The 130,706-nt window shown below is 39.0% G+C and overlaps 9 protein-coding genes and 2 long non-coding RNA genes across 18 annotated transcripts; 6 read left to right on the top strand and 5 right to left on the bottom strand.

Annotated features, from left to right (window-relative positions):
• Positions 1 to 371: 371 nt before the first annotated feature.
• On the bottom strand, positions 372 to 14,247 carry LOC146458218 (Golgi to ER traffic protein 4 homolog). The gene is made up of 9 exons (XM_085090993.1): positions 14,094 to 14,247; positions 11,966 to 12,044; positions 11,423 to 11,580; positions 9,349 to 9,428; positions 8,063 to 8,201; positions 7,452 to 7,595; positions 5,740 to 5,818; positions 4,131 to 4,209; positions 372 to 2,930 (listed from the first exon to the last, which is right to left on the bottom strand). The coding sequence occupies exons 1-9, from the start codon at positions 14,213 to 14,215 to the stop codon at positions 2,842 to 2,844; spliced, it is 969 nt and encodes a 322-aa protein (XP_084947119.1). The 5' UTR covers positions 14,216 to 14,247; the 3' UTR covers positions 372 to 2,841.
• Positions 14,248 to 14,299: 52 nt separating this feature from the next.
• LOC146458216 (diphthine methyltransferase-like) lies at positions 14,300 to 26,491 on the top strand. Its single transcript, XM_085090992.1, has 9 exons — positions 14,300 to 14,567; positions 16,086 to 16,136; positions 16,609 to 16,693; positions 17,228 to 17,310; positions 17,640 to 17,794; positions 18,325 to 18,397; positions 18,831 to 18,896; positions 19,591 to 19,763; positions 25,840 to 26,491. Exons 1-9 carry the CDS (start codon positions 14,368 to 14,370, stop codon positions 26,073 to 26,075), a joined length of 1,122 nt encoding a protein of 373 aa, XP_084947118.1. The 5' UTR covers positions 14,300 to 14,367; the 3' UTR covers positions 26,076 to 26,491.
• LOC146458217 (uncharacterized) lies at positions 19,903 to 24,381 on the bottom strand. Its single transcript, XM_085090618.1, has 2 exons — positions 23,022 to 24,381; positions 19,903 to 22,024 (listed from the first exon to the last, which is right to left on the bottom strand). Exons 1-2 carry the CDS (start codon positions 24,379 to 24,381, stop codon positions 20,964 to 20,966), a joined length of 2,421 nt encoding a protein of 806 aa, XP_084946744.1. The 3' UTR covers positions 19,903 to 20,963.
• Positions 26,492 to 27,568: 1,077 nt separating the features above from the next.
• LOC146458215 (uncharacterized) lies at positions 27,569 to 32,565 on the top strand. Its single transcript, XR_014858280.1, has 2 exons — positions 27,569 to 30,289; positions 30,331 to 32,565. It is a non-coding gene; the product is annotated as an uncharacterized LOC146458215 (long non-coding RNA).
• LOC146458214 (SEC14-like protein 1) lies at positions 28,597 to 51,203 on the bottom strand. Of its 2 annotated transcripts, XR_014858279.1 has the most exons (19): positions 50,999 to 51,203; positions 50,518 to 50,667; positions 50,117 to 50,248; positions 46,123 to 46,251; positions 43,833 to 44,049; positions 43,632 to 43,708; positions 42,623 to 42,658; positions 42,443 to 42,502; positions 41,745 to 41,874; positions 40,936 to 41,024; positions 40,421 to 40,491; positions 40,092 to 40,150; positions 38,717 to 38,895; positions 37,996 to 38,064; positions 36,417 to 36,545; positions 35,827 to 36,060; positions 35,094 to 35,236; positions 32,790 to 33,349; positions 28,597 to 32,692 (listed from the first exon to the last, which is right to left on the bottom strand). XR_014858279.1 is itself a non-coding variant. In XM_085090948.1 (18 exons), exons 1-18 carry the CDS (start codon positions 51,059 to 51,061, stop codon positions 33,238 to 33,240), a joined length of 2,079 nt encoding a protein of 692 aa, XP_084947074.1. In that variant the 5' UTR covers positions 51,062 to 51,203; the 3' UTR covers positions 28,597 to 33,237. The 2 variants fall into 2 exon arrangements, 1 of the variants encoding a protein (XP_084947074.1); XM_085090948.1 differs by having other exon boundaries at positions 28,597 to 33,349.
• Positions 51,204 to 56,955: 5,752 nt separating this feature from the next.
• On the top strand, positions 56,956 to 76,270 carry LOC146458213 (sodium-independent sulfate anion transporter-like). Of its 4 annotated transcripts, none has more exons than XM_085090950.1 (4): positions 56,956 to 57,002; positions 59,442 to 60,715; positions 70,574 to 70,862; positions 72,258 to 76,270. In XM_085090950.1, exons 2-4 carry the CDS (start codon positions 59,804 to 59,806, stop codon positions 72,887 to 72,889), a joined length of 1,833 nt encoding a protein of 610 aa, XP_084947076.1. In that variant the 5' UTR covers positions 56,956 to 57,002; positions 59,442 to 59,803; the 3' UTR covers positions 72,890 to 76,270. The 4 variants fall into 4 exon arrangements, with proteins under 4 accessions (XP_084947076.1, XP_084947075.1, XP_084947077.1 ...); XM_085090949.1 differs by lacking the exon at positions 56,956 to 57,002 and adding an exon at positions 58,258 to 58,399; XM_085090951.1 differs by lacking the exons at positions 56,956 to 57,002; positions 59,442 to 60,715 and adding exons at positions 68,086 to 68,274; positions 68,373 to 69,194.
• Positions 76,271 to 78,932: 2,662 nt separating this feature from the next.
• LOC146458212 (ER lumen protein-retaining receptor 2-like) lies at positions 78,933 to 87,831 on the top strand. Of its 2 annotated transcripts, XM_085090953.1 has the most exons (5): positions 78,933 to 79,158; positions 81,466 to 81,725; positions 82,567 to 82,620; positions 83,574 to 83,826; positions 86,486 to 87,831. In XM_085090953.1, exons 1-5 carry the CDS (start codon positions 79,068 to 79,070, stop codon positions 86,518 to 86,520), a joined length of 693 nt encoding a protein of 230 aa, XP_084947079.1. In that variant the 5' UTR covers positions 78,933 to 79,067; the 3' UTR covers positions 86,521 to 87,831. The 2 variants fall into 2 exon arrangements, with proteins under 2 accessions (XP_084947079.1, XP_084947080.1); XM_085090954.1 differs by lacking the exon at positions 82,567 to 82,620 and having other exon boundaries at positions 78,937 to 79,158.
• A 2,485-nt stretch (positions 87,832 to 90,316) lies between these two features.
• LOC146458211 (uncharacterized) lies at positions 90,317 to 98,525 on the top strand. Its single transcript, XM_085090632.1, has 5 exons — positions 90,317 to 90,669; positions 91,301 to 91,755; positions 92,065 to 93,422; positions 94,240 to 94,417; positions 95,983 to 98,525. The coding sequence occupies exons 1-5, from the start codon at positions 90,432 to 90,434 to the stop codon at positions 96,418 to 96,420; spliced, it is 2,667 nt and encodes an 888-aa protein (XP_084946758.1). The 5' UTR covers positions 90,317 to 90,431; the 3' UTR covers positions 96,421 to 98,525.
• On the bottom strand, positions 97,739 to 106,676 carry LOC146458210 (uncharacterized). Of its 2 annotated transcripts, none has more exons than XM_085090634.1 (4): positions 106,123 to 106,676; positions 105,560 to 105,604; positions 102,310 to 103,415; positions 97,739 to 100,873 (listed from the first exon to the last, which is right to left on the bottom strand). In XM_085090634.1, exons 1-4 carry the CDS (start codon positions 106,412 to 106,414, stop codon positions 100,145 to 100,147), a joined length of 2,172 nt encoding a protein of 723 aa, XP_084946760.1. In that variant the 5' UTR covers positions 106,415 to 106,676; the 3' UTR covers positions 97,739 to 100,144. The 2 variants fall into 2 exon arrangements, with proteins under 2 accessions (XP_084946760.1, XP_084946759.1); XM_085090633.1 differs by having other exon boundaries at positions 97,739 to 100,888; positions 106,123 to 106,675.
• Positions 106,677 to 107,991: 1,315 nt separating this feature from the next.
• On the bottom strand, positions 107,992 to 124,371 carry LOC146458208 (uncharacterized). Of its 2 annotated transcripts, XM_085090603.1 has the most exons (4): positions 123,904 to 124,367; positions 120,306 to 120,347; positions 112,558 to 113,675; positions 107,992 to 110,346 (listed from the first exon to the last, which is right to left on the bottom strand). In XM_085090603.1, exons 1-4 carry the CDS (start codon positions 124,196 to 124,198, stop codon positions 109,249 to 109,251), a joined length of 2,553 nt encoding a protein of 850 aa, XP_084946729.1. In that variant the 5' UTR covers positions 124,199 to 124,367; the 3' UTR covers positions 107,992 to 109,248. The 2 variants fall into 2 exon arrangements, with proteins under 2 accessions (XP_084946729.1, XP_084946731.1); XM_085090605.1 differs by lacking the exon at positions 120,306 to 120,347 and having other exon boundaries at positions 123,904 to 124,371.
• LOC146458209 (uncharacterized) lies at positions 117,941 to 123,882 on the top strand. Its single transcript, XR_014858188.1, has 5 exons — positions 117,941 to 118,091; positions 119,261 to 119,320; positions 120,171 to 120,226; positions 120,470 to 120,534; positions 123,096 to 123,882. It is a non-coding gene; the product is annotated as an uncharacterized LOC146458209 (long non-coding RNA).
• Positions 124,372 to 130,706: the final 6,335 nt, after the last annotated feature.

Here is a 130,706-nt window from a genome sequence, read left to right as displayed (position 1 = left end):
TAAATTTTGGTTAATCTCAGCCTCAATGTTCTTATACAGCTGTTTCGACAAAGGTTGTTCAAAAAAAGCGCAAAAGCGTACGCGACAATGCCGAAAAGTACAGTCTGGGAAATACCAAATAAATTTCAATAAAAGCTCAGAATCCATATTGGCCACCATCTCAAGTCTTCGCTGTACGGTCGACGCATTATGGATTCTGAGCTTTTATTGAAATGTATTGGGTATTTCGCAGACTACCTTTCGGCATTGTCGAAACAGCTGTATACAAAAAAAGAGTTATCAGGAAACGTGGTGTTCGTAAACTAAAAGTGAAAACACTGCAAAAGCATCCGCTTCTAAGTGCCATCAGATCAACGATTTACAAAGCATCATTTGTTGACATTTCTTTTTATTTTCAAAATATGACTCAAGTTTAGTTTATTATAGTATTGAATTCTTTCGTTTAGTTCAATTGGCAGATCTATGGCAAGGGCCCACAGGGGTCTGGCTTGCCCCCTCTTGTTGTATTACTATTTTAAGCACAGATTGCCACTGACTGGCTGGCTGGAGGTCTGGCCAGTCATACATTAATAATTGGAGGGAAGAAAATAAAACAGAGAATTGCATTGCTCTCTCTTCTTCATAGCCCCATGAGCGACAAGAAGGGAGACCTAGGGAGCAAGGTTGCCATTAAAATTTTCCAGACACTACTGATTATAGCAACAGTTTATCTCCCCTTGCCACAAATATTTTTTAAAGTTACTTTTTTCAGGCAAAATAGCATCTTAACTAAACGCCCAGCTAGCCAGGAGGCATTGTACAGAATGCAGTTAAGGTACGCGAACACTCTTGAAATTTGTGAGAAATACCACAAAAGCAATCAGAAGTTATACTTCAAAATCATTGTACAAAACGTTGTACTGCGTATCTGGATGACTGAACAAGACAGGCAGTTAAAGATAGTGCCTTCTGATGATACAGAGGTATTTTTGCATAGTGCAGCAAAAGCAGATCTTAGCATGCTCAAGGGCTTAATTGGAATCTAAAACGAAAATTGGGGATAACCATGCTTTTTTCAGAGATAAGCAACATAATTCTAAAAAGCTTTAAAATACCGGACAATCAATCAATCAATCAATCAATCAATCAATCAATCAATCAATCAATCAATCAATCAATCAATCAATCAATCAATCAATCAATCAATCATCCTTTATTTATACACATATTATTAGACATGGAAGGAAAAAGTTATGCTTGTGGGGTCGTGTAAAGCTTTGAAGCCTAATTATCTGTGAAAAATGCATGGTTACCCCAGTTTTCTTTTTGGATTCCAAGAATCCTTGCTAAGATCTGCCTTTCTCACGTAGTCTTACACCGCACAGAAATCCGAGTTTCTACAACCAGCCCAAGATGCGCAGAACGCATGCGCAGTAACAAAGGAGGCACCATCTTTAACAGGGTTAACAGTCAGCAAGTGAGAAGACAGAGGCACAAGCAACATGACAGCAATTCTTTGTCACATTGGCAAAAGCAAGTTATTAAAATTTCTTGTCCAAGAATTATATTAGAAACATGGCCGTGACAATTTGCTAATTCACCGATGGCAGGAGTCAGCGGGCCATACAAAAAATAATGTGACCAGGGCTAGGTTGTTCGAAAGCCGATTAATGCTAATCTGCGATTAAAAGTTAATTGAGGTTTTCATCTCGCTCTTTAAGAGTGGTGTTAAATCCTAATTTCAAGCTAAAGGTGAAGAAAAGTCAACACTGAGGGCCAAAAATCTTTTGGAAGAATCTTCACCGATAAGTAATTAAACTTGAATCAAAGTTAGCTTAATCGGGTTTTGAACAACTGGGCCCACGTGTATTAACCTTTCAACCCCAGCAGTGACCAATCTCTATTTTCTCATTACAGTGTCACCAATTAATCAAACATGCAGTTCATGAGAATATAGGAAATGATCAACAAAAATGTCTGATCTAAACAAAATCTCCCAAGTAGCATCATAAGAAATACTTGAGAAGAATCAGGAGAATAAGCATTTTGATATATATTAGGGATTGAAGGGTTAAAAGTTGTTGGACTTAAAGGCTGAGAGTTTCCAAACAAAAATGACTGCATGAATTCATTAGTGGCTATAGCAACAAGAATGCATGAAAAGAGTGGTCATAAGACAGGTGTTTCAATATAATTAAAAGTCACATTTTTTATGTACTGTTACAAAGGTAAGCTAGGAATGAGACTGTTTCACAGCAAGCTTACTGTATATTATACACAAAGAATACTACATTCCCACAAATAATACTGTAGAAGGCATTACAGCAACTACAAAAGTGTGAAATCATTTTACAGTCAAATAAATGTTCCTAGAGTTTGAAAGTTCCTCTTAACTATATGTATAATCCAATGAAGACTACAAAAGGACAAGCTACTGTGCATGCTTTCATAGTCTTACAAAGGACATCAAAGCAACAGGCCAGTAAAATCCTCCCTTGTATTTTACCTAGACTGAGACGGCGCCATGGATCACAAAGATGGAATTTTGAAGTCTCTGCTCTGATGCCTTTTGTGGAGAACACAATTTTAAGGCCAATAGTGGGGCCAACCACAAAAAGCTGCATGTTCTATTAGCTATGGCTGGATGTGGAGTTCTCATTGGACTCTTCAGTGAGAAACCCAAGCCCAAATATTTATTGTCAAGAGACTTGCATTTGCACCACCCAGTAACTTGGCTTGACAAATCATGCCATCAGATCTTGAGATCACTTACTCCTCTGTCTATGTTTTGAGACCAGAGGGCTGCAGTATGGGCTTTGCCGTGTCAACTATCCATGATATATAAAAGTGTGATTCTAACTGTTAGTCCACTTCTTCTGACTCTATAAATGTTGAGTTTGAAGCTGACGTACTGCTGCTGTCACCACCCATTAAACTTTGCATCAAGTCGCCTGAAGAAAAAAGGACATTGTTTAGATAAATTCACAAAATGGGATTACTGCAGGGACACACGGACTCTTAGGCTTTTAAATTTCTGTTTACCTTTATCAGTTGCATTGTTTCGTGTAATCTGAGTTCCAAGAAAGAAGAAACCAACACTTTGCCTGGGTGCATAAACAGCTATGATGAATTTTAGTTTTTACCCTGTTTTCTTTGAATTTCCCTTAATTCTGGTATATGGCCAAGCTACAACATTTTTTTCTCCTGAGTTTGGCTGTAGTTTTGACAAAAACAAAAAATCAACCTAAAATTGAACATGGGCCCTTTATGCACCTAGCGTTTCAACTAAAGAGTGTTTTGTTTTCAGTTGTAACTATCACAGGATCACTATGTTCAGATAACAGTATTACAAAATCTGCTTTTACTCCCAGCACAGGTCATAGTTACTCATGCCTTGAGAACTCATCACAATAACTATAAGCACACCTTGGTATTACAGACAGGAAATTAACTGAAGTCCCAGTGAAGAAGAAGAATTTTTTAGTATATGTAATCAAATGGTGACGAGTGAAATAAGGAAATAATTTCATGCGCGTTTTGTTATTTCCCGAGCCTTTAGGTGAGGGAAATTATTAGAATTTTGACAAAACGCAAGTGAAATTATTTCCTAATTTCACGAGTACAGCATTTGATTACCTTTTAATATCATGGGTGACAAATTACGCTCACAATCGTGGTCAGTTCCATCTTGTTTACACACGCAGCCAAAAAAGTGCTTGATTACATGTACTTTATCCAACTGCTCAGGACAAACCGTCTCAGGGTTTTTCTCAAGGCCATTTTTATCACACTAGTTCTCAAAAACCCTCACCCACTTAATTGCGCCCTTTCGTGTATTTAGGTTTTCTGCAGGGTCTTTTAATGCCGTAACTTCTTTCATCCGTAACATCTTTAAGCCTGGATGCCATCTTGGCACTGAGATATAGGAAACGTAGCCATGGCAATTTTGTGATTTCACATGTAAAATTATAAAATTATTAAATTTCATGCCAGAATTAAGGAATAGTTTGTCACCCATGATACTATTAAAAAAAAAAAACTCCCTACACTGTAGACTCTCTCTCCGTTATGTATATACCAAACTGTGGCTATAGGGGCGCTGTATCTGTAAAAGCATTAGTTTCAGAACAGAAAACACTTCAAGTGCTCACCTATGATACCACCCATCATCCCTCTGTTTGATGGCTTTGGAGGAAGACCAAAGAAGAGCTGACCAATCTTATCCAAATACTGCAACACAGAGTGATTAATCACAGGGTAAGACCAAGAATTATGTTTCTTTCTCGCTCCAGTCACAAAAAAGCAAAATGTGTTGTTTGTTTTGGACATGCCCTAAGCTACCCAAGCTAGTTTACAGACATAGATGTTTGGTTCTATCAACAAAGTTGACAAGGTAATAGACCCTCCTGTAAAATGGCGGCCGGAAATTCAAATAAGTTAAAATTAAAAACGTATACCAGCACTAGAAAGAGCACTTTTACTTTAGCAACCCTGCAAAGTTTCAGCATATCAGGTGTAATATCAGCTGAGAAAATTTTAGTTGAAAAACTGAAAAATTTACAGACGATTGTATGACTGGGGGTATGACGTATACCCCCAGACATACAAACGTCTGTAAATTTGTCAAATTTCATCTTACATTTCCTAAGCTGATATAACACCTAATATGCCCAAACTCTGCAAGTAAAGGCGCTCTTTCCAGTGCTGGTATCAGTTTTTCATTCAGTTCAATTTTAACTCATTCAAATCTGTGGCCGCCATTTTGGAGAAGGGTCTATTTGGCTACTGTAAAGAGATTCAAGAGCTAACGTTTCGAGCATAAGCCCTTAGTCATTTCCTCTGATGTCAGTTCTTTGATATCTTTATGGTGGCTAAATTACCTATATCAACTCTGTTGATTAACCCAAACATTCACTTCCACTCCCCACCGATACATCACCACATTTTCTTTCAAAACTAATCCTCTTATTAAAACCAAATCATCCAAATTATACAACATAACAAGTCAAAAATTCCAATTGGCAGGGATAAGAACAACTTGCCTTTTATCAGGGATGGCTGAAAAGTTGAACTTGGTTCTACCATGGAACAACTCAAGATAAGGTCAGCGTAGAACTTCAACCTAGGGCCTCTGGCTGGATGCCTCGAGTCCAGTGCCCTAACATCCCTAACTGCTCAGCCACAATAGGCCATTTTACAGTTGTGTGCTTAGTGACCTGGACTGGGATGTTCGAAAGCAGATTAATGCTAATCTACGATTAAAAGTTAATTGAGGCTTTTATCTCGCTCTTGAAAAGTGGTTTTAATTTAAAGCCTAATTTCAAGCTAAAGGTAAAGAAAAGGCTAGGTCAAAACTGAGAGCAAAAAATCTTTTGGAAGAATTTTTACCGATTAAAGTTCATGTTAATCCTGGATTAGCTTAATCGGGCTTTGAACAACTGGTCCCTGGTCTTGGATTGGAAGTGAGGCTGGGGGTGACCTTGTTTTGATACAAACCTCAGTGCTTTTCATGTGTAAATGCAAACTAGTCAGCATAAGAACAGCATGATCTACATATGAAAAGCAGTGAGGTTTGTATCAAAACAAGGTCACCCCAGCCTTGCTTAGAATCCAAGACATGGTCACTAAACACACAACTGTAAAATAGGCTACCGGTATTCAATGTAAATTTCTAAAATTAGTTTAGTAGAGGTACACATTTCTAGAGATGACTGAACATTAATTTTTTTTATAGGATTAGAAATTCTCATCACACCTTACCTCTTTATATATTGGGTCTCTTTCAATGGATGGTTGATATTTTTCACACAACACTGTAAACTGACTTAGACTGCCTTTCCTGTGAACAACATGGAACCATTTCAAACTTCACAGAGTCTGGCTTAAAAATTAAGAATTACGTGGTTTTCACAGCTGAGATGACGCAAAACTTGACATAATCAGATAAATGCATAATATTTCACCAATGGAACAGCCAACTAAAATTATGGCAACACGATGTTCTTGCTGTGAAATTACCTGCAAGAACTTAAATAACACCACCACAGGAAAGTAATGTTCTATTCTGGAAAATATACAGAACCTTTTGAATGCACTTTTTAAAAATGGTTTCATCCACAGACTGAAATGTAATAGCCACCTTGTACAGCATATTGTTAAAATAAACAGCATCACAGGAAAGTACTGTTCAGTAACTTTCATATTATTAATTTATTTTTTTGTGTGTGTTTGTAGCGGTAATTAATGTATTGTAAAAGATTATGTAATGTTGTACGGTTTGTTGATTTGTCAAATAAAGTTTATTAAAAAAAAAAACTTTCATTTGAATGGTCACACTTCAGGATTTTATCCACAGACTCAAAAGTTAGCACCACTTTGTACAACAGACTAAAAGATACCTCATATAGAACAATTAACCCTACTTCAAGAAATTACTGGCACACTTGAGGATACATAATAATTGATAATTTATTATTTATATAGCACGCGAATCATAAACAGATGCTCTCGCGTGCTTTACAATAAAGATATCCTAAATAAATATAATTTAAAATTACAATGGCAAGGTCAATGGCTAAAATACAATTCTCAATAAAGGCCAAAGGCTTGTCGAAACAAATGAGTTTTCAACCTGTCCTTAAAAGATTGAACACTTTGTGCGCAGCGAACTGCGTTCGGTAAATTGTTCCAGAGCGCTGGTGCGGCTGCGGTAAAGCTACGATTGCCCAGCGTACGCAGAGTCTTGATTCTGGGCGGTTGAAGGAGGACTTCGCCGGATGACCTAAGACTATATCTAGATACTGTCTTTAGGGTGATAAGTTCGCTAAGATACGTTGGAGCGAGTCCATGGATAGCCTTATACGTAATTAACAATATCTTGAAGTCAATACGATACTTCACTGGCAACCAGTGCAACATTTTCAGTGTTGGAGAAATGTGATCGAAACGACTTACGTTACAGATAAGCCTGGCAGCAGTGTTTTGGACGCGTTGGAGTTTTTGCAGTTCAGTAGTAGTTAGGCCATATAAAACGCTATTACAGTAGTCGAGGCGGCTAGTAACAAATGCATTAACTAAAACACGTAAGTTTCATCCACAGACTCAAGGATTTGTGATGATATTCAGGACACTGACTATAAAAATAAGCGAAAAAATGGAACAACATTTCAGTGTCATCTTGGCACCATTATCAACTAAAGAATGTAACAGGAAAGATTATTTACACAGAAAATAAAGGTGTGACATAGAATACACCAAAACGTCATTCCATTTTTTCGCTTATTTTTATAGTCAACTGTATTTTCAAATAATTTTAATCTTATTAGAATTTAGGACACTGCCACATTAAAGGAACATTTAATTTAGTGTTTTTCTGTCTCAAACTTTGAAACTAATCAATGGGAGTTGATTTCCAATATTGTTTTTACACTAATGGTTAATATTTATTTTAGTTTATTAACAAAGGTACAAACCTCTCTATAACTAGTAGCAGGAACCACACAAAATTAAGAAGAGGCTTTTGGTATGGAGGTCCCAAACCAGAGAAATCTGGATGTTGGGCTGTATACTTGAAGAACACTACATTGGCTGTCATAATGTTCTGTAAACAAAGGAACCTACAAAGAAAATAATGGAATGTCAAAGAGAAAATTTTATACATTGGAGACAATGTTCAAAGCAAGGGTATCAATATTATTCAGTATAAAAGATGTACATTATAAAATTGGATAATGAAATTGAATACAACATTTCAAAAACTCATTCATAATTCACAACCCCATTGACCTATCAAATGGTCGATAAAACATCATGTGCAGTGGTTTTAAAACCCAATAAAACCTCCTCTTTATTAGTATGCGGTGTTTGATGTTTTTCTCGTATGCTAATTTCCAAGGTTCACAAAAGCATCATTGTTATGAACTCTCTTGACACACACTTTTCCAGGAATGTTTTTGAAGCAGTTCAAAAAAACTTGCAGCACGTGTTTTATCAGGTCTAAACCCACCCAGCTGCACGTCATGGTTTCAAATCCCGATAAAACACTGCTGCTTGTGTTTTAAACGTGACGTAAAATAGCACATACTGTAAGACTGCTTGCGCAACAAATAAATCTGCTTCTGCAGGAAATCCCCGGGTCGTAGCACTTTCTACCAGCATTGCAGCACATTGCTGTCCATCAGACGTAAACAAAAAGTGATACTGTGAATCACTGAAGTTTTTTTCTGTGACAAAATAAGAAACAGTAACTCATGGTTAATGGTTGGGTGTTTCTGAGGAACAATGTACATGACCAGTAAAACTGTGAATGGTAAAACAATGTTGATAATACTTTTGGAAAGTTTCTAAAACTTCTTTCCTGAAGAGAAAAATTGGGATTGAATTAGTTAGCGTGGGTGGAGACCCTCGCGTGTAGGAGAGAAAAGTTATGTATGGAGTATATGCGCAAAATGAAGGACTTAAGGACAGTGCCTACTATTGTTACTGCATATACGTTCTGCGCATCTTGAGATACTCAGGTTTCCTATGGGTGGCGCCTTCTAATACAGGGATACTTTTGCGCGGTTTAAAATTAAGCAGAGAAAGCAGAACTTAGTAAGTGCCCTTGGTATCCAAAAAGAAAATTAGGGGTAACTATACTTTTTTCAGAGATAATTAAGCTCCAATTTAGGAAAAACTACCATACATTGCTTTCTATTTTGACACTTTTTAGAAATATTGTTGCTTAAATCCGTAGTTACTCCCAATTTTCTTTGTGGATTCCAACAGCCCTTGCTAAGATCTGCTTTTCCCGCATAGTCATAGACCTCTTCATCCTCTTTTACCGACACGCACAGACAATAGCTGTCCCTATACCTTGAGGTACAAATCAGACCAACTATACTTTTATAAGAGCATTACTACCTGGAGAACTAAGCGCACTGGAGACTTTTTCACTTTTAAGCATTTGTAACAATGTGATGAATATTCCGATGCAGTGTATACAGATTTCATTTAATGTATACAGAATATATATATAGTTGACTTTATTTAGTTTTCATTGTGATATACATGTAACTCGTTAATTCAGTAAGTTACTGCAAGAGAGTTCAATAACCAGTCTATCATTACTATTATTATTATTATTATTATTATTATTAGTATTATTAGTATTATTATTATTATTATTATTATTATTATTATTATTATTATTATTAATGAGGCTCAGTTGTTATGTGACTCACTCAGCATTTTGAATTGTCAAAGCATTTCAATGGCAGGAACTTGGAAATTTGATTGGTTTTAATATCACCACCCTCCAAGAAATTAATATTATCACAATACAAGATCAACCATTCTGTCAACTTCAATAAAACAAAAGATCTTGTGTACCTTTCCAAAATCTATGAGCACATATAAGATGGAGATCAGGGTGTCCATATTTAAGCGATGGGTCTGTCTCCGTTGTCCACCTGAAAAAAAGAGGGAATTAACAACAAGATTTTTATCTTCATGTAACTATTCTCTGTGTACATTTGAATTCCTTATGGTTAACATACTAGTTTTTTCCAAAATTTGTTTAAGTGTAACCTCACTGTATTTTTGTATTGTTTCTATGTTTGAGCAAGTAAAATTGAAGAACAGCCCCCCTGCATATATGTCAGGTTACTGTCGGGGAAAGCAACAACAGGCAACTGGCAAAGTAAAATGAAGAAACAAAATAAGATCTCCTAGAGTGATTCAGAAGGAATGTCTTTCAAGTTAACCAATGTTGTACATTCATTTATTCATTATACCAACCTGTATGCTACAAGGTTGTGATAATAGACAATAGTTTTAAGGAAGTATAATGAAAGTCCACCAACAACTTCCTGACAAGTCACTTACAGTTTGCTGGCTGTTGGCCAGCTGTCAGCCAACGCTTAGAATAAGGTTTCAACTGTTAGCCTACATGTATCTGTCCGGCATCTAATGGCAATGACCGACAGTTTGCCGACAGGATTATGGGGGAGTTGTTCTTCAATTGTTCTTTGAGGAAGCAGTGATATTGCAAGGAGAAATATTATGGTGGTCACTGTTATGGCGAAAGAATTAAACAAATACTACTCCTACAACACAATCAAATCCCATTGTGTGAATCACTTCAAGAATATAGACTTAGTTGAACTTTACTGAGTCATAAAGTCAATAAATATTAAATACTCTACATCTAAATCAGGAAACATTCACTTGTTCCCAAAGAGGATAAGTAAATAATAAATATTCATATTTTTCCTTGGCAGCAGTCACTAAGAACTCTAATCAATTATTGATGATAATCAAAGGATTTATTTGAAAACTATGCTAAGTAAAAATTTGTCTGTAAATTTAAAACTGCTCAAAATAAGTTCTAGTTTGGCATTCAGATTGGTTACCATTGTTTCATATTTTTTAATTTCAAGGCTGACATTTTTCAAGAATTGCATGTACGGTAGCTTTTGACTTTTTTGCTACTTCTACTAATTTAATAAGCTATAATTTGGAAGTTACATGCTAATTCCTTGAATTAAACCTCAAGATCATAAAATGGGCATGTAGGACTATGTTTCACATATGATAATAAGTCTGTTTGCCAAATTAGAGCTAATTTAGAGCATTTTTGGACTTCACCGCCAAATTTCCACTTAGTATACATGTAGTTTTCAACCATGCACCCTTCAACTGATGATAATAATGGATACCACCACATTATGGAAAATTTAATATTTGATTTCAAGACCCTAAGATATGGAATGATATTGACTATGACATAAAGAACTTGTCTATTTCATTATTCAAAGATAGACAATTATTGAAACAGAACTTTCTCCAGAGCTACTAGTCTGCTCTCCCATTAAGATAATTCCACTGTTTATTTGCAATGTCCTTCCATCTGGTGTATATTTTAGTTTGATATTTTCTCATATTTATAAACTTTTACTTACTATTATAACATACTAAATGCTGACTCAAACAACACAAGAAATTTATGACTTTAATAATAATAATCATCATCATCATCATTATCATCATCAGGGGTTCAAATGGAGACTGGGCAAGAGGTTTTAAATTTTCATTTAATCAGAAATTGGAGTCCATCACAAGAAAGATCACAATAACATTAGTCAGTTGACCAAGTTTGTGGTTCTGTTTTTAGATTAAACCATGTAGAAGGCTTTCAAAAATCGGAAAAATTAGAGACTTTGTATGGATTTGGGGGACGCCATCTGAGAATTATTATTAGAGACATATGGAAATTGGGCAACCTTTGGCAGGTCACAGCCTGGTTACTACGCAATGAAACATAACCAAACTTGGTAAACTTTCAAATTCTAATGCGATCTTTCTGGCGATGGGGTTCATTTCTTCATATGACCAATTTGAACAAAGAGTAAACTAGGGCCCAGTCAACTTCAGAATGTACATAAATGAAAATGCTTTCACTTACTTTATTGCCCCTCTCATGAATTCATATCTGTCTAATGAGCCAGGTTCATAGAGTTCAAATACACTTCTAATTTTATCAAGGGCATCATCTCCAACAGGGATCTTTGCTGCCTGGAAACACTCTAACATCAACATTGCCAGATCATTACCACTGCCCTCCTACAGAACAGGAAAATGACAATAAAATAAAGTAATCAGATAAATGGAGACAATCGCTATTAAGTCTCAAATCACCAAAAGACGCAGTTTTCCAGCAAGACATACATTACAATTAATAAGTAATCCTTCAGTAATTCAGCAATTCTCTCCTTAAGACATTCCATAATTTTCAACTAATGGTGAAAAAATTCACTTCATAAATATTTAAACACCAAGCCCTAAATAAACACTGGGTTGGATTAAATGCCAGCTCTAAAAGGCCGGGTTTGAAATAATCACCCCTGGCATTTAATAGAGAAAATACAGCATGTATCTAACTAGCCAGTAACCTGACCATTGCTGGATTAGTTCTACTAGAAGCAGTTCTCATGATTAAATATGTTACCTGTTTGTGTTTAAGGAATAAACAAGCTCCATTGTGCACCATCTCTATAGCATCTTCATAGAGTTTCTGAGACATATACCTAGAAATAAAAAATAGCTACATGTATAGTTTGTAAACAAATACAAAATAAATCAATTTGAAATAAGTTATTGACATTAATTAAATAGTTAAATTAATATCAAATTACTGCCTACTGAATCTTTGTTAATATTTATCATAAATGCATTCAACTGAACTCAAGCCTCCTTTAATTTGAATTTCAAACAGCCATTTCACTACCCTGATGTTTTCCACAATAATATTGCATTTACTGTATCCTGTCAATTTTCTTTCATTTTCCATACTTATGATTATGCAGACTATTTTTGTGACCCTAGATAATTAACAATTATTCTACGAGCGCGCGTTGGATATGAGATGATAGATAGCCAACGAGGCGCCGAGTTGGCTATAATCATCTCATATCCAACAAGCGTGAGAGGAATAATTGTATTAAAAACAATCAGGAAATATTGCTAGATCTTCTTGATTTCGCCGTTTTGCAAGATAAACCGGAAGACCCTACTTCTCTGGCATGGTATAGTGGCCCATATACCATGGCCGCTAAACCAATCAAATCCCTGGAATTACATTATACAATGATTCAGTTTTTAATAATCATGGTTAGACCGAATCATAAGTCATGTAAAAAGCAAACAAAGTAATAAAGAGAGATATCTGGCCATGGAGGGGTTATGGTATTGACTATCCCTTCACGTGAGAAGCCATTGTGGCAAATGCCCTATTTTTAGGCCTGGGATAAATGTCAAAATTCACAAGACAAACTCAGCAAAGGTTTGTAACTGCCAGAAAACGAATTGTCATTGTTTTAAGTTTGCCTGTTTCATGTCATGGGTTTTGTACTCTGATCATTTTGTACAGTAAAACCTTATAATACAGTGGAACCCTGTTAATACGACCACCTTCAGGCTGTCAAAATGTGGTCTTAATAACAGCGTGGTCGGATTAACAAGGTTGTAAAACTAAGGAAATGACTGGAATTTCAATTCGTTCGGGGCACAAAAAAGTGGTTGTAATAACGTGGTCGTATTAACGAGGTGGTCGTAAGGCAGGGATCTACTGTACCCAAGGAGCAATATAATGTTTCCTGAAGACTAAAGTTTCCTTCAGTCATGGCTACTGTTTTCATTGGCGATTTGCTCTTCTTCACATTTAATTGCAAAGACATTTTGTTTGGCATAAGTTTTCCTTTGTGTAACTGGATGCCAAAATTATCACCAATCACGCATTTGCATGTGTACTCAATCATCCCATTCTATAAGTAACTTTAAACTATCAAAAACAAAACAAAAGGTTTGATGTCAAAGAAATCATATGTCACCTCTGATTCACAGACAGTTTTTCCCCAGCAGGTGAAAGACCCAAAAAAGTTATGTTCTCACAGGCTACCCCATTTTATTTATTCACAAGCTATCTCATTTTATCTATGTGGCCCCAGCTGTTCAAAGGGCAGATAACATAAACTTTATCCAGTGGATAAATCATTATCCAGAAGATAAAATGTACTCCAACTAATACATTTTATCAGCTGGATAGTGACTTATCCACTGGATTAAGTTATCTGCTCTTTGAAAGCCTAAGGCCTGTTTCAGTCAATCCCAATACAGTCTGATGAATTTGGTTGTATCAAATGTCGAATTTATCATGAATTTAATTCACTCGGTTCAGTTTGTCTTATGTTAAGTTAGACTTTTGACTCAGGCCTTAGTTACATCTTACACACATTTACAGATTTCTTCATTTGAATCTAATTATGAAAGTGGAATGTTGCAAACGTAAGCATCTATTTTATGACCTTCATTTGTTCGCAAGATATTAAATTTTGATGTGAATGGTGTGTCTGTTAGGAATAACTCTATGTCCAGAAAAAAGGAAGAAACAGCAGCTCCTTTAAAGAACACACAAGCAGCTAAAAAAAATAAAAACTATAAAGGAATTTACCTTTAGAAAGCGAAAAACTTTTACACACGATATAAAAATATTCGCGACACAGACCAAGTCTTACGTACACTTTTTGGCTCGATTTGTCTTCTAGCAATAAGATATGACATCACAAAATGAAACAAACCTAAAGTACAGCGTCTTAATAAGCTGATGAGCCTCGTAGTATTCTCCGTCTTCTATTGACTTGTTTAATTTCTGAAGCAAACGTTGTGTTCCGGCTCCACTCTTGACTTTGAAGGTAGCCATCTTTAATTTTTTGGAGTGCCCATAATGCGTAGCAGGCATATAGTGGATGCATATATGCCATTCTCACATGAAGTATCTTCCGCGTTGCAAGCTCTATAAGTAAGGAACGCCTGGTAGAAAATTGCTTTCCTCGACTGTTTTGGTGAGTTGAAATGTGTACAAAGACTTTATGTTCTTTAGACACAGGTTATTACGCGGATACTGTCGAATGGTGCCCTGTGGAAGGCTTTGAAAGCTATCTTGTCTGTGGAACGTATCAGTTACTCGAGAAAAAGGGCCGAGATGACGAATGTGCGCCTGACGTGCGAGTTGGCAATGTGCAGTTGTATTATCTCGATGAAATGCTTGGAAGGTTTGAAAACAATGCATTCTGATTTTGTCGCTTTCAATTCATTGCGTTCTTCGCAATACTCCAGTCAGCCCTAAATAACTCTAAAGATAGCCCCACTAGGCCACTACCTCCCATTCTTCATGTCTCTTGGGAAAAAAAACCCGGATTCTGGCCTGGAAAGAATACTCGTTGTTATTGAAAACTGGATCATTGTATAATGCAATTCCATGGATTTGATTGGCTAAGTGGCCATGGTATTTGAGCCATTTAATAGGCCACTTTACAGTTGTTTGCTTAGTGACCTGGCCTTGATTGGAAACGAGGCTGGGGGTGACCTTGTCTTGATATAAACCTCACTACTTTTCATGTGTAAATGCAAACTAGTTTGCATAAGAACAGCATGATCTACATATGAAAAGCGGTGAGGTTTGTATCAAAACAAGGTCACCCCCAGCCTCGCTTCCAATCCAAGGCCAGGTCACTTAACACACAACTGTAAAATGGCCTATTATACCATGCCCGAGAAATAGATCATCAAATTGTCTTCTGACTGATCTGGCAAAGGGAAATCAGGAAGACCTAGCAATATTTCTTGACTGTTTTAATAAAACAATTATTCCACTCGCGCTTGTTGGATATGAGATGATAGTAGCCAACTCAGTACTACACAACTCGTTGGCTATCTATCATCTCATATTCAATGCGCACTCGTGTCAATTAGTCTGTGAGCAGTCATTTTTTTCCCTTCCAATCACAAGTGCAAAGTGACGGTAAAAGTTATAATGTGTCTCTGCCGGGTTCTGACATTTAACATTCCAGGGACTAACGACCAAGGCTAGCAACCTCTATTAATATTTTATTTTGCATATCCTCAGGAAATCTGAGCCTCTAGAAAACAAACCCGTGCCCCATTCATGGGTCTAACATTAAATTCACATTGTTCAAATACCTGAGGGTATCCTTATTTTTTCAGGTTTTTCACAAACAGTCTGCTTGTGTAGATAAGTGCGAGAATCTTTTCTTCTATTAATCTTTCATCCGCAGTGCATATACATGTGGATGTTACACATGTTACACATATATTCATATTCATTCATCCTTCACGGGTATATTGTGAACTCAGAACATGACCAGCTCCCAGTTGGCAGCCGAGTTTAATCTACGCAAGCAGACTGTTTGCATAAAAACCTGAAAAAGTTCAGGCTTGAACAGAATTTCAACCCATGACCTCTGCGATGCCGATGCAGTGCTCTACCAACTGAGCAATCAACTGAGTTGATTGCTCAGTTGGTAGAGCACTGCATCGGCATCGCAGAGGTCATGGGTTGAAATTCTGTTCAAGCCTGAACTTTTTCAGGTTTTTATGCAAACAGTCTGCTTGCGTAGATTAAACTCGGAGAATCTTTCCTTCTAGTTAATGCTTATTATCCTTACTTTGAATTCTTGACGAAATAAAATTTGGAGAAAATCTAACAAATCCTCTGAGAAAGCACAAGTACTAATGATTCATTACCTGATGTTTCAATTTGCCATCTTCAGGTTGGAGAAACTACAGAGTTTTGAGACAGGAGGAGTTTTAGATACCAAATGGTAAGTTATTCTGCTCAGCTGAGATGTCTTTTGCGTCAAAATCATTGCAGTTTGCAGCTTTTAGTTAATTGCTACTCAAGCAGCTGAGCTAACAAATTAGCAGCTCATCATGGTTAATTAGTAAGGCTACCGTACAAGATTCATCACACAAGAAAAGTATAAGCTATATAAACATGGTCAGTCATTTATGGTCAGTACTGATAAGTTTGGGCCCTGGTCTCCTACTTTTGGAATTAGTGCTATTGTTGTGTTTGACGTTAGGAGAACGCATACTATTCATGTTGCTTCTTTCTGGATGCTGTGTGATTTCAGGGTTTGGGTGCCATCTTGGACTGGCTGACCACTCGCCTCGATTTCATGCAAGAGCTAAGTGAAGTCCCGCAGGTTGACTCGCTTTGGTCTGGATGCCATGAGATCGAATGCACTTTACTAATCCATGATTATTACTAGTATATTTGTTGGTTTGTCCCAGGTCATCAACTTCGTTAAATGGTTGCCCTGTTCTTGGTGGTGTTACTTCAGATGGAGAATTGAAGATTTTTGTCCTTAAAGAAAAGGTATGTTATCTTAAAGTAACCTTTACCAAAATACATAACAAGTGGTCCCCCATCACTTTTAGAGGAAGAATTAACCCTTGAGGCCCGATCATATAATACAGGCCCCCAGTTGCTTATCCACTAGATAAGTCGCTATCCAGCGGAGCACATACATGTACTCCAACCAGTGCTTTTGGCAAGTTTTCCACACAATCCCATTCTTAAATTGATATATCCTTCTACTCTATTCACAAACTATAGGAGTTCGTGAAAATCTTGCACACATTTTATCTGCCAGATAGCGAACTATCCAGTGGATAAAATTATCCGCCCTTTGCCAGGTCATGAGAGTTACCGGTAAACAAAAATCATCACCAAAACTAGAATGCCTCAACATTTCAACACATTCTCCCAACTAATACTATAACAAGTTTATGCAGACCAATGACTATGAGAAGAATGTGCATATAAACATCGGGGGGAGGGGGGTAAAGATTAAAGGAGATTTCTGTTTGTGAGACTGACTTGATACATATTTTGTCATTAATGTTGTAGAAATTAGTTGAAAGTACAAGTTACATTACCAGTCCTGAAAAGCTATGTTTATCAATGGATTGGTCATCAAAAGATGGAAACAGGTGTGGCTGTCATGTGTACATTGTTCATAACAATTATTGTTTCTGTTTAACTATTTATTTTTTTTATTAAAATGTTTTATGTAGTGCCAAAATCCAAAAGTTCTACTAAGGTGCTTTTATTAGTGAATGCGTATATTTTGACTGATTATCATTCCCCACTAAGGCGTTCATCAAAATCTTCCATCTTCATGTGATACCATAAATATTTCAAACAGACAGGTTGCAACAGGTTTCATCATGGCTGCTGTTATTAGGCAGCATTATTTTATCTCATTTCTTGCTGTACAGCTTTACACTAAGAGAAATGTTTGTTTGTTTCTCTCTTTTAGTCTAGTCGCAGTCAGCGACTCAGCAGGCCAAATCAGTTTATGTCAATTTCATGAAGGTACCTGTAATCTTTGCCAAATTTTGCAATGGACAGGACACAAGTATGAGGCTTGGATCACAGCATTCAATGCTTGGAATTCTGCCATTGTATATTCAGGTTATCAGCCTAATTACAAAAGAATAAAATGCCTGGCACATTCTGTGATTTTTCTGTACATCAAGTGGGGTTTAAATTTGTTTTGGCTTTCAAAATTTTCAAACCAGTTAAATTTTTCTATACTGTCCCTTGTCTCAGATCCTTTACAATAACCTGGAACAAAGAAAAAAATAAAAATTAAACTAGTTTGTACAAGTTTATGAATATGCAGACTGAAGTTGCAATTAGGTCTTTACCTTGAGGTCATCATTGCGGCTGAATGTCCAAATCAAAGGGAAATTTATTCATTATCAACTGATGTTCTAAAACTAAGCATAAAATTATACCTCTTACTAACCGAGCTCGAGGTCTGTACTGTAAGTTATGGACCAAGTGTTTTTTTCATTGTTTTATGGCCCAAGCGCGAAGCTTGACATGCATGCTCACCAATAGACAGCTGTACCTCTGTATTATTTGTTATCAGAAAGTCATCATATTCTGATGTTTTAATATTATTTAATTAAAATGTAAAAATGTTCATATTATATCAGGAGGAGATGATTGCCTTCTGCGAGGATGGGATACAAGAACAGACTGCCAGAAGCCCACATTCACAAGTAAAAGGTATGTGATGTAAAGAAATGAAACAATGAGGATCAATGCATGTGAAGAAATTTCTTGATGATGACAATATTTTTGTTTTACTACAGTAATCTTACATGTGTTGTGGTTAGTCTAGTGGTTTACTAATTACTGGCACTTTATATTTTTCTGTTTGATGTAATAGCAGTTCATATTATTTTGGTTATGCGAATGCTAACCAAATGAACTAAATCATATAGTGTTTTACGTTTTTTTTTAATGGATAATTTGTGTAATATCAAGATTCAGATATCAAAAAAATTATCTTTTTATCTTTTTGTAAGTAATACATTGTGATACATTAGTTTTATCAGTAACCTGTGACCATTTCTGTTTGAATTAGACCTGTTTATACCCACTGTTTGTTGAAAGACTCTTAATTTCATGTTTATTATGTATATTTTTTATGTTGCAGACATGACATGGGTGTTAGCAGTGTTCAGTGTAATCTTTGTCATGAGCACATCATGGCCACTGGCAGGTGAGAAAGCTGGTCCTGTGTATGTGTGTTGGCATCCTACAGAATAGCCTGATTACATATGGCTGGAGGAATTGTTTGTTAAAATGAATCCCAGGTTAAAATGATTTCAACCTAGCTTGATTTGTATTTTCCTTTGTTTCAGATGTAAATTACCCAAACTTAACAAAGGAAAATACAGATCAACCTAGGTTGAAATCATTTTAACCTGGATTCATTTTAACCTACAACATTAACACCAAGGCATCAAACCACAAAATGAGTCATGAGGAAAATGGAGAGAGACGCTCCTGTTTTTGTGGCTCTGCTGCTGAAACTTTGCATTTACGATATAAATAAAATACATAATAAAATAATAAATGTGAATGTCAGTGGCTTCCACAGAGTGGCTCTTTCATCCACTGTCTCCAGGTCAAATTGGAATTTGGAAATGTTGGTTTTTGTGGAAGGAGGAAAACCAGAGTACCCGGAGAAAAACCCTCGGAGCAGGGACGAGAACCAACAACAAACTCAACCCACATATGACATGAACACTGGGAATCAAACTTGGGCCACACTGGTGGAGGGTGAGTGCTCACACCACTGTGCCATCCCTGCTCCTTTTTTCATAGTTATGATTAAACTAGATAGTTTACTATATTATATATGCTTTGTTGTGGTGATAGATTTCAATTCCTGTTTGTTATCCACTGGACAGCTATGACGAGAACATTCTCATCTGGGACACCAGAACCATGAAGCAACCATTGTGTACATCACACCCTGGGGGAGGGGTGTGGCGCATCAAATGGCACCCACTTCATGGCAACACAATGTTGACAGCCTGCATGTATGAGGGCTTCCACATCCTCAATTTCACTAATACCAATGGTAAAAATATGATCATAGTATTTTAAAATGTTTGCTTAAAAATGTAGTTAATGTCACTGTTCCCGAGGAACGTAGCGCAACAGTGATATGCACTAAGGTATACGCGAAATACTTAACAAACAAAGATAACGACTCAAGATGGCGTTATTGAGGGGAACACTGCCTTGCGGTAGGTTAGTCAATGCGACTTCCGGTTTGCGTGACAAAAATAACCTCACTTATCTCCCCAGCACTACGAGCTGAATGGTAGACAGCACGTGCTGGATCGGACAAGAGTATTGGTTAGCAGGCGATAAACAAAAGCAAAGACGCGAACAAGCTTGGGGAAAGTCGCTGCGCAGACTTAACCGCACCACGCGGGAGTGACCCTAGTTTATTAAAGCAAGGAACGCAAACAACCCATCCGCAAATGGGAGGGTGGGAGGGAAAAAACGTTTGACAAATTGAGAGCAAATACTGAGTACACTGCACAACAGAACTGCAAATTGAACCTTGAACAGTTTGCTTGGGCTTTTATAGCTAGACAGTGTCTGCTTACTTAGCCAGTAGTTTAAGCTGTACTATACAGCAGCTTGGCTTTACACGTGTACTTAACAAGTTATGAATGAGGCCTTAATACTTTCGGCCAATGCAAGTAAATGTTACAATAAGCTAAGGACAACAAAGCCATAATGTTGTGAGCTGAGCTACAACGAAACTATTGATTTTGCTGACCTTGGAAGCATGACTACACAGTAGCTCTATTGAAAACCACGCGCCATCAATGGCTTACTGAGAACGAGTAACGCACGCGAGTCACGTTCCATTAACAATATTTTACTGATCTGTCCGTAAAATCTAATTTAATGTCACTGTTCCCGAGGAACGTAGCGCAACAGTGATATGCACTAAGGTATACGCGAAATACTTAACAAACAAAGATAACGACTCAAGATGGCGTTATTGAGGGGAACACTGCCTTGCGGTAGGTTAGTCAATGCGACTTCCGGTTTGCGTGACAAAAATAACCTCACTTATCTCCCCAGCACTACGAGCTGAATGGTAGACAGCACGTGCTGGATCGGACAAGAGTATTGGTTAGCAGGCGATAAACAAAAGCAAAGACGCGAACAAGCTTGGGGAAAGTCGCTGCGCAGACTTAACCGCCACAGATGCATGCAAGGCAATGCATCCCCCCAAGCAAAGGAAAAAGAAATAAGTTCAATTAGGAGCAAAACAACCCGAAACGGTCGCCATCTTGGGAGCAACTGAGTGCAAGACGGACTGCGGAGTTCTGATGTAAAGCTGGTAACAGTCGGAAGACCAGCGTCCAAGCACTTTTATAAGCCAGTCTGGCAAGCCAGCAGCGGCGGCAACCGATGCCGCCCCGATACGAAAGCTATGACCCTTAAGGCATTGGTAGGGAAGACCCGCAAACCTTGCGCTGTCTTGCAGCAGGTGGGAAACAACGCCCCGGGTAAGATAGCGTCCCGATTGGAAGTAGAAAAGTGGTCCTGTTTGTGGCCTTGCTAAGAGAAAATAATCCCGCATAGCCATGACTGCACAGATTGTAGAAGAGCTGCGAGCTACAGTGAGGGACTGCCCGTGCCTAAAGACGTCGGTTTTGGACGATTTTAGTTGAACTGTCATATACTGCGGACATGCCAGATTGGGCTGAAAGGTTACACAATCCGTTGAAAGGTCAAAATGAGGCCTAAACTTACGTACACCTAAGTAGGTAAACTCGCTACAGCGAAGAAAGGCAAAAAACGCTAAAGTAAAAGCTGCCCAAACCATAGAAAAATCCCGGGGACTTAACCACGCCTGCAAGACGGGGCGAATTGATGAAAGCATGCGGGGGGTCACCGGCTGGCGACGGATTTTCTTCTCACCCTGAAAACGGAGAATACCCCTTAAAACCTTACGCAAAAGAAGCTTACCCTTAAGAGGGTCATTATACCCGGCGGTAATGTGGAGATTGCGAACCGCAGCTAAGTAAAGTTTTATGGTGCTATGGCGGACTGACCTAGCGAGATAGGATGCGAAATAAACAAGTGTCCCTTCAGAGGCGGGAAGCACGTGCCCGGTTGGACTTATAAGACGGTTCATTAGACAAAAATTTAAGAAACGCTTTTCCCCGCAGCTGTAGGTTCTGTTTGTGCTCTTGGCAAGGCCCCAGCTGGCGTAGGTCAGGACCTCGTCCCTCAAAGGGTCATTAATGAAGGCGGGATGGTACAAGGACTCCTGTCGGCGGTGGGGGCGAGGGCCTTGAAACGCTGCATCTGAAAGCGGGAGAGCGCGTCAGCAATCTCATTTGAGACCCCTGGGACATGGCGAGCACGCACCAAAAAATTGTGTTTCATGGAAATGAGAACTAAGAACCTGACCAAATCCATGATACGGGGTGCCTTGGAATGCCCAGAATTGATAATAGATACCACCGATTCATTGTCGCACCAAAACTGAAGGCGTTTGCCCACGAAAAAGGGGTGCCATATAGCACAGGCGACGACAATAGGGAACAACTCTTGCCACTCGATACTTATGCCCTGCCCCTTGTTTAAACGCAGGTGGGGTGGCCAGCGGCCCTGAAACCACTTTCCCTGGAAAAAACCGCCAAAACCTATTGTGCTGGCTGCGTCGGTGTAGAGCTCCAGGGCCGGGGATGGGGTAGTGGAAGACTCCAGAAAAAAGGAACGTCCGTTCCATTTCGTTAGGAAAACCTTCCACATATCGAGGTCCTTGAAAAACTCCCTATTAAGCCTGATGTGATGGAAACGACTAGGGACCCCCCTAGTCAGATTGATCGCGCGCTGAAGGAAAGTCCTGCCCGGGACCACCACCTTACACGCAAACTGGAGGGTACCAATGAGTGATTGAAGCTCCACTAGGCGCACGGAACGGCGTTTTTGGAAGGAGGATAGGAGCTCGTTTATCCGGGTGAGTTTGTCCTGGGGCAGGCGGGCCTCCATGCGTACGCTGTCTAAGACAATTCCCATGAATTCAATTACCTGGGAGGGTCCTATGGTTTTAGACGCCACCACAGGGGCCTTAAGTGACATGAAAACCCGTAGTAGGGTACTAAAGCTAGAAAGGCAGGACAGTTGTGACTGTTCCGCAATAAAGAAGTCATCTAGGATATGAATAACATGCTGGAGACCGTAGTTGTTCTTAAGTATCCATTCAAGCCCGTCGGAAAGTTGATTAAAGAGGAATGGCGCACTGCGGAGACCAAAGGGAAGGAACATGTCGACGTAGTACTGGGATTGCAGAAGATACCCAGCAAGCTCCAGTCGTGGGGGTGAATTGGTATCAAGCGAAAAGCCGATTTGAGGTCGGTCTTGGCCATGAAGGCACCCCTCCCCAGGGACTGAAGGATACTGATGGCGTCGTCGACCCGAACATAGCTCAGGGAAAAGGGGTCCTTCGGGATATAGTCATTGATGCTAGTCCCTTGGGGATAGGAGAGGTGGTAGATTGTGCGCCATTCATTTGAGTGCTTTTTGGGGACTACACCCACAGGGTGGCATTGAAAGTTAGGCAGGGGCGGTGAGGGGTAGGGGCCCGCAACCCTGCCAAGGGTAACCTCTTTACGCAAATTCGAGGTAACTACGTCAGGGTGCTGGGCAGCAGAGATTAGATTAGGGGAAACCCGGTGTGCGCGAGGGCCAGAATAACCAATGTGTGCGCCCTCCCTAAGCATGCGAAGCAGATTAGAAACAAAAGTTTTATCAGGGTGATTAGCTAATTCTAACTCTAAGCGGTAAATGTCAATGGGTGAGGATACTTGTGGCGTCACATGGCGTCGTAGCTGCTCCACTTTACTTTTTGCCGCGCTCACTGGATGAAGAGGATTTGGAGGCACCGGGGCTGGTGGACGACGGCTGTTGACAGGCTGGGGCAGCGTGGCTACTGGAATAGCAGCGGCGGCACACGTGCGGGTAGTTGCAGTTGCGGCGGCGACAGCCGGAGGACTTGTTAAAGTCAAAGCAGACAGTCTGGGCTCGGCGAGGTTTTCGCGGAGTATTTTGTCCTCCAAATGGCGGTCCACTGGCCTTGTCAGACCCAAAGGCGAGGCCATGCCAGGAGCACGGGAACGTTGGTCGAGTGGAGGCGAAACGTGGCCATTTTCGGGCGCGCGGAAGGCCACCAAAGCGTTGCTCACGGACTCAGTGACGATCGCTTCGATGGCGGTTCGCTGGGCCGGACTGAAGGACTGTTGTGCAGGAGTAACAGGTTCTGGGTCGTCCTGCCCGAACATATCTTCAATCGAACAGGATGAGGCGTTGTCCGATAGGGCGCTGTCCCCTTGTTCTGGGACGTGTTCAGGAGTCTCTACGCTTCGTTCTGGACGGTCGGGAATTTGCCCGGCGCTCCGGCGACTTGCAGCAATGCGAGGCGCTCTTCGCTGGCGAGATTTGCCTGTCTTTCCCCGCGCTGTTAGATTCCGAGTACGGACAGAACCGGTGGTCCCTGACAAGGCTGTCTTGAGACGGGCGAGGAGCTGTCCTTTAGAGCCAGTTATTGGGAGGTTCAGGGCTTGAAGGCGAAGCTGCAGGACCTCGCTTGAAAGGACTGAAAGATCTTCGCGTTGGGCAGATGAGCGATTGGTGGTCGAAGCAACGCGAGGACGAACCATGGTAAAAAACGTTTGACAAATTGAGAGCAAATACTGAGTACACTGCACAACAGAACTGCAAATTGAACCTTGAACAGTTTGCTTGGGCTTTTATAGCTAGACAGTGTCTGCTTACTTAGCCAGTAGTTTAAGCTGTACTATACAGCAGCTTGGCTTTACACGTGTACTTAACAAGTTATGAATGAGGCCTTAATACTTTCGGCCAATGCAAGTAAATGTTACAATAAGCTAAGGACAACAAAGCCATAATGTTGTGAGCTGAGCTACAACGAAACTATTGATTTTGCTGACCTTGGAAGCATGACTACACAGTAGCTCTATTGAAAACCACGCGCCATCAATGGCTTACTGAGAACGAGTAACGCACGCGAGTCACGTTCCATTAACAATATTTTACTGATCTGTCCGTAAAATCTAATTATTACTCATTTTCGGGCAGACTCACTTCTACACAAAGAAAACAGATTCTCTGGGTAACTAGCTGGGTAATTAACTGAGTAATAAGCTCACCTTTTTGGCATTTTTTATGACATAGTTGCCCCTTCCAAAATGAAAGAAGTTAGTTTGTCAGTGTTAAGTTTTAAGTGGACATTTTGCCAAAGAGATTTTCTTTCTAGCTAAATGCGAATTTCTGAGGTGATTAGGGTCATTCAACACCACTTGAAGCCCCTATTTAATTTTTAACTTTTGTCCAGAATTAGTTGATTTAAAGCAGGATTGATTCTAAAGTAACAACAAGTAATGCCTTTTCAAGAACAATGTACTAGGTTCCTGTAAATTCCATTATTCCGTAAATACTTTGACTGCATCAGTTCAAGCTCTACCTCATGCAGCACTAGAGTCACTTTAAAAAAAACACACACAAACACTTTAACTAGCTTTTGAGTCAAGAACAGCATTGATTGATAATGTATTTAAGTCGGTTGTGCTCTCAGCCATTCAATTATCCAATGACAATCATCCAATGACAATGATAAACGGATAAATAGGTATATTGATTGCCTTAAACCATGGCCTAATAAGCGGCCCTTAATTTCCATTATTAGAAATGATCTTTGTTCAATTTTTAATTCTGGATCAACAGAAGTTCAATCCTTTGGAACAATGTGATAAACAAACATAATGGCTTGGCAAACAGGACTAGATACAGCGACCTTAGGTGGAAGCTTAAATCTTAAGCCATTTACAATGATTTTAACTTCAAGGTGACTGATCTCCATCCACTTGTAGTATTAGATTTGAAGAATTCGTTTACATTTGATTTTATTGACATAGTAGATTTCCTATTTTTTTAGTTTTGTAGACGTTTAGTTTTTAGCACAAATAACCAACGAGCTTTTTTAGCTTTAATATTCATCGTTTTATAATAAAGGTTATCTATCTAGGTTATCTATCAATTGGCCTCGGAATAATAACATTCCGTACCATAAATTATGGTTTATTTCTGTTTGACCTTAGGAGACCGATGCTTAAAGAAATCAGTGTCGTATAACGAGCAAGCGTCTTTAGCTTACGGTGCAGATTGGTGCAGGAAGAAAAGTCTGGCATCTGCAGAATTACGTGAACAACCAACTCAACAATCGGAAGAAAATGATGAATTGGAAGATTCTCAAGCTTATGACTTCAATACAGATCTTGTTGCAACATGTTCATTCTATGATCATGCCTTAAATTTATGGCAAGTTAAATTATAGCAATATTTTTTTATTTATTTAATGTAAAAAAAAATGTAAATTTAATTTGTTTACCAACAGAGCACCAAAGAACTCTCTAGGAACTCGTTCAAAGATGTCCCTGCTTTCCAGGTCGAATTGGAATAAAAATTTGTAAATGTTCCTTCGTGGCTACGACAGACTTCGACAAAATGAAAAGCTCCGAAACCTGTCAAGATACCTTGAAATGGAATCCCGAGAAATCTTAAAAAGTCATTCAGTGAAACTTCGCCGCTTATGTGCCGTATTTCATTGGACAAACGTTGTTTTTTTTTTACTTTTCACTTAAATTTAATCGCTCGCATTCTGCGTGAATGTTCTCTCTAAAATATACCTTTTATGTCTTAAAATTTTATTTCCTAGTTCTCATTACCAACAAATAAAAACGTAATTTACTGTTAAGTGTGTTTTGTGATTTTATTTCTTAAAATCCATTATTCGAAAAATTATACACATTAATCTCTGATCTTCCATTTCGCTTTCCCGAAGCGAAACGCATAGCACCCATATACACTTATAGCGTGAAGTTAGGAAAGTGGCCATTTTTTCCTTTTTCTATCGTTTTATCGTTTTAAATCTATTACGTGTCTGTCGACTTCGGGGATGGTGTTGTTGGCTGGGCGGAAGGGGTTGTTACTTGGGTCTCTTTACGGTAATTGGTTCACTGTTGGAAGATCTCACAATTCTAGAGTTGCTTGCTTTTGAGTTGGCTTACGTGAAACTTAGTTGGGAACGCAATTGAACAACAGTCAGGGCCCAGTAGTTCAAAGCCCGATTAAGCTAATCCTGGGTTTACGTGATCTTTGATTTGAGTATATTTGCTAATCCGTAAGGATTCGTCCAAAAGATTTGTGTCCATTAGCTTTGCCTTAGACTTTTCTTTACCATCAGCTAAAAATGAGCCTTTAAAATCATTTTAAATGAGCGAGATGAAAACCTCGGTTAACTTTTAATCGTGGATTAGCGTTAATCGGCTTTCGAACAACCCGGCCCAGATTTTTTTATTTTATTTTACTTATTTTTTACAAAAGAACATAGTAACTGAAGGAGATGGTACTTCCCATTTACAATATCACGTATGCGTGACTTTTTTTTGTTTTTTGTTAGGAGGCTGGAAACGGAATTTTTTGACCTTCCGTTCGAACGAGCAAACGTGGGTAGTTCAGAGGTACCCCAAAAATTCCGGATGGAATTCGCGGAAATTTTGAGTGCTTATCATTTGCAAGAAAACCCAATTGGAAGCACACATTGAATAATGGTAACGTTTTTCTCAAAACAGCACACCAACCGAAAGACATGGTGCTTTCATACTGGAAACAAGAAATGTGAAATAATGTTATGGAATTTTCCGACCTTAAAAGAGTAATTCTGCCTAGGTACGGAGGCACAACTTACTGGTCTTATTATTGATTTCCGAGAGTTCCTTTTCACCCGAACCCAGCCTCTTTTTTATTACAAGGAAATCCTGTATCAAAAGAGATGGTGACATTTACCTATAATTCCTAGCATACAAAATCTCTAAAAAACTCTCATAAAAACATTAAGTTCTAAAACCTTTAAACTCAGCATATGCAATGCTCAATGTTATTAGTACACGGACGAATGTTGCAAAAATAAAAATGTACAGTCGCCACTCTTTCCGTACGACCGATTCTCCCTGCAACTTGCAACGCAACGCCGTTTCCTAACAATTTGCGGAAGAAACCTCTCCTTCGCGACTCGTCTCGCGACAAAAAAGTGCATCGTGCTCGAATTAATTACACAGAAAGGTAAACTAGCTAGTTAGTTTCTACTTCTCGAAACATTGCGAGGTCTATATTGCAGCATGCTACATGTTTTCTGCAACTTACAACGCAAAGCTCTCGTTAGTACTGTCTTGCAAGTTGTAGGGAAAGCCGAGACAAAGTTGCCTTTTGTAGTACCATCTTATACAACATCAAGGGGACTTCTGATCTGTGTAGAGGATTCTTACTGATAGGTTGTAGTAAAGGGTGGAGAAAATAGTACGTACTCTTGTGGAGTTTGTGGAAGATTTTCCTGTGCTTTTAAGGGGCAGTCTTGGTAAAATTTTTAGCAAATGGGTGTTATTTAGGAAAAAAATGACAGAGGGATTAAAAACATTGTACACATCACCAGACAGTCGGCCACGACGCGAGAGCACTTCGGGTGTCAATTGTTAACCTCAAATTTTAATTTGTAATCATCCTTAAAAGGTGATTACAAATTAAAGTAAAAAAAATACATTTTAATAAATGTAAACATTTCAATTTTTGTAAAACTTTATACTAATACTAAAACTTTGTACTAATCCTCCCTTTCTGTCTCCTTTTAGACAACCTAATAATTATTAAAATAAACCTTTGAAAGATTACCGTGGCTTTGCACTACAAACCTTTTGACGTATTTTCGGATTGTTTCAAGCATCGAAGAGAAAATTTTACCCAGACTGCCCCTTAATAATTTAGTACCACAGCGCGTCAACGCAAAGAACACTGAACTAAAATTTAAAAGAAAACGGCATTACTTTTATTTGAATTGACTAAGTAAATTTATTCACTTCTAACAATGTAACTGACCAGCATGCATTTGAAAGTCTAGCCATGTTTATTAAAACATTTTATAATTAGGCTATCAACTCAAGGTTTCTATTGGATTCCAATATGAATAATATTTATAACCTGCGTAGCTGGCGGTATAAGAGAGATTCAGAACTATGAATTCAGCAAACGACAGAAATGACCACGTGACCATGTTAACCCTATATTTGTCTCTCGCTCTTTTCAGTTTCTCAGCAAAATTGAGTAGTTTAAGGTTAGCATCAAGGGTCAGAATTATTTTTCACTAATCTCATCTGTTATTACTTTTGTTTTTTCAAGAAAACATAAATGCGAATCTCACGTTTGCCGTAAACGCGATTGTAAATAGAGAGGTCAAGAAAGACGTTTACGGCAAACGTGATATGACCACGTGACCATGTTTATCCTATATTTGCCGCTCGCTGTTTTCAGTTTCTCTGTCAAATCGAGTAGTTTTACGTTAGCATCAAAGGCCAGAATTAGTTTGCACTATTCTCATCTTTGTACTCTTTATTTCAAGAAAAAAACAAAAACGCGAATCTCACGTTTGCCGTTTGCCGTAAACGCGATTTTTTTCTCTAATCTCTGTTGTCCACGCGAATAAAAGTTTTGGCGACGGAGCCGTCACGAGAAGCGAGAAAATTTCAAATCGCCTTTTCCCCATTACCCTCAAGGCTTCGCTACACGTTTGTCCAACATCCCGCGCAGGCTATAATACTGGAGGAGTACAGCCCACATACAGCTATCGAAATCAATAGAAACCATTTGCCAGAATTCCTTCATTACTAATGTAAACTATTTAGTGATTAATGCTGTGCTGCATAAATGTAACATTTGCCACGGGCATGACTATAACAAACACAGCAAAGACCCGTGGATTATTTAGGTAGAATTTCCCCTTAAAACAATTATTTCTAATCCACTATTGCTATTTTTCATTTAGAGAAATATTTAATTGACTGCCCATAGCCCCAATTTTGCATTATTGAGAATAATTCAGAAAAAAAGCTAAATAAATAAAAAAAATTGTTGTACAATGGTACAACATTTCCAGACAGAACCCCAATCCATAATATTACTTGTATATAAACATACAAACCCTTGTAAATAGTTCATACACCGTGGTTCAATGGAATAATTCAACGTACAAATTCAGATTCGGAAATTTACAAATACCACTGTCCCAATAACAGGTACAGAGAATGTCTCAATTTTTTGTACACTGCTGAAAATTTGGTACACATTTTTTGCAATTATCATAACTTGTAAATAAAGTCATCTCCATTAGGACCAACAGCTCCTGACTGCTTAAGAGGTGGCCGTATTTGCAGGTCATATTTAACGGTCTAGCAAATCTGTTTTACAGATTAGATCATTGGTCGGGTGAAACCAGCCAATTCATAAAATTAAATGATATATGCCAGGGGAGGTTCTTAAAGGCGCCACCACACGAAAAAGTTAAGTTGGCAAACTTCAAAGCCTTGGCAAACTGTACTCTCGCAAGACAAACCTACGGAATATTAACGTTATTGCTTAAACCCGTGTTTGACAGCACTTCTTTCGATATACCTCTCTATGACGTTTTGAAGTCAATAGCGCATGGTTAACAAACGTTCACACGTTAGGTGCGAGGTTTTGTGAATTTTCACATCGCACAAAAGAAAAAAAAAGGCGTTTAAAAAGTCTGCAGGATTAGAGACTGGTTCTTTTTGTCACTAACAGCTTGCCAACACGTTTGTTGACTGTTGTTCCCACATTCACACCAGCCAACTTGTAGACTTCAGTTTACGAACTTACGTTTCTAGTGTGAACGCGCCTTTAGAGACCTGACCCTGTTCTTGGAGTAGAAAAGTCAGTAGATACTACCAACTGTTATTGAAGTCTCTTGAATCAAGAGACCAGCGCAATTATGTTTGCAGGTACACTGGAACCCCTCCTTCAATGCACCCTGTAACTCTTAAAACCCCAATGTCAACATACACATTCTCCTATCTATTCATGATATTTCTTATACTACTAGTTAGGAGAATTTGTTGTGCACATCAGGACATTTTATCTTTGGTGATCATTTTCTTAATTCTCATAAACTGTGTGTTTGATCAAGTAGTGAGATTGTAAGGAGAATTTGGACACTGACCACTATTGGGGCTTCAAGGTTAAGAAGACACCTCATTATTACGGACATTTTCTGTCAACCCCCAAACGATTTTCTTGTCTTTCTCTCAGCAAAAACCTTATTTATCCAAACATCCCGTTCATACAAAATATTTTCAGTTTACGGCGCGACGGTGGTTGTGTTAATGGCGTTCCACTGGATAATTAATTAACTACCATAATTAAACAATAGATTGAAACAAACTTACTTTACACCATTAAAAATACAAAAAAAAAAACTTTCTTTATACAGATCCATCTTTAAAGGTACGAACTTGTAAGCATGTGTACTTACAACTGATTGTAAATGCACATTTAAAAAACATTATCAATTGGAGAATGCTGAATTGACTTTTTACATAATTAGCATGTGTAACGTTGAAATAAAATCAGAGACTTCTAGGTCTCAATTAGACGATGAAAAGTGTAGTAGATTTGAATACTCACCTAATCAATCACACTGTCTCCAGTGTAAGAAAAATTCTCATTAATATTAAATTTAACTACCGTATCTTGGAAATTATAAAATCTTTATTTACATTAACCGAGTGGAACTTTCATTGAGTTCTACTTGATAATTGTTACTGGTTCATGTTTTGTGTAAAGGCCCCTTTTAACGATTTAAACATTTTCCCAACATTCGTTCGACAAAAGTTGAACCGATGTTGGGCAAATGTTGGATGAACGGAGTGTTCAAACAGTTTCAACGCCATTCAACATTTTCAAAAACAAAAAAAATGTTGAAGCCATGTTGAATGAAAGTTGAATGAAATTTGATTCAACTCACTTTCAACAAGCTTTCAACATTTTTTTGCACTTTCAACGATGTTGAACGACCTGTTCAAACCGACATTTGGTTCAACAAAGTGTTGAACGCATGCTGAAGCAAACGTTGAAACCGTTTAAACGGGCCTTTAGATGCAGAAATGATGACAAAGAATGCGGAATAAACTGAAATTTCAGGCTATCCAGCCAATGCCCTCCTGCACAACATTAAACTAATTTCTTGAGGGGCTCACCTCTTGAGTGCATTGAAATATCTGTTAACTATATATCTGCAAAATTAGACTATTAATGATACAAGAGATCGGGAATCCCAAAGTTGGATCATCAGCCGCAAAACACACCAAGAGGATAATTTGAATAGTTTGGTGAATCACCTGTCGATACATTATAAGCATGCAAATTAAAGCTTGTACGTGTTGAGGTCAATTCTGTTGACATATCAAAGGTTCACCCAACATGTCAAAACAATTTTTAGCAGGTGAATATCGATCCACCCTTATTTGTCCGCCAGCAGACAAAATCAAACAACCTTTTAGAACGAAGAAGCCTATCGAAAGTAGGTCCCTCTATCTTAAATCGTCCCTACTGTTTTTGTGACTTTTCAGCACGACAAACATCTCTCCCCTTCTGAACATCAAGCTTTCGGTGGCTATGATGCGGATACAGAGCACCCAGAGAAAGGAGAGGAATTCCTAACAGCCATCACTTTGTTCCAGTAAGCGACAAAAGTATTATGCCATATTTGCAATAATATTACATAAACTGTTTTCATAGCAGCATGCAAGTTTCATCCCGGGGAAGGGTGAAAAACTTTTAAAAAGTGTGAAAATAAAATTTACATGATTCTAGAGCAAATTTTCTCATCAGAAGCAAAATAATGATCCAACCACAAATACTGGGATAAACCCATTCATTTACGGCTAATACTGCTGGAAAAAATGTAAAAAAAAAAATAATAATAATAAAGCCACAAGAGGGAACTGTGATGATGTTGCATCAGAATTTCTCAAACTCATTAATAATTCAAAAGCCAAAGACAAAGGAAATCATGCATCGTGACGTGTTTGGATATCTGATGAAAAACTCCCTGTTTTTGTATCCTTAATTTCCCCTTCAAAATCATTTTGTTTGAGAAGTTATATCAAACACTTGTCACAGTGTTTCATGTAATATATCAAACACCTCGAAGTTCGTCAAAAATACTCCGCTACGCGTCGTATTTTCAACTCTCTTCTCGGTGTTTGATATGTGATGAAACACTGTCTCGTGTTTGATATATTACATGAAAATCATACTGTTATAATGTAAACACCCCTACATTGCACTGACAAAGATGGTCCTGTTACCGCTTAAGGATTATTATTTTAGCCTTAGAAGGCCTTATGGATGGATAATTCATAGTGATTCCCATTTCCCATATCAATTTTGCTGCAGTGCTGATAATTATAACAGAAGGCAGTGACATTATATTTTTAGCTTCTGCGACTAATGGCATGGTTGACCGAGTGTCTTAACTATACCATCAGAAGTGGTGCAAGTTATATCTGTTTACTGTGACTACTTGGTGCTGCTTGTGTGTGGTGAACGTGCAAACTTGCTGTTGCTTGAGCCCCTCTGAACTGTCGTTGCTATCTTGACGGATGAGAAGCACTGCTTGCACCAGACGAGTGGCTTGCTGAAGTTGAACCACTCAATTGTGAGAAACCACTGTGGCAGGACTCCAGGCTTGATAAAGATCCCCTGGAAGAAGAATGAAAAAGACACAAATGCATGAGAAACATTAACAACAACAACAACAACAATTTATTTGAAAAAACAAAAGAATGAATGGTTTTGTCCCGCAAATAGTTACAAAACTAATCGAAGCGGGACAAGACGAATCACAGGAACACTTTAGAAAACTAACAAGAACTTGCAAATACAGACATGCAAAAACTTGACTTAGTAACAGATTTAAAGCATTTTACACTAGTTTACAAAATAAAAGTAATAATAGTTAATGGCACAATTATTTAGTTAGTCCTACATTTTTAATTATCATAGAGATTTCAATATAGTCATCTTCTTTTACCACGACATCAAAAAGCAATTGGCACAGTACCATGTTTTCTTCGGCAGGTCTATTATATATGAGATGGTATCTCATTCCACAGCAGCAGTCAGACAGATAACCAGTACTTGTCTAAATGATGCATTGCACAGTTCCAGAAAAAAATCCATACCCACCCCATGGAAGGTCATTGGAAATTCCTCAGGGGAGGGGGACATAAAAGCCTAAATTCTAGAAGCAAAGTACAGTAAAACCTCAATTAAGCGGACCCCCAATTAAGCGCACACCCTCTATTAAGCGGACACTAAGCCGGGTCCCGAAATTAACGTCTTATATTTCCCTTTATAACGAACCCCTATTCAGCGGACAACTCTATTAAGCGGACGCGGACACTAAAATTAATTGTATTTGGCTAATTTCTATTGTTAGAAACCTCTGCTAAGCGGATGCCGGACTGAATTGACAATAGTATAGTATTGGATTACGTCCTTGAAAGTACAGTAGTCGGTTAATAAAGACAAATCAATTGGTGGTTTTCACCTCGCACATCGTCACGCCAGTAAAAAAATGAAATCCTCAACCATTCAATAGATAAAGTCAAGAAATTTATATGTTGTAGAAGAGTGATACATAAACAACGTGTGAAAGCCACGGGGCTGTGCGATATCTCATAACCGAGTTATTCGAGAAAATGTACCACGGAAAATTACAGAGTTTGGTATGGGACGCCATGTTGGTGGACACCAACATAGCCACCAACATTACTTTAAGAAATAACTAATTTCTACAAACACTGAAAGAGCCCATGTACCGCGCGTATTATCGTTACTGTTTTGCTGTTATGTTCTTGGATTTAAAACACTAATTAAAATTGGTAATGAAAGATATTGAACTTGAACTCTGGATAGCTTCCATAACGAAATGGAACTTTATCACAGTACAGAGTAGTCGTTGAATGTTACTCGTTAACAAACATTGCGCAATTTTTTACAAACCTCTATTAAGCGGACACCCTCTATTAAGCAGACTCTTGGGAAGGTCCCGAAGGTGTCCGCTTAATAGAGGTTTTACTGTATGAAGCTAAACTGGAATTTCCTGGGGAGAGGGGGTGCAAAACAAAAAACCTTCCGTGGGGGAAGTATGAATATTTTCTGGAACTGCACATTCAATAAAATAAACAAATTACTGCTAAGGTACAATAAGAATTACCAACTGTCTCAAAAATAAACAACATGCCAAATTATCACCATGTGCCTGCACAGCTTTGATGCAAACGTTCAAAGTAGTTTGACAGAATCCAAAAGTACTCAATGTTAACTTTCCTTTCCCTTACAGATCTATGTATCCTGTGCAAGTACATGCACTTTTTCCTACTTCTTGTAAAATTTTATTTAGAAAGCAATGAACGAAACTCAAAGCATATCAACACATTACTTGAAGTCTCCAGAAGGAAGTACTTCATGGTAGTACATGACTTTGGCTCTGGTGTGACGACTGTGAGCTTGACCAGTGGGCGCTCCTGACTTGTACTTCCACTGTAGTACGTATACTCCAGGAATAGAACAAACATGGGTGCCCTGCCAAGAAAACAGATCAAGTTCAGCCTGACACGTGTCTAGTAAACATATCGCTCGCTCGCTTTCAAATGTATTAATAATTAAAGGAGAAGTATCACGGGAATTTGGAGTCATATCAAAAATTCCAAAACGTTTTTTTTTTTGTTTTTTTGTTTTGTTTTGTTTTTTATCAACAGAAGTTACCTAAAAGTATATTGCTCAAATTTGCTGTAGATTGTCATCCCAGTTTACTTATACTATCGATGAGTGTCTGGCCACAGATGGACTGGGTTAAAATGGGCTGCAACTTGAAAAAAGTTAGGTTAACTGTTTTCAAGTTCTTAAGTTTTCGTTTCCAAATGCACTAGAGCAGGTCATGAGTTGTTTCTTTCAAGAATTCAGTTGATTTCTTTTTCTTGATGGTCTCAAATTATTTTGTAACTAAGTGAAGGTGTTGTCGCAGCGTTTTCACTACAAAAGGTCTGTGATTCTTCCCCTTTCAACAGATTATCTTAATTTAAGAAGATGGACAGTTAGAACGACTCATGTTCATCTAACTAGATTTGTAGCATAAACAAAGCATTATATTACAGCTTCTCCTTCACACGCACCTGTATAGATTCACCATCAAAACAATGTCTTGGTTTTTCAACTACCACAGCATCCACCCCTGCAATGACTCCAGACTGGTTGATGGCTGCGTCACTTCCAAAACTTGACAAGCTACTGCTGCTGACAGCCTCACGGGGTCGCTTATGACGGAACACAGTAAACTGAACATCACCTTTCATGACGTCGAAATCCCAAGTAATCACTGACTGAGATTCCTTTATTGTGACCAAGACCTACAAGACAGTGTTGGAGTCAAGAATATTCATGGTAAACAATGTACTATTGTACATTCAAATGGTCAATTCAACAATGCAATTTGAAAGAAAATTGAAACCAATTTCACCAAGCTTTCAATATTTATCCAGTACTTTTAGCAATGATGGAAGACAAGAAGTGTTTAATTGGTCTCAACATTTGGGTGCAATTGAAGCAACGTTGAAGAAATGTTAAGTCAACTTTGAACTTCATTTCCTAAGAAACTTTATTTACAACACAGTACGTGAATTAGGTAACTTGAAACAATATATTATTTCCCTTTAACTTATAGACAGGATTGAACCCATAAGTTTCTAACATCTACATTTTCTACCTCATGTGGTGAGCCTTTGCTAACATGAGTTGTCTGGTAGATTTCACTACTCCATGATTCTTCTCCTTCACTGAACTCCAGTGATCGGTAAAGAGATTTAGGGACAAGTCCACCTTCCTTGATGTTACACTATACAAAAAAGCAAGATATAAGGAAACATCAAATATTCATTTGATTAGTACAGTCACAAAGTTAGTTTTTCTTTTCAAGTAAGGGGTACTTTTATTTAAAAAAAGTTCATCAAAATGTTCCGACTTTTTTGGTAATTAAATATATCATGAACATTGATAACAAGCATGTAATAAGATTACAAAGTTTACATGTTTGCAAACTATTTACAGTAATTCTCATCTACTATCCACTTTTTCAGCAAGACATTTGTCATGAGTGATTTACAGTCCATAAGGCAATACATAAATAAGTAGTTTTAAGGACGGTACCTACTTTTGCTACTGCGCATACGGTCTGCGCATCTCAAGATACTCTGGTTTCCTATGGGTGGTGCCTAATATTATACAGGGATATTTTTGCACAGTCTAAAAGTAAGCGGAGAAAGTAGTACTCAACAAGTGTTCTCCATGTCCAAAATGAAAATTGGGGGTAACCATGCATTTTTCAGAGATAATAAAGCTTCAATTTGGAAAAAAACAACATACATTGCTTTGTATTTTACAGCTTTTTAGAATAATTGTTGCTTAATTATCTCTTAAAAAAAGCCTGGTTATCCCTAATTTTCTCTTTGGATTCTATTAGCCCTTACTAAGATCTGCTTTTCCCGCATAGTCATAAACCGCGCAAAAATACTTTGGTATTAGTATGCACCGTTCCCAATAAAGATGTTTTTTTTAAATTTGTAGCACCATTAATGAAAAAATTTGAAAACTTTTTCCACCTGTGAAAAAGGAAACTCTCTTTACTGCATGTTGCAACCAGCATTATTTTGTGCCTGGAACCTTAAATGAGGGTGTTTTGCAAACTCTGAGTACGAGGAATCATTTCTTCAAAATGCTCCAAACATGTTTGGAAGTAAACTTCAGTTCATTATGTCATTTATATGGAGGTAAACACGACTGGCTGACCAAGATGGCCGGCAGAGCATGAATTTTGTCTGGTCCAGTCTTTATTCTGACAAGGGCCGGGTTGTTCAAAAGCTGATTAATGCTAATCCATGATTAAAAGTAAACCAAGGTTTTCATCTCGCTCATAAAAGATGATTTCAAACGCTCATTTTAAGCTAATAATTTTTGTAAAGAAAAGTCTAGGGCAAAACTAAGGGACAAAAATATTTTTGAAGAATCTTTACGGATTAGTAAATATACTTGAATTAAAGCTCACGTTAACCCAGGATTATCTTAATCAGGCTTTGAACAACTGGACCCAGATATTGTCAGTTGATGAGCCATGATTTCAAGCCTTGTAGTTATCACAACACAAAACATTTTTTTCACATCTGGCTCCTTGCCACAAAACAAACAAAAACAACATAAAAATGTTTAGTAAACCTTCAAATACAGATCTATGTGTATAAAGGATCATCAAACACTTTGATTCAGACGGACTTCTTTTGACTAATTCCTACCTCGTATGGTCCACCCAAGAAATCTGGAATGTATTCTGCTGCAATGTAATCTGTCAAACCTCCAGGATCCTTTGAGATCAAAGCAAAAAGCAAAAACAAATAAACAACTTTTGCCATATAAGCCAATTATCACAACGTTACCTTAAATTATAACCTCAATATCTAGCAGGATCAAATCAACAGTATTTCATTTATTATTGAAACTTGTCCAAATTTGACAAGGCTCTCATTGAGCTCTTATTAGAAGCTTGCTCCAAAAATGAAAAGCAAGTGGTCACACAATGAAGAAAGCCCACCATGGCTATAATTATGGTTATCTAAAATGTTGTTCTCAGACTCAACAATAATAATTATTGATGAGTCTGAATTATTCATGAAGAGAAAATAATGAAAGGAAATCACCAATGCAAAGAAGGTTTGGAAATGTGACCATAATAATTATCATAAAATTTGGTGAATGTTTGCTTTGAATTTCTCCAAGAAATATTAAATCAATGGTTTGAGAAGCAGTTAGTATCAAATGCTTGAAAGACTGTTCATAAGATTCCCAAACATCAAAAAAAAACTTAGTTGTGTCTTATTTTTATTTAACCGACTTCTCGGTATTTGGAAATCAGATTAAACACTTTCCCTCTGTTTGATATATTATGTCATGAGCTTTACCAGATTTGTACAGTCTTGCAACAACAAGGTCACAGTTGTAAGAAGAAATTCAACATACCTGGTAATCATTTCCTCCATATATGAGAAACTTGTTCCTTGTGTTTTCATCAATGAAAGGGCTGACTAGTGTCCAGAGAACACCAAATATTCTGGGTGCACGAACAATCAACAGCCTGCCCATTGTCTCAGGGTAGTTACACTCAACAACCTCAATCACTTTCAACAAGGCTTTGATTCCTGGACAAAAAGGTTTAAAAGTTATGAGTACAGTATGTATGTATACTTCACAATAACATTACGAGTGGACTTAAGGACGGTGCCTACTAATACCGAAGTATTTTTGTGCGGCTTATGACTATGCGGGAAAAACAGATCTTAGCAAGGCCTCCTGGAATCCAAAAAGAAAACTGGGGGTAACCACGCATTTTTCAGAGATGATTAAGCAATAATATCTCTAAAAAGCACCAAAATATAAAGCAATGTATGGGATTTTTTCCCTAAATTGAAGCTTAATTATCCCTGAAAAATGCGTGGTTACCCCTTGTTTTCTTTTAAGATAGCAATAGCACATGCTAAGTTCTGCTTTCTCCCTATAGTTTTAAACCGCGCAAAATTATCCCTGTATAAGTAGGCACCACCCATAGGAAACCCGAGTATCTCGAGATGCGCAGAACGTATGCGCAGTAGCAATAGTAGGCACCGTCCTTAAGTACTCCTGGGTAGTTAGACACTGACTGTAAAGAAATCTTGTTGTAGACATTGTTTAGATTCAGGGCCAGTGTATCATTAAGCTTTGAAGTAACCTCTCTCTCTACTCTTATCCTCTCCACACAAGAAAAGGCACACTTGAGATGATCACCCTTTCTGCCCAACCCTCCCTGTCCTGTACTGCTGCTAATGCCACATTTGAGTTCTTCCTCCCTGCCTTGTAACATTCGAACATCCAATGTTAACCTTGGCAAACATTGTAATTGGTTTTTCTTGCACTTCTGCTTGTGACAATCTAGTTTTCACTAGATCGTAAGCAATGGAGTCGTAAGTGCAATCATAAGAAAATGGAAACCTTCTGATTCTTGCAACTCCGATTTGGTTGAACTCATTACTCCAATTACCACTCTGTTGTTTGGTTTTCACAAGATCAATAGCACTCTTACAACTCCACTTATGACTATGACTTCACCGCTAGTGAAAACCAGCGTTAAAATAACCTAAAGGAAGTCTCACATGGCTGTTGTCTTTGGTGTGCTATCATTGATTACACGAGTTAACAAGTACTGTCAATCAAAATTCTGGAATGGGGTAGCTTTGTAATGGGCTGGACTCTCATGCATTGTGGAGTAGCCACCTCAGAAGTTGGCCAAATTATGGAGCATTCAGAGCTCAATATGTGAGCTCTAAATACAGTAATGCATTATTGTGGAGGGTGTACTCACCAGGTCTCCAAAGATGTCTCATGCTCAAGCCCTCAAGATCACAAAGACAAGTCCATGAGCTGTAATCAAAACAGTTTATCGATCAGAACGCAAGCAGAATTAAGGGGATATACCATCTGCTACTGGTGGAAGAATTAGTGTGGAAAGATAATATATTATTTAAATATATACAATGTTATTTATAAAATGATATTATTACAAAAAAATGCATATAACAGCTGTGCTGGTCACATGTAAATGCAAGGGCCTAACTTGTTGATTTTCAAGTGTAAAAACTAACGTAATACATTATTATTATTTAATTGATCTGAAAAGGAGTCTGCTATTACCTGATTGGATGCCCCGTCTTTTTGGTTAGTTCTTCTGTCATTTTAAGACCCTCTTCATTTATTGAAACAACCTTGAAAAGATGTCAAAATTTAATACCATGTACATTGATTAACATTTGAAAAACCTTACAATCAATGATATTGACTATAAGGGTTAACAAATACCAACCTTAGCCCCAAAGTCCCCCGTCCCAGCCCATCCTATACCTAGTTCCTGAATATTTCTAAATATTTTCATGGACTGTATACTTGTCTTTGTGTGCATTCAAGCATTGGACGAAGAAATCAGATGCTGCTCGCTGAATGCATGTAGCAGTTAAACTAATGTTCTCTTTTAGACCCTTGCTTGGGAAAGAGCAAAATAAGGAATTAAAATGCTAGGTTAATCTATTCCAAAAATTCTTCTTATTAAATTTAATCTTGTAGGCTGCACTTTAATATGCTTGTTTTTTCTCTGATCATAGAATAACCAGGTCAGTGAATGGTCATTCTGTAGTGTTGAGCATACCACTTACATGCTTAAGGAAGCCATCTTCACCAACAGCCTTCAAAAGTCCTTTGACATCCATTGAACCCAACCGGAGAATATACAATGGTCGTCCCTCTGCAAAAAACAAAAATAGAAAGGGCATAGGAGATGATTAGAGCCAATTGGTAACTGGTTAAAGCTAAGACTATGGCAAACCACCCAAATATTTGGTGGGATACAAAATTACCTAGTACATATTAAAGGGCAGTGTCACCTAATTTTATCATCATTATGAATGGATATATTATTTTGTATCAATAGAAATGTTAAAATAATAGTTCAGTTTTGTTAACATTAACGTCACTTGTGCACAGAAACAAGTATTTTAATTACAATTATCTTTGGCTGTGGACAGCTAGGATGGAAATGGATTACAACTTGAAAAAGTGTGGTTTTCCGCTGGCTGAGGAACAATCATTCTCACACACGGCTGGGAGTATGGGTTCCAGTGTGTGGGGGGTCTTCAGGTCACATGGCGTTTCAGGGTTCAGTTGTTTTTGTTGCCTTCGCCATTGCCTGACCTGACCTGCCCTGCCCACCCGCCCTGCATGGTTTTTGAGTTTTTGTAGGTTTCGAGTTGTGCCCTAGTTATGTTGTTCTTGTATCTAGGCTTAATTTCATATCAGCCGTTGCTGCTCTCTTTTTTGTGCTGTAATGCTATTGATTTGTGCTGGTGATGTAATAAAGGTCAGGTTGCTGAATAGGCGGCTTGACATGGCTCCCAGTTGTGTGTGAGAATTAAAGTTTTTTTATCGATAACAGTCAAAGTAATTTAACTGCACATTATTTTGATACCTTTGTCTGTGTTGTGCCAACCTCCACAATAGTAGTTCAGGAGTGGTTCAGGAGGCTGCCAGATTTCTTGTATATTATCTATGTTGTGGTGCCGTCTCCATGCCAGGGACTCACAAAGCATTTCGTAAACCTGAAACACATAACACCAAAATTTTGAAAACATTTCCACCATCATTTTACCGATCTCAGGCCCCATTTCATACTTTGACAACTTGGTTAGTCAACTTTAGACATTCATAATTACATTAAGGATAGCGCCTACTTTTGCTACTGCGCATACGTTCTGCGCATCTCGAGATACTCGGGTTTCCTATGGGTGATGCCTACTAATACAGCCCTGGATATTTTTGTGCGGTTTAAACTATGTGGAGAAAGAAGAACTCAGCAAGTGCTCTTGGTATCCAAAAAGAAAATTGGAGGTAACGATGCATTTTTCAGAGATAATAAAGCTTCAATTTGGAAAAAAACGCCATGCATTGCTTTGTATTTTACGGCTTTTTAGAATAATTGTTGCTTAATTATCTACGAAAATGCATGGCTACCCCCAATTTTCTTTTTGGATTCCAATAGCCCTTGCCAAGATCTGATTTTTCCACATAGTCTTAAACCACTCAAAAATACTTTGGTATTAGTTGGCACTCTCCTTAATAATTTATTACATGGACATGCTAAGTTCTATTACACAAATATGACAATACCTTGTCTAAGTTAAAGTCACGTGCCCGCAGAAATCTTAAAAGATGAGCATCATTTGGCATCTAGAAAATGAAAGCAAACAATTTTTTTCATATTGAGAGACAGTTGCTGCTTTCTAGTTGTTAGAAATGTTATTTTTCATTTAATTTTGATCAATGTTAAGAAATTGAATTAAAAAATACCTTTCCCTGATGTGTAACACTAACTTTCTTGCGCAGCTGTAAAATAAAAACAAACAGAACACATTCTTTTCAAAAGCTGAATTACACCGTCTTTTTACTGAGCAAAACTGGTAGGTATTTTGTTTGGCATGTGAAATAAACAGGGAAATAGTATAGACTAAAAATTGCTATTTTAAAATAAATCTAAGTTGTAGTTTAAATTTTTGTTGTTGTTTAAAATTTTTCAAACCAGTTTAATTTTTATTTTCCTTTCTGCAGTATTCATTACCATAATCCGAGACAAAAGGAAAAAAAATCAAACTGGTTTGAACATTTTTTACCAAAAATAAATAAATAAATAAATAAATAACCACGACATAAATCGTGGTGTGGTTTTATGGGTTGAAATCAATACGGTCAAATTTATAAATTCTCTTCCCAAATGCAGTGTCTCTGGTCACCACGGGTCGCTGTGGGCTCGTTAAAATAAGTTTGAAATACATTTAAAAAATGCATGCATTTCATTCGATGCAACGCTAGTGCGACGTTTAAACTGAAGACGCATTATCGATATTTTATCCGTCTTGCCAAGACAGATAAAACGTCCAGGACAAATTTAATCTATCAGACGAATTTAATTCGTTTTAGACGTCATGCTATCATCAAATTTAATTGCTTGTGGGATCTTGAATTAAATTCGTCTGAATTAAATTTGACTGTAGCGCAATGTATAAACTAGGCCTAAGCTGAACTGTTACACTCAGTACAAAATAGGGAGTTTAAGCAACAGGACGGCTGATGTGGTGGGACAGCAAATTGTCCTTATGTGACCAATCTAGATTGTAACATTCCTACTGCTCGTGGTCTTTACGTTGTAACACATTAGAGAACACCAGTTTTAGCGCAAATCGCCTAAAAATGCGAAGGTACTAAGATGTCATGTTGGTCACACAATGATAATTCACCGTCCCCTTCTGTCAGCCGTCCTGTTGTGTAAGCTCACTATTGAAAATGTTTTACAATAACTGACCTGGATAAGTTGGTTTTCTTCTTTGGGGCTCAATTTGCCAAGAAATTTATGGATGTATTCATCATCGAGTTTGTAATCTGAAATGGTAAGTAATACTGACATCAACTTTAAAACTGCAGCCATTACATTCATTTGATAATTAATACAAAAGATTGCATACAATTAAGTGCAAAAAATGCATATAATGAAGTGTAAACTCACCAGATCTGGATGCCAGTGGGACTACATTAGCCGCTTCTACTGCAGAACTAGCAATTGTAGGAGCATCGCCATCTTCTTCAGTTTGATCAGCACTGCTAACTAAAGCCTCAGATGCACTCTTTGTTCTCGGTCGACCTTGTGCATTCTCAAATCGAGCGATGTATGTTACCCCTTCGCTGATAAGCTCATCGATGTAGTACTGAATCACTTCCTTACCCTAAAAAAGCAATACAACAGTGGACAGATGATAAGCCATGATTTCCAATTCACAGCTCAACACACAAACTGAAATAAAACAACAAAATATATGATAAAAATAAATCACTTTTATTATTACATCTCTCAGTTAGTACGCATGGTGTAATTGGTCAATTTTGCAGACTGTACTTCACGGTATGGCCCACTAAATTTCCCTTGACTTCAACTAGTTTCCTTTCCCATGCGCCCGATTAACCTCAGAGGTATAATAAATACCTTACTAACCTCATTTTCTTGGTCTGGCCCCAGTTTTTCAAAGAGTGGATAACTTTATCCACTGGATAAGTCACTATCCAGTGGAGCAGATGTACTCCAACTAATGCCTTTGGCTAGTTTTCCACACAATCCCATACTTAAATTTCACATATGCTTCTACTCTATCCACAAATTTTAGGGCTATTGGGAAAATCTTGCTCACATTTCATCTGCTGGATAGCGACCTATCCAGTGGATAAAATTATCCGCTCTTTGAATAACTGGGGCCTGTACTGTAAGTTATGGGAGTGTGGACAATATGCCAGCCAGCGAGGCATGCGAGGCAGACGTGCAAGGCATGAACAAAACATGCGAGGCATGCGAGGCATGAACAACCCCCAACATAAATGCTAACCGTTAAGCTAACCAAGGAGCTATTTAAGGTGGCCGAACAGAGTTTTCCAGTATACTGGTGTAAGTAGACATTATTTGAAAACTACGTATTTCTGAGTACCCGAAATTAGCATGGTGCAAGATTAACTAAGAAAGAATAAATTTTGATACTTCTCGTTGAGCAAGGTGCCATTGCCATGGCAACACAGCAAGCTATTAACCGTCCACAAATAATGGTTTTCCTTAATTTTTAGAGAATACACTCATTAGATTTTTTCCATTTTTTGTATCCAGAAAAACTCACAAAATACTGACATAGTGACGCTGCTTTCATGTAATTTTTAACAGAGAGATCTTCTGTAAATGTTGGTTTTGCACTTTAATGTTTTTTGAAGATACCCTCTGTTAGATTTTGTTTTTGGTTTGTCAGCGAGTTACGCTTTTAGAAAACTACTGTTTTGTCAAATTTCACGAAATTCTAACGAGCGGTTTCTTAGAAAACAGTTCATTTCCATTAAAACAACCAGTCACAATTTTTTGGTCAAATACGCATGCGTGGCTTTCAATTAGGTTTTCCCAGCAAAGATGAAAAGCGTACGAAAAGGCTTAGCTCATTGTGAACTCACTTTCTTTGTTTGCGATAAATGAAGAAGGATTTACCAACAAGAAACTGTGTTATTTTAAGAGCAAAACTTACCTTTGTGATCCATTTGGTATAAAAGCGAGGGATCGATAGTATTTGCTTACCACAACCCTAGCGCACGCTTAATAGCTTCATAACAGAATCTGTAAAGCGTGCGCAAACTGTGTTCGGCCACCTTAAGCTAACCTGAGTGCTATTTAGGCTAACCGGAGTGCTTTTTAGGTTAACCGGAGTGTTTTTCAGGCTAACCTGAGTGCCTCGCACGTCTGCCACGCATGGCTCGCTGGCTTGCTGATTGTCAAGACCCAGTCATGGATCCTCATTTTTTCCCGTTGACTTATGGCCCAAGCGCACACAAATCAATGGGAAAAAACTCGGTCCATAACTTACAGTACGGACCTTGAACTTGGTTAGAAAAAGGCATTCATTTTGTTATGTGATGTGGCCTAGGAGTTGAAAACATGATCACTGTAAAGCAAATCCAAGTGGTCGGAGACTGGAAGTACTTAAACCTGGCAGGACATCCGGCGGACAGGACATTCCAGCGGTGAGAACAAAATAATGTTTTAAACAGTGTAACAGACATGTTTTAGTTATTTTGTCTCTGTCTTGAAATAAAATCACTGCAGCTTTGATCACCAGACATTTTATTTCAATAATTATTTCTTGCCAGCTAGTGCATGATGTAGCTAGTTTGTGTATTTGCAATCATTTGTATTTTTCAAATCTTATACTATTTTTATAGTGAGGATGCAAGGGAAATAAAATTAAGTTATTTGATTTCACGTTATTTTTGATCACCTTCTTAATGTTCTGAAGATACAGTTTAATAGCCAACTTCTCCACAGCTGCCTCAAAACCAAAGAAAGACTTGATGTCCAAACTTGCATCCTGTTCGAAACATGTCCAGTCTGGGTTATCAGGGTGAACCTAAAAAAGACAAATGAATATTTTGGAAATTAAAATTAACTTTATTATATGTATTTTATCATAGGAACATCAAACGTGACCATTGAAGTTCATTGTTTTACTTAAGTAGGATGGTGGGAATTGCAAAAAACACAAAAGAAGTGTTTGACATTTATTTCCTATTTAACCAGGACTCTGTTTAAACTAGCTATGCTAAACCAGATTTCCTGTATAAATAAAAAATTAAAAAAATAAATAAATAAATAAATAAAAAGAAGTATATGCGGCGACCAAATTTGTGCTTTTGCACATTTAAAGTACTTCTTATAATTAAAAGCACTAATTAAAAATGCTTAAATAAGGTTCAATTTCAAACCACAAAACTGACAGAGAGGATCCAAGCCTGGAACAAGGAAGACAGATTAACAAGATTTAAAAAAAATAAGCCGCTTAATGCTGTAGTTTAGCCTGGGGCTGTGTGGGCCACTTAGGTAAACATTAGGCTCAAACTGCAACTTTACCTTACTCTAGGGTAAAACCCTGATCGTTAAAAACTGCCAAGAATAAAGTAACAAGACATCAAAATTTAATGTTGGAACTCCTTTTGTTCAAGTCTTGTGATATGATTGTGTAATAGTAAGTTATGGCTCATATTATGACTTAGACTCAGTTTTTAATATGAAGCTTTAATTTCTATCCAGGTTGGCTAATCTGAAAATTAACATAAGCTGTCTCCTTCCCTTAATTAACCCACAGGGGCGCAAAGGAGAGAGATTAGCTCAAGTCTCTCTCCTCAACATCCCCTGTGGGTTAGGGAGAGGAGACGGCTGACATTTCAGACTACAAGTTGATGCAACATTTTGACATGACTGTACTAAAATGATAGGTCCTACCATTACGGAACAAAATTTCCAGAAAAGTGTTGACAAAAACAAAATTCTGTGTTTAATCTGATGTTTGTCAAAGAAACAAAATTTCAAAATTTTGAGTTGGTTGTATTTTTTTAGGAAAATGGATTTTAAAATAAATATGTAATTCACAAAAGTGCCATAAACTCCTAAGTGAGTGCAGATCACCAGGGACAATTTTCACAGCAATCTAGCTTAATTGACTCAAACCTTGTACACTCAGATAGAAGTCATCATAAAACCTAAATTTGTTAGAAATTGGGTTTGGAAATTAACCTGCATTAAACTTGCATTTGCCTGTCCATGTGCACTTAAGCAATTTTGATGTCTCTGAATTTTACTGCAACTTCTATTCTAGATATTGTTACTAGTTGATGCCAAGAGGTGCTGCTGATTCATTGGTTCACGATGTTATGAACTGATATAATCCCTTGTAGAGGTGCAGAGGCGCACGCTGTTTCCAAACCTTTGCGAGTTGATATTGAACAGAATATATTGGTTCAGCTGTTAAATTGTATATAGACTCAAGGAATTTTCATGAAAATATTTGGCCAAAACATTCCAGGGGTAATGACAAACAAAACAATGTAAAGAAATTTTGATTTGAAGGTGAACATTTATGCAACATGTCTCACACATTTAGGTATTGAAACTTAAAGCTCGGATATCAAGATAACCAATGAAATATCGAATAAGCCTGAGATTGATTTGTTGATTGATGTCTTGTGAATATACAGTGTACACTTTGCAGCTATTACAAACTTGGCACAGCATTTGATACCTAATAAATTCAATCCAGAAGCACTTTTTGGGAGTTTACAGGTCCCTGGTACTTGATTAAATATGTTAGTAACAAAAACTACATTTCTTGAACTTTCTATTAGTATGTAGTCTGTCACAGTTTTCTTGAAACCGACATACATACAAATTTTTCCTGAAGGATACCTGCAAAGGCAGGAAGGAATTATTAATTAATTAGGCAGGAATTATTAATTTAATCTGTCTTACATTGATCACAACATTGTTTTCCTTGAGAATGATGTATTATTCAGCAATGGCACAGGCAAACTCGGAAAAAGAAATTCTGAGTGCTCCTATCAGGAGTCGAACCTAAGACCTTCCGATTACTAGTTCGGATGCTCTACCACTGAGCTACAGGAGACTCGTGGGAGCTAAGGCCATTAAACTAGGTTCATGGGACAAACATCCTGTATGCTGCTAGGATTGGAATGTCAATGAGTGGCATGTGCACAATAAAAGGAAATGTGATGTAATATTTTAAGCCTGGTGAACAAATGAAAATTATGTATTATTCAGTAATGACACAGGCGAACTCAGAAAAAGAAATTGCGAGTGCTCCTATCAGAAGTCGAACCTAAGACCTTCCGATTACTAGTTCGGATGCTCTATCACCGAGCTACAGGAGACTCGTGGGAGCTAAGGCCATTAAGCTAGGTTCATGTGACAAACATCCTACATACTGCTAGGATTGGAATGTCAATGAGTGGCATATGCGCAATAAAAGGAAATGTGATGTAATATTGTTTTCCTTGTTACAAGAACAGACGTACTATAAGGCTGAATAGAAATGTTTTTCTCTTGCTTCACACTTGTCTTGTATCTGTCTGTTCAGCCAACAAATGCAAGCTTATGCATGTAGATTAATATTTCACAAAAAAACTTATTATTATATCTCTCAGTTAGTACACGCGGTGTGATTGGTCAACTTTGCAGGCCGAATTTCACTGTACAGCCCACTAAACTTCAACTAGTTTCCTTTCCCGTTAGCCCAATTAACCTCAGAGATATAATAAATATCTTACTAGCCTCATTTTCTCGGTCTGTACTGTAAGTTACCGATCCTTGTTTTTTCCTGTTGATTTATAGCCTGCATGATTCGTGCTCGGGCCATAAATCAACAGGGGAAAAACTCAGTCCGTAACTTACAGTACAGACCTCAAACTAGGTTAGTAAGAGGTATCGACATCAATAAAATGAACAGGGCCTTTACCCATAGAAAGACTGACAGCATCCTAACAAATTGTGAGGCCACTGAAACTGGATCTTCTATATTTTGACCTCTTTCCTATTGTGCAACTGGTTTGTTTTTCTGCATAATTTTTCCAGTTTTCAAATGGGGTACCCTCAACAAACACACCAGTTGGCATCCATTGGAAAGGCATTCATTTAAACAGTACATCCATCATTATTAATACAAAAATTTTATTTTTTCCAGAAACCCTGCTGATCAGTTTGTTCCCATTTGCGAATATTATGTCTATGTCACCTTCAAAGGAAACGATACAAATTACATTAGTTTTGAAAATTGTAAAATTTCTCGGCATAAATTGCATGTGGATCTGTACATGTTTTGCTTGTATAAGCTTCATTACGCAATAAAAATATTGGACTTTGCGGAAATCACGTCACACCACTTGAGAGACAAGCAATAATAAAAAATCATTGCCTTTCCTCCAAGACTAGCCAGATCTTATCTGTAAGCACTCAAATTAGGCAGAAGATATAATAATCCGAACTCAGTAAATAATTTATTGCCGTCATTTCAAAATAAACAGGTACAGTGGAAGTAAACATCCACGAAACCTTTCCGAAATGAAACGTATGCTTACATTTCCATGCATGGTTAATCAGGGCGGCATTTTCATGTAAATTTCCACTGAGTGAAAACAACAAGTGTCATTGTAAGCACTAATCTATCGCTAACTTGAAACAGCAGTGGCTGCTTTTGTTTATTTGGAGCCTTTCTCACAGCCATGTTTACATCTTCAGTCATTAGCTAGACCTCAAAATACATCACTACTGACGCAAATGCGGCGAAAACGAAATAAACATGAGCGTGTAGCTAGTCCCCCGGGATCAGGGCTTGAATTTTTGAGCATTCGCTTGGATTTTATTTTCAATGCACGGGGAAAACAAATTTCTCGAAACTTCGGCATATGTTATAAGATGCTACTTACGGAATAATAGCAGTGTTCCGTGACTCCAACTCGAGATGAGAAGCTCTCGTTGTAAGCCGTGATCGTCAAAGTTCTATCTCGTCGATTCAGACAGTTTGTTTGGTTGAAATACACGTATTCAACACCAATAATCTACGGGAAACAAAGTTTGAGAAATCGACGTTTTAACATGATGCATATGTTGGAGAACCAAGGAATAATCCTAAGCACCCTTAAGCGTTTTCTAGAAATAGCCCACAAGCACATACTTGATAACAACCTCACATAGCTAATAAAATTTCATCACTATCATCAGCTTATTAAACCGTCAACTTATTTATGCAATTCAGTGAATCCACCAACATTTAATTACAAGAATGTCTTCCAAGGATTTTTTTAACGCTTTTTTTTAGCCGGTATACCTTTTTCAATAAATACGGAGCATCTACGTCGAGTTTGCATCTTCTCTCGATGTTGTGAACTGCTCCATCTTCACTCTTGTATTCAGACAGAATTTCACTTCCGAGGAAGACGGGAATCATATGACAGGTCGGGAAACGTTTCTCGTAAGCCTGCGAAAAAACGACGATAACTGGAATGAGTACACCCACAAAATAATTTCTTGAGGCTAAAAGTTTATCAGTTAGGCAATTAAAAAAGTTATAAATTGCATGTCTAAATTGTCGAAGCCGCCACATCAATCCCGGATTACACAATTTCGATCGTTGAAGATACTCGACACCTTTCGCAAAATTCAACGTCTATGTCAAACTTCTCACATTTTATCTTCTCAATAGACAGGTATCTCATCAATTCCTATCCAACTTGGACTTCTACGTCTCTAGACAAGAGATTGCTGACCGAAACGCAAAGGAACAAAACTCAACTACAAAGTTCACCTACCGCCATGACAATTTCAAAAGGATACTTGTAAACCCTCACGGGTGACTGGTATTCTTGAACCATTGTGATTTCAAATAAAGGTGTTAAACAAAAAATCTAGCTAAAAAGAAAACAACAATTCACAGTTCCTTCAACGCAAAGCCGATTTTACATGGTAAAACCGGCGTTTTCACAACACCGACGTGCGCTTGCGAGGTTGAAAACAATCAAATTACTCTGTCGGGGTGGGGGTGGGACATGACGTCATGCACGAGATTGGTACCCAGACTGTTCCGCCCACTCAAAAATAAAATCCCGGTTGATATCAAAGTATTTTTGTGTTTCAAAAGGATTTCGCCCCTATAATCTTGGTTTAGTTGGGCAAATTACTTAAAAGCGAACACACACAAAAAGGACACGTACGTTTTCCCAGCGTTTTTATTATCATTATTATCATACACATCGAATTTAGAAGAACATCATCTTTCATAATCGTTTTCTTTACAATAAGTAACATGTTAGTCAAGAAATAACTTTTTCCCATTAGTAATGTAAAACAAGAAGTCCGCCTTCTGTTATTAACTGATTTACATATCCATTTAAATAAACTCAAGCGGGGATCTTTTTAAAAGCTCAGCAGAGCTTGCTGGATCACCTGCCTTTTGATGTAACAGATTATTTTAAAAAAATGATAAATAAAGGCACTTCTTCTAAAATATATTATTTTTAGTTATTTATTCATTTACTTTTTCGTTGGCATGGGCACATTCATGTTTTGCCCTTCCGGCTCACCGTCTTATCTCGGAGCGTGCAACAAGCTTCAATGCGGGGCCGAGTTTTGGGACACTTACCACTTTGCTAGTTGAAAAAAAAAAAACAAGAACTTATCAGAGACGTGCCAAATAGTTATTTGTACAGTTTTTTCGACAGTTTTGACAAGTTTGTCAAACACTAATGACCTTTTTTTTTTGTTGTTATTGCTGACAACTTCAGTAAAATGGATCTCCATCTAAAACCATCATCGTCGTTCGACTCTTGAGGTCGGGACGTAACAAGTGTCCTCCAAACTTCATGGTCCGGTATAGCCTTCCCAAGATCTGACCCATCAAAAATACCCGACACATGGACCGCAGTTGGGACGATGGGAAGGGGCTGGGGGGGGGGGCTTTAGCAACCCCCCCCCCACCCCCACCACCACCAATTTTTGGATGGCTAAAAAGATATTTCATTTTATTTTACTTAACCACTGATCCATCACTTACAGAAGAAACGTACCTAACATATTATTAAGTATAGGGTTATCTCCGACAAACCCGACAATTTCAGACAGTCTGTTCTTAGTTTTGCTGCTGAACGGACGACTAGATTTCAACCGTGAAATCATGGAATTTCAGCCGGTTGTTTATATTTTCATTCGTTTTTGGATCAGTGTTTCACGAAGATAAATTTTCACACTGAATAAGTTAAAGGGATTTTTTTTGCACAAAGGCATTCCAGTTTATGAAAGCTACTTAATGTACTTATCGTCGTTACGCGTAAATATTTGAAACGGAGAATTATGTACATGCAGCTACGGTCATCCTGGATCATTCAATCCCGCTGTCATAACGAACAAAGAAGCACTTATGATTTACGGAAGCATGAACAACGAAACTGGGTCTTCGCAAGCTGCTGGCTTTCACAAGAAAACAAGCTGAAAATTGATTTTTGCTTCACCAGTCAACCTGTTGTTTTGGTCAAATGTAAGGGCCAGACTTCCTTACTTCAAAAGAACAACTCCAAAACCCGCTCCGCGAGCCCTGCGACACAGAGCAAGTACAAGACAATGTAATCCAATTAAAACTGTTTCACGAAGTTTTTGTTTTCAGTTATCTTGCTATTATTGACCATTTTACAATCTTCAAAGAGCTTGCAATCATCGCGCGGAAAAAGATGGCGAGCACTTAGAAAGTCATTAGCGAAATTCGTCCCTGTACTAACAACATAGTGTGTGCCAGTTTTGAAGCTTTTAGAACTTTTCTTTGTTTTTATGAGCGTTTTTAGGGTTTTCGTACGCTAAGAACGTTGTGCGTTGTGCGAGCTATTGTCAATTCAGATTATCGATTCAGATTATAGAGCACACTCTGCTCCCCTATTTGATAAATTGGGTAGCTTAGACATTTTCCAAGTTAATTCATTTCAAATAGCCAAATTTATATTTTATTATCAAAATCAATTATTACCTCCAATGTTTCTGAAAATGTTTCTAACAAGTATCCAAGTGATAATTATGGTACCAGAACAGCCAACCACTATAGATCGCATTTTTGTCGCACAAATCTTAAGCAATTTACAGTCCAAAGTCTGGAACTCTCTCCCAATATCAATTACTTCTTCATCTAGTTTTTTCACCTTTAAGGAAAAATGTTGCAGTTTTTATCTATAAAATCATGAATTGATCAAGCTGCACTTGCGCAGCACCATATTTTCTACTTATTAATGACAGCTGAGGTGGCCTCTCTTATAAGCCTGGTGGTTTCTTAAGGTCTCCTCGCCATTATTGTAAACTAAATGATTTCTTTTTATTCAATAAAGCAAATAAATGATGATGATGATGATGATGATGATGATGATGATGATGATGATGATGATGATGATGAATTATGGGTAAATATACCAGTCACCATCTTTTTTGGTACGATGGATTGGAAGTGCATGATTCGATAAAAATTTAAGACATTCAGATATTCTGCTAAAAAAAAAACGAAAAAGAAAAGAAAAGGTATCGATATATGTTGTTCCAAAAGTTGACACAAGAAAATAGAATGGAGTAGTCCTTTTTTTTCTAAGGGATAGTAAACCAAGCGTACCATATCAGACGAGTGCGCGCGAAAATTGTCCTCCGCGCGTGATCGCGAGGAAACACGACGGGACACGCGAGGAATGAACAAATAAGGGACAGAGCGTTTAAATCTTGATGGGTTGCTATCACAATGTAAAATTCTGATTGGCTCTTTCTTAGAAAGATTAGATTTACTGGTCATTTGCATCCGGTTCCACAGTCACACCAACACTTGCAATTGAGGACAGTGCCTCCTACCTAATGCAGAAGTATTTTTGTGCAGTTTATAAATATGACTATGCGGGAAAAGCAGATTTTAGCAAGGGCTATTGGAATCCATGGAATCCAAAAAGAAAATTGGTGGTAGCCACGAATTTTTCAGAGATAATTAAGCAACAGTAATTCAAAAAAACCAGTAAAATACGAAGCAATGTATTGTGTTTTTTTCCCATATTGAAGCTTTTTTATCTCTGAAAAATGCATGGTTTCCCCGCAAAAATATCCCTGTATTAGTAGGCACCACCCATAGGAAACCCGAGTATCTCGAGATGCGCAAAACGTCTGCGCAGCAACAACAGTAGGCACCTTTTCAGTCTATCGTTCTTTTTCGTTTACCTAGTAGCTCCCACGGTGTTTCGACCTCTGCGGCTCTTCCTTGACCAATTAATTATTAAATTCCGAGTCTGTTTACTGACCTCCTGCAGACATATTGTCATGATGATGTGTCTTGCAGTATCTCCGTTTGCAGTTTGCAGTCCTGACACGATGATTAAATGAGAGTAGTATAAGAGGGGCGGTTCAGCCCCTAACCCACAGATTGCAGGATTTATACCACATGATCGAAATGGACCAGTCAGGAGCCAGTGTTTTGTGGTCCATCACGGCTCTCCAAGCACTCACACAGGAGTTCTTACGGTCATCAGGAACGCGATACCACTTTGACATGGATGCACGCCATCTTTAAGAACATAGGAATAGCGATATACCTGATATGCCAGGCGTTATGATAAAAACGTCTTGAGAAAACAAACCCAACTAAAGCGAGTTAGCGACAGGCCCTGCCCTCAGCTATTGCATAGTTTCTGATCGGCAGGCACCGTCCCCAGGGACTGGACCCTCGCAATCTGACAAGAGGGTATCAAGGCTAGATACAGCAAACGTCATTTACAACAATTCCTTGCAAAATACTGGAATACATACTGATAATATTCCACCCGCACATTATGGCTTTTTTGGACGAGCACATCCTAGGCTGTGCACCAACGCGGGTTTAGGCGGAATCGTTCATGCGAAAGTTCTTTTCGGTTCTTTTATACTCTCGAGCACCTAGCCCGATCAATAACTACAATCATCAAACAGACATGTTGATATTAGACTTTTCCAAGGCCTACGACATGGTTGCACATGGCGATTGTTTGTTGTGATGTTGTTGTTGTATCCGCGGACAGACGCTGGGTTAGTTTCAGGCGTGGTTGGCACTGGACTTACTCCTTTCCCTTGACTAAGCAAGCAAGATTAGACCTTCCAGGGACCACAGTTCCCAATATGATAAAATCTACAATTCCACAGTGACAAACCGATGAGTGGTGCCGGATCACTTGTTGACCTGGATCAGCAAATTACTTCAAATACAAAATACTGACGGCAGACTGATCCCAAAGGCAGAGTTCCACCCGGCGTAGCTCTAAGCCTGCCGGTCATTAAGCAAACGCAAGCTAGTCTCACCAATGAAAAGGCGATGATCCAGTAGGCAGTCAGTCAAACAATGGTCACCGGGCCCTACTTAGTTACCCTCGGATCCCTACCAAAGGAAAGTAGAAAGTTGGGGAGACCGGCCATGGACGGAGAGTTCAATCGGGACAGGAAGGTTAAAACATGATTCACATGCATACGTATGGACAGATGTTATGGATCATGAGCGTTTGTGTACAAGCTTATTGGGGATTTTTTTTTTTTTTTTTGCCATTTCAAAAAACCCCAACACATTTTTGTATTAACAGAAACCTATAAATTATCCGTCAGTTTTGTTACAAAAATTAATAACAATAATAAGTGGAAAAAATATTACCGGCTAACCCAGTGTACTAAAATTGTCGATGAGTGTCTCCAGCCATAGATGGATTGGTTCGGAATGGATTGCAATTTTAAAAAATTAAGGCTAAACTTTGGAAGTTTTTCATTTTCGTTTCAAACATGTGCTAGAATAGGCCATTTCTGAGTTGCTGTGAACCTCATTATGAAAGCGAGGCTACGTGTGGTGTTTTGTTTGCATATGACTGAATGAAAACTAATTTTTCCACTTCAGTAGCCTAGCTTGCACTCCCGTGAGGTTAAAGTAACTCAGAAAAGGCTATCGATCATGAGTTGTTCCTTTCAAGAATTTAGTTAATATCTTTCCCAGTGTCCTAGAATAATTTTGTAACTAAGTGAAAGTATTGTTGCACCATTTTGACCAAAAAAGGTCACAATCAGGATACTTCGTTGCTGCGTTACATAATAGTTTCATATTCCATATGTAGTTACATAACATATTCCATCACATTATTTCCATTATAGTTACAGTGAGCAGACCCGCACAGGCGTATACGACTGCATGGGCATAGAAAAATAGTTGGCTTAACTGGTATCAGTATTGCATGTATTTATTTCACCTCATTACTTAATTACCTAACACTCGTGGGGGCTTAGTCTGCTAGACCTTTAAACCTTTTCAGTTTTTTTTAATCTTATGCGTTTCTTTGTCGTGGACTGTTTTGGTCTTTCACAATCTCTTGATCTGCCAACCTTACCTTGTGGCGATTCCAGATTTGCACACACCTCTCTGTATAATTCGCCCCTATGCTAATTAGCACCTTCTCCTACTTGAAATATTACATTTGATTATTTACCGCTGTCAAAAAGTAAAAGCCGAGTCGAGTCTATCTTTAGAAAACTTCGCAAAAGCCTGTTCTTTCTTGAACTGACAAATGGACTTGACAGGGTCGTAACGAGGTATATTTTTTCATAACTGACCACATTTGTTTACCCAAAATTTTGATCCCTGATCCCAAAAGCGATGGGACGTTTGATCTCTGATCCCGCAATTGAAGAGACGGAAGGATGTGTGCTAGCGTAAACGGCTCGATGCCGCTCACAAGTTTGCTGGGTGACTAGTTCATAGAAGATTCCCTTGATCCGGCTCTGCATGGAATCGAACGAAAATAGGTACTCTTACATTCCTTAACGGCTGCTTGTTCTGTCATGTCCCGGGGGGGGGGGGTACTCCCCGGAATTCTTGGTGGGGGTGTGCCGCCCGGGTCTTCAAATCCCGACCCTATTTCAGACCTAAACATGCCATTTTCCACACCCGTTTTCAGACCTGACCTCTAAAATTCATACCCGTTTTCAGACCTGATAATTATGCATCAGTGCCGAACAGAAGTTGACGCAAGGAGTAAAAGTAAGCTGGAATGACATAGTTTATCTATTTCTTTTTCTCGCTATCAGTTAGTCGTTCCAGTTACGTACTGAGAAGAAAAATATGTTGGTAAGCTTTCGTAAATGTTCCCCGCCCCAAAAACCCGACCCGATTTCAGACCGTAATTGTCAAAATCTATACCCTATTTCAGACCAAAACGGCTCAAAAACCATACCCTTTGGGGCGGCACATACCTATATACCTTATATAGGGGAGTACCCCCCCCCCCCCGTGTCATGTTTATCCGAATAAAAAGTAGGATCTACTTATTGCCTGATTACATAACAAGAACATTAAAAAAAATACTGTAGTTAAAGGCGAAGTATCATGGGACTCTGGTATCGTTTGTTAAAAATGATAAAATAAGTCTTTCAATCAGCTGCCAAATACTTTTAGAATGACGAGAGGAAAGAAATCAATTCAATTCTTGAAAGGAACAACTCGTGATCTGTTCTAGCGCATTTTGGAAACAAAAATGCGAGAATTCCTATCAGGCATGATAATGTTATCGAATTGATGATGAAAATTACGGGTAGAATCATATGCGAGAACTTGAAAAACATTAGCCTAACATTTTTCAAGTTTCAATCCATACCGGCCTACTCTGTCTCTGACCAGAGGCACTAATCGACAGCTTTATTACATTGGAATGATAATTTATACCAAGTTTACTTGACAATTATTTCTTTCTTTCTGCTGAAAGACAAACTGGTTTTGGGGTTTTGAATTGACAGCAAATTTGCGTGATACTTCCCCTTTAGAATGTTATTTCCTGCTTTTCACATCATTTTATTGACTTTTAGAAAGAAAAATTTGTGTAAGCTTATTCAGTTTGATCTATTTGGATTCTTCAGCTGAAAACTCAAAATTGTCGAAAATTGTAGGGAACAAAAATTTACTCCCTGTGCTGTTGGCGTTCCGAAAATCTTTGCTGACTATTTTTGGCACAGTTAATGACGTATTTGCCACTCCGAAAACGAAACGAGTTAGTTTCGGTCAGCGTTCCGGAAGTTTAGTTTGAGGTGACTTTTACTAAAGAAAAACAATAGTTTCTCTTCGACTAAATTCGAATTTCTGAGCAGCCGGGCAGGTTTTGTCTTTCTAAACAGATTTTACACCGAAACGGACAGTTGGGTGCCTTTAGGTGAGTACTGTTGCTTGAATGACTGATTGAAAACAGTGCAGTCGTCTTCCCGTATACCTCGGAGTTTAGACAACGGCGAATTTTGCAACAAATGCATTCTACAAATGTGCGTCCGGTTCAAACTGTAGACACCTAAAGCCCTATATCAAATTAAAGCTTATAGAGCTGGCTATCAAACTATACCAAGAATTTTGAAATAAAATGAATTGTCGAATTTTTCACGACCTCTAAAGGCGCGCGTCTGAATCACCTGAAAGCTACAAGTCAAAACGAACTTTGTTTTTTGCTTATTTGATATTCTCCGGACCGTCCAAAGCGCTAAAAAAACCTGTCTGCGTTTTGCCATCGCAGTGAAAAGGTACAGAACATTTTCGAAATAGGATTTAAAAAATGTGGAGTGATCGAACACCACACACATTTTATAATCTGTACTGTAATTATTTTATCTTGTAATCATCTGTTGTAACTATACTTTTCTTTCTATGTTAATTTTATGCAAATAGTGTGAAATAAATGAACCATGAACCACGAACAAAAATCGCTCTCGGAGAAAAAATATTTCGAAATAAAAAATTGGCAGACACTCTTTTGTTGTTTATATGTTAAACTAGCTAGTGTCCAAAATTGAAGGCAAACGAACAAATTCATTTTGAGTTCTAGCTCTTTAAAGTGTCCCCTTCAAGTGAAAAAATTGACTCGAGAAAAAAAAAACGCCAAAAATTCAACTGTTCGTTCTATTTCAAAATTCTTGGTGTAGTTTGATAGCCAGCTCAATAAGCTTTAATTTGATATAGGGGTTTAGGTATCTATAGTTTAAACCGGACGTTCTACATCGCTTGGACGCGGGCCACCTCTAAAGGTATACGGTACGTAACCTTCACCGATGTGAAACACTTTCGTGGAAGAAGTGAATACTCGAATCCTGAACTATCAGCAACATTGCTTTAGTCTTCCAAAAGTTAGACACTTTTATTTTAAGAAACGAGTTGACCAGTGGATCAAGGAGATAGTGCTTTATCTACTACATGTTCTTCCCTTTCAGCTTTTTGAGCAAAACTGAAAGGTGTTGTTCACTGGACATCCTCTGAAGAGGACTGGGCGCGAAATGTGTGTCAGCGCGATTTCCGGCCGGCGACCCGTGAGATGCGAATGACTTGAATGAGTTTTCGGGAACCAAGCAACGTGTGCAAGGATTTGGCAACATTTACTGTACCTGCATTTGCCTAATCTTGTTTGATTGCATAAAGATCTGTTCATGAAACCGTCGGCCCGGAAGCAACAGGCTTCGGAGGCTGGCTTGACCTGGTCGACACGTGCATGAATCGCGTTCAAAGATCGTTGTTTGTAAAATGGTTTGCCTAGTTGTGTAATTCCGTAACGGAGGATTAACCCAAACCAACATCCATGGAAGCTATTTCATCTGATGGGATCAGTAAGCTTCTAAGTGTTACGGGCGAGCATTCAGAAAACTCTCCTTTACTTAGCTATAACAAAGCAGTTGGCGTTGAAAAATACTCAAAAGCTAGAGAAGCGGCTGGAAAATGTATACACAAGTACGTTCCTATAACTCGTTGGCTCCCAAACTACAGCTGTGGCAGTCTATTGCGGGACATCATCGCCGGTTTGACTGTTGGTTTGATGGTCGTTCCACAAGGACTTGCTTATGCCACAATAGCGGATCTCCCACCTCAATATGGGCTGTACTCAGCATTTGTCGGCTGTTTTGTGTACTGTGTATTCGGGGGAAGTAAAGATGTCACTCTTGGTCCTACGGCCATTATGTCACTGATGGTCGATCGCTTTGCCAAGGGAGAACCATTACATGCCATAGCACTGACTTTGTATTGCGGTATTGCACAGGTCTTGTTGGGTGCTTTGCGTCTGGGTTTTGTGGTCCGATTTATCTCCCTGCCAGTTATCAGTGGATTTGTGTCAGCTGCAGCCATCACCATTGGCTTTGGCCAAGTAAAGAGTCTGTTAGGATTGAAACATATACCAAGAGAATTCATCCCAAATGTTATCGGGACTTTTAAACACATCGAAGAAACAAATCCATGGGATTTATTACTTGGATCTTGTTGTATTGTGGTGTTACTGTTCTTGAAGAGGCTGAACCGTATTAAATGGCACGAAGACGAGCATGTCTCTACCCTGCAGCGAGTCTGCAGAAAGTTCTTGTGGCTTCTCTCCACAGCACGGAATGCTTTGGTAGTCCTTTTAGCAGTAGCTGTTGTGAAAGCAGTGCAATCTGCTTTTGGTACGCTTGACACATTCACCTTGACAGATGAAGTTAAACCAGGAATTCCTGAATTTAAGGTATTTTTTTTAACTATTTCATTTTAAAATTAAGACTAGGGGTGCCTTCGATTGGGAAATCCGGATTTAGATTTTGAGAATCTAAATCCAGATTTCCCAATCAAACGCGAAATCCGAAAACGGATTTCACCTCCGCGAAATCCGTTCTCAGGGTGGATTTCAATTAAGAAATCCAAATCCGGATTTTTTGGATTTCCTCTTTTGTCGTTCGATTGGGAAATCCGAAAAAGGATTTGCTAAACTATTCTCGTGAACAGCGGACTGTCTCGTGCTAATTATGCGTACGCATTGGCGCGGAACGGGAACGCTGTTCACATGAACAGTTTAGCAAATCCTTTTTTGGATTTCCCAATCGAACGACAAAAAGGGAAATCCAAAAAATCCGGATTTGGATTTCTTAATTGAAATTCACCCTGAGAACGGATTTCTCGGAGGTGAAATCCGTTTTCAGATTTCACGCTCGATTGGGAAATCCGGATTTCCCAATCGAACGCACCCTAGGTTAGTTTTTCTGAAGAGAGTTCAATTAAGGTGGCTCACTACAGTTATTGTACTATGCGAGCTTTGATATGCGCGCGCGCTACCCAAGGCATGGGAAAGCATCATGCAAGTGCAAAATCACGTGAGCCAGCTGAGGAAATCCCGCGAGCACAAAAACAAAATGGTGGCTCTCGGAAAAAATTTCTTGGTGTTCCAGGTAGGTTCCAGAGGTGTGCTTACGGTGGCTAGATTGTATTTGGGGTTGAAAATTGGAAAAAAAAAACGTGCTGTCTAATGGTTGCTGTTTCTTATTTTGCGCCAAATGCCTGAACATAAAGGCAGCATGTACTCACCAGCTGGAGTGCATACACGCAGGAACCTGGGTTTTCCTGGAACAAGTATGTGCCATGGTCTCTCACCAGAGGCCGCAATAACTATTTCTTCTCATTTAATTTCTTCAAATCTAGCCATACAATCTATCTTCAAATTTTTTCTGTTCACTGAAAACAACAAAAGAGAAAGAAAAAACATGAAAATTTTTGGAGGAATTTGCAAATAAGGCAAAATTTCCCAATTTTGTCATTTGCCAAATTTCTACCTGACAGAGTTTCGTGTTCTTCTCTGTAAATACTTATTTTTGCCCACTTTCCAAATCCTGAAATTTTGAAGTTTGGTCGTATGGCTAGATTGAGAGCCATACAACTCTAAAAGGTTTAGTTTCCAGGCCCGCATTAAGACTCATTCTTTGCTCTAGACTTGGGGCACCAGGTGCTGTTTTTTGGTATTCCTCCTCCTACCAGGGACCAAGGTCCCAGCTGGCATAGCTCTTAGGGTTACTGAGACACACAAGCCTCGCCACCATGACAAGGTGACACCCCAGAGGTGAAGATAGGTCATACAATAATGACACCAATTTCCTGTCATGTTACTCTGCTTAATCACTTGCTGACCTGAATATATTTATCTATTAGGGCTGAGCTTATCCTCTTGTGCAGACACTCTTTGCACAGTTACACACTCCAACCCCTTGACAACTGCTATTCTGAGCCAGTCATTGCTGCTAAGCAAATCACTGCTTTGCTGCCTTGAAATTTAATTGAACATCCTTTCGAACATACACAACTTGTAAAATTATTCAGTAGTTTGCAAATGCAGCTGTTTGTTAGAATTGCGTAGTCTGCTGAGTGAAACATACAGGAAGTGAGAAACTTGCAGAAAAGTTGTGTGGAGTAGCGATGAAACTTGCTTGAAACATATTTTCTCAAAGATTCGATGCTTTAACCTATATCAACTTTTGGCATGCAAGCTTCTTTTACTATCTTGCTTCAAACAGAAAAGATTGGGAGAAAATTACTCAAAGGAATTGTTTGTTAAAAAATCAGTCACTCTCCGCTCATTCCCTCCTTCCCTACCTCCCTCTCTCCTCCCCCCTTCCTCCCTCCCTCTCTCCCCCCTCCTCCCTTCCTCTCTTTCCCCTTATTTTCTTTGGTCCTTCCTTCCTCTCATCCTCCCCTTCCCCCCGCCTTCCCCCCTTTCCCTCAGTCCTTCCTCCCTCTTATCCTCCCCTCCCCCCTCCCTCTCATCCTCCACTCCACCCTACCTTCTCCCCTTTCTTTCAGTCCTTCCTCCCTCTTATCCTCCCCTCCCCCCTCCCTCTCATCCTCCCCTCCCCCTGCCTTCTCCCCTTTCCTTCAGTCCTTCCTCCCTCTTATCCTCCCCTCCCCCCTCCCTCTCATCCTCCACTCCACCCTACCTTCTCCCCTTTCCTTCAGTCCTTCCTCCCTCTTATCCTCCCCTCCCCCCCTCCCTCTCATCCTCCACTCCACCCTACCTTCTCCCCTTTCTTTCAGTCCTTTTTTCCCTCTTATCCTCCCCTCCCCCCTCCCTCTCATCCTCCACTCCACCCCACCTTCTCCCCTTTTCTTCAGTCCTTCCTCCCTCTTATCCTCCCCTCCCCCCTCCCTCTCATCCTCCACTCCACCCTACCTTCTCCCCTTTTCTTCAGTCCTTCCTCCCTCTTATCCTCCCCTCCCCCCTCCCTCTCATCCTCCACTCCACCCTACCTTCTCCCCTTTCTTTCAGTCCTTCCTCCCTCTTATCCTCCCCTCCCCCCTACCTCTCATCCTCCCCTCCCCCCGCCTTCTCCCCTTTTCTTCAGTCCTTCCTCCCTCTTATCCTCCCCTCCCCCCTCCCTCTCATCCTCCACTCCACCCTACCTTCTCCCCTTTCTTTCAGTCCTTCCTCCCTCTTATCCTCCCCTCCCCCCCTCCCTCTCATCCTCCACTCCACCCTACCTTCTCCCCTTTCCTTCAGTCCTTCCTCCCTCTTATCCTCCCCTCCCCCCTCCCTCTCATCCTCCACTCCACTCTACCTTCTCCCCTTTCTTTCAGTCCTTCCTCCCTCTTATCCTCCCCTCCCCCCTCCCTCTCATCCTCCACTCCACCCTACCTTCTCCCCTTTCCTTCAGTCCTTCCTCCCTCTTATCCTCCCCTCCCCCCTCCCTCTCATCCTCCACTCCACCCTACCTTCTCCCCTTTCTTTCAGTCCTTTTTTCCCTCTTATCCTCCCCTCCCCCCTCCCTCTCATCCTCCACTCCACCCCACCTTCTCCCCTTTTCTTCAGTCCTTCCTCCCTCTTATCCTCCCCTCCCCCCTCCCTCTCATCCTCCACTCCACCCTACCTTCTCCCCTTTTCTTCAGTCCTTCCTCCCTCTTATCCTCCCCTCCCCCCCTCCCTCTCATCCTCCACTCCACCCTACCTTCTCCCCTTTCCTTCAGTCCTTCCTCCCTCTTATCCTCCCCTCCCCCCTCCCTCTCATCCTCCACTCCACTCTACCTTCTCCCCTTTCTTTCAGTCCTTCCTCCCTCTTATCCTCCCCTCCCCCCTCCCTCTCATCCTCCACTCCACCCTACCTTCTCCCCTTTCCTTCAGTCCTTCCTCCCTCTTATCCTCCCCTCCCCCCTCCCTCTCATCCTCCACTCCACCCTACCTTCTCCCCTTTCTTTCAGTCCTTCCTCCCTCTCATCCTCCCCACCCTCCCTTCCTTCATTTCCCCCTCCCTCCCTCCCTTCCCCCTTTTCCCTTCCCTCCTCCCTGCCATGTTTCCTTTCCCTTGTGAATTTGCATTACACCTAAAAAGGTGAATAGATTTAAGTAAAATATGACATTCATATAGCTCAGTTGGTAGAGTACTGTACCAGCATCACAGGGGTCAAGAATTCGAATCCCTGAATTTGTTTTAAGCTTTTTCTTTTGAAGTTACATACATGTAACTGCAACGGTCTTTCATTTTAATTTTTTTTCATCTGTACAACATGAATTTCCCAATCCCTCTAATGGGTCCTCTGTTCTTCTTTCTGTTTGGAAAGGGTTGTGCTTCTAGTTTTAAAACATAGGGTAAAGGACTTTTAGCTATAAAATTGAATCAGGGTTAAAAGGGTCCGGATGAAGCGCTAAAAGTTAGATTTTCGGCTATTTCTCAGCTATCAGCAAAAGCACGCAGAATTTCTCAGCTGGCAGTTAACTTTAAGTCCAATTCTTAGCTTTCAGTTAATTTTAGCATTTGGCGTCCGTTTTCAGCTGTCGGCTAGAACACGCGGTGTTTCTCACCTGACAGTTAATTATTTGAGGTCAATTCTTAGCTGTCAGTTAAACCACGCCTAGGCCCTAAACGTTGCTCCTTGATCATATTATCCAATTTCGAAAAATAGAGCATGGTTTCGTTTTGAGCTGGATATCTTTTTGTTTTTCTTCTTCTTTATTTTCTTCATGATAGCTTTAAATCTACACTGGTAGGGATGAGTGGGTCCCCTCCCTCGTGATATAGGCGCAAATAATGGATTTTCATTGGGCCGCTTTTGTTGAAGACAATCAGAACAATACCGGCATCCCTACTCGGAGAGGACAGGGTTTAATGAATAAATTTATGTGCAGATTTGAAGCTACCGTGAAAAAAAAACAAAACAAAACAAAACAAAAAACCGAGCCAATTTTTAGACATGGTCTGCCTTCAGGGGTTAATTGAAAGAAAAACTTCTAAGAAGTACTCGACAGTGAAAAGAGTGGAAATTGGAGAGTTCCTGGCGAAGGAATCATGCTTTGTTTGACAGTCTTAGATCCAAAAAGCGCGAAGGAAAGGTCATTGATAAGCTAAAACACACATCACATCGCTTTGTCGAATTGATGCTTAAACGCTGCTGGAAACCCACTTCATAAAAAGATTAAAGGTTTGATTGTCATTTTTAACTAAAAGTTTTCATTTAGGAAAGCTTATTGCCTGTTGCTAAAACACACATCACATCACTTTGTCGAATTGATGCTTAAACGCTACTGGAAATCCACTTCACCAAAAGATTAAGGGTTTGATTGTCAATTTTAACTAAACGTTTTCATTTAGGAAAAGCTTTAGGAAAGCTTTTTGCCTGTTGTTCTTTCTGTATTTGTGGTGAATTGGAACAACTTGTAATCTTACGCTTTTATTGATATTACATAACCAGAAAATAAAACTTGAGTCAGGCCATGTGGTCATTAAGTTATCATAATGCAATTTCCGGTACAGTATAGCGATAAATAGCGTAACACAAGGGAATACAGAACAACATCTCGCTATCTTTTTGACTCAAACTATTCTATTAGCTAATTAGCTAGGATAGTGTTAAACTACTTAGGCCACATCAAGCATCCCGCGAAAATAACATTACCATGAAACAACTTTTCAACAAGATGCCCGTGATGGCAATTTGGTCTTTACTGGGTAGCGCGAAAGTCATATGACGGGATCAAGTTCTTACCCGGCCCGGGGTTCTTGCAAATACTACAATTCTGCAAAATGAGTGAAAACCAGAGACCCTAAAAAAACCATTCGGAAAGTTCTAAAAACGGCAAACCTAGCATTTTTCATGGCTTTATTCTTTTTGTCTGCTGTGTCAGTTAAGTTCGCAAGGTATTGTGGTATAATGTGAAGCCATCGTCTTGTTCTGTAAGTGATTCGGTGCGTTTGCATACATTAGCACGTTATGGCATTGCGTTGTGGTCAACAACTCCACACTATTAAAAGTTGTTGTTGTTCTTTATACAGAAACAAAACTATCTGCCTTTCCGCAATTTTACTTCAAATATTCGCGTCGTTCGCGAAGGTCGTTATTTCTTGGTGTTAGAACTGAACCCATTCTCCAAAACTGTCTCCCCTCAAAGTCGCGAAATTAAGGTGTCGCAAAAGTTTACGGCAAAAAGATAATCCGAATTCAAGGCAGTCTGTTTAGTAGATTTTAAATCACAAAGAACGCGTCTTCGGGGACTGTTTGCGAGTATAAATTTTATATTGTTATATGGACAAGTTTTTCCCAACACAGCACAGCAGGCCAGTTCGTGATGATAATATTTTATCTCTCGTTAAACAAACCTTGATTATTGTTGATTTTTCACAGGTGCGGAGGTCTTTTCTTCAACTCTTCCGCTAAACGATATAAACTCATCTGGTCACTGAATTAGATATATACGTTTGTTTGTGAACTGTTAAATACTTCAAATCGCGTATTTTTTGTTCAATTTGTAAATGTCACATTATTTTCTTCTCTTGAATACCGCTCTGTTTTGTTTTTCCGTGAGGTTTTCATTTTAATGAAATGCAAGCGATGATGTTGCAAGGCGTGAAAGAGCGGGGGAGTTTCTTCACGGTTTTCTTTGCGTTAAGAATAACCCAAACGAAACATTTAAGCAAAACACTTTAAAATGTTGTCTCATGTGCTTGCAGATCGTTTTATGGCCATGTAAAGGCCTGTTTGTGAAAGTTAATACAGTTGACTGATCTGTTTGAATCGTTTAGATTTATAAAATATTCTGATTGATTGCCGATTAGTTTTCTCATGTGGTTAGATTGTAAAATTTAATGGAGCATCAGACTTTGGGCAGATTCAAGGAGTCATTATTTCGTCTGGCTGTCTCGGTATCTCTAGTATAATTCTTTCATCTACCCGGGGCGATTGAAACTCGACCATTTTTCGAAAATGATACGACCCCTCTTCGAATTGATTTCACTTACAGCAAGCTATGTTTTAAAAGCCCTCTCAAAACACGAATTTGTTGCTATTATGTAATATACATTTACAAATATATTTGTTATCCTACAGCTTTCAGAATCCCTCCATTGTTTCCAGTTTTTATTTAACAAAAAAGGGAAAGAAATTAAACGAAACGAAAGGTAGTTTTTGGCCGAAATCACTCTGGATGCTGTTGGGTGTGTGGAAAACACGTGCTTGGTGATTTTTGTAATGTTTAAAAATAAAAAACATCCCATTATCAAGAGGACGCCGAATCATTTCACTCTCACACTACCAAGTCAAATCTTTTCGCTGGAGGCCTTTTAAAAAGCCATTGAAAGAATATTGCCGCCAAATGAAAAACACAACCGAAGTCACGCAATTGAATATTCTTCTCGGAATATAACGGCGGACAATTTCCAAAATGTGTTTTCACCCTGATTATTTTCACCCTTCACGTTTTGAAAGTTAGCTGATTAAATATTGGATTTTAATTCATGCAAACATTGTCTCACTGCTCGTTTTGGTAACGCGGGTAACAAAGGAGATACGAAATTGTTTAAGCAGGAATATTGGGCTGGACCCTTGGACTATTGATCCAAAGCAACACAAACAAGGGTAGATGAACTCAAGAAAATACAAGAAGTAAGAGCAGTGTTGCATAGCACCGTTGATAATTGTAAGGATTTGGATGAAAACTATGATAATTCGAGAAATTTGATTTTAATTTTGATAATTCACAAAATGCAGCACATTTGGTACAGTTCAAAGTTTATGTTATCTGAATAGACGAAGTCAGTAACCAAACAAGCCAAATTCATGTTAAAACGCGCTTATCACAAGATTTCCAACGCCCCAACAAGCGAAAACACCCCAAGGTCGTAAGAGGATCCGCTCATCCATCGCAGCTCCAATTTTTCCACGATGAGCGCGTGCATCATGAATAAATCAGTTCTGCTCCGTTGATTGGTGGAGAGCACTCTAGACCTGTTCATCATTCGTATAAACAAGATGCAAGAATCAAAACTTTCCCAAATTCAGGTGATGTGTGTTAATCCGCGTCAATTCCTAGAGGTTTTAGCACACCTTTCTTTTCGACCCGTTCTCGTTTTGTAAATATGAGTTGCTCTGCTTTACAGGGGAAATGCATGGAGCAATGCGACCCGAAAATGGCCAAGGGTTTCGTCAAGAAGCGATTCCCGATCACCGCTTGGCTGCCGGAATATTCTCTCAGAACTTTACAATGTGACTTGATTGCCGGCTTAACTGTTGGTCTTATGGTTGTCCCGCAAGGCTTGGCTTACGCGCAGCTTGCCGGCCTTCCTCAACAATATGGACTGTATTCTGCGTTTATGGGTTGTTTTCTCTACTGTATATTTGGGACAAGCAAGGATATTACACTTGGCCCAACTGCGATAGTGTCATTGATGGTTTCCGCGTATGGAAAACCCGAACAACCCCAGTACACAATCGCTTTGACTTTATTTACCGGAATTATTCTGCTTACAATGGGAATTCTTCGATTAGGTTTCGTGGTAAATTTTATTTCCATTCCAATCGTGTCTGGTTTCACTTCGTCCGCTGCTATAATCATCGCCTTCAGCCAGCTGAAAGACCTGTTCGGATTAAAGGATATCCCCCGGCAATTTGCTAAGAATGTGTACTACACGTTCAAGAATCTAGGTCAAACCAAGAAATGGGACATAACTTTAGGCATCATTTGTATTTTATTTCTAGTAGCGCTGAGAAAAATCGGTCGTCTAGAATGGGTCAAACGCAAGGACTCGTCCGATTCCAAGTGGCTGAGAGCGGCCAAAAAGACAGTTTGGTTGATTTCAATTAGCAGAAACGCTCTTGTAGTATTAATATCAGGGATAATTTCTTCTGTATTGTACAAGCACGGCCATACAGACATTTTCACTTTGCCAGGGCTTATAGAACCAGGCTTACCTCCAGTAAAGGTAATGACTTTTTCGAGTTCCTTATTTTTCCCGTTTATATATTTTGATTTTAATAATGACACGTCGTAACATCCTCACAAGTTTCCTAGTTTAAGTAAAGGCGGGAAAACCGCGATTCGTTTTTACATAAAAACACGATTACAATCGCTCCGACTTTTTCTGAACATAAACAGAGAGAGGAATCTCATCGAAAAAGAATATCAGAGATAGGGATTTTAATCAAAAATTCGAGAAAATGATTTTTTTTACCCTCGCACGGCCCCGCACTTTGCGGTCTTCCCCGCAATATTTCAATGTTGCTGCATTCTTACTGGTAGATTGACAGAAAAACAAATTCTTACAAACGTGTGACAATTCCCCGGCAACATCACAAATGATACTCACATGTTTCCAATCATACACTGAATGTTACGTAATTTTACAGCTTTACCAATGTACAGGAATATTCTATTATAATTTAAATAAATAATTTATGGCTTCCATTGTGCAGACTCCATTCAAATATGATCAAATGCGCGTTTCTTCTAAAATCATTTTACTATTATGATGACATAATCAATAATTTATTTAGCAGCAATGGCAGATCTTGGGAGGGCATACAAAAGACTTGTGATTGTAATAACTACTAAAAGTTCTCATTATAAATCAATTGACACACATGATGTATGTGTTGAACCATTCAAATAATTTATTTCTTTGTCAAAAACTGAAGGAAATCATAATTTTCAGTTTGCAAAGTAATGAGAAAGAATATAACATTGTTGGTTATAAAAGACTAGCTTGGACATGTTCCCCAGATTAATAATAATAATAATAATAATAATAATAATAATAATAATAATAATAATAATAATAATAATAATAAATACTACTACTACTACTAATAATAATAATAATAGTAGTAATAATAAAATCGAAGTAAATTGTTATTAAAAGAATGCAAATAATCATTGTTTTCAATCATCAACATGACCATTTGAGTATCCGATGACACATGATAAAAAATGCCAAACATTTTTACCTAAATATTTTTATTGATTGTAACTTTTATTTGAATGGTTTCATCTGAGTGTTTAGCTATACATTCTAGCTATGGTTTAATACCATTTGCTATGTGTTTTGCAAATTTGGTCTGAAAATTGTGTCAGCAGTTGGGAAGTCTCAAACAGTTTGATGAAAAATCATTTTGTTTTGGTCTAAAAGAATAACAGTTTGGTAACGAGTTCTGGAACACGCCCATCCCAAACCAAAGATTGCCAGTCAAGTTACAAGTGATGTGAAATGTTGTCCTTTCATCCATGTGTCAAACATAAAGATATAAATGATCTTTACACATTTAAATAAAATGTTAATTGCCTTTTTTGTGCATTTGTCTATAGCCACCTGCTCTAAGCTTTCAAGTTGGTAACAGCACGGTGTCGACATCTCAAGTATTCCGCGACCTTGGTCCAGGACTGGTTGTGGTTCCTCTTATTGGCTTCCTTGAGAGCATTGCAATTGCCAAAGCCTTTGCACGGAAGAATCGGTACAGTGTTGACGCAAGTCAAGAATTGATTGCTCTTGGTATCGCCAATTGTGTCAGTTCATTTGTGTCGTCATATCCAGTGACAGGAAGCTTCTCAAGAACAGCTGTGAATGCTCAAAGTGGGGTGGCCACACCTGCTGGAGGTATAAAAATATATTATTGTACAGATCCCATAAATACTCTATCAAGCCCCACCAATGGGGATGTTTAATTTCAGACCCAAAGAAGATGAAGCTTATTTCAAATTGCAGTTTTTCTAAGAAATCCCATTTGAATTCTAAAAATCTTAAGTACACCTATTACATCACTACCTATGAGAAAAAAGGTCACGTGTCACTGTTTTACAAGAACAATGTCATTTCTTCCTAACTTGACAATGTCTCTGGACAATAAGACCAGCACCTGCAATGTACAATGTAGAATATTGCTACTCCTCACTGAATGTAATGCTAGTCACAGCAGGGTTACCCCCAGTAGTATGTCGTTGGTACCCATTTATACACCTCAGGCCTGGTTGTTCAAAAGCAGATTAATGCTAATCCTAATTAATTATTCACCGAGGTTTTTATCTCAGTCATTTAAAAATGCTGGGCCGTCGGATGAAGAGAGACAATTTGGAGAAAATAAAAACAACACAACAATGCAGATAGCAACCTTAAATCTCAAACCACCAACCCTTCACTGATCTTCCAACCGAAAGTCTAACTGAAAGGCTGAAACACTGACTACTACACTTCCATAGATTCCCATCGAAGACTCTTTGTCCCATGTTTGTGACAAGTTGAAGAGTGCCTGTTTGTGTGTGTGGCGGGGGGTACTTTAACCTTAAGAGAAGGTCTCTGCCAGTTTTAATTTGAGTTAATCTACTATCAGGTGAAAGATCTGGTGTTTGAATCAAGGCCAAACCAATGACTTTTGTACCAGCTTCTTTTGCTGTGATATCTGCTTTGAATGTTAAACCTTCAAATGCCTTGAATGACCAGGGAGAAATGGCAGTCCTGTTTCCAGTTTAAGGTGATTTCCCTCCATTTTTCAAGGGTATGCTATCCCAATTTTGAATGACTGTCACAGAAGAGGTGATTATATAAAATGCATGATGTTATCACTTCCTAGGCTTGCCTTGAAAAGATAACTAATACTATGTTGGATGTGTGGCCTTTTGTGCCGCTAGGCATGAAGGAGATGGGTAACTGGTCTTAAGGCCGATTTAGACTGTCCAACTTTTGCTTACGACTGTCGCATGCGATTTCTGGAGCGCGTGCTGCTCACGTCATGCAAAACATCGCACACAACTCTCATCACTCATCACCTACGATTGTTATAGGATTTTGAAACATGTTTTAAAATCCTACGACATTTTTTGTCACGTACACGACAGTCGTAAGCGAGTTGTAGGTTTGATTTACACAAAATAATTTGTGTCGTAGGCCTGTTGTAAGCTTGTCGCATGCGACAGTCATGCCATGTAAGTTGCCCTTTGCAATAATATATGAATTTATGATTATTAATGCCATTTGATTTCGTCTCTCTTTTTTCAGGGATTTTTACAGGAGCAGTGGTTCTTTTAGCCCTTGGCGTTCTTACCCCATCCTTCAAGTACATTCCAAAGGCTTCGCTTGCTGCTCTGATTATGTCATCTGTAGTGACCATGATAGAGTACCACATACTGCCGAATATCTGGAAAGTGAGACGCCTTGACCTGGTGCCGCTGGCTGTCACGTTCTTTGGTTGTTTCTATGATATTGAAATTGGAATTTTAACAGGCATTGGTGTTGCACTGTGCATACTTCTGTACCGTTCCATTTGGCCACAGGTGGTGAAAATTAGCCGTGGAGATTTCATTCTGTTGAAGATCGAAGGCAATCTTAATTATCCAGGGGTTGAGCATGTGAGTAACGAGATTCAAGCAGCAGCCAATTCAGATCCTTCACCACCTGGCATTGTAGTTGATTTCTCGGTGGTTACTAGCATTGATTTTTCAGTCACTCAAGCACTTCTTACTGTTCTTGAAGAGATGAGCAATCGGAGAATCCCAGTGTTCTTCCACGGGGTGAGAGACGATGTGCGTGATATGATGGTTCGTTCTGGAATTGACTTGGGTATTATCAACCAAGGTGAACAAGTTGTTATAGACACAATTAATTCACTGGAAATAGTTTCACAGGGTTAAGGTTTTCTCTTTCTTGCCTTCATCCTCAGGAAAATGGTGGTGAAGACCATCGACATACTGTAAAATCCAGACTGTAAGCCCAAGCTCTGTTAAAGAATAAGTCTAAAATAAGTCCTTGAAATCTTACACACTTTTGATGACAAGCATTCCTGAATATCAGAGGTTGCTATTTTGGGCTCTTAGCTCAACGATTCGTGTTTGAAGCTCTCTTCATTGCCAAGTCCTACCAATTTTGAAACACAAAATTCACTTCAGTATAAAGTTCTCTGCCCTGAAAGTAAGCCCTCTCTGTAAAGAAGACTCTGAAAGAGTGCATTGAATTTATATGATGCATGGGCTAATTTTCTGAATTTTATGGTATGTTCAAACTAATATTTGAATGGCTTGGTGGAACAAACGGCAAATGTGGAAAATGAAAAAAAATTGTTCTATGCTAAAATTTAATAAATGCAGTTATCCGATAAAAATTATTTTTAAAATGTAATGCTATATTTAAAGATGAGAATACAGTTGAACCTCTTTATTACGGACACCAAGGGGATAGCCTGGAATAAGTGTCTGTATTATAGAGGTGTCCGTTTTATAGAAGACGAAGTAGGCTGTATATGGATTGTGGTCTCTCAGGGACCAAGTGAACTGTCTGTAATAGAGAGGTGTCCATATTGTAGAGGTGTCCGTAAGGAGAGGTTCCACTGTATTCAATAGGTCCATGGATAACTGAGGCTACTGCCGATTTTAAATGCTGTTATTATATAATTTTATTTTGAATTAAGGATGGAAATTTTTTGCCACGGGAGCATGGAACAACAAAGGAAAAAATCCAGTCCTTTCTGGTAGAACTTTGAACCCACAACATTCTACACACTGGATGGATACCCTTACCAGTGTGTTACATAAAAATGTGTCATGAACTAGATTTCACTGTAAAATTTCAAATATAATCCCTCCAAATGGAACACCCAAAATCCCAGACACTAAAATCCTCTGATAATGCAACCCTCCAAATTGATTTTTGTCCTCTGTTGCCAGGACCACAGTTTCAGTCCTCATGGTTCTTCACATATTTGCAATTTGGACACTTGGTAAATACAGTGTATAACCCATCCAACTGGATTTAAACCCTTGGATTGTTAGGGTAGGCTGTTTCAAGGCTGCTAGCTTAGTGATTGAAACCAATTTTATTGTTGAACACAACCAATTTTGAGAGACAAGATTCTCTTTACTCCAAAAAAATGTAACCCAGCATGAAAAATTATAAGCCCCTTAGAAAGTCTGTTGAATGCATCTGAGTCCAGGGCTTTTATTTGAAATTTTACAATATTTCCTTGTTGTGGCACGTGGAGTAGTTTTCGTATCGCATGACCATGCTCTGTAGTTACTATGATCACTCCCTTTACCATATACAAATTTTATTATATTGCCCGTTCCGAAGTTCATAAAGGGACTTGGCCCTACATGTAGTTTTCACATTGCTCAAATTTGCGTCAAATGAAGAAATGAACTCCATCACCAGAAAAATCACATAAAAATTAGTAAGTTTACCGAGTTTGGTTATATTTCATTGGGTAGTAACCAGGCTGTGGCCTGTCAAAGGTTCCCCAAACTCCATACAAATGTCTCTAATTCTGAGATGGTGTCCCCCAAATCCATACAAAGTCTGCACCTCAAACTTGGTAAAGTTACTAATTTTAATGTGACCTTTCTTGTGATGGCCTCCAATTTCTGCTTGAATGAAAATTTAAAAACTTGCCCCCCATCTCCATTTGAACTCCAGAACAGGCAATTAGAAGGTAGTGTTAGTGTCATTGGGATCTGAGTGGCCTATTATTATTATTATTGTTATTATTATTAGTGTCAGTAAGTAACTATATATATATTACTTTAAATGAATGAAGTCTAAATTATTGATGTCATGGGAACAAATTTGGGTTAAAAGAAACAATCTTAAGTTATTATTTACAAAAAATATTGGGACTTAGAATATTTTTCTACAGCATCTTGTCTAGGAAAAGCAAATTTTGGTAAGCATTTTTCTAGGTAGTCATAAAATAAACTGGGGAGCAAACGCCTTGTTCCCAGGCTGGATCTCTCCTATTCCAGCTTTGTTTGTCTCAGAGTGAAAGATTTAGAGAGACCTTACTATAGGAATTTGTGAGTAAAAATGTAATACACATTCCTATGATAGTATATTTCTAGTGTGCAACTTGTGTGTATTTTTGATACATTACTTCATGATATTGGGAATTTATTTAGGGATCATCTACTCAGTAGTGAATTAAAAGAAAAGCTGTATCTTGGCAAAAAGCATCTGACTGATACATGTAACTTAGCAGTCAAAACAAAATAATACGGTCAATTCCTGTCATAATTATTGGACGCACTCGGTACTGTGATTTTGTGTCCACAATAGAGTCCATAAAAGCAGAAACTGCATGTTTTTAGTAATTCCTTTACAGCAGGACTTAAAGTCATGTCTGTAAAAACAGGGTGTTTGTAATAGCAAGGTGTCTGCAAGGCAGGAGTTGACTGGAATCAAAGGATTACAGGGAATCAGAATTAGTGCACTACCCTTTCACTTTCAGAGTGAACAAAATAATTCATTAGAAAAGTATCCAATTCTTGTTCAGTAGCTTTCATTTGAATGCTCATGATTTAGGATTTCATCCACAAACTCAATAAGTTAAAACCACGGTCAGGAATGTACTGTTCAGTAGCTTTTATTTGAACGGTTAGACTTTGGGATTTCAACCACAGACTCAATCCCATTGCACAGTATAAAAAGAAACACCACAGGAAAGTACTGTTCAGCTTTCAACTGAATGGTCACTCTTTAGGATTTCATCAACAGACTCAAAAGTGAGTACCACAAGTTACCTAATGATCTGGGCCTAGTTGTCTGAAAACCGATTAATGCTAAATATCCATAATTAAAAATTAACCGAGGTTTTCGTCTTGCTCATTAAAAATGTTGCTAAAAGCTAATTTTAAGATAGTATTAAAGAAAAGTCTAAGTTAAAACTGAGGAACAAAATCTTTTTGAGTAGTCTTCTTCGATTAGTAATTAAACTCGAATCAAAGTTCACGTTAATCCTGGATTAGCTTAATCAGACTTTGAACAGATGGGCCCTGGTCAGTGACTTTCACTTGAACGCTTTCCCTTTGGGAAGTCATCTGTGGAAGCCAAAATTAAAACCGTATTGCATTATCTAGGTTGCCTCTGGAGTGAAAGGGTTTGCAAATGAGATTGCTAGGACTAAAGTGTTCTTCCAATATGAACAGAGGGGTATGGTGATATTGAAGAAAGTAAATGCAACAAGTTCTTTGTAATGGTTAGTTTCAGCGAGAGTCTACGTGAATAAAGGTTATTATATTTGTGGGAAATCAGTGGTCTTCAATGATTTGTGTGTGTGTGGGTGTGCATTGTTTAGAGGTTTAGTAAAGGTCTGGCCAGTAAAGAGATCACACTCTGCATTGCATCCAGCCATGCTGTAAAACAAAATGTTAGGGTAACCTTACAGTGGACTAGCATCACATCCAGGGATGGGGTAGAAGTAGTATGCCAAGTATTTTAGGCTGTGGTATCCTGTGTTTTGTCACAGACTGATGGGCTACTCAGCCACCCTATTTCAGACTTCATTAAGGATGGTGCCTACTAATACCGAAGTATTTTTGTGCGGTTTATGACTATGCGGGAAAAGCAGATCTTAGCAAGGGCTATTGGAATCCAAAAAGAAAATTGGGGGTAACCATGCATTTTTCAGAGATAATTAAACATTAATATCTCTAAAAAACGCCAAAATATAAAGCAATGTATGGGATTTTTTTACTAAATTGAAGCTTTAAAGTTTATCTCTGAAAAATGCATGGTTACCCCCAATTTTTTTTGAGACACCAAAAGCATTTGGTAAGTTCTGCTTACCCTGTATAGTTTTAAACCGCGCAAAAATATTCCTGTATTAGAAGGCACCACCCATAGGAAACCCGAGTATCTCGCGATGCGCAGAATGTATGCGCAGTAACAGTAGGCACTGTCCTTAAAAGTTCACCTAATTCCTGGTCAACCTTGAACTTATTTCACCCTTGCATTACTCTATAGGATTGAATGAAATTCAGAGAAGTCTTCCTTACCATTCATACAGACTCCACAACAGCCATTATTTGCTTGTCACTACCTTGATTTCTTCCTCATCAACTCATGCCCTCCATGAAGTTGCAATGATCTTGGGTATGAAACTTCTGATGAGAAGGGTGGCAGTTGTAGTCTTGGTATGCAAGATGCTTTTCTCCACACTACCTCTTACTTCACTCAGGTCCCGGGAGGCAAGGGGGGGGAGGGGGGGGGATCAGGAATCCCATATATTGAAGTGGCAGGGGTTATCATCAGAAATTTTGAAAAGAACCCCTAACAGGTACCACAATTCTGTTTTGTGGACGTGGTTCGAACAATTTTTTACCCCTCAGGCTGTGTTTACACGAGACCTGGGGTGAGAGTCATCCCTGGATGAAATTTGACTTCATTTACTTGGTTGATTTCATCTTGGGACGAAAGGAAACAGTTTGATCCCGGGATGAAATCAATGTTGAAAGCTACCTTGGTTTTTGGTCAGCACGTATCAACAATCATGGCGCTTTTGAGATGAAAGAAGTTCATCTTGTTGGCGAGCTTAAATGTCATGCTAAGTTCAGCTGCTACTTCAAATGCAGTCTATTCTTCTGCTCAGAAATATGTCGTCTCGGCCCGGGAAAGAAAAGAGTCAGGTGTTTACATGGATATTTGATCCCGGGATGAAATTTCATTCAGTGCTGAAGACCGGGATTAACAATTTTCACCCCGGGATCAGAGACAAATAACCAGACACCGAGGTGAAAGTCATCCTGGCATGAGTTCACTCATGTAAACAGGCTCTAAGGGTACCAAAATCAGTTGACTGACATTTTACTTCCTCTCATGTGTTTTGGCTCATACCCTGAAAGGTACCACCGCACGTCTGATGGAAATCATTTTGTATTCTAGCGCCCTAACGGGTACCAACCTTCACTCATCCCCAGTCGTCTCTCATGGTCAAGAGGAGAAGCATGAGAGAGATGCGCACGGTTGCCGTCCTAGTCTCCTCTTTACTGTACGATCTGTGCGATATCATAATTAAGAGACAACAGCTGGCATGAGGACGAGTCAGGTACCAACCTACAAATTTTACCTCCTAAAAGGTACGATGGTCACCCCATCCCCCCCCCCCCCCACCCCCGGGACTCAGGTATAATAGGCGTAAATAGGATTGGCAAATGGCAGTAGCCTTGTAATGGACCAGCATCCCATTCTGGTGGAGAAGTACCACTCCTCTTTGTCTCCTACTTGTTTCTTGTTATGGAAGAACCACAGCTGCGCTAACCATACAGTCTTGTACCCAGATAATGCAGCATCTTTTGTAACAAAGACTTGCGTTCACAACCATCCACTGAAAGGGGACAATGCAGACTCCAGTAACTGCTACAAGATTGTCCATGTTATTACCATTCCATTTACAATCATGCACTGAATCATGATAGTCAGTGGAGGTATGCAGATTAGAGTTTTCCTCAACAAAAGCATTGAATCCACATTTGCACAGACCCGGGGCTCCAACCTCCGGCTATTCCATACAGCTTCCATAAGTCCACGGGCACCGTATTCTTTCAAGGTGATTTTGAAATTCTTCACAATATTTCTGCAGGGTCAAAAAACACTTGACCACTTCGAGCTGCTTCGAGCTAGTCTGAGGGACCAGAGCTGTACATGTACGTGTATAACCTTTATCACATCTCAAGATCACTCGAAAACCGTCTATAAGGACTGCACAATGCGAAGCTTTCTTTTTTCCTTGCGCTGTCGTGATCTGGATCAATTTGGCTGATTTAGTCGATTTTATAGCTAGTTCCTCGCTGTTTCAGAAATTATCGGAAATTTTGACGTGTTTCATGTTGCGTGACTGATATTTCTTCGGCAAACTTCGCTTCTCTTCGGCTTTCTTCGTACCGGAGACGCGACTGAAGCTCCCGTATGTGGAGCTGCCGACGTGGCGGACATTTATTTGAGAGGCCTGCGACTGAATCAAATACAACTGCTCACGATCACAAAACCTATTTTCCTGGTGTGAGTTGTCCGTTTTCCACCTGGATTTTTTTACCACATGAGAACAGAATGAATCTTTTCAGATTAACAGGAGATCTCTCACATCTTCTGGCTATCCTGGTGCTCCTATGGAAAATATGGAAATCAAGATCGTGCGCCGGTAAGTTTTCCCTTTGTGTTTCACATCTTACCAGTTTCATTGCTCGGATTTTGGCGATAAAATTATCTTTCCATCGTTTTGATAAAAAAGTGATTTAACATCATGGGTGTAATTGGCTTCTTAGACTACACGATTAGAGGATTTCTAGCGGTTCTGCACCAAAACTCTGGAGTGAGCGATTTGCACTTGAATCGATTTGTTTAAATTTTGTACACGTGTAACAAATTCTGTTGCTGGTCTTGAGAGATCAACCGTGAGAAAGGAGCTTTATGTATGGAAGCAAGTCTTCGAGCACTTATGAATGTAACTGCCACACATAATATGGCACGAATTTTTGTTATCTAGATGAGCTTTTTCAGGGAGCTGAAGTTTGCAGATTTTCAATGACTCTTTGTAGTTGCTGTGTTGTGTGGTTGGTGGTTTTCGTCAAAGTGCTTCTCGGACGTCAGATGTCGTGTCTCGTCATACAAATCACGCACTGCACTGACCTCTCACAGGTGTAACAGTTTTCTGTAAAATTTTGGCTATGTCCCAATGTCAAGTGGGTGTCTGGAAAGCGAGGTTGGGCTGTGCTATTTTCTTGGCAATAAAGGCAATATATGGAAACTGGGTTATTTTGTGAACGCCAGTTATTATAAATTATTAAAAACTTGATCATTGGATAATGCAATTCCACAATTTTGATTGGCTTAGTGGTCTTAGTGTATCAGCCATTATACCATACTCGCGAAATAGTGACCATTAAATTATTCTCTGGTTGTTCTTGCAAAGCGAAATCAGCAAGTCTAGCAGTAGACTGCTTGTAGTCTGGTTCTCTCCCTAAGTTTGTGTTGTGGTAACACGTACATGTAGCAAAAAATTTGGGACGAGGTGGATAATTTGGAATCAATTGCACCAACCCCTTCTCTTTCAAACCGCTATTGTAGCTTGCGCTCAATGGATTCATCAACCCCCAGCGGATCTTGAGAGAAAAGGGGAACTGCAATCAGTCTAGTCTAGCAGTATTTCTTGGATGTTTTTTTGTTATTAATTTGTTTCTTCTCAACCCTCCAAGTTGCAACCATTTTGAATGCCATGGCAACTAAATTTTAATTTTGATGACCTGAGAGTTTTCTTAACTTGTTACCAAACACAGAAGCAAATGTGTAACTTGGAGGATTGCATCAACCAAGGCCTTTTGGACAATTGCTCTTGTGACTTAGTGTCATAAAGCTTGTACCTATAGCTATATATTTCCAGAAATGGAAAACACATGTTTTAATCAGAGAGAATATAAATTTTCAGATCAGTGTCGTACGAGAGTGAGATTTTGTGTTGGTTTAAACACTAGAAATTAGAAATACGAATTTAACAATGCCTTGCGATCCATAACTTTAAGAAGAGTGTGAGAAAATTAACCATAAGAACAAATTTTGGGCCAGTAAACAGTAAGGGAGAGATTTTATGGCTGTTAATTTAAAAAATTTCACGGATTTGTATGGAAAAGCACTGGAACATGACTGGAGGGCAAGGCTTCTTCCCATACAAATCCTAGTAAGTTCTAATGACCATAAAATCCCTCTGTTAACAATACAAGCCAGAAAATTTGCATGCTAGCTAAATTCATTATGCTCTTTGTTTCCCTGGTGAAAATAATTTCTCTAAAATGGAGTGCTCTCTGTATTCATGTTGAGGGAAAGTTAGTCATATGACAAACTGTCACTAAAGGTCTATTGTCTAGCTAAAAAGGGAAAAGCAAATTGCAACATCACCCATATCATCCATTGTTTTGAAAAGGATAAGTGTCCCATGCGTGGTGGAAGGGATAAAGGTTTATCTCTCCAAAGGATTTCATTTTGTTTTATCTTTTAATTTTTTATGGGGCTAAAACAAAATTTTAGCCAAGCCAATGCTGGTCAGTGGTCACTTCAATATACGGGGGATTCCAGGGGCCTTGCTATGTGCTTTGCGTTCCTCTGCTCTGCCTTTACTGCTTGCTCACTTGCTCCGTAATGGATTGTATATTTTGGCCCTTTTCTGCGGTTGGAAATGTTTTGCTAAATGTTTTCAAGGAGACAATAGATTTTTGCTATTTCAGCCAAAAAAGAAAAAGCGAATTGTATTTTAAAACATAGTTTGAACTATTTACATGAAAAGTTGTAAAGACAATAGTGGGAAAGCTTTTATCAATATTGTAAAATAGAGGTGTTTTCACAAACTGATTTGTTGATTTTTTAACACATTCTCATACTTCAAACAATTGATTTATATTTTCAAACAAACAATTAATTTTGAGCTATCAAGGTGACTCTATTTTTCATTTTTCAGGCTTGTCCGGGAAAAGTCAAATCCTGTTTGCCCTGGTATTTAGCACACGCTACCTTGATTTGTTTTTGACGTTCATCTCAGTATACAACACGGTGATGAAAGTCATTTACTTGGTGTGTGCTTATGCAACAGTCTATTTGATGCTTGTCAAGTTTAAAGCAACCTACGATTCCAATCATGATACCTTCAGGATGGAGTTTCTGCTAATTCCTGTAGCTGGGTTGGCGTGTTTAGTAAACCACGAATTTTCGGTGTTGGAGGTAGGACTGTCAAAAAGTATTGTTCAGTTACTATTTATTTTATGTTTCACAAAATAACTACTGCAATAAAGTGATATCATTTAAACCTCTGAACCTTTATAAAGCGTTGTAGTTCCTGGACTAAAACTTCACATAAAAGCATAAAAGCATTTGTTAAATGGGCAAGAAATATTAACTAGATTACAAATGTTTAAACTTAAAAAAAAATGAAATTAGAAACAAATTAAATTAAATTAAATGTTTTACATTGAAAAAAAAAGATAAACAGTTTCCCTAAAAGCATCCCAACCAGAATGCTTGTTTGCAATGGATTTCCACCTTTTTATTGAAGAGTTGCTCAGTAAACTACTGTTTGTATAATCAACACAATTAAATTTCAGTTCCTATCTTCTTCTGTTGTTTCGTAGTAATTTCCTTTTCTTTCCAAAAGGTACCAATAATAACTGCTTAGTAGCCTTTGTAGATCTGTGGCATGCTTTGATTTTTTTTAGACAATTTCTTCTTTTCAGTATTTTAGGTTCTAAAGGTAGTGTTTATGATAAAAACAATTTTACTGTTTCTGATCACTATAGCTAGCTGTTAACACTGAGCTTAAAAACAGCACATGTGTACTTTCCTGTCATCAAGAAAAATACTATTAAATTAATTAATGTTCAATTTCACATAGCATGTTGCAATTTGATCATGTAAGATAAATACAAGGGAGGCTAACATTGCTGATTTGGAATGCTGATATTCTTAGTAACATACCCAGATTACAGGTCTCTTAAACAAGGAGCTGTCTGGCATTTAATTGTACAAACAAATGTTTTGATTTTGATTTTTCGTTTGTTTGTTTCAGTACCAATCGGGGCAAAAATTTCTACAACACACCCCATTACAAGTTGCAGTCGAGGCAAGTTTTTTGACTTGTCTGGGTTAACACCTTAGTTTCCGACATTTTTAAAGCAGCATACTCAATTCACCATGAATCAAATGCATACAATGCTTGGAACTAAAATTTAGGTTACTACCTCACACATGATCACTGATTTTGTTCTGAGCTATAAAATAACCTAATCCTTTTTGAATAACAAAAATTTCAGCGTAATTATTTATACTAACCTTAAAATCAGGCAAGATACTTGACATTTGAATTTTTAAGAAGCATCTTTTTCTCAAATGAGTTGCCTAGTTCAAGTTTCAGTTTACTTCTCTTTTATTTTAAAAGAATTAATATACATGTAATAGTCAATTTGCCCCTGAAAAAATCCTTGTGCAAAATGAACTTTATGAGCAAATACAGTTGACTCCGAATAACTTGAACCTTTAAGGGAAAGCAAACTGGTTAAAAAAAATTGAGTTATCGGGTTGGATTAAATGACTGGACGTTAGGACATTAAACTCACACCAATAGATGAGCTTGGGAAACTGGTACCTAGAGAGTCGTTGGGCGGCCTCATACAATTAACGCATGCCAAGGCGTATCCATGGCAACCCTGCTATTGCGAACCTTAAGGGAAAAATGACTTTAACTTAGTTATCGAGCGTTCATGTTATTGAGGGTAAATTGCAGAAAATGTTATTTTATAGAGCAAATCTGGGGAAAATCAATTTTGGTTTGAGTCAGCCTTAGCTTCAATTTTTCAAGGGTTCAAGTTACCGGGAGTAAACTGTATTTAGTACATATGTAAGAAGGTAACTTAAGGCTCTTCTTAAGGCTTTCATTTTTCATTTGAGTGGAACTGCATTAGTGCACATTACATGTAGATAGATGTGTCTTTTTGTGCTCTTGTCCTTTAATTTGCACTGGTTATTTGGTGGATGATTTCTGTTAGAACTCTAACCACAGTCTTCTATTTCCTAAAGATTCTGTGGACCTTCTCCATCTACCTGGAGTCAGTAGCCATCTTGCCGCAGCTGTTTATGATCTCCAAGACAGGCGAGGCGGAGAGCATCACTAGCCACTACCTTTTTGCTCTGGGTGCTTACCGTGCTCTGTACATCGTCAACTGGGTCTACCGCTACTACAATGAGGGATTCTATGATTTTATTGCCATTGTTGCTGGATGTGTCCAGACAGCACTCTACTGTGACTTCTTCTACTTGTATATTACTAAAGGTAACGTTTGATACCTTAGTTTGTGTCAAGTTTTAGACATTTACCATGTTATATATTTGCGAGAACTGGGGCTGTTGTTAAAGCTTTGGAGAAGCTGGCTCCACAAGGAATGTCAACGGGCATAAGCAAAAGAAAGTCATCCAAGTTTGTTGTGTGTTAGTCATCTTTCAAACTCTAACTAGCGGCTTCACTGTACAGTACCGCTCAAAAGTAAGTTACCACCCTCTCGCGAGACGCGATTCTCGTCTCGCGATACGAGATTCTCGTCTCGCGATACGAGATTCTCGTCTCGCGATATGAGATTCTCGTCTCGAGAGACGAGACACTCGTCTCGCGAGAGGGTGAAAAAACTGTAAGTACATTTACTTAGGCTTGACTTTTCTCGCGAGAGTTTCGCGAGAATATCAAGTTGAGTGTCGGTGTTGTTGATACGGCAGGACGCCCTTGTCACGCAGCAAGCTGAATTATGGAGTTCGGTCGCAAGCTTATCGATTGTGAACCAGGTTGCAAACAAAATCGAGCTTGCTTTGTTAAGCGACTTACCGACTGATCGAGGACTTAATGTGTTTGTATATACACTGTACTTTGTGATTTAGACCTCTACGATGTAAGCGAACGATGGCTGCAAGGATAACCGAACTGATCAATCTGTCATTGCGCATTTATTCGAAGGTGGCACGTCGGGTTATCGGAGCTAATAAATTTGCAGAACCTAATAAAGCGTCTTCGTGTAGAAGAGATTGTAAATGCTGTGTATGTTTTTATATCTTTTATTCTCTCAGGGGTTTAGAAAAAAAAATCCCACAAACACATACACTTTATAGAGCTGGTGATGACCAGTTAGACTGTTGCGGCCTCTGTTGTACGTGTGCTAGAGATTATTTGCGTATTACATAGGCGTGAAACAAATATACGAAAACTTACATTTACATTTAAAAAACCTATCTGTTACTTTTCAATAATGGGTTGTGGCTAAAATGTAAGTGTCAATCGAGCGACGACTTTGCGGTTTTTTGAAGGTTGAGATGTAAGCGCGGCGCGGTAACCTTTGACATCTTGGCATTGTCGATATGCAAATTCGGTGCACGATAAACTGAAATCAATTCTGAACTAGAACTACGCATTTTACGCTAGCTCTTCAACAACGTTTCTGTTTTCGATTTTCTTTATACACAACTTTGTTTTTTCTTGGCAGAAAAAGCCTTTGCAACCGCAAAGAAGTTCGATTCAATAGCGGTTTGCAAAGCACGATACATGTACATGTATGCAAATTCGAACCGCAGTGAAATTGAAAATCATTGTAAGTGTCAGGGTTATTATTTCAAAAAACTGTTTAATAGATACAGGCACAGAACTTGACTTTAATAAGGCTGGGATTTTTTATGTAGGAATTGTGTGTGCGGGAAAGTTTCAATTGCAAATTGATATGTCGGCGAGCTCGCTAAAACGAAACCTTCGAAGTGACGGAAGAAATAAATCATCTCTTACACTGTGCGCGAATCGAAACCTTTGAACTGAATGAAGACAAAATTGTTTCGAATCACATAAGCTCTGATAATGCGAACTTACTTGGCGACGGAATCAACCACCGTTGGCACAGGCCGTTTTTTATGTATGCTGGGATTTTTTATGTAGGAATTGTGTGTGCGGGAAAGTTTCAATTGCAAATTGATATGTCGGCGAGCTCGCTAAAACGAAACCTTCGAAGTGACGGAAGAAATAAATCATCTCTTACACTGTGCGCGAATCGAAACCTTTGAACTGAATGAAGACAAAATTGTTTCGAATCACATAAGCTCTGATAATGCGAACTTACTTGGCGACGGAATCAACCACCGTTGGCACAGGCCGTTTTAAAAACGGCATACAGTGTAAATAAAAGCAACACAAGACAAGTGCGCGAGAAATTCAGTCATTAGTTCTTCTCGCGAGAAACTCGGTAATATTCCAAAATTTCCGCTTCAGTGATTCTCGCGAGACGAGACTCTCGTCTCTCGAGACGAGACTCTCGTCTCTCGATACGATATTCTCGTCTCGCGATACGAGATTCTCGTCTCGCGAGAAACGAGACGAGACTGGTAACTTACTTTTGAGCGGTACTGTAGTTGTTGCCTAAAATAGGCAGCTGTTGGATGCTAATGACAGTTCTGGAGAATACAAAAGTGATTGGCTCGATCGAGATTCAATCTGCTAGCATTAGTAAACACCATAAAGTAATGGCCAGTTTGGAGACGTGAAATTTCTGTTCGTTCTCACACACCACTGGGAGCCATGTCAAGCCGACCACCGCAAGCCTGACCTTTATTCACACAATAACAATAACAGCTTCACAAAATATACAAGTATACATGGAAGGTCAAAGCATGAACTCGCTAAAAATCAAACAATCTTAACTCGTTTAGGAGTGAATTGAACAACTGAAAAACTCTAGGGTGGGTGGGTGGGATGGTCAGCAATGGCGGTCAACAAAAAACAACTGCCCGCCCTTACATGTCACATGACCTAAACCCATCCCCAGGCCCCCAGCGGTGTGTGAGAAAAACATTTTCCACTTTTTTCGATTCACTCAGCCAGTGGAAAATCACCCTTATTTCTATGCACAGTGGTACAATTTTCTTTGTATTTTAGCAGCTAACAGAGGTGTTTGATTAAATTGCAGTTCTCAAAGGAAAGGCCCTGAAGTTACCAGCTTAATAACAGCAAGTGAAAAGACGAGCTGCAGTTCACTGTAACAGACAGAACGTGCCAGCATGCTTATCTCTAGAGTAATATTATCGACTTTTATTCTAAGAATCAAGTGTCTGAGCTTTTTAACGTCTTTAATGAGATTTACTACTTAACAGCATCTTGTAGGTTTTGGTATATTTAACTTGAAATAATATATGGATTTTTTTTTTGTTGTGTAATTTTTGGCCTTGTTTAGTCAACGTAGTTACAGTCAAACCAAGAAAACTGAGGTCTTTGAAAAGATTTGTAAATTATGTGTTTCAAGTTGTGTGATGAATTGGGTACAAAAATAAACTGCAGTGTTATAAAAGTACTTATAGTCCATTTTTTTGCAGTGTTTCATTGTTAGTTGCAATAAATTGACATTAATTTTACACCTGATTTGCGACATCAAAATAAAGTTTCAAGGAATGATTTGGTTATAGTCTTCTTGGTTTGACAAGACATGGGTATAGAGTATTGGTTGTTTTGTAGTTACCAGTTCTGTGTGAAGTTAAACTGTTACAAAAGAAGACAAATTTAGAATATTTAAACAAATTTTCAAAGCATTTGCATTTTACAGTTGAATCTCTACATAAAGACACTTTGAATTTAGAGAGACGAAGTTTATAAAATGTTTATAATATGGTCATCTCCACAACATGCAGACTTGCTTCTGTCTCTTTGCATGTTTTCAAAAAGTTCAACTGTGCAGTAGAACCATTGTTCATGTTCTTAGAAAGTGATGAAAAGAAACCTACATGTACTTAACAAATGTAGTGCATTACATGTATGTTAATTGCAAACGTCTCTACACGCATGGCTATCTGCAGATTAAAAGGACTGCATTCTTGTTGCTAATTATTTTCCTAAGTCACAGCATTCCAAATACATGTAACAGAGGGGTCTGAAGTCAAAATCCGACACAGTTGGTCAGCTGACCTGACAAAATAAATGTAACTGGTAAACTGAAGAAGATCTACGGGGACCCACTCCTACTGCAATGACCCATTACAATAATTATTTGTTTGCGACTCCCTGCTTTAAGCGATCTGTTACACTAAGTGATTCATTTTGTGACCAAAAACTGCCATTTGCATTAACGATTTGTGAAATCATCGCCACAGTAACTAGACCGATTTCAGAGAGTCTCCATTGGGCCTTGACATCAATTTACAAATTCTCCTTGCTAACATTTATATATCTCATACTATTAGTTGTGAAATTTATCCAGTTCTCTTTGATGTAATTCTAAAAATGTTTAAAATACATAACAATGTGTGACATTTTTCTCCAAAATGAAGCTAATCTTTGAAATATGTGTGGTTACTCCCAATTATTGGGAGTAACCACACATATTAATAATTATTATTATTTTCTTTCTGGATTCCAATAGCCCTTAATGCTAAGATCTTGCAAAAATACCTCCTTATTAGAAAGGGCCATCTTTTTAAGAAACCCAAGTTTTGCAGATCATTCCAAAATGTGCACAGAACATATGCCCAGTAACAAAATGGAGGCACCATCTGTGTTTTTTTAACAATAATTATTGGGCCAGTAGTATTACAAGAAAAAGATAAGCTACTTGTTGTTGTGTATGTTTAAAAAGCTGATAATCTGAAAGTTAGTCAAGGTTATACTCCAATCCCAGTCATTTATATGCCATCGTCATCATCATCATCTTGGTGGTGGCCTTAAGCAAGCTTCATGTGTAGCATTCTCCAAACATGCAGCCAGCTCTGTACAATTTATCTTTTTCACTCCAGAAGACCTAATCTAAGACAGGAAAAAATATTTTAAAGTGTTAAAAAGCAAACAGTACTTTATGAAAGTGGAGGCAGATACTTCTGTGTTCTATTCTCAAACTCAAAGTTGCATGGCACAAACTTGGGGGGGGGGGGGGGGGGCGCTGATGTTACACAGCAAGCTCGAAAGGAATGCAACAAACCATACCCTCACTGGATATAGGTTGTTCCTGCAAATGTTCACACTTCTACCATGGAAGGTTTTTCCCCCTCCCCTCCCCCAATCCCCACCATGTCTCTGAAAATTCCAAATATTGAGCCTCAAATTTTCCCTCAAATCATTTGGCTGTTGAGATCACTCCCGAGCCTCACTCAGAATTTCCAATTCCCATGCATGGGGCTTGTGGGTGGGGGTGGTGGGCAACAGATGTTTTCTGGGACTAACACAAGTACTCCACGAAGGGAGTCAAATTTTTCTGCCTTTCTTGAGATAGCCCTTGTATACTTAAATACAGTTACTATTACATGAGCATTTAGTTGAATAGATATTGATAAATTTACTGTTGACATTATGATTTTTTGCTATTCCAAATTCTGTGCCTATCTCTGTAATTATGAAGTACATACCAGCATAAAGAGTCATTGATGTTCATGCAAGGTGTTGTCATGTGTCAAACTGAAATTTCCATCTAAAGCGCAAAGTCTGAGTTACAAAGTAGTCCAAGCAGCTGATAGTCCATGTGCAGCATTTATTTCCTACGAAAATTTGAATTTTCCAAAGATTCAAACCGGCATTCTCAGTTCAGAGGCTCGGGTGGGGTGGGGGGAGGGGGTACTCGGAATTCTCTTCACATCTACTATTCATTTGGAGTTGAAAAGACAAATACGTTTATATGCTCTCGTGGTTCCCTTGAAAACCATACCCGATTCAAGACCTTAATGGTCAAAATCTATACCCGTTTTCAGAACAAAACGGCTCAAAAACCATACCCTTTGGGGTGGGACATACCAATATAGCTTATATAGGGGAGTACACCTCCCTTCCCGGGCTCGACCCCCTACCCAGGCTGCAAGGCGTGGCAAAACTTGACGACATCTTGATCGTCCAAAGGCATTCTACCGTGTGCAGTATAATCTTATAAGTTACCTGTGTGCACTGGCGCATGCAGGCGTAAAGGCTGTTTTCAACAAGTTATATCAAGTAGACTAAAATTGACGCGCATCTTGGAAAGTTTTGGCGAGCACACAAGACTTGCACCAACGATGCTTGTGCATGCATGTGCCATTCTCTGTAGAGTGGCCCCTTACCCTGTCAGGTACCGAATGCTATTGTGGAGCTTAAAAGCTCCACTCTCCCCTTTTCAGCCTTTTCAGACGGTTAGTAATTGAAAGGGGTTATAAACAAAGGAAACCGACCCAACGGAAATATAAGCAAAGCCTACCTTGCTGTCATTGTTGTTTTGTGTTCTCTCTGACTTAACTCGTAAATTAGTGTGTGGGCCACCACCCATATTTTCCTTATTCTTCACCCAAGAAAACGCGTGAAGGGGAGAGGAGGGGGAGGGGTGAAAGAAGAAACTTTATTTGTACCTTCCCAGAACTTCCTTATCTTTCACTTTGTGCTTCGAGTTTACTTGAGTTTCCTATCCGAAATGACGGTAACCGTGATTTATTCGAAAATGATAGAAATGTCAAAATAAAAAGGCACCTTAACCTAAAGTGGGCGTGACACTGAACACCCAATGGGGGTATTACTATTTTAGATGTGAGTGCCACAAAGGACGTCACGCAACGCTTTCTTCTCGTTGGGGAAGCGTTGTGTGACACTTTGAATATTGGATACTGGTACCACAACAGTAACATGAATTTTCGAAAAATAATAAGTTTACCCACAGATGCATTATAAGGAACCTTGGAAAGCTACTGTTCAAACGCCCAAAACAAGTTTTAGTTGTACATTTAATTTTCTAGTACGGTCTATAAAATTTGACTATTTTGGAAAACGGCCATCACTGAAGGCGCGGTCGCTGAGAGTCAGCCATTGTCGAAACCAGCTCATGTGTCAAGTCACGAGATGTAGTTTTATGTTTTAGTTCGACATGCTTGCACTAATACCCAGCCTGGCTTGCACCCGTAGGTGAAACACCATTCTAAATGGTTTTCTCCTTAAAAAATATCGACGACGCGGGATTTGGGCTTCGTGATAGCTCGAAATTAGGAAATCTCATTCACCGGAAATCGCGGGAAAATAATGAGCAGGCCGAACTAGTAAATGTGTGGGGAAGCTGTGGACATGTTTTTGTGACGACCAACAAAGGTCGCAACTTGCACGCTTTTGAGTCTATTCCTCGATCCAAGTGGACACCAGAGAGCGAAGGCCTTCTTCTGCAAGGTTAGACTAGTTTTATATCAGATATGCTTTAATCTGTGTCCTCGTTTAAGTATTAAAAAATGACATTAATGGGCCAATTTAAACATTGACCCATTAGCTTACGATGTGGAGTTGTTTGTTTTTCGTCTTGTTTCATTTTCTATTTAGGGTTGGCAAACAATCCTAGAGATTCAAATCACGACGGATGGTATTAGCGGAACTAACAGAAATAAAAGAGCCTAACGAGAAATCCTTTGTTCATGTCCACCAACATGGTAGCATTGAACCCTTATCAGCGGGCATTATTTTCGGCATAATTTGAAGTTGATAAAATCTAAACGAAGGCATGCGAAAGCAAAGTAGCACAATGTTTTCCTCTGCTCCTTGTAATCGTGAAGCAGGTGTGGAGGGGAGGGGGGGGGGGGGGGGGCTTTAGGAAACCAACTTCAGTTCTTAAAGGTTGTCAGGTCTGAAAATGGATATTGAAAATGACTTTTTTGGTCCCAAATAGGGCCAAGGGTTAGAGAACCGGATGCCACGCCCCACTAAAAATGCCTTGGGATTCCCCCTTACCCACCACATTAGTGGTTGAGGGAGTGAAAATGTACTGTTTCTGTTGAATGTGTAAAGTCTTCATGTTTATTTATTTCAGACCAAGAGTCTCCCATTGTAAATGTCCTTTCTAGCACAGAGAATCCATCACTTATATTCATTGTCCATCAAAACAGCATCACACAATGCTGGGAATTCACTCAGTCCAACTACAAGTGGATCAAAAGAAATGAATTTCAACTAAGCAACACAAAAAGGGTTGAAGTCTTGGATGTTATCCTCCATCCTCTCGTGAAGTCATTTATCTGGTGTGAGCGCCGTTCAGTCTCTGCATCCAATTCAATAACATGTTGTGTTTGCTTGAGAGAAGTGACTGTTTCTGAGCGCCTTGGAAACAACATTGCAGTCACTGTGGGTCCATTAGTTGCTATTCTTCATGGCTGCCCTGCTATGTCATTACATGTCATAGGCAGGGGTGTGTGTATGATGCCTGGCTTTCCTGATGAGTTAAGAAACATTATTCTCTTTTGGACATTTGTTCAGCGGACATTAAAGGTAGGTCAAACATATTCTTTAAGGTCTCACATTGTTCCCATTCTGTGCTATAGAAAGTCCGCAAAGTTGAATTTTTGAATTTGTTATCATTGATTAGAGATTACTGGTCACTACATAAATTCTGACCGTTTTATAACCTGACAATTAATTTATTCATTTGTAATTACTTGGTCATTAATTAGTAAAAATCACGGACTGTCAGTCAAAAGGAGTGGATTAGAATTGCTGGGTCCTGTGTGCCTCTAAGGTACTGTTAAGATTGTCATGATGATGATGATGTAGTTTAATTGCTTCTGACTTTTTTCACAGGTTTACATGTGGAGGTATGGTTTTGTTGGAGACATGGACAAATGTGACTTCAAAGCAATTATCGCAGAGTTGGTTTGCCCATGGAGTTCAAGCTCAAAGAGCAACACACCACAAATCGTTGCTGTTACATCTCACCCCACGACTAATGAACTACTTGCGCTAAACAGTGATTCAGAATTGTCATATTTCAAGTTACAAGATGGCAGCCCAGTCCTAAAACCCCTTGTGAAACTCTCCCTCAATTCATCATTGCATCATGACAGAGTTTCTTCCTTTTTTGCCTTTGGTCTTTTTATTGGTTTAGTGTGGAATTCGGGTGCAATTTCAATCTGTGATGTTCACAGTGGAGCACAGATAAGCAGACTAGAAGATTTGCAAGGCCAAACTGTACACCTTTGGAGGTGTTTTCACTTGGTGAATTCAGTTGGGTTTTGGTCAATCAGTGGAATCTGGAAGCTTCAATCTGGAACAGTTCTTGAAATCTCTGACTGCATCAGATCTTTTCAGTCTGGAAATGTTGAAACTGAAGGAGCTGACCATCCCTCCCTTGTCCAAACAGAGTCAAATGGAATTTACCCCAGAACACTTGCTTTTAACAAGAGTTCTTTCTTTAGTGGCGATGCATCATTGAATTTTAAAAATACTTCTGAACATTTTGTTATTCCTGAGCTTGTCACTGATCAAGAAACAGATGACAATTCATCTCTGGCTAACAAACAGTCCATGCACACCAACAGAAGTGTGTTTACTGGTCCACTGTTTGCCGCAAATCATCTTATGAAATGGAATGTGAGCCACAGGGCTGCCAAGCTAGCATTAGACTCAATTGCATGTTCACGAGTACTCTCAGATTGTAACCAGACAGATGAAGAAGTGCCCAAAGTATTTCTTGATCTGTTGCTTGGTACAAATGCTCAAAGTCCAGCAATGGCTCTTGCACTGCTATGGGAACATCCAGTTCACCGGGAATTTGTCCTGCACAAACTTGAACAATATATGGGTGACAGCCTGGACAAGTCGCAAACCAAAAAGACTTGTCTAAATGAACTGTTGCACCCATACATAAGTGAGTTTCTTTTGCTGAGCAAACAGGTCAAGTTGACAGTTGATTCCAGTTTCAAAGAAATAATCCAGTCGCCTTCTTCACCAATCAACTCTATGGAACAAGAAATTGCTTCTCTGTTGGAGGCATTTGATGTTGGCCTCTTGGATATGACATCATTAGAAAGGCTTAGTTCACTGAGTCATCAACAGCCACAAAAGGTTCTCAACTGTGTAGCAGAGTACTTGAGGATTGATTCAGAGCAGGGAGACTTGAGGGACAGTCAGCTGGAGCAGAGGTGGAGGAAAATTTACAGGTTGGTAAAAACTATGCTGAAGCAGCTCTCCAAGCTACAACTGTTTTGGTGACCATGAAATGTAGAAACATAATAGCGACTGAAGTGGTCTTGAATGTTGCCAATTTGATGAGTATTCAAAGAGTGAAATATTAGACAGTTTAGTAGGGGTAATTAAATTGCGAGCCTGTGAGCCAGAGCCTGTTTCTGCAAACCAAAAGCCTTATTTTAGCAATACTCCAATTCCCCTTCAAACTTTTTATTGACCTACAAAATCCACCGCTACATTCATACATTAAAAACTCAGCCTCCCTTCCCACCCCTCCCCCTTATCAGTGGTGGTCTGTTGTGAAAATAAAAGGCTGGGTCATCCTCCAACCTTTAAAGCAACACTGAATGAGGGGGAGGAGGGGTTAATTTTCTCTTGTGGGTCTTTTCTTAAAGGGAGATTGAAATCTACTTGCAAAATTTGCAGTTTTGTCAACTAGTTTTGTCCAAGATTGCAGCAGACAAAAGCAAATGAAGTCTTTTTGGCACTTTACACTGGTGTTAATAAATTGTGACTTTTCATGTTGGAGCTGTCTAATACAGCTTTCAAGACAGACACGTCAGGAATTATTGTATAATACTATTTATAAATAATTGTTGGAACTCATCAGATGACAGAAAAGACGACGCAAAATTTGAGAGCTTGCAGCAAGATCAGTTGCTCACTGCTTGCAAAAACGAAGCTCCAGCTCATTGGGCTTGCACATTTGTCAATCTGTGTTGAAAGAGACCTGAAATAAATAAATGCTAAAGGACTTAATATTAGAAATTTTATGATTTATCTGTTTAGACTTGAGTGGCGAAATGACCATTGGCAGAGGAGCAGAATTGCTGTCAGAGATCCCTTCAATGCCATCCTAAGCATTCTTTTGCGGCTGTTTCATGACTCCAAGTCTGAGTGGCTGAGGAGATCAGTAGAGAAAGGAATGGATATTGTTCATCTGGAAAAGTCAGATGAGAGAGCTGAGGTTTGTGAAATGCTATTTAGTTTATCACAAAGTTCACTTTACTGAACTGATTCAATGGTACCAAATGAGTGTTTGTCCTGTGGGGACTCGACTTCCAGGATGGTCAGAGTTAAATTTCTGTCTTAGCAAGAGTAAATAGCTAGCAGTTTTCGTGTGGCTTAAGGACGGTGCCTACTAATTCCAAGGTATTTTTGCGCGGTTTATGAATATGCGGGGAAAAAATATCTTAGCAATTGTTATTGAAATCCGAAAAGAAAATTGTGGGTAACCATGTATTTTTCAACGAAAATTAATCAACAATATTTGTAAGTTTTAATTACTCTTGCTAAGGTCTTCTTTTCCCGCATATTCATAAACCATGCAAAATTACCTTGAATTTAGTAGGCACAGTCCTTAAGAAATCAGAGCCTCTTGGACCATCCCAAGATGCGCAGAACATATGCGCAGTAGCAAAAGTAGGCACTTTCCTTAATTGGCTTAGAAATTTTCAAACCAGTTTGATTTGTATTTTCCTTTGTTTTAGAATAGGCATTGTCATAACCAGGCACAAATGGAAAATAGAAATCAAATTAGTTTGCAGAAACTTATAGACGATAGCTGGAATTTTGACAGTTATTGTAAAAATGGGTATGTGCTCCTGTGAAGGGTATGGTTTTCAGGTAGTTTAGCCTGGGACAGGGTAAAGAAATCAGAGAGTTTTGGTCTCGAATAGGGTATCATTTTCCAGGAAACTGATCAATTGCTTGAAGAATTTAGTCTATACTAGGTTTCCCGGGAACTGACACCTAAAAGAACTTGTTTTAGTAGTTGTAGTTGTATTAATGTAGATGTTTTTGTTTTGGCTGGACTGTGATAGTGACCAAGTTTCTGGAAAAAAGCGAGTCTGGGAAAGGGTAGGGATTTTTGGTCGTTAGTCTAGTAAAGTGTTGCGAAATGCAGCTGAACTTGGTCTGGTTTGGGGTAAGGGTTTCAGAGTCCCAGCGTCACACCCCCACCCCAAAATTTTTAGAGTACATGTACCCCCCTCCCCCAGATGGTGCCAAAAATTACCTGTTGATAAAACCAAACATTTGTTTCTACCTCCCCACAAACACAGCACCACAGTTTCTTTATAAACTAGCCTTATCTATTCGTAAAGGGTTAAAGGGGCAGTATCATGGGAGATATCATGATTTTAGGCAAAAATTCACTAAATTTAAACTTTGAACGCTGTGTTAACTAATTTAAAGAAATATTAATAGTTGTTCTACTGAGACGAAAGGTTGAACCAAAATATAGTACAACCGATTTTTAGTGCGTTACAACAGCGAAAATTTAAAACGTCGGCCCGACGTTTTCAAATTTGAACCCATTTTTATTTTGGTCATCTGCCAGCGAAAATATCCGTGGATAGTTTCTTTGCATTCTGATGAGTCTTTTAATGGAATTTTGGTCATTATATCTTGGCTGCTATCAACTGAATAGCGTCTTTTTGATTTTCAGTGTGTTACTAAAAATAGCGTGATACTGTCCCTTTAAGCCAACTGCGAGCAAGTCAAATGGTTTATGTCGATTTCATTTTTCAGGAGCATATAATCCAGTCTGTACTGGAATGTCTTCCAATACTGCACACAAGCGATGCCAACCCTGAATCTGTCAAGGCTCACTCAGAGCTGTGTTACTGTACAGGCCAAGAAACACAAGCAGTCCATTTACTACTGAGCAGTTCCATGTGGAAGGAAGCCATTGATTTTGTTTCCTCTTCTGGAAAGAGCAGCGAGAATGAAACTTTGCTTTTTATCATGTTGATAAAGGGACTTCGACGCGGAAAGGCTCCTAGTGACAGACTCGTTGAAGCCCTCAGTCTAATGCCCGATGGTTTTAACAGCCATGAACTGCTGGCTATAATAAGGGACCAAGCTCCGGTTGCTAAGGAACCTTTTTCAAAGGGTGCAGGACAAACAACAATTGGTGACATAAGACCTTTTCTCAATGCCCTGTTCTCTTCACAGAGCATAACGTGACAGAGCAGCCTGTTTCATATATGTCCCGTACAAAATAGTTTTCTTCTCCATAGACTACTTGAAGTTTCTCATAGGAATTCATTCAACGAACTTATGGTATAACGTGGCACGATTCACGTTACTATCAGCTCTTAGAGTTTTCCAGTCTCTCTGCATGCCCTTAGTTAACACTTTTACTTGAATTTGGTCAAATGACTTAGCATATTGGCAATACCTCATTAAAAGCCTCAAATTCATTTATCTCGGGTTAGTTATTTAGGCAACTTTTGTTTTAGCATATTATAATTCTTAATACCTCAATACTATTTCAAAAAGTCTTTCTCGACATCATTTCCTGTAAGATGGACGAGTTATCTTTTGCATAGTAATTATAGATTAAAGGGAAGTATTACGCGAATTGATGTCATTTCAAAACCCAAAAATGTTTGTCTGTCAACAGAAACAAAGAAATATATATTTGTATAGTTTTGTTATAAATTATCACCCGGCCAGAGACAGGGGAATGAATGGCAACGTGAAAAATGTTAGGCTAAAAATTTTCAAGTTCTTGCATTTTTGTTTCCAAAATGCGCTAGAACAGATCACGAGTTGTTCCTTTCAAGAAGGTAGTTGATTTCTTTCTTCTCGTTGTTCTAGAATTGTTTTGTAGCTTAGTGAAAGTCTTGTTTCACCATTTTTAGAAAAAGAGGTCAAAAGCCCTATGACACTTCCCCTTGTAAATATCTTGAAAAGCTGTCCAAAACAATGGACGTTTCTTTTTCAAGGAAATAACGTTCAATAATTGATGAACATCACGAGCACTAACAAGCACAAAGATGATGAATTTGGTCATGAAATGGTCATTCTTTTCCAAGAAAACAAGGTGGGGGGGGGGGGGGTTTCATTCGGGGAAAAGTTCCGGTTTGAAGAACCTGTTCCATTCAGGAGTTTGCCACGTAAACCCAAATAACACGATCAACTAACGTCGGAGAAGCTGGACCCGATTAGAATCGACTAGGAATGGCCGAATGGAACGAAATTTTCCAGCGACTTTTCCGGAACGTTACGACAACCTCGCAAGGTATACCCAAAATTCCGAAATTTTATTCCGTAAAATTTCTCGTTCATTCGATTCTTCACCCGAAATTTCTGGAGTGGACGAATTGAAAGCTCCCAAGATTGTAGTTTTTCTATAGCGTATAAAGCATGTTCCTGCATTCTCGAATAGGAATGAGGAACGCCCATTTCTTACTCAGTCTCCACCCGTATTATGTTTTTCTGTTAGTCTGCTGAGTCTGCATGAGGCCTCAGCAACTGTAAAACTAGTCTCAGGTACATGTAGAGGAATTATTTTTAATTATTTCACCATTTATATAATGCAAAATATATTACAAATTTATTACAATTGTATATAGTACAAAACCTACGTTATCTTACAAAAAAGAAAAGAAAAGCACTTCCGCTCGTTGTTCATTAACCGGCTTCTCTTCTCTGAACAGCTTGAAATTACCATAAAGTAACTAAAAGTTTGAAGATTTAATACTATATCCACTGCTCATATAGTTCCGTCTGTCTCCCTGTGTTTGCACGCTATTTACTTGTCTCTATCAGTCCCTTTATCTTATTTGTTTTGCATGTTAAAGGCAGGGGGATAACTCGAAAACCGCAAGGTTCATTCATCCCCCTGACTCAACTTTTTACACACATCTCATCCCTAATATGTTGTAATTTATTGTAATTTGCAGTAGCTATTGTGTATTAGAGCGGTTTTCAATAGAGTGTCGAAAGTAATTTCGCGTTTACTTTGGTTTTGCATTACTACGCTCTGTGATTGGTTAACAAAACTCGCGCCACTTTCTCAACCAATGGGAAACCAAACCAAAACCAATCGTGTTTTTGCCGCACGCGTTTTCCCGCGCTTGGCACCGGTTACACGCATTTGCTTCGAATTCTGATTGGCTCGTTGTGTTGTTTATGTCTGCTGTGATTGGCCAGAGTAATTACTTTGGTTTTGGTTTACAACACTCAATTGAAAACCGCTCTAAGTTTCAAGAAAGTAATTTGTAATGAGACTAATAAAATCCACTTGTTGTTGACTAATAAACTCGTTCAAGCAACCATCAGAAGTGAGATGTTGAACCAGTGCTTAGCCTGGGAAAGAAAGCATTTAGAGCTTCAAAGTTTGTCACCGCTGGTTATTGTTAAGGTTTTTGCTAGGTAATGTTATAATGAAATACAAGTGAAAGTTGAAAGCAGTTGATTAACGCTGAATAACATTTTGTAGACATAAAGCAGCAATTAATTTTGGCAGTGCCCAACCACACCCCCACACCCCCTCCCGAACTTTAGTGGGGCATTTTTTTTCACCTTTAACGTCGCGGGGGTCGGGCATTCGGTCTACCTCGGGGCATTTGACGGCTTCGCGATTTTTCTTATTACAGCACTGTCATTTAGTTCATTGACAAAGACGATAATTTGTAACTTGGACAAAAATCCACAGAACGAATGGTCACTGGAGGAACACTGAGAAATAAGACTTGCCAGGTACCAGGAGCCATATGGCCATATTATGCCTCCTGCTGGTACTTAGTTTGGCTTAAATAAACTTTTGTCCGTATTAAGGTAACGGAGATATGAACTTACAACTCTTTTTAAGTATACCGCGGGGCATTTGAAACGTTCGTTTGTCCCCACTGTTGGGTATTCAGTGTCGGTTTATTTTCAAAATGCCATGGGGTCAACCCAAGGAGGGGGGGGGGGGGGTGAGTAAGTAACACTGCTTGAAATAACTGACGTTGAGATGGCTTAAAATTGTATATGACACAAGTTACAAATGATACTGATCCGAGACCTTATCAGAAACTAGCGTCATGAACAATTTCCAAAGCAACCAAAGTTGTGCTCGTGTGCATTTGACGCTGGCAGTAATATCCAGGGAGAGAGTCACTGCCTTCTTTGGTCTAACAGAGCCTTACCTCTGATGACGGGGTATTGTTCTCAGGGAGTCTTTATTGTCTTGAACAAAGTTCAGGTGTATTCCTGGAGTTTTTGCATGTAACCCCAATTAGTCGGCATTTCAAGAGTGGCAGGGATCCAAAGGCATGACCCCCCCCCCCCCCCTCCCGTGTTCTCGGTCCCGTAAAGTAAATGACTGGTGTTAAACGCACACGGTAAAATTCCGAATATAAGGCCTAGATCTGAGAATAAGGCTCCGAAATCTCAGACGCAAACATCGTTCCGCTATAATAAGCCCTCCCATAGACCATGGACTTTTGGGGAATGGCTGTTTATTTTATTAAAGCTTTCACTAACCAAGAAAAAGATAATACATTGGCGAGGGACACAAAAGAAAGTGAGACTCCAATTAAAGTCTCAAGCGGTTTACGCTGTTAGCTTAGAGATGCAAACTGTTTTATTGGCAAGCCCAGCCATTTTGAAACGCAAACTTTCCTCCAACAATAAGCATGTAGCCCCCAAATGGCAAACCCCAAAATAGAGATTTAGGCCGAGGTCTTATATTCGGAATTTTAAGGCGATGTTGAGCGTGTGTTTGTGTGTGTGTGTTTTTTTTTACCATCAAAGGCACATCAAATCGCTGCATGCCTTCAGAGACTAATAATGTGACATGTCAAAGGCAGTTGTTTGGCTGCGTACTTAATTTAACTCTCCAATTCGGTAATTCAAATAAAAGCGACTGACAATACAATTTGTCCCATATCTCCTGTTGGTTAAAAGTAAATGGAAGTTACGAATGTTCCATTCCCGAGAAGTCCTGACTTAAGATTGCTGGCTCTGTAAGGCGCCGACGACGTCTCCCACCTTCCCTGTGTCGGATATCGATGGCGCTTGCACGCTCGCGGAATTCATCCTGCACGTTTTGTTCTTTATCTCCGAAAACCTCCAAATCGGCCGGCTGTCCTTCTCCTTCTTCTCTCTCCTCCCGGGCAGTTGCTGCTGTGTCTGAATCTTGCCGACACAAGGAAAAGTAGTCAGCTACCACCGGGGCAGACATTTTACGATCTCCACGCCGTTTGATTGCAGCAGAACTGTCACGTGATAGTCCCATCGCAGCATTGAGAGCGATGGGAAACGACGAGCCGACGGATTTTGTTGGTTGATACATGGTGGACAGCAGACCGAACGGGAGGCTCTGTTTCATGACGTGTCTATCCAGACTACACCCCTTCTGGGTCTCCAGGGGAAGATTTTCAAACTCTGGCACAAGTTTCACCAGTTGTTCGTCATAGCTATTACTTTTTGGTAGGACGTTGTTTCTGGTTTTTTTCCCATTTGTTTTCTGTTGGTCTGTTTCCAAGCGCCTTATTATGCTTCCCACGACGTCTACAGGTTTGCGCTCTTTCCAGGAGTTGCAGCCAATCTCGTTTTCAGTCTCATTTGTCTCTGGTTCGTCAGAGTCTTGAGTTTCACTGACACTCTGTGGATCCTCTTGTGGATCGTCGTCTTCCAAATAAGACTTGAGGAGTGATTCCTAATTGAATAAATTAATTAAAACATAAAACATAAAAGTGGACGTACCCCCTTCAAGCTAATTTGCACAATTTCTTGGTGTTTGACTTTTTAGCTGAACTTCTTCGCCCCCCCCCCCCCCCCCCCCTGTGCCACTGGCCATTCTAAGTACCGAGATGACCCTGATGTCCAGATTCTGCAATCCTTCAGGCGAGAACCTCGCCAGCATGCAGCACCTCAGACTCCTTAGGCTCTTTGGTCAGCGGTTGGTCACGAGGGACCAATGCAACCGCTGACCAAAGGGCAAACTCTGCGTACAAGATGGCCAGCACCAGCAACTAAACAGCACCTAATTTCGTCAGTACCAGGAGAGACCCTGGGGTACTGGAACTTTTTCACCGCAGGATTTCTGCGGTAAAACAATGCAATTGAAAGGCACAGCCGTTACGGTACAGCCAACAAAAATTTCAATTTTTTCAGTATCCCCTCCTGGCGACCAACCGCTGGTCGAGGAGCCTAAGGATCGTTGCGAGGGTACTTTAAGTAGTGCTAGATCATTGGTGCTAACGCAATAGATGGTGAATTCGGACCAAAATGAAAACGTTTTGTTAGAGCATGCGCACTCATACTTTTCACAGTCGGCAAATCCAAGTAATGCACAGTAGGCAATCCAAGGATTACATTAGACTTCCATCTGTAACGAAATTGGGGAAAGCAAAGAGCTTGTTACCATGCCTTCAAAGATTGGAAAACTTAAGGTTTTAAATACTATAAATCCTATTTTAGAGGTATTTTATATCAGTGTTTAACCTCTTTTATTAATTTAGCAATTATTGTCATTAATAATATTTTAGACCAGGACCCCTCTGTATATCACCTGTTGGTGAGGGAGCTTTCCTTTTAAATTATTATTATTATTATTATTATTATTATTATTATTATTATTATTATTATTATTATTACTATTATTATTATTATTATTATTATTATTATTACTATTATTATTATTATTAGTATTATTATTATTATTATTATTATTATTATTATTATTATTATTATTATTATTATTGTAGGAGGAACTAAGATGTTAAGGGCAGGGATCTAGAAATAGAGAAGGGTCAAGCAGGACTTCCCTAGACTCAACAGCTATAGATACTTTATTATTGGGTTGTACATAGAAATTTTCATTTTTTTAATTTATAGACAGTTGTTTAAATCTGCTCTGTTGAAAACCACCAGACCACCAAGAAGACGTCTTTAACTATATCTTTACCAAAACTTGTATTTAAATTTGTACTTAATTTTTCAATGAGAAGAGTTTAATAAAATTTTCATTATTATTATTATTATTATTATTATTATTATTATTATTATTAGTATTAGTATTAGTATTAGTATTAGTATCATCATTATTATTATTATTATATTCCCCAATTTTATTACCTTTTGTTGCAATTCTGCCTCCATGTCTGATATCTTCTTTCTTAATTCTTCATTTTCTTCTCTTTCCTGCTTCAACTTCAACTTTACAGAGGCAAGTTCTTCTTTGGTTTCTTCATACTTCTTTTCAAACTGTCGCATGTATTCTGCCTGTTGGCGAATAGTCGATTCTTTGGTTTCCAGTGTTTTCTTTTGTCGTTGGGCGGTTTCTTCTTGTTCTCTCCTCAGCTGCTCAAGCTCCAACGTGGTATCCTTCATGGATTTACAATAAAAATCCCTTTCTTCTCTGTAAATCATCGAGCTGCCATCTACTTCTTTGTACGACCGTTCGAGCTCCTCCAGGTCGCGTTCTTTGTGGTTAAGCTTCACCTTCAAATCAGAGATTTCATCGCGGTAAGAAGCGCACCTACTTTCGACGATTTCTTGATTCTTCAGTATTTTCTCTTTCTCGACTACGATGAGGTCAAAACGCGCTTTAAGTGCTTCGGTACAGTGCTTCACCTTGATTAACTCTGATACTTCGGTTTCTTTCTCCTGGAGCTCACACAGCAGCTTGGCATTCTGGAACTGTACCTCCCTTAACTTTTGCTTCAAGCCTTCACAGCTTCTCATCTCAGCTGATTGAGATTTAAGCTGCAGCGAAAGCCTGGTGGTTTCTTTCTTCTTAAACTCATAATCCACGTTTACTCTGCTGAGCTGTTTCATCAGTTCGCTGTTCGAGGTCTTCATATCCTCCATCTGTTTTCTAAGCGTCTCGTTTTCTTCATGTGCTGTTAGTAATTTCATCTGTAGCTGTATAATGAACTGGTTTGTTCGTCCCTCGCGCTGTACCACTTCAAACCTCTGTAGAAGACTTTCGTTTACCTTGCTAGCGCTGGAGTGAGCTTCGCTTGCCAAAGCCTCTTCAACATCAGACAGCTGCCTTTCCAGTGATTCAATTCTGCGCTGTTTACGAGCTTGCTCAACCAAGACGTCTTCCAACTTTTTTCTCAGTTCATTATTCTCTTTGATGTTCTGATCGTACCGTAGGGTCAATTCTTGTAACTGTTCAGACAGTTTTTTTGCAAAGTTACTTAGGATGTCCACGTCGAGATAGCTAGAGCCTCCACCTTTCAAGAAAATAAAAAAATAACAATATTTTTGGGATAGAAAACTTAAAAAAAAATTTCTCGAGTTTTCAACACTATTGGTAGAGGATCCGAACTAGCACTCAGATTTCCTTTTTCTGAATATGCCTGTGTCACTCACTGAATAATACATATTCTTATTCATTCACCAGGCCGACCCTAATAAAAATGTAGTTCTGTTCAATTCTTTGGATATCCTTGGATATCCTTCAGATTTAGTATGATAGTATTGCGACACGTGATGCATTAGTGTTGTCCATTGCTATGCACGAGAAAAAATAATTCATAGATCATAAAACCTTGAAAGGTATTTTCCTAAAACTAATTATTTCTTCCCTTTAGCGAACAATTTAAATGTAGTATTGATTTTAAGACACATTCAAAATAAGGAATACGTCCCTCTCGGGTTACAGGTTTTCCGCACGATCGGAGCTTCAGTAACCCGATTTCTCATAGTGTGAAACAACTAGGAGTATTGTTACCCTCCCCCCTCCTCTCCCATGGATGCGATGCAATTCCATTGCTGGGTTACCTCAACAGAATGCGCCGTTTCACATTTGCAGGGGCGTAGCTGGGATTTTTCAAAGGGAGGTTCACACTGCTGCACACCCATTGCACTTACCAGATTGTCATGTCCACATGTGGCATGTAACGTGACATTTTTTGGGATGAGCATTGAGCGGGGTGACAGGCCTAAACGACAGCTGCATCTTGACGAGTTAAGCTCCATGTTACATAAATTACTCTATTCTAGTCTCACAGCTCATCAGTCAAAATGTTTTGACCAGTGGTAAAGATTTTGATGATCTCATCAATGTCGATCGCTCTGTCATAGTATATATTCATCAATACCAGAACTGCCGATATCGTCGGAGAAAAAGACTTCGAATCGAAATCAAATAAAGAACATCCCTTTCCTCTCCCCGCGGCGATGAGAATAGTAGGAAACCTTTGTTTGCTTAGATATTTCCAAAGGAACCTTCTTTTCGACAATCAACTCGCTCACGGCCAGGAGGGAGGGGTCAACTTCGGCTTTGGACAATCTCAGCTTTTCCGATCAGCGCAAGTACACGCAACTCTTTACTGCAATATTTTCAGCATAATTCATGTGTTGAAAATAAATGAACACTTACCTATATCGAGAAAAGAAGATTAAAAGTCTACTCAACAAGAAAACAAACCAATCCGGAGCTTGGGTGGGAAAAAAGTCGTTTGCTGCAGCAAAATCATCAGCGCCATTTTCGAAACTGGGCAAAATCCCGCGATTCACAGGAAGTGACGTCACGATGGCCCGTATCATCCGGACAGCCGAGTTGACCCCTCCCTCCTGCTCACAATCTCGTACCCAGAGTCTTCAGGCTTTTTGGTCAGCGGGGCAACGCCGGGAAGACTCTGGGGACATCGAAAAAATTCAATTTTTTTGATTGGCTGTTCCGTAACGGTTTCCATTGTTTTACCGCAGAAATCCTGCGGTAATAAAATTTGATGTCCCCAGAGTCTTCCCGGCGTTGCCCCGCTGACCAAAAAGCCTGAAGACTCTGGGTACGAGATTGTCCTGCTCACGACTTTCGCGTGCTGGCTTATACCGCTGCTCTACCTTATGTTTCAGCAGGCTCGTATTCCCACGACGCGAAGGACCAAACATCCATGGATGTTGTTTATATAAAAACAATAGGTGCCTAACTGCTTTGACCTTCAGAATTTTGGTTACGAACAAGAACGTGGTCCACTGCAGATATTCGGTTCGGCAAATGGATTATGTAGCTATACGTAGTTAAGTACTGGGAAAAACTGAATTCTTCGGATTTGCGTATTTTCGCCATACTGAGTTATAAGGTTTGTATGTTGTTGACAAAGGGGGAGGGGGGACACGGGCATCCCAGGAACCCCACCCTTGCTACATCCCTGCATTTGTACACCTGGGTGAAGAAAGAGAATGGTGAACGGTTTTTTTTAGTCTTATTAAGGAAACAACACAACGTCTGCAATCATGTTCAAAACATTGATATTTATATCAACACGGTGACGCCGTGAACCATTACAGTCCAACGTTCGCACGCAGGAATCAATGAGTGTATTTTCTACACAGTTTGAAGAAGACATAAGGTTCTTTTCTCTTTACTTACCACTCATAATGTGGCTCTTGATATCTGAGAAGATGGGATTGTTTCCTGAGGAACACGTTTAAGAAAGATGAGTTATAACATAACGAAAAAAAACAAAGACAAGTTTTTAAACACCAGAGCAATCATTTCGGTTAAAATAATTTCAATTATTATTTTTCTTTTTTGAAGCCATAGTGTGAGGATTAAACAAGGATATGAATTGTTTCCGTTCGAGTATTTTTACATTTTGAGTACTAGTTTCGAACCCTAGCTTGGCCACGCTTGCACAATCGGGTACGGACCGAAGTAAAAAATAGAAAAAATAAACTGCTGAAATGCGTATTATGAACGTCTGATCTTCAAACAACTTTAAGAGTTATTCTCCTTGTTTTGCTTAATAAACAGCACTAAGGGAACGCATTGCTCAGTAGCTTTTATTTAAATGATTGCACTCTAGGGCTTTCATTCTCAGACTCAAAAGAGAGAGCTGCTATGTTATTTGGCCATAAAACAAGCTGTATTAAGCTTTAATGGAGCGAAACGAAGCTTACATGAAAGCACATGAGTCACACTATATTACTTACTTTTTGTTGCACTTTCTCCAGTTAAAATCTCATATAAGTTTGGGTTAAGTAACTGCAAGGCGTCTATGAAATGATGGTAAGCGCTCTCTCCTTTCATTCCTAGGATATCCAGAAATCTTCCAGCTTTCGATTCGCTCGTCTTCTCGGCTTGTATCAGCTCAAAATCCGTCTTATCGAAACACGATTTGCTGATGAGGTAGTCGAAGAGAAACCTTCGATCCATCTGAAGGTGTTGAATGATAAGCAAACGGTGTTTTGTCAGAACATCTCTGAATCCTTCTTCTATGTCCATCTCAAAACTGAGCTTTTTTTCGCCTCAAGTAAAGCGAAAGATGATTAAAATGAATACAACGCTGAATATGCTGAGAGCTGATTTAGTTCTAAACTGATCACGCGCGGCAGTCGAACTTTCTTTCCAAGATATCGCTAAACCTCAGTCCTCGTAGAAAGCTGATGAGTGGAGAACGTTGAAACTGTTTTTTACTGAGTTTAGAATATCGAACTCAACGAGAAACTGAAATCACGCTTAATCATTGCTGAAAGCGCTAAAGTGGAGTATTAATTATCGCATCTAGTGGAACTTTCGTTCCTTAAGCCCAGCCAATCGCGTTTACGATAAACAAATATCAATTCTCGAAAGGAAAGAGACAATACACATGGGCGGTATATATCGAAAGAAAGCCATGTGCTTCGCATCCGGTTAGACTACCGGCAAATCCTTTCTGGATAGTTGAGCGGAAGAACTAACTGAAGAACGGCGTGAGCTGGACGGAAAACCGGAGAGAGCCAACAAACGAGAGGGGCTGAAGTTGACCCGAGCTCCCGCCGCCTCGTTCCCTTCAATTCTATTTTCCCTCGTCCGCGTGAAAGCTCGCTCCCGACTCGATTTTTAGAAAGGCTCTGTTAGTAGTCTAGTATGTGGTAGGATGAAAAGCTTAAGACACGCATTATCTGTTTTTATAGATCAAAGGCTGTGTATCTAATTTTGTTAACAACTAATCCCGGAACTGGGACGAGGAACCTTAACTAAATTTTTTACATGTGTATTCTTATTTTTCTGCCGATGTTAGGCTGAAAATATTCTTGTGAATATTCTTAGATTCTAGCTTATGACATTTCCGTTTTAGAATGCATTGGGGTATCAATACTTTTTGTGGTTTAGTTTATGTCTTTTGTGCTGTTTACCATAAATATCTATTACATGTACCGGAAGGAAGTAAGACATTTTCGACTTTGTCTATGATTGCTGGGTGTTAAGTGCTGGGAAATGGCGACCGGCATATAGGAGGACTAATCGACCGGCACTTAGAGATTGTCGAAAAGACAGCAACTGTAACTGGGTGGCAAAGAAGAGTCCTGTATGGATTGCTTCTGGTTGTTCAAAGAGGATTAAGTCAACTCTTAATTAATGCTACTTCAAACTTACACCCAAATTTAGAAATTAAGGGATTATTATTTTTCGGCTTTCGAAGACCTTGGTTCCATCAGAAAAGTCTTCACCTACTGAAGCTTAGGGCGGGTTGAGGAGTTGATATGTTTTTCAATGTTAGTTCACTAAGGATAGGGCGATACGTATTTTCAAAGAAACTGAATTCAAGAACGAGATCCAGCTATCGATGTGACGTCATCGAAATGTGACATCACTAAATTGGTCATCGTCAAATCGTTATTGTGACGTCAGCATTGAAGGTCAAGTCCAGTTTCAAACGAGCTGGTGATAACCCCTTTAACTTGCTTTGGGCGCTCACGTGGCTGTAACAGAAAGACCGATACTGCTGCCAAATATCGATTACTTACAAGACATCCATGGTATCGATTACTTTCGTTTTGGTATCGCACACCCTTCTCGATCGGCAAAATGTGAAGCAATGTTCTTTATCACCTTATTTACAAAGTCGTTGATACTAACCTAGTACATCAACAATTTTATTCCTGATTTTCAAGTTTCAATAGAGTCCCTAGAAAATTCATGCGTCAGTTTAAAAATACCTTACAGGTTCTCAGAACTTGTGAATTTTAGATTAAAACCATAGCCAAATGTAGTTTTAGGACTGAAAAAACCCACCTTAGTTGGAATACACACCAGTTTCATATATATTCAAACCTCTGCTAAACTGAGTAACGTACAGTACGTTATGGAACCAACCACACACAACACTACATTTTTCAATCCCAGTAAGCGGGTACCTCCCCTACGTATAGACAATTGTGTGTTTAGATGGTGCGGGCCTAACTAGGTGTGAGGTTTGAATATACTGTTAAGTTTATAGATTTCAAGAAAACTGTCTAAAAAACCCAATTTGTTCAGCAGAAATCGTGTCATACGTCTCTAAAATACACACCACACATACACATCTCACCTCAGTTCCACTCTAATGTAAATTGTGATTAGAGCGGTTTTCATTTGCGTGTCAAAAGCATTTCTTTACGTTGGGTTTGTTTTCTAAGCTTTGTTTTTGATTAAAAAATTCACACCACTTTCGCAATCAGTTAGAAGTAGGGTGGTTTTCAATTGAATGACGTAAAACCAAAACCAAAGTTATTACTCTGGCCAATCACGACAAATTAATGTAAACAGCCCAATGAACCAATCAGATCCCGAAGCAAACACAAGTAATTGAGGGCAACCGCGGGAAATCGCGAACGAGCAAGTAGCAATTAGTTTTGGTCTTGTTACTCATTGGTTGAAAAAATAACTCGAGTTTTGATAACCAATCACAGAGTGAAAAAAAGCAAAACCTAAGCAATTACCAAATTGTTGTTTGGTTTATCAACGAAGTTGACAACTAAAGGTAATTGGCCACCATAAAGAGATAAGACTGCTGACGTTTCGAACGTCAGCCCTTCGTCATTGGCTCTGCTCTGACGAAGGGCTGACGCTCTAAACGTCAGCACTCCTATCTCTTTACGGTGGCCAATTACCTTTAGTTGTCAACTTTGTTGCATTGATAAAACAAACATCCGTTTCTACTCCCCACCGACGCAGCACTGCATGCAGTTTCTTTAGACACTAAATTGAAAAGCGCTGTAGCACTAAATCCAATCGTGACTTGCTCGCACACGTTTTCCTGTTTTTAGTGTTACGACAATCGATTGAAAATCGCTCTAAAATCGGAATGAAAAGAATTAATTTGAAGTATTTCCTTGAACATCCTCTGCTGGGAGATCAAAACAGGGAGAGTTCGGAGCCGACGAACTTCGTGGACGATCATCACCAAGACTCATCGCTCCAGATCTCTTGCGGAAAGGATTTTTGAGCGTAGGAGACTTCAGGGCCTCTTCTATTTCCTCCAGTTCTGATGAACACGTTTTCTGATCCTCAATCTCGAGGTCATCAGACGATAGGGTAATCGATGTTGTTGGCGTCTGTGACTTCTTATATGAAACACTTTTAGAGACCTCCCTTAAGTTTGGACGGGGACTTTCCGAAGAGTCACTCGAAGAACTCCTTTCTTCGCCGTTTTGAAGTGAACCCAACCCATTGCGATGACTTGAATTCTCTTCAAAAGAGCCTTCCGAACTTCCATTTGATCTGTGTCGCTGCACATAGTTTATTATCTTCGAAGGGGAAGAGATGCTCTTAAAGAAACCTGGTCGAGTTGGGCTTTTTTCCCGGCATTTTCGTCTCCGGCCGGAACTTTTCTGCTCCATATCGTCCCCAGCACCTTTGTTGGGTGTTGACTCAAAGGAATCGGCAGATTCCAGAGGCGAAGATTTTTCAGAGTGGTCAGATAACTTTCGCCGCATCCCCAGTATGCTGCCATCACAGGAACGAAAAGAGGAATACAGGGAATTGCTGCTTACGGTGCTTACAGACGGACCAAACATGCACTCTAGTGTGGTATACGTCGGCGGGCTCTTGAAAAGACTTCTGTTGCGATCAAGGCTCAAGCATTGCTGGGCTGCAGCTGACAGACTCTTCCTTTCTGGGACCAGCTCTTCCAGCTTCTCGTCTAAAGTCAGGTTCCTGTCAGACTGGGGTAGAGGAGCGGAACCTTCGTCTACGCTCTCAGTGCTTTGTTCATTTGAAGGACAGCTGCGCATGGCGACGCGTTTTTTGACGCTGTCTATGATATCAGTTGTCTTGCGACGTGTCCTCCAGTCATAGGAATCCTCGCTGCTATGAGCACTCTCCACCGGTGAGTCTTCCTCTGTTTCCTCCCTTCCATCTAGTTTGGCCTCCTTGGCTTTCTCGGTGTCCAGGTGAAGGTTTTTGCTATTTTTCTGCCAAACAAAATAAGCAAAGGAGATATACATTAGCCTGTACTGCTATTTAACAATTATTGGACGAGGTTGAGCAAAATGTTGTGATTTGTCAGTGGCGAGCAGATCAATGCTGAGGCAAATAATTGATCTGGGAGACACTGACAAATCACAACATTTTGCGACAACCGAGTTCAATAATTGTTTTATCATTCGATCACCGAGTTTGTTTTTCGTGATTATTTTTGGGAAATCACTCTCTGACAGCTCAGGGAAGCGATCTGCCGTTTTCATGCAAGAGCGTGGTTTCAATTACGCTTGAGCAGAATATTATTTGCAGCAAAACCCAGTTGAACTGTATTGCGCGTGAGCAGACCATCATTTGTAGGCAGTTATTTGCAGGTCACGTGGTTTGCTCTCGGCCAATGAAAAGGAAGGAAAAGTACATCGAATGATAAAAAAGGTTGTTCTAACTCTTGATGATGAAATGCTGAAGCGTGACCTTTGAAATGAAAGCTTTTTAGCGGTGATTTCTTCTGGTATTCTTGGTATGAATGGTCACACACATTCTTCCATGGACGCAAACTCATAATCCTCTTGTAAACAGCATAACAAACAGGACCACAGGAAAGTACTGATTAATAGCTTTCATTTGAATGGTCACACTTACAGACTCAAAGTTAAAACCACCTTGTACAGCATAATAAGAACAAGACCACAAGAACAGTAAACAGAATCACAGGAAAGTTTTTCTCAGTCGCTACTTTGAATTCTTTATTTGAAGTGCGGATTATTGAAGTAAATTATTGCCAATAATTTACTCCAATAATCCGCGATTCAAATTAAGGCTAACTGATTTAATTAGCTGACCATAGAGAGGCAGACACCTGACTTGTTTTGAGTGTAAGTTGCCTTCACACTCCAAACGTGTTGGCAAAAACAATTTTGTGCATCAACGTCGCATAAAGAGCTTAGTTACCAACATGCTGTGAAACTGCTTTTGCCATATTCACATCATTTCTGGGGCAACCCACGTAAAGACTTTTGTCTTGTCCTTAAATCTCAGGTCGTTTTATGTCCTTTTCAAAGGTAAATCTGTGTAAGCTAACATAGATCCGTCCGGATTCTTTAGCTAAAAATCTAGAACACGGACGATTTTAGTGAACTGAATCATTTCTCGAATCTTCAAGCTGCTGTTGACTTGCCGAAAAGTGGTTACAAAAGTTTGAGATGACATATCGCAAAAGAAGACACTCGCTCTTCTTCGCAGTTTAATCCGAATAATACCTTCCGAATAGATATACCGCCGAAACTAGCCGTTGGGTGTCCCTGGCGTTTCACACCCGCAAATTCGTATTCGCCAAAATGTTTGTGCAAACTGCTTTGTGGTATTTGGACTGCGGAAATGAGGTCTTAGAAGAGCTCGCAGGATTGGTCTGAAAAAACAGTAGCGGAGCAATGATCAAATACCAGAAACAATGGGCCCTAGACCTGAAACAATAGAGCTGCGTCATACACAGGTCCAACGAAATTAGAGGTTTTAAAGAGCTTGCTGCACCCTGTCTGGCGTAAAATGGCTCTTTACGCGAAGGACTAACCTACTTGTACAGGCTAAATCCGCTCGTGTATGTTCACTTTAATAGAAAGTGTAGTCCCTAGCATCCCTAGCAAACAGTGTATGTCTCAGCATTTTCTCTGAATACAGAGATCACAACATCAACTGACAATAAAGCCTCAGGGCACTTGACAACAATGCGGAAAAAATTATAGTGTTTCTACGGTGACTACGCTTTTCTTGGTCTAGAGATATTTTTGCCCGTTCAAAGGTACGCTTGTTTCTCCCTAACCAGCCGAGAATGTAAGCAAGCTTCGTTTTTAGTTTTGAACGGATTCCTGTTAGCTCAGGTTTACCCATTTATGAACCCTCTCAGTAGCCAGTGAACTAGACACAACCTTGTCAAATAGCCTCAGTTAACTTTACACTGAGGGTAATATGATTGAAAAATGAGCCGAACTCGCAGCTAGGGTACAGTATTGCTTAATGGTTTTAGTTTCAATGTTTACACTTTAGGATTTTATTGACGGGCACGAAAGCCAGAGTTAGCCACCTTAAACACCTGAGGATGTCTAAGCTATTGCCGTAAAATAACACGAAGCATTGAGTATGAGAAAAGGCGATTTAGCTCACACTCTACCCAAATGAAAATAAAATAAAAAGGTCCACTGACTTACCTTCCCAGCGAAGCCTGTGTGATCATCAAGATCTGACGGGTTTCTTTGAAGCTTGACCTTCCTTAACTCCTTTATCTCTAGTTCAGTATGATAAAGACGTTCCCTTACGCCATGAAGTTCTTCAGCTGTTTTCTTGTACTGCTGCTCAAACTGCCGGCTGTACTCCATCTGCCGGTCGATGGCTTCGTCTCGGCTGCGGATGACTTCTGTCAAACGGCACATAGCCTCATCCCTGTCCTTTCTGAGCTGTTCTCGTTCCGCAGCAGTCTCCTTCCAAGCTTTCTCATACAGATCTCTCTGCTCCCGATACGTGTTACTTGTCTCCTCATAGTCCTTACATCGCTTTTTCAAGTCCTCTATCTCTCGGGCAGAGATGGTTAACCTCAGCTCAAGCTCGTCCGCCCTGTCGCGAAGCTCCGAGTAGTCTGCCACTGTACTTTCATGACTCTCTTGGGTCTGTTTTCTATCCTCTTCCACAATATCGTACCTGGCTTTTAGCGCTTCAGTCCAACACTTCAGCTCTTCTAATTCCTTTAAAGCTTCTTCCTTTTCCCCTTTGAGCTTCTGATTGCTGAACTGGAGCTGACGAAATTTTACCTTGAGTTCTTCGGCTCGCTGGATGTTATCTTTTTGACTTTCCAGCTTCTCCGTCAATTTTATCGACTCACGCCTCTGGTTGTCGTAATTCTTAGAAATTTGAGCGAAGCGGTTCAGAAGGTTCTCCTTCTCATTGTTGCTGTCATCCAGCTTCTCCCTCAAGTTGTCAACTTCCTCTTTGGTGGAAAGGAGCTTCATTTGAAGTGCGATTATAAAGTGCGTTCTCTCCAGCATTTCTCGGTTCTGTACTTGACGATGCTGCTCTGCTCCTTCAACGACCTTCTTAGCGCTCGAATGCGACTCCATCAACATGGCCTCTGTGTCGAAATACCTTCTTTCCAGTTCTTCAATCAGTCGGTTTTTCTCCAAAAGATCGCTGGAAGTTCTACTCAGCTTCTTCTCAAGAACAGCCTTTTCTTTTAACACCTCATCGTATCGGATGGTCAAATCTTGCAGATCGGACATTGTTCGTTTTAAATGGTTGCTCATGATATCGAGATCGGGGCCATGTCCATTTGATCCTGGAAGGAAAACCAGAATTAACAAAATAAATTATCTGACTGATGATCACCATCGAAGTGAAAACAGAACCCAGAACAGGAAGTTTTGATTGTCTACCGGATGTTCATATTTTTTTGGTCCGGGACAAACCCTTGAGAAATTAACATACCAATAAACTATCCACCGTGAAGTGATAAAGTGAAAAAACTGAAAATTGTAAGTATTCATAATACAGTATCTCTCAGTGTCCACAAAAACATATTCATGTTATCTTTCTCTTAAGCCAGTATCATGAAAGTGCAACTATTCAATATTATCGTGCTATTTCAGCAAAAGAGAGATCGTGTTGCAAATGTCATTCAACAAGTTCCAAGTTGGTGGAGTTCCGGTTCAAGCTCTGTTAAATTGCTTTGCGTCAGCGCCAGCATCCGGTTTAAAGCCTTGTTAAACGTGCTTGAAGACACACTTCGGTGAAGTACTTATTGATAAACCTCCAAGAAAGAAACAAGATACAAAAGTAACACATATCACCTCCCAAACGACCGACATCAGTGGGGGTTCCAGACCTTCAGGTAAGTAGGGGGAGTGTGTTGGGGCAGAGGGGAATATCTCCGCGCCTCACTCTAACAGGGCATGGTTTGGGCTAAATAATTACCGGGGGTGGGGTCCGACCACCTGGGTCCCTATCGTAGACCTGCCACTAAACATAGCACTATTGGGGGGTTAACCCACCACACCACTCTCAGACTAGAAACACAACGCAAGAGAGAGCTTTAGTTAAGGATTCTAGTAGCAAAAGTACAGGATTTTTCATCCTTACTCGAGATGACGATAATGACTTTTATGTTGACACTGACCAATGTTAAATGCAGCGTAGCCTTCATTACAAGGAAAGGCGGTTCTTCTTCTTATTCGTTAAAAATCCTTCCGTCAATAGGTATCGAGTTCAAGGGGAAAATAACATGCTTCCACTTCAATGAACTTCACCATAATCCGGGGGACTCATACTGGGCTAGACCGGGAGCCACCGCCTAAAGGCTAGGGGTGCCTTTTTATGCAGTGTGTACAAAAGTTTACGTTTTAGTATAAAAAGTAGACTGTGAAGCGACAGAAAAGCAGTTATTCTTTCCAAGTATTGGAATCATGACAGCAAAAACCGAGCAGAAATTTCTGGCAGAAATCACAACGAAAAGTTAGTAAGCGAGTTTACGTTTGCAGTCAAGGACGCTTAGAAAACAACTCCACAGTTGTTACACTTGTTTTGTTTTTTAGAAGCACCCAACAGCTGGTTACTGGGATGGACAAATGACTGAAGGCCCTAAACCAACAAAGCAGAGACTGTTTGCACTGATTTTTTTCGGGACTTTTTGAACTGAATAAATCATCATGACTGCATAATAGTCATTTTTAACTTGAGAGGATAATCACCTCTTTGGTTTGAATAGCCCTTCTTTTATCTTGAGAGGATAATCACCTCTTTGGTTTATAATTGAAAGAACTACTGAGAAGCAAAGGGTACAAATTTGTTTTGTACATGTAAGTTTAACGTTAAAATTTCGGTAACAGTTGGTATGTGGAAAGTTAAGTGGTGAACCTCCGACCGGACCCCCCCCTCCCCCCGGCCTATGTAACTTTATTGAGTAACCCCTCCCCACCCCCGGATAAAAAGATTGTGGTGGGATTATTTGACAGAAACAAAGAAAGCTAAGAAAATGAAACAAAAATCCTAATCATTTGCTTTAAGCGTCTTGATTCGTGGCGGAATGCGGGCGTAAATTGAAAAGAGGTAAGCTTTTATCTTTGCTTTCTTTCAACTGATAAACTTCCTGTTTACAAGCCGTATTGATTGCGCGTCACTTGCTCTGCTTAGAAGATTAACTAAACTGAATATAAGAAAGATAACTATTCGAAATGTTCCGGCAGTACCAAGAAGTTAAGAGGTGGCAAATTTTTAAAGTTGTCAGGTGTAGTTAGCCCTATGAGCGAAGATATGCGGCCGACCACCAAATGTTATTAGTAAAGAACCTCATTTGATAATTAAGAAATAACCAAATGAATAAAATTAATAACTATGGTGAAAACTGTTACTCAATCAAGCTGTTTAGTCTTTTATAAAGTGACTTTACACGGTGAAAAAGTTAACCTAACATTCAAAGTTCCAGCAAACTGCTGCCTATTTAGTGATTAAGGGCCGTTATTTTCATGGTGTTTACCTCAGAAGGTTCATTGGACAAGCTCTGAATACGTTGATGCCGTGAAGCAGTAGACGGGAGAGAGAAGAAAAACTCACGGAAGCCAGGTGCTAGAACCTTAAGATTTGGTCTAAGGAGCTGTCCTTACAGTATCCAATGTAGCAGACAAAACCTTCCTTAGCGACATCTCACCAAGAGTTGCTCGATTGCAATGAACTAAATGGTTGACAAACGCCGGCACGACCGGTTTCAGTCGGCCAATATCATCACAATAGCCAGGATCTAAAACGATTCATAAAACGCGCTGTATCGAAGCTGAAACAAAGTTCAATTGCGTAACCGTACTCATCTAATTGTATCTTTGTCAACCTGCTTTTTGTTTAGTCACTAATTGAATTTATCTCAAATTTGGAAGTCACCTAATCCCTGCGTACCTCAAACAGGAGAAGATGATCATAAAAGCAAAACGAAACGTTTAGCAATAATGGCATATGACATAATGGGAAACCCCTATGGATCGCAAACAAAATTGACCTTGACGCATAAATCTTCCAGCTAGTACTGTCATGCATTTTTTGTGAACCTCATGACTTCAAACTACAATTGGATGAGCCACTTTTAATTTGAAAACTATGTAAACTTGATCCAATTCAAGATCAGAATAGTCCTTAAAAATCATCCTTCTTTTGATGTCACAAATTCTCCTAGGTTCGGAAATCCCCGGGACATCTTCGTACGTCTTCGTTTATCTTCGGGATATCCGGAAAGCTTTCCGAAATCATTGAAAAAATATGGATTCATTTCATGCTTTACAATGAGTGGGGAAAAGTCGGCATTCCAAAGAACAGTTTTCAGTAGAGTATGGAAACTCCTTTTCCGTTGGCTTAGGCTTCACTTTACTTCGTTTTGTTGTTGGGTAAAAACTATTGCCATTTCTCTAACCAATTAAAAAGCAAGGTCAAAACGTGTTTCCTAGCGCATGACGTCATTTACCTGTATTTGCTTTGAGTACTGGTTGGATTATTGTATTATTTTCGCTCGCTACGTTTGGTTAGAATGATTAGTTATTGTGGTTTTGGTTTTACAACACTTTAACTCAGTAAGTAAAAATCGATCTGCTTATGGGGCTAAGTCATAGGAATTTTTAAGTCTTTTGGTCAATGAAACTGTCTCTTTCGCAAAACGCTATAAAAACATCAAGAGAAACTGATTTTCCGGAAGGGGAAAACAAAGCACCATCAGTTTTTTATTGATGATTTTTCCAAGACACAAGGAAAGGACTTGACAAAATTGGCCAATTTTTTCACGTAATCAAGAAAAAGAAGAGGAACAAGAACAAGGACAAGAACAAGAAGGAGAAAGGGAAGACGAAGAAGAAGAAGAAGAAGAAGAACAAGAACAAGAACAAGAAGAAGAACAAGAAGAAGTAAAGAACAATGTCCTTAACTTTTAGAGGTAGATGACTACAAAGCATATTAAACCTTTTTGTACTTCTTGAACAAAAATGAAGTCGACCGGGTGATAGGAAAAGAAACAACATATGGGGCTAAATAAATAAATAAATAAATAAATAAATAAATAAATAAATAAATAAATAAATAAATAAATAAATAAATAAATAAATAAATAAATAAATAAATAAATAAATAAATGAATAAATAAATAGTTTTGTTTGACTAATCTGCTCGGTCCCTCCCAGTTGTTTTAGCCTTGTTACGGGCCTGCATGATCAACGACTCGAAGCATGTATGCTGTTTACTCGAAGACAGACCTCTCCAGTGTCACGATTTTGCCGTGACACTCACGGTTTTCCGTTCAGTATCAAGGTCTCACGACGAGACACAAAAATCTCACGATAAACAGAGTCACAAGCTGAAAGGATACAATTTCCTTCTATAATTTCATTTTTGGCATGCCTAAGAGACTTTCTGCGCCAATTTTTTCTGGAAACACTGTCCATGACCATATATAGAAGACATGTGCCAAATTAGGTTTTCATTACCAGTCTTTCACATTTTGGTCACACACTTTCAAAATGGCGAAAACGTTAGCACCTGTACATTGTTTACTTGTTGTTGGCCGATCAATCTCCAGATTTTCGGTGTTTTGAGGTTGAGAGGTCTGTGAAGAGCATTGACCAGCTAGTGTTTTGGTAAGAGCAAAACTGTTGCTGGTGTTTCATTTAAAACCAGGCTGGTACTTTTTGGTCTAAACGAAAGACGTAAAATGTCATAGCAGCACAAGGTATGGAAGATATATAAAGCGTGGTATCACAAGATTTGGCTCATCTTGCCCGCTCGTGGAGCCAGGCATTTAATAATAAGCAGATAATTCTGAGGGTTGGCGTAGGCGCTTACTAAATTCGTAGGCGAGTGTAGATCAGTTACTTACAAACAATGCACCCTGGCATGTGAAACCTACATAATGCATTCAGTTTTGGGAGGGTGGGAAGGAATAAAGGCTTTGTTCTCTAGGCCTAGACCTAGTCCAGAGTGTGTAAGAAATACATCCTATGGTGGATATTTCTCAAGTAATAACAAAGAAACTTATGCAAAACAAAGCTTTTTTCTTTCAACAAGCTCCGAAAGGCATTTTTAATAGGCCAGGATACATCAGGGGACATGTCACAGGGGCAGTTTCCCTCATGTGACATCCCCATTTTTATGAAAAGGTTCTATATTTGCAGGGACAAAATTTTGTCCCCACTACATGTTGCATGAAGTTCAGCTGGTTTGAATTTGTGCGCTATGAACTGAAAATCTCAACTGGCAGGAGGCAAACAGGCTATAAACAAGTGTGGCTGAGGGCAGGGCGTGAACCTGGGACCTCCAGATTTTAAGAGCGGCACCCTAAACTGTTGGGCCATGCCACATGTTTTTCACCCGTCTCTGAAACATGTCTGAGGGTTTCAGAAAGAGCTGGCAACCGGGCAAATTGACCGGCTTTCAACATGATTTTGCCTGCTGTTTCTTACCTCTCATCCAAGGTTTCTGTACAAGAAAAGTTGTCAATAATATTTGCCCATCTCTGAAGACTATTTTTGGCCTACTGCCCATAATCTTAGTGAAAACCCTGCCTGTCATAAGAATGTAACTGGTGTACAAAGGGGGAAGTACTTAGGCAGCTGGTTGAGAATGATCTCCTCCAGTATTATTAATTCATGAGTGCAGGTTTAAGCATGGGTTCCTTTGACTCGTAAAAACCAGGACCAAGTCTTTTCTCTCAAGTACACATTCAAGGAGAAACATGAGAAAACAACTGAAAGTTGCACAGGAATTTATGTATCGAATTAGAGCTACTACCATTGATTGAAATTTCTTAATCTTAACCCTTGGAAATGTAAGTTTTTGTCAAATGCCTTGCCCTAAACGCGTGCACTTCACAAGGTAATATTAGATGATCTTGTCTTTCAGGACCACTTGTGAAACTCAATAAATTCTGATGGCTGTTTCAAAACTTTCAATTGATGGAAGGTAAAAATAAAGATTTGCTATATACATCCCAACTGAAACAAACTCAAACTCTCACTATTAAGGACACCAACTTGCAGGGTGTCCACAATAAAGGGAGTTGACTGTAACATAATTTTACAGGGAAATGTCTTTCCTCTCGTGATTTCACTTGTCCTGTAGTCATGGTAAAAAGCAAGTCAAAGTTGTCTGTGTGTGACAAAAAACAGTTCAAACTTTGGCTATTTTTAGCGCGGGCACTTTGAAAAGCCACTTTGAAAGATTATTATTTACAAGTTTCTTAATTTGGCCACATTATGGCAAGGGTATGCCTTCCAAATTTTTCTGAGTTAAATGCGTGAGATTTTTGTCTCGTCATGACCAGGATTTCTGAAAATGTCCAAGCCACTTCCAAAGAGTTCCGACAATTTTCCGCAGACTTCCAAACATTGCCGAAAACGTCCGAAGATATTCCAAAGACCTTTGAATACTTACAATTATTCAAACAGATCGTAGACATTTGAAAGCTTTTGTGCTTGTTATAAAGAGCAAAGAAATAATACATAACACATCCGAAATGAAATGAAGTTTTTTTTAGAACAACTCGTCCAGATTTGTGAGTCAGGCGTGAGAAATTGTTATCGATGCGTGAGATCAATGTCTTTAGTCTGCAGGCGTGAGACTCGCGTATAATCCGTGAGATTAGGCAGGTATATTTGTGGGATGAATTATTGTAACTTGAAAAATTTGGACATTAATAATTATTATTCTTTTAAAGTCCTCCCCTTGTGTCTTGGAAAAATGGATTAAAAACTGATTCTGGTGTTTTCCTTTTAAAAAAAATCACTTGATATTTTTTCTTTTGGTGTTTTAGGAGCATTTTGTGAATGACAAAATGACAGCCCCTTTATGAGTTGCAAATTACTGCAGGTATGTAGTAGGTTAGCTACTTACAACCACGATGGACATAAATGAACAATTTTTTGTTCAATAAGAGAAATTTTCTTACCTAGGAAGAAGTTTTCTCTTCCCATCATAAGTGGGCTTGGTCCTATGACGAAAGGAAAATAATAGATTTTCATTTAGAACATATTTTCTAAGTCCCAGATCAAAAGCAACTCCAGAGAGTATGTTAACAGGTTAAAGGTTTTTATAATTTCTTGTGTTTGCTAGATTATGTGGTCCTGATCACCACACTTGGAAAAATGCTAACAGGACTTGTAAAGGAATCACCAGAGGTATGTTTGTTCTATTGTTCGTCTGTTGTAAAATTATGAGTAAGTCTTTGGAGGAGATCTGGAGGTGTTGTACTGGGAATGTGCTGGCTAAGCCATAATCTCAACAAGTACCCATGGTGTCACTATTATTGAACAAACAATCATTTTGATCATTTATTATACTCTACATTTGGGCTTTTCCTGTAATTCTAGAATCACTACAATCCACATGCACCCATGCTCAGAGCAGGTGGCAAAACCACACCCTATTTTAGACAAAAATGGGTCAAAACTGACATGTTTAACCTGTCTTGATCAAAGAGAAAAACGCTGGCCCCACCCCCTCACAATTCCAAGAGTAAATCACATTATACAGGGTAGACAGTTCCTCACCCTACCCCTCCATGTTTAAATTTTATGCATTGCTCATAAAAGTCTACATACAAGCTCTGGCTGATTGCATATATATTTCAAAGAACATGTTTTCATACGGAACAGTATTCCCTTAGAACTTCGAAAATTACCCAAGCACAGCTTTAAGAGGAAAATGCAAGACCTGTTATTCCATATTTTAATAAAAGAGGATAAAACTTATGTTGGCATTCCTACCCTTATCTCTGAGTTTTCAAAACTGAAAGTTACAACATGATCGTACTGATTAAATCAATCTATTTAGAGTATAGCAATTTTTATTTCTTTTCTTTATATGTTCACTTATTTTCTTTTCTTTCTTTTTTTCAATGATTGTATGGCTCACTGACAAATTGTATATAGATTTCTGTAAACTGTAATTAATTCTTGTAAATATTAGTCTTCTCACTACCCGCCTAGATTACCTCTAGCTACTTGCGGGTTAGTGTTGTATTTGAATTTTGTTAACATTTTTTAATAAACTTGAAACTTTCACTTATAATTTTTTTAACCCCAAACTAGCCCTGGGTGAAAACACTGGACACCCCCACCCCCCCAAGAAAAAGAAAGGAGAAAATATTGATGAGCAGCAATCTGTACAACCTTGCAACAGTTATATGTTCAATTTTTGATATTATCCTTCAGTCAACAGTAAACTTAATTAGCTTCTATATTTGTATGCTAAATTAAGTAGCAACAAATAAAGTGTTCTAATTTTTCTTGTTAAAATGCATTATAAATTTACTTCCCTTTATAATAGAAATACCTTGCCAAATATAATGTGGTGTAACTGTGGTTAATTTTTAAACTATTGACTGTATAAGCATTTTCTCATTTGCTCAGTCAAATTAATTGGTGTTATATTTTGAAACTTTAGCAATTCCTTAAAGTGCTAGAGTAACATCTGCAAAGATGCTAATATTTGCACTTAGAGAATAAAACGACCGATAAACAGCTAGCAGTATATAATTTAACAATAATTATGTGATTCTCAATAGTTTTTTATTTGGATGATCACACTTGGTTTTCATCAATGCACAGGGTGATTTTAATCACAAAAACTATTCTCATAAGCTTTCATGTAAATGGTCATGAACTTTATGGATTTAATTCACATACCTAAGAGGTAAGACCACCCCATGTCGCAAAATGTAATAATAATAATAATAATAAGATTAATAATAATAATACTAATAATATAATAATTTATAAGCGCTATTTACATTTAATGATCAATTATAGTGCTTTACAGGAATAGCAAAATAAATTTAAAAATATATACATATATATGCAATATCAGATATGTACAAAAACTGGCTGTCAATTCATTAAAAGCTAAAAAGGAAAATGTAAGCAACATCTATTTATAGCTTTTTTCAATTTTCCAAATCTTGACATATGGTCTGATATTTTGAATACTTTCTGATATTAACTCTTCATCTCAAAACAGGAATTTTGGACAAAAACTACAGTAGCATCTGTAAATTATGATATTTAAGTACAACTTTTCAGATATCAGCTGAATTCTTTAAGGAGACCAAAAACAGTTTCACTTATTAATTTTTCCTGGCAAACATAAGGGAATTAAGAACTTGGTGAAAAACGTCGGGCAAGTTTTTCAAGTTACAATCCATTTTATCCAAGACACTGGAAGCATAACACCATCCAATTTCAGTCCATATAAAAAAAGAGATTTTCACAACATTTGCCCATTATTTTTAGCTTCCATTCATTATTAATTTTTGAAAGTGTGGCTAAAAATAGTTAACAGTTCCTTTGACTGTGTTTTGAACTAATATTGATAATTATTTTTCATTTTTTTTCTCATGAGAAGTGACCGTTTCATTTCTCCTAAAAATAATGATTGAATCGGAGCTGTATGAGAGCTCACGAGCTGAAAACTTCCCTTTGAAGGAAAAGTCAATAAATGACATTTGTTTAGTAATATCAAAATATTATCTTTTTCAGTGAAGAATGGGTTGCAATTTGGCAGTTGAAATAACAAACAAACAAACGTTTTAAGAGATTTTATGTTTAATAGTGAAGTTATGATCTTATAACTGTGATAGAGACCCATTGAAAATTTACCTTAAGAAGATATCGATGGTGGTGCTTGATGTTCCTAATTTACAACATTCAACTGGCCAAATTATAATTGATTTCTCTTTTAGGTCAACGATACCTTGGTTAACGGACCAGTGATCACCTTTAGGAAAGGCTTAAAAAGTTTCTTTTAATATAATTTTAGCTCATTACACAAATCATTAAATATTCAACATTCAACAAGTCTCTCTAATTGTTATGGCTAGGGTGACGACAGCGCGATTAAAAATAATCACAACTTATTTATTTAATTAGGTAAGTTACACAATTTGCCGCAGCAAGTCTTCCTAAAAAATCAACTCAACAAATGTAGGAATGAAGAATTATGGTAAGATTTTAACAAGAGTACACGATTACATAGTTTTTTTCCTAAATCGCGTGACACGTGAAGGAATTAACAATACACGCCTTCATATCCAATCTCCATAATTACATGCATCTACGTTCACGCTCTTTTTCGATATGGAAAAAAAAGCCTTTACTCGATCGATGGTCGAAGATGACGATTTTGCAAACGTAGAGTTACTTTAAATTCTGTGGCGTGGTATGACCACTGATGACAGAAAGTCGATCCACTGAGATTTTCACACGTGCGCTAGACGATCAATCTGCAAAGGTTGTCTGGTTTCTCAGGTTAGTTTTGTATTAAAATAATAATTAAAAAAACAATAAAGACACTCTTGAACCAAACGTGATCGAAAGCTCGAAAACTAAAATCCGTAAAAACATAAGATCGCGGTTTGTGTCTTAGCGAGTTGCAAATTCTACGTACCTATAATCAAACAAAATAATACGTGTATCACTATTTTGTAAAGCGCTGGTTACGGTTCAAAAACCGTCCTTAGCTTGCGTGCTGCGTAGTATGTAAAAACTCACTTGAAGTCGCTTTTTCTCCTGTGATCTTCTCGTACAAGGACGCATTCAGAAGCTGAACTGCGTCGATGAAATGACGGTAGCCTTCTTCTCCTTTGCTTCTTAAAACGTCGAGGAACTTTCCAGCTTTTTGCTCACGAGTCCTTTCTGCATGAACAAGGTCGCAGTCCCCCATGTCGAAGACATTTTTGCTCCGAAGGTAATCGAACAAAAACGTCCGATCAAGCTGCAAACGTTGAACAATTTCTACCCGATTTGTTTCCAAGATTTCGTCGAACGTTAGCTCATCCATATCCATGCTAATTCATCAGCACATTTATGTCAAAATGAATGCATTCATATGTTACACATTCTGATGTAGTTCGCTGAGCGGGATAATCATTCATAACCAACTAAACACAGGAAGTCGGAGCAGTAGCGCGTGACGTAACGCCTGGCACTGCAGATTGTTTGCTAAATTCTCTCTACACAGAAGTTCCATAAAAATGCAGCAGACACCGAGAAAACGGAGTTTAAAAGAGCTTGTAACGAGTTTTGTAGAACAACATACGGCGGGGTACAGTTTTCTGATCAACACAGAGAGAGGTTCGATATAGCCAGTAGTATTATTGTACATAGAAGGGTTTCCAAACGTCTCAGAATAGCTAGCGAGAGTTGAGGCGGTGCTGGATACTTTGTGGGAATAAAACATCGTATCAGCTCCACTTCAATTCTATAAAAGGCAGTAATTTTTCACGCGCTGATAATAACACAAACAGAATTTACATTTATGAATTCATTTCGGATGGATGACTAAATGGCTTCTTGCAGGGTGACAATTCTTCCAATACTTCCGCTGCAGACAACCGTTTTGTCGGTTTCTGGGGGAAAAAAACAAAGATTTGAGGCGGCTTTAGCGTTGTTCATCATCAGCAATAACGACAGTTTTGCATTTCGTATTGTCTGTTGACACCGAAAATTTTCCGTGTCAGGGAATTTGTTTGCGGTTTGCCACAGCTGACATCTACAGGGTCGGTCGAGAAAATATGATTCCTAATTTAACTTCCATTTTTTTTATCCGGTTACTGATAAACTGGGAACAAAAATATTCTTACGATGATGAGTCGTTAATCATTGCCAAATTCTTGAAGTTTTTAATGTAAAGCGGTGAAATCGATATGAGGGTACACAGTTTCCACCAAGGGGTTTCCCCGAGCTCAACCGATTTGCATTGAATGATTGAACAACCGGATTTGTTTCTAAAGAAATTGTGGTACTGTTTCGGTGGGAGAGTGGAAACGAATGTTTGGTTTATCAACAGACGGGGTTGATAAGGTAAATCTCTTTACAGTGATCAAATTACCTTACCAACTCTCTTTGTTGACAAAACCAAACATTAGATTTATGAACATAGGCATGTAATGCATGCATGGTGGTATTTGCATTCATTCCCCAGTGAAGAGATTACCTTCTCACAGTCGCATAGTTTTGCGTCGTAGCCACTAAAAAAAGTAAAAGCGAAAAGCTAACTTCTCCGTCTTATCTCTGTAAATAACGTTTACTCTAGAATATCTCTAGAATAGTTAACTGAGGGCCGATTTATACCGGCGCAATTCACTATTCGGATGAGGTTTTGTGAAACCCGGAAGAATCGATGTCGAGCAAAAGAATTATTTAACTTTAGTTCGTTCTCACCATACATAAAATTTTAAACGAACCGTTGCTTTTATTTTAAGCCCAGAAGGCTATACAAGTACAGGTGTTTTTCAAAAATGGCCACCATTGATTTATCAGAAAAGAATAACCAGTGTACAGAAAGTAACTGAACTGGTGAGGCTACAGTGAGTCCACTAGTGGAGTTAAGTGCCAAATCATCACTTGATGGGGACACACAATGACCGTTATTTTCATCAACAATGGTGGGGGAGGGAAGGAAAGGCAGAATCACTTTTACCATACGGATGGTAAATTGACAACTTTTTAGCATAGCGGCCTTCAAAAATAAAATACTCAAAGTTCCGAGCATATCATATTTTGCAAAGGTCTTTTTAGTGATACTATTGAGATCCTCGCAATCCTAGTCAAGAAATTAAACTTCGTCAAAAATAGTAAGGACGCCGAAAGTGACTTTTCCAACTACATCCATAACGTGAAGGTTTGAGAAACATCAACCAGAAAAACGTATTTTATGGTGAATTTTCGCATGACATTGTTAAAGTCCTTGGCTAAACGAAGCAAACAATGAGGACATTTTTGACGTAATAAAGTCTGCCGTTAAAAGGAATTCATGCCCCTACAAAGCACAGCACGATAGACTGGTGCTTCTTGAGCGTTGCCATACGGAAGAATTTACCCGCTATCTTGAGCTGGTGAACTGAAAATCATTTCCCTTGGATTTGCTCGCTACTTTTAGTCCTTTTCTATTGGCTATCTCAAAGAAATTACAGCTTCTTGAAGCCTAAATTAACTTGCCCTCTGTCTCAAACAGAAGTAATAACAATCATGTTGACTGAACTGACAGGTAACAACGCCCGGGCCGAGAAAAATGTCTTAGGTCTCAAGCCACGATATTTACCTAGGGCGACTGAGGGCACCATATGGTGGTCAATTTTTTGTTTAATGATAAAGGAGACACGGTAAGGAAAGAAACTGTATAGATAGCCACTACCAGTGTAGCTCTTTAGAGAGAAGTGAAGGTTACACTCTTCTTGTTCCGACGAAACTCTTGACATAAAACAAATATTATATTTGACGGACAGATAAATAAATCTACCTATTGCCTACCTACCCTCATCATAAAAACCAATTAATCATCTGGATAGTAAATTGTATAAAAAATTTATTTGAGTTGTATTTTGCCTCTAGGTTTTGTCAGTAAGGCTGAGACTGAACGTTCTTATTTTTTGTGGCAATTTGAGCCTGAAAACGTTTTCAAAATGTCCTGTTATAGTATTTCTAAGCGGACGTGACCAAGACACCTATCAAAGAGCAATATGTGCCGTAATGTGGGTTAATTGCACTGTATCGACTAAAGTTTTACATGTATTATTTTATCCGTATTTATACTGTTCATTTTTAAAACATTTGGCCGAACTCTCAGCCTGAGTTATGTTCTTACATTTGGGTAATCTTAGCCTCGACGTTCTTATAAAAAAGGTTCTTATAAAAAGATCTTGAGCAATTTTCCGCATCGCTTCAGGGATCGAAATATCGGATGCTAATGGGGATAAGGTCATGCGGAATTGCTTGTTAATGAACCAGAATCCCGCCTACGCTGTATTCACAAAGCGCCGGGCTATTTAAAGTTATGATATAAACCTTTGAGAGAACATTGCACATGCTACACCCATGCGAATTTGTTTGAAACGACACAAGTGAGTCCACAGTCAGAAACTGTGGACATCAGAAAAATTCGCAGCACTCAAGGCATTATAAACAAGACCACTTCGTGTTTTTATGTTGTTTAACGTTCATTACAAAAGCACTTAATTTTCTTTTCTTTCAGCCGCCAGGGAGCTAAACGCTTCCTTTACGCGCTGGCGCAGTGGGACCTCACTCGGTTAAAAGGCTTTATAGAGCCACCACTCAGGGGGTTTACTATAGACAACAAGCCACACTTCAAACTTGCTGATTTTCACTCTTTTTGTTTTCAATTCTTTCGTAAAAATGTAAAAAGCAGTAGACATCGTTTTTAAATGCGTTTTTAAATTAAGAACGTTTTTATATTCTCTTTTAATGTTATTTTGACTTAATAATTGTGTTTTTGTCTCGTGAATCACAAGATAATCGATATACTTCCCTTCTTGGCAAATATCCACAAATACCACAGAGTCCTTCAAAGACTTCAGGTACGACTTATAGAAGCGCTGACAATTGAGAAATCAACGTTGCAAGAAAAATGGATAGCTGCGCTTCCAGGCTTCCTGTCTGCCGTGGCAGAGGGGTGAAACCAAGCCCTTTTACTGCCTCCCCAAAGAACCATATTTCCTGTCTTTAGTTCTATCAACATGCAGCTGTTCTAACAATATTTGAAAGGCAGTGACAAACACTAAACCTATAAATATTAATATATTAAATAGCCCGCCGATGGCAGGCGCTTGCATTGTAAGAAACATTGTTCTTTTGACCAACACATTACCCTATCATGCCAGTAGTTTTGTTCTACATGGAACGTAATATTTCTATGCCTAAAGTGTAGGATTATGGAAAAAACAAAAATTTGGTTTTTTGGGTAATTTTTAGGTCAAGTCCCTCCTTAAGGAAAGAACTGCCAAGCGCTGGCGATATAGATTCTAAGAGAGGATTCGAGTTCACACGGAATTTCGAATATCAAATTAAACAAAAGTTATTCTATTATTCCTACTTATTCTACTTCTACTACCTTATTCTACTGTTCTTCTGTTAATATACATAATAGAGGGAGCCCATTATTAAAAAGCCTTGTGGTTTCTCCAGTGGGCTTCCTCGCCACCATTATTTTAATACCATTACATTGTCTTGTAATTCTTTTTATTGTGGCAGAAATAAGCTTGAAACTTGAAACTTGAAAATTCCTAAATAGTTACAGTATGCAATAAAAGTACCAAACATTCTTAGACCAAAACGAAATTGGATAAGACCGGTTTCGTTTCAAACAGGAAACAGTTTAGTTTTAATACCTGAATGAGAAATTCATTCCTTTTTTGTCAAACATTCAATGAATTAGTTAGTAACGGGAACAACCCCGCATGAAGTTGTACGCCTGCGTACGTACGTGACAAAGTATTTGATGAATTTCCTTCATTTGTGTTCCTTCTTCCATGTAAAATCAGTGGCTAGAAAACAGAGCCCTTTGAACTGTACATGTGTACAGAGAATGGCTGAATGTGCCCGTACATAGAGATAAAAGTTCAATTTCTCGACTAGTGAAAACCGATAGAGATCTTTACAATGTTTTCGCTTGTGATTCACATAACTGTTTTACATTTCGCCGATTGTCTGCCGACCCTGAAAAATTCCGTTTCCGGTCCCATACTGATGAAATCTTTGCAGTGCGCTTCCAGACTAATAAACGTATACGGTTGCGACGAATTTTTAATTTAGATCGTAAAAGTAAAAAGACCAAAGCACCTTTAATTTTACTATTACGAATCGCTGGGTCATTTGTAACCATGGCAACGGTTATTTTACGAGTAATACAATGCTAGATTACCTTGTAGCTTGGCGAACGCTTTCTTATGTCCACTGGAGTTTCCGGTTTTTTGAGTGTTTGATTACTGAAAAGGAAGTACGTGCTTCCAACAATTCCATAAACCAGACTGCGTGCTCAACTTCTTGGGCGTGGCATCAGGACCACACAGGTTTAGAGCTGAAACCAGTTCACTCACCACATTTATTTTACACTTGCTGGATGTAGCTATTACAGGGAAAAGAAAGGTTTGAGCGTGCAAATGGAGTCCGATTAGCGGCGATTTTTGCACTTGTTTTAAGAAATCCCCTCCGTTCTACTGTGTATAACGGTGCAGTGAATGATCCGGCATTTATTCTCCACTGCAGAGGGAAAAAAATGAGATAAGCCTGTTTTTCTTGAAACTGGAAACATTTTTATCCAACTGTTTTGTTCCCTGAATGAGGGAATACTCGTTTTTTGTCTAATCCGCTGAAAAGAGCGGCCAGCACAGGTGGTAACCTAATTCGGGTGAAAAGTTTCGGCACGTGACAATGAATTTTTAATACGGTTCTCCTTTGCTCCTGCATCAACATCATGACGTCACATGACGATGTTCAACATCGGGTCAACAGTCGCTTTGAAGTTTCTAAGAAGTTTATAGCGAGGAATTGGGAATTAATTGTCAGTGGGCGCCTGCGTTTATGCCACAAATATCGGTTGCATCCAAGGTTTGGAAACAAAGGAAATGTTGAAGCGATGTTGAATGAAAGTTTACATCAATTTAAATTTGTCTCAGCAAGCTTTTACTGACATTTGTAACACTTTGGGCGATGTTGGACGACCTGTTAAAGCGTTCTCAACCAAGTGTGGTTGAACGGATGTTGAAGCTAGCTGTTTAAATTTGCCTTTAAAGAGGCTGGCTGAACTCTCCTTAAAAGACGTAAATGAACCGAATTTGACTTTTCTTTGACAATTACGCGATTATTGCAAGTAAGAGGGTGCCATAAAATAGCTATGCAGCCAAAATACAGGTATTTGCCCCTCACCCTTCCCCCGATAAGAGTAGGACTCTAGAATAGATTATGTTTTGTCTACGGTTCTAACGTATGTTAGCATACCTCAGTGACCGACTATCGCGTAACGCGCAATCTGATTGGCTACACAGGTGCCGGCTATCGATCGATAGACGGCAGTTTGTCAGAGCGCGCGCGATTTAGCATGCATCATTGCACAAATATATCAAAATTTATGAAATAAAAAGATTTTTTGCTTCATAGATCGATCACTGAGGTATGCTAAAACAATTAGACGGCTCGCTCTCGGTTTCTATCGCCTTTGATAGTTGGCTCGGGGCTTCGCCCCTTGCCAACTATCAGCCGATAGAAACCTCCAGCTCGCCGTCTAATTGTTAAATATTAGGACATTTATATATTTTGTTCTGAAATATTGCTAGGCTTTGATCGTCGCCGGAGCTAGTCAAACAACCGCCACTCCCACCCCCACAAAAGTATAAGCAGCACCCCTCAGTCCCCCGCGGATCTCGACTGTATATAGGTGATTCACTCCTAAATAAACTGAAAAATCTGCCCTTCCCTTTCTATACTGAAATAGTGTATGCAGTGAAAGACGAAACATTCCTTGTAGCTGTCAGTTTTGGGTGAGAAAGCAAATAAAGCAG

The sequence above is a fragment of the Pavona decussata genome, unplaced genomic scaffold, assembly GCF_977016875.1.
Source record: "Pavona decussata unplaced genomic scaffold, jaPavDecu1.1 SCAFFOLD_233, whole genome shotgun sequence".
Taxonomy (NCBI): domain Eukaryota; kingdom Metazoa; phylum Cnidaria; class Anthozoa; order Scleractinia; family Agariciidae; genus Pavona; species Pavona decussata.
This window is presented reverse-complemented; position numbering and strand designations above follow the sequence as displayed.

Excerpts from the sequence above, each read along its gene's own strand:
- LOC146458218 (XM_085090993.1), bottom strand. The coding sequence starts at position 14,215 with ATGGCTACCTTCAAAGTCAAGAGTGGAGCCGGAACACAACGTTTGCTT. Across the intron at positions 5,819-7,451 it reads CTGCTACTAGTTATAGAGAG|GAAAGGCAGTCTAAGTCAGT; the intron begins GTTTGTACCTTT and ends TGTTGTTCACAG. Across the intron at positions 2,931-4,130 it reads GATGATGGGTGGTATCATAG|GCGACTTGATGCAAAGTTTA; the intron begins GTGAGCACTTGA and ends TTTTTTCTTCAG.
- LOC146458216 (XM_085090992.1), top strand. The coding sequence starts at position 14,368 with ATGTGTACAAAGACTTTATGTTCTTTAGACACAGGTTATTACGCGGAT. Across the intron at positions 17,795-18,324 it reads TTCTGCCATTGTATATTCAG|GAGGAGATGATTGCCTTCTG; the intron begins GTTATCAGCCTA and ends ATATTATATCAG. Across the intron at positions 18,398-18,830 it reads CCCACATTCACAAGTAAAAG|ACATGACATGGGTGTTAGCA; the intron begins GTATGTGATGTA and ends TTTATGTTGCAG.
- LOC146458217 (XM_085090618.1), bottom strand. The coding sequence starts at position 24,381 with ATGGTTCGTCCTCGCGTTGCTTCGACCACCAATCGCTCATCTGCCCAA. Across the intron at positions 22,025-23,021 it reads CCACGACTGGAGCTTGCTGG|ATGCAGCGTTTCAAGGCCCT; the intron begins GTATCTTCTGCA and ends TCCCGCTTTCAG.
- LOC146458214 (XM_085090948.1), bottom strand. The coding sequence starts at position 51,061 with ATGGTTCAAGAATACCAGTCACCCGTGAGGGTTTACAAGTATCCTTTT. Across the intron at positions 44,050-46,122 it reads ATCTTCAGAACATTAAGAAG|GGTAAGGAAGTGATTCAGTA; the intron begins GTGATCAAAAAT and ends TTGCTTTTTTAG. Across the intron at positions 38,896-40,091 it reads GAGACATCTTTGGAGACCTG|GAATCAAAGCCTTGTTGAAA; the intron begins GTGAGTACACCC and ends CTTTTTGTCCAG.
- LOC146458213 (XM_085090950.1), top strand. The coding sequence starts at position 59,804 with ATGGAAGCTATTTCATCTGATGGGATCAGTAAGCTTCTAAGTGTTACG. Across the intron at positions 60,716-70,573 it reads CAGGAATTCCTGAATTTAAG|CCACCTGCTCTAAGCTTTCA; the intron begins GTATTTTTTTTA and ends ATTTGTCTATAG. Across the intron at positions 70,863-72,257 it reads GGTGGCCACACCTGCTGGAG|GGATTTTTACAGGAGCAGTG; the intron begins GTATAAAAATAT and ends CTCTTTTTTCAG.
- LOC146458212 (XM_085090953.1), top strand. The coding sequence starts at position 79,068 with ATGAATCTTTTCAGATTAACAGGAGATCTCTCACATCTTCTGGCTATC. Across the intron at positions 79,159-81,465 it reads GAAATCAAGATCGTGCGCCG|GCTTGTCCGGGAAAAGTCAA; the intron begins GTAAGTTTTCCC and ends TTCATTTTTCAG. Across the intron at positions 83,827-86,485 it reads CTACTTGTATATTACTAAAG|TTCTCAAAGGAAAGGCCCTG; the intron begins GTAACGTTTGAT and ends ATTAAATTGCAG.
- LOC146458211 (XM_085090632.1), top strand. The coding sequence starts at position 90,432 with ATGGTTTTCTCCTTAAAAAATATCGACGACGCGGGATTTGGGCTTCGT. Across the intron at positions 90,670-91,300 it reads CGAAGGCCTTCTTCTGCAAG|ACCAAGAGTCTCCCATTGTA; the intron begins GTTAGACTAGTT and ends TATTTATTTCAG. Across the intron at positions 94,418-95,982 it reads AGTCAGATGAGAGAGCTGAG|GAGCATATAATCCAGTCTGT; the intron begins GTTTGTGAAATG and ends TTCATTTTTCAG.
- LOC146458210 (XM_085090633.1), bottom strand. The coding sequence starts at position 106,414 with ATGGACATAGAAGAAGGATTCAGAGATGTTCTGACAAAACACCGTTTG. Across the intron at positions 103,416-105,559 it reads CAAGAGCCACATTATGAGTG|GTGGAGGCTCTAGCTATCTC; the intron begins GTAAGTAAAGAG and ends TTTTCTTGAAAG. Across the intron at positions 100,889-102,309 it reads AGGCAGAATTGCAACAAAAG|GAATCACTCCTCAAGTCTTA; the intron begins GTAATAAAATTG and ends TTATTCAATTAG.
- LOC146458208 (XM_085090603.1), bottom strand. The coding sequence starts at position 124,198 with ATGGATATGGATGAGCTAACGTTCGACGAAATCTTGGAAACAAATCGG. Across the intron at positions 120,348-123,903 it reads AGGAGAAAAAGCGACTTCAA|GACCAAGCCCACTTATGATG; the intron begins GTGAGTTTTTAC and ends CTTTCGTCATAG. Across the intron at positions 110,347-112,557 it reads ACACAGGCTTCGCTGGGAAG|AAAAATAGCAAAAACCTTCA; the intron begins GTAAGTCAGTGG and ends TTTGTTTGGCAG.